The sequence below is a fragment of the Oryza brachyantha genome, chromosome 1 (genome assembly GCF_000231095.2).
Source record: "Oryza brachyantha chromosome 1, ObraRS2, whole genome shotgun sequence".
Classification (NCBI taxonomy): domain Eukaryota; kingdom Viridiplantae; phylum Streptophyta; class Magnoliopsida; order Poales; family Poaceae; genus Oryza; species Oryza brachyantha.
The window spans coordinates 15,532,817-15,652,733 of NC_023163.2; the positions used below are offsets into that span (position 1 = coordinate 15,532,817).

The following is a 119,917-nucleotide window of genomic DNA, read 5'->3' on the forward strand; positions in this document are numbered from 1 at the left end:
ATTGAACCCACTTCTCATCCATTTCAAACTATGACATGTCTCCAAAAATTGCTTCACATCTGGATCTGATAGGACTTTAGAGATGTGTTTCTCATACACTTATTTCCAATAGGCCCTTCCAGCATGATACATATGTTCTACACCACTATATTTTTTTAACATAGTTCTCCATGAGGTGTCTAAAGCATTCTCTTTGTTTAGCCATGGGAAATGCATATTTGTCACACCCGGAGTTTCGTCCTAAGCCTAAATCGTAAAAAGAAATCCGTAAACAACAATTGGCTTAATCAACTCAGGAAAAATCCCTCTACAAGGAATTAATTCAATTAAATCGAGGCTCGCAAATCGACTAACAGGATTTAAATTTAAATTGCAGAAGTATAAAATTTGGCCAAACAAATTAATTTAAAACTCGGCAAAAGTGGGGTTTTCCTTTTTCCCTCCTTTTTCCTTTCTTTTTCCCTTCCTTCTCAAATTGGGCCGAAGTCCAATTTTCCTCCCTCTTTCTTTTTCCTTTTCTTTTTCTTTTTCTTTTTCTTCCCGGGCCGGCCCAGCCGAGCCGGCCCACCGCCTCCCCCTCGGTCAGCCCAGCCGACCGGCTGCCCTCCCCCTCTTCGCGCGCGCCCCCGCCTGGGCCGCGGCTCCGGCCCAGCTCGCCCGCTCGCCCGCGCCGCGAAGTCCATCGCCGCTCCCTCCTCTCTCGCGCCACTGACAGGTGGGCCCACCTGTCAGTGACCGTTTCGCCGCCCCGCGCCAGCCCGCGCCCGCGCCGCGCCGGCCGAGTCCGACTCCGCGCAGCCGCCGCAACCGCCGCCGCCGCAACGGCCGCCGCCGAGACCGCGTCGTCCCCGACTCGGTCTCCAACCTCCGCCCGCCCTAGCCGATGCCGCCACCCTATAAATCCCGAGCCGCCGCGCGCCGTCGCCCACTTTCCGCCGTCGCTCGTGTCGCCGCCGCCGCGCAATCTTGCCACCAGTCGCCGGTCGTCGCCGCCTAGCCACGTCATCGTCTCCGCCTCGGTGTCGCCGACCTTTCCCGGGCTCTCGTCGTCGCCGGTGGACGTCTCGCGCCCGTCGCGGCTCCTCCAACCTCTCCGCCGCCGCGTCTCGCCCGTCGCCGTCACCCGTCGATCTCCGCCGCCGTTGCCGATCTCCCGCTCCCACCCGCGTCGCCACCTCCGCCTCGACCTCGCCGACCCGCCTGCGCTCTCGCTGCCGCCGGTGAGCACCCGCACCCTCCTCCCCTCTCTCTCCCCCTTTCCGGCCGACCGCTGCCGAGTCCCGCGCCGTCGCCGGACGAGTGCGAAGCTCGCCCCTCCCGCCGGCCGCCACGGTTGTCGTCGCCTTCGTGTCACCGACGTCTAGCCGCCGTCGCTTGCGCCCGCGCGTGCTGCGCCGTCGCCGCTCGCCAGTCGCCATCGCCGCTGCTCTGCTGGGTTGCGCCGCGTGCGTCGCCGCTCGCCGGTCGTCGCCGTCGCGTCGTCGCCGTCGCGCCGCCGTCGCCGTGCGTCGCCGCCGCCGCGTCGCCCGCAGCTCCCGCCGGTCGCCGCCGTCCGCCCGAGCCGCGCGCTTTGCTCCCCTCCTCTCTGTTCCCCTCTCGCTGACGAGTGGGCCCCACCCGTCAGTCGTCCCCGCGCCCGCCTCCTCTCTCTCCTCCCCGGGCCCGCGTGTCAGTCTCTTCCTCCCCCTCTCTCTCACCGACAGGTGGTCCCCACCTGTCAGCCGTCAGCTTCTTCTCTCCTCGCTGACGTCAGCAGCCCCATTAATTGCGCAATAATTGATTTAGGACTTTTCTGTTTAGTAAAAAACCCAGAAAACTTCTAAAATTCATAAGTAATTCATCTAGTCTCCGTTTAGGTCCATTCAAATTTCATTAAATTCATAAAATTGTCAAGAATCCATTAAAAATAGTTTCTCTTGCTGTTTCAGTAGAGTTTGTGCCTGTTTTATTTATTTTTGTGCTTTGTCGCTTAGATTCGGACCCCGCCGAAGAGCCGGTTTACTTCGAGATCGTCGCCGAAGTTCCCCAAGGGCCAGAGCAAGGCAAGTGACACTCATCCTTGAACATATTGAACCCGTTATTGCAAATTCCCCGCTTTATTATTTCAAATATGCATTGTTTTAATTAAAGTACTTACTTTATGTTATTCTCGGGTAAACCTTATTATTATGCCGTTGTTTATCCAACTTTATTCATTGCTGGACCAGGGGTAACTTGATTAGAGTTAGGCCTAGGTTAATGCTTAGCCATGCTTAGAGCAAATAGCTCATGGGATCACATTTAATCATGCTTAGTTCTGAATAGCTGAGACAGTGATTCACTACCCGGTTCGGGTTAATGTCAACTAAAATATTGATAATGGTGGGCTGTGGGTGCATGGTTTTGAGAGTCGCACCCATGGCGATTAAGGACCGGTTCACGGGAAACCCTAGAAGTAAATAAGTGCTAACCACATGCCGAAATGGGTAAGGTGGGATTTGAAGCATGACTTCGAACTATTTGATGTACCCAGGCAAGGGTAGGCGTGATGGAGTATGGACGGGCAATCGTGGTGTAACGAAAGCTTCTCCAGCTTCCGGATCTACCAAGGCACAAGAGGGGACTGCCCGACTTGGTGTAAAGGAGGGGGTGAAACCTGAAGTGTGGTACGATTAAATAGGGAGGGTCGTGTAACGGGTCCTATCACGGTCTCCTTTCCGGTATACCATGGTGGTATGTCGGCGCACGTTCAAGTGTAGTGGAGTCGTGTCTTGTGGGTACAGTAGTACACCTCTGATCAGAGTATAAACTATTCGAATAGCTGTGCCCACGGTTACGAGCGAACTCCCAGCCTCACTGTGATTAGTGAACCTTAATAACTTGAGTAAATTGGTTATCACTCGGGACTACTGCAACGTGGTGTAACGTTGAGTAGTGGTTGGGCCTGTTGCAACGTGGTGTAACGTTGAACAGTGTTGTGGTATTTTACAACTGTTATTTATTTATGCTTTACTGTACTTAATTACCTTTATTCTTTTAATCTCTGTTATTTGTTTAAACTGCTGCTTTATCGCAACTAACCCTAGCCTGTCCTTGTTAATCCCTATGCATCATTTATCTTCCCCTTGTCCGTGTTACTTGTTGAGTACGGTGGTTTGTACTCAGCCTTGCTTAACTTTCCCACCCTAGAGCTAGAAGTCGAGTCCGATGGAGGTGCCTCTCAGGAGTGAGCTGTTCCGCCGTCGAAACGTTGCCTGTGGACTGGAGCCGTACCCGCTGGAGCGAGTCTACCTCTTTGTTTTTCTTTCCGCTGCATTTCCGCTAGAATAAGTGTAATTTTCAGTTGTTTCTAAGAACGATGGTTATGTAATCAACATTGTCTTTTTGTGTACCCTGGCTGGTCCTGGACAGGGATTTAATACACAATTAAGTTCAGAAATTCGTGTGAGGAATTTCTGGGCGTGACAATATTTAACAACATATTCTAGACCTTTGCAAGCATCACTACAAATAGCAAGTGGAGGAAGATCTCCTATGCCTTTATGCAGTTGTGTCATGAACCAAATCCAATTATCAGTTGTTTCAGAGTCAATGAAACCATATGCCGCAGGATACATCCAACTATAACCATCAACACTACATGTTGCATCCAAATGACAATTCCATCTATAAGTACAGCAGAGTCTATGCTAAGATATGGTCTACACCCCTTTAGAAAATCCTCAATGCAATGACCAAGTGCACAAAAGAATCTGCGCAAGTAAGGCATACCATATTGAACCACATTGTCAATTTCAATGACATTGTTTGGAATCTTTTTCATTACTTCAGCCCTCCAATTATAAAAAGGCCAAAGCTCTCTTCCCAACTACCATATAACGTTGCCATTGCCTTTTCCTTTTCCCTCCAAACTATGTCCTATCCAATAGTGCACTTAAAATCATCCTGCAACTTGAGTTGTAGTTCCTTCACACCCATATGAGGAGTCGTCTTGAGGGTAGAGAAAGCCTTTGATGTAACCCACTTGGCACTGAGAGTTGTTGTCCTCCTCATACTAGAGGTACAAGTGTGACCGCTAGTATATGTAGAAACCTACAAAATAAGTCGGTCAATAAGACTCACATCGTTAAATCGCAAAGATTTAATAAAGGAAAAGGTTTAGAGAAATTCATTATAATGATAGTATCTCCACCACGTCGTTCTGGCCGTCCTTGGACATGCCAAGTACGGTCTTTAGCCCCACGACAATATCCATCATATATATCTGATTTAGTTCTTGCCACATGTAGCTCAAATTCCTCATTTAGCATATATCCTTACAGCGACTCTAAACTCTGCCATGGAGAAAAACAATGCCCCTAGCTGCATTACTGGTTTATGTGGGTCATAGACAATAATCCTCTCATTTGGAATGTGATCATCCACAGGAATAGCAGCACTATCAAGCCCAACATCAATATTGGGAACCCTATGAGCAGTACGAGTACCACCAACCCCCTATCATTTTTGGCCCTCCACTCAAGCCCAATAGAGCGTACAATTGCTCATCACTAGCAACTTCCAATCTACCCTTATCATCTATTGATTCGATAATTTGTAAAGCATCTCAATCAACAAAGTAAAATGGTGGCTATACACCCACCTCATCGATTATGCCATGTGATTGGCCATCAAAAGGGACAACCATCAAACTAACCTTACAACAAAAAGAATATACATCTAATTTCATCTTTCTCATATTCGTTAGCCCAAATAAAACATAAGAAAATCACAAAATATAGGTCCATACTCTACATCACCAAAACTTGTTATGTTCTCCATACCGTCAACCACATCATTTTCATTCTCAACAAATGCACCTAGGATCAACAAATTTTAAAATTTCAGGCTAAATAACACTAAAATCATCACACGACCTGATGGGAGGAGCACGCGAGACCGCCGAAGAAGGCATCGTCGAGCCAGGCATGGCTAGATCTGTGTCACGCGAGCACGCGAGGTTGGCGTTGGTCCGCGCTAGCGGCGGGGTTAGGTGGCGATGGGATGGGGATGAGTTGACGTGGGCCGAACGCTGAAGGGGGTCACTGACCGAGGAGGGCGATGTCACCGCCGGCCATGAACATCACCGTCGCGGCCTCTAGCGGAGAGAATGAGAGAGAGGCATGTAGAACGAGAGGAATGAGGGAGAGGCCACAGGCTTGTGTAAATTTTTCCAAGGGTATTTTCGTGATAATTTTGGTTAACCAATTGACAATTTTTTTAGTGATTAAAAAATTCAAAATGATCATTTGAACAAAATGACGCAATATACCAGACCAGATTAGGAAAGCCCATAGTTCGGAGGCTATTTAATCAAAACAGTGCGGTTTAAATAGCAAATTCCCCGTCTAAGGTCGTCGTAAAAAGCTCCGGACCAAACGCCCATATAAATCCGTGGGACCCACGTCGGCCCATATATAATCCAATCCAATCCCATTCCCAATCCAATCGCTCCGAATCCCTCCTACCTCCAAGAACCCTAGCTCCCCCAAATCCTCCCCCGCCGCCGTAAAATCCGTTTCTTCTCTCTTTGCAGCAGCCGCCGCCGCTTCCGCCGCCGCCGCCGCCGCCGTCGTCGTCTGCAGGATGGGCGAGGCCGACGTCGAGGTCAAGGACAACGAGGTGTACGAGGAGGATCTCGTCGACTACGAGGAGGAGGTGGAGAATGGGGCCGACGGCGCCGCCGCGGCCAACGCGTCCGCCGACGTGGCCAAGAAGTGCGTGCCTCCCTCGCTCTCGAGAGACGTGGATCCGATAGTTTCTTTCTGTTTTGTCGCTAGGGTTTGCTTTGCTTTGCTTGCTAGGGTTCGTGGCCTGATCTGACCTGTTGTGTTGGCTTGTCGCTGGTGATTTCGGCAGGGGGTACGTGGGGATCCACAGCTCGGGGTTCAGAGACTTCCTGCTCAAACCGGAGCTGCTTCGCGCCATCCAAGACTGCGGGTTTGAGCACCCTTCCGAAGGCAAGCTCAACGCTCTCCTGTTCTCGTTGCTGCTACTGCTACTGCTACTGCTAGCCTTCCTTCATCGTTGTATTCGTTATATATATGTCTTTAATAAATTGAATCTAAATAAATTTATACCCTGGACTGCAGTATAGATATAAATGGGCTAATACGGTTATCTCAGTGGTAACCGAAAGCAGGACTGTAATTTCTTACGGTTATTTATTTCCTGTAATACCTTAGTTAGCCTTTGCACCTTCTACTGCCTTATAAGAGTTAGTTACGTTATCTGACCATAGGTGAAAAGCAAGCTTGACTGGACTGGTGGTTTAACTGCGAAAAAAGGGAACCAGTGCGTAGATCAGGTTGTGCACTAGGACCATCCATGCATTTACACTGCTTTAATCGGAAAATAGCAGAAACGGTGCTCAGATTGATTTCATCCTGATCGTCCGCTTTAACTAGAAAAACAGAGCAGGTGGTAAGCTTGGTCTGGTTGTGCGCTACGACTGTCCATGCATTTACATCACTTCGAACTGGTTGTCAAACCAGGTCCGGTTGAACTGGCTAAGGTACGCTGCACTATTTACATGAGCACAGAAGGAAGGCCCAACATCTCCTAAAGGGCTCCAACTTCATTTTCCTCTAAAAAGTAGTGAAAATAGTTTTTTTAGGGGGGGATGTCGTTGAACCCTGGTCTACTAAGTGGATGCCATCTCCTGTCTCCATCCTACCACATGGTCGCTTGTGTTTCAATTGAAACATATACTCTATTGAACTGTGGTTGAACCAATTGATCGGACGGTTGGACCCACTGTTGGTGTACCAAGACTTCGGCCGGGTCACTCTTTTTCATCTAGCTCTTCTGTTTCTAGACAGTTTCAGCCAGAAATAACTAATTTTGCATGAACAGTTGCTTGTCCCAGTGCTTATTTCTAATACAAATGCATATTAAATACATTCTAGCATACAACATCATTTATTATTTCCAAGTGTGTTATTGAAAATACCTTTTTGCTAATGTGCAGGTACAGTTTTAACTGACAATTTTAGTTGGAGGAGAATGTGGTAAAAAAACTTTATTAACGGCGACAGGAGGTTAAATAGTTTCTCACTGTGGTACTGCTCCAATTTTGTTTGGCTCTACATCAGTGCAACATGAATGCATCCCACAAGCCATTCTTGGAATGGATGTCATCTGTCAAGCAAAATCTGGGATGGGGAAGACCGCAGTTTTTGTTCTCTCAAGTCTTCAGCAAATCGATCCTGTTGCTGGTCAAGTTGGTGCACTTGTGCTATGCCACACAAGGGAGCTAGCTTACCAGGTACATATTTATGTCTTAGTTTAATTATGTTAAATAAGTTTGCATATACTAACTGTCTCTTTACTTAATATAATGCTGTAGATTTGCCATGAATTTGAGAGGTTCAGCAAGTACCTTTCTGAAATTAAAGTTGCTGTCTTCTATGGTGGCGTTCACATAAAAAAGCACAAGGATCTGTTGAAGAATGACTGTCCTCATATTGTGGTTGGGACACCTGGAAGGATACTAGCTCTAGTTAGAGAAAAGGACCTTTCCTTGAAGAATGTGAGGCATTTCATTCTTGATGAATGTGACAAGATGCTTGATTCACTTGGTAGGCTGCTGTTCATCATTCTATGCACAGAATATATTCATTTGAGATAATCTTTTTACACTTGCGTCATATTATATTCTGATTAATCTATTTGTTTCTTCAGACATGCGTAGAGATGTGCAGGAGATCTTCAAAATGACACCCCATGATAAGCAAGTGATGATGTTTTCAGCAACCCTCAGCAAGGAGATTCGCCCAGTTTGCAAGAAATTCATGCAAGATGTAATGTCATGTGGCCTATCTCATTTCAATAGTGCTTCTTCCTACTCTGGCATGCTCATACCTTGATAGGAGAGGTGGCGGTTCTGTTGTCAGTAGGTCAATGAGGTTTCTGATATCTGTACACTACAATATTGGATAGTGAATTCTGTGGTGACTTCTGCGTTGGGCGTAACTCATCAATTACTACCTATGAGTGTTCCTATTGGCTGCAAGTGAAGTCTTCTGTCAATGTGAACCATCTGGGGAGAACGTGTGTGTTGGGGTTGGGAAGGCATCATTTTTGTAGATCGTACAAAGCCAGTGCTGCTCTTCTCCAATTGTCTGCACACTTGTACTGGACTCCACTTTATCCTTCTGTTTCTCCTACCCTTTCATGGTTGGTGTGGACAAAGCAGCTTCCTCTTGATGATACTTTTTTTAGCAATCACTGGCGCAGAACTTGTTTGTCTATGATTTGGTCAAATATCAGTGTCCATTGTCATAGCTGCAGTTCAAACACCAGTGTCCATAGATGAAGTTCCCTTAGGAGGCTCAAAATTCTGACGCAAGAAGAGTTGATATGCTGTTCATATTGGAGTGGCTAGGACATTGGCACAGAAATTCTAATACCTTTATCTACTATTTATCTTACAGCCTATGGAAATTTATGTTGATGATGAGGCTAAACTGACCCTTCATGGCCTAGTTCAGGTACTTCTTAGTTATCAACTTGTCATTTGCACAATTTTTCTGTTTATCTTGTACCAACCCCTCTTTTCCCTGATTCCAGCACTATATAAAACTAAGTGAGGCGGAGAAGAACCGAAAATTGAATGATCTCTTAGATGCACTGGACTTCAATCAAGTTGTGATATTTGTTAAAAGTGTTAGTAGAGCTGCAGAACTGAACAAGCTGCTTTGTGAATGCAACTTTCCTGCAATCTCCATACATTCTGGAATGACACAGGAGGAGAGGTTTGCTCTCTTGAATTCCTTCATAGCCATTTCATTGTGTTATGTTTTGATGAGCCAGTGCTTGTTTTTCATGTTTTTATTATTGGTTTCTCGTAGTATTTCCTTATCAAAAGAACAATAATCTATGCTGATTTTAATGGTGGTTGTTTTATTTTAGTTAATTTTTTCTTTGTTCCTGTAATGCTTTAGATAATGCCAGATATTTTATCACTAATTCAAATGTGTTTTTTTCTCTAATCTTCTGATGCCTATAAATGCATTGGCCAGTTATCAACCATAATCCATTATTGATGTGTTTACTATGTTGTATGCATGGATGGAGCTGAATAATTCATATATTTGTATTTACTTTATATTATTCCAAGAATCATGCCTAACAAATTTATAATATATATATATATATATATAATCTCACCACTTTATTGTTGGCTCGTAAATGGAGACATATCACTATAGCTATTCATTTCAACACATAGGCATACGCTGGTCTTATGCAAGCAACATTCCTGATGACAATTCGATTAAATGATTGTGAGATGTCCTGATACTACACTGCCTGGCCAGCTGTGGAGTTTTTTTAAAACACACTTTTTTAATATGTAATTTTATTACTAAACCTTGAAGGAAAATATTTTCACCGTATGATCCTTTTGACAACGCCATTGTTGGTGGCGTGGCAAGTTAACACAGTCACGCAAGTTGGTTGGCGTGGCAGGCTTGCCACGCCAATGTTGTGGCGTGGCCAAAAGGTTCATAGGGTGAAAATATTTTTCTCGGAGGTTTAGTAATAAAATTATTTATTAAAAATGTTTAAAAAGTAAAAAAATTCCCAGCTGTGGCAGTTTGATCCGTGCCAAGAGGATTCTTGTGGAATTGCCTAATGATGGAGCTTTTTGTAGGCTGACCCGGTATAAGAACTTTAAGGAAGGACACAAGAGGATTCTTGTGGCGACTGATTTAGTTGGCAGGGGAATTGATATTGAACGTGTCAACATTGTCATAAACTATGACATGCCCGATTCTGCTGATTCGTATTTGCACAGGGTAATTGTGGCATCACTTTACTGCCGTTGAGTGTCTTTTTTCTCCCCTCTTATTGACATTTTCTCCTCCAGGTTGGAAGGGCTGGACGTTTCGGAACCAAAGGACTTGCAATAACATTTGTTTCCTCTGCCTCTGACTCTGATGTTCTTAATCAAGTTAGTACAATTGATCCTTTTAATTTGTGTTTTGTTGCTTAACTGGTGTGATGCCAAAGCCTCACTATAATTTCATACGCATGGTATTAAAAGGTGCAAGAAAGGTTTGAGGTTGACATCAAGGAGCTTCCTGAGCAGATTGATACCTCGACATATAGTAAGTGTTTGTTACCTTATTATTCCAGAATAAGTTGTAAATTTCTCACACGTAATTCCACATAATGTTTTGTTCCAAGAGCTTATTTGTTGTACGATTTGTATTTTCCAGTGCCTTCTTAGATATCCGGGTGGACTGCTTCAACCTTACATTCGAACCGGGAAATAGGAGCATCTCATTGAGACACGTCATGTTGGGACTTGTACCGGATAACTATAGACTTCGTGTGAGAAGTGCTGCCCTCATCTATAAACAGCAGTTTAGGTGTGCTGCTGTTAAGAGCTTTGTCCCGCAATAATACTTGAAAGGATGTATGTAGGCAAATTGGGCGTGCCTGTATTTGAATTGCTTTCGTTGAATCTTTTTGGGAGTTTTATTAGGATATGTTTGTGTTAATTTTCTACTCAGATGCTAGTATGGGTTAATTTATACTTTCGTACACGGTGCCTTGGAGGTTTTCACCCAATTTTCTGTTCTCGTCGTAGGTGGGATCTGTTTCGTGAGCTGTTTGTTTATTTTAATTGTTCTGTTTCACGGATTGCGCTGTTTCCGTGGCAAGCAGCAGGTTCCAGTGGTTGTTGGGGCACAGGATTACGGGAAGACCGCCTGCGACCGACTACGCTGCTCTTCGTTGCCCTGAGCAGCTTTTGTTCTATTGAAGCCACACAAATGGTTCCTGTAAGCAGCTCTGAGTGATCAAACCTTGGTTTGCTCGTATCGTTGCCAAAAGATACAAGTCGTGCCTACCATATAACCGAGGAATGAGTTTATCCGTGAAATGGTTGGTACCGTACCATACCAAAAGACGTACCGTATTCGTTTGAGCGAAATAGTGGGTAACGTCGTGCCCTGTCCTCCACGAAGGCACCAAAGAAGTGAAAAACCTTTTCTCATGTAACGTTTGTCGCTAGTTTCCTACATTGGCTCCATGGATCTTTAGATCTAGGTTCGACGAGACATTTACTCTGCAGCAGACGACTAGTAGCTCTTTTATTTTGGGGGCTTTTATAAATTTATCATTGATTTTTTTAAATTACGAGGATATAATTTGAATGATAGTTCTAGTGATATTTTTCCCAATTCTACTTTGTTGTAAAGTGCGATGAAGCTTCGCAATGATGACACACAGTAATCTTTTCTTAGGTTTTCTAGCACTGGTGGTAGTAGGAAGAAAGTCTTAGCACTGGTGGTAGGAAGAAAGTCTTTAAATGATGTGATTGTAAGTCAAAGCTGATGTGTCGTGGTATGACAAGCTTAACAATGTTGACAGTTCTAGCAAAGTCCAAACTGATGTTCCATATTGAGCTTCTTGTTAGCGAACTAATCTTGTAAGTTTGGCTGTCCAGCTAGCATTGTTGCTAGAGTTGTTGTGTTGTTTTCTTCTTATTTTTAGCTCGGTTATTCCATAAGGAATATAATGAACTATAGGCATTGCTTTAGTTTGGCCTCGTTGTATAATTAAAATAAGGCATCTTGTTATATAACAATGGCATTTTTGCTATCTTGGTTTCGAAAGCTTTTATAACTTTAACATTGTTTTTTTATATTGTAATGATAACACTAGAATGACACTTCTAGTATTACTTTTACGATAACACTTTAAAACAGTAGCAAATTTACCGTTGTCGCAAATAACGGATTTACTAGCATAGCTGCAACAAGATACCTAGGGACTGTTTGGATGGTATACTCAATTTGTCTAAGGTTGCCACAATGTTTTAGCTAACTTGACTAAGGTTTGGCTAATAAAAATGGAGTCACACTTTAACTAGCATGTGACAAGTGTGTCACACTTTCCTGTGTCATTGACATGTGGGGCCATGTATTGAAAATAAAATTTTATCGCAAATATTGCATAAACCAAACATACACCTAATTTGATCAAATTTAGCTAACTTAAGGTGTGCCAAACTTAGACAAGTTGTAATAATCAACCAAACAGCCCCTAGTACTATCCAACCCGCTCTGCTCGAGTAGGTGGACGCTCTATTTGTGGACGCATTTTTTAGCTTGCTATCGTGCTTTGGCCAGCAGATTTGTCCAATTCACTCGGACCAACTACTTGGGCATCTTCTCGCTTAATCTAAAATTCATCCCTGACGTTAGGACATTTGCTAAATCTGAATCCCGTCCTAGCTAGATGACGTATCGATAATATAACAAAAAGGAAAAATACTTCGCGCACGGGCACAAGTTACTCCTCCACGAGAACAGACACGTTTAATGAGATAAATAAATTATATTTTTCGCTCAGTTTCTTTGTAGTATATATTTGTTTACTACTGTAAAATATTCTAGTTGAGCATCTGAAAATACACGCCTGACGAACTCCAACCCGAACACCAGCAGCAACGCAAGTCGCATGCTTGCTTCTCAGTTTGAACCAAACTTGAAAATTCAACAACACGTTCGCTCATGCATCACAAAAGCCAAGCAAACTACCGGCAACTTGAGAAATGTAGAACAAATCAGCCCGTCAGCCTCTCCGGCACTCCCAAATTCAGATAACACGCGCTTTGTACAGACAAATGTAAGCCATGTGCCAGTCACCTGTTAAGAGAAGCAATAACTTTTGATTTAGAGATTTTTCATGACATGCTCAAGCCATTTCAGTTATATATATATGTTGCTCACCTCCACCAGATAACTTCAAAATCTCTTCCTCCTTGCGTATGCTTGGGTTGTCGTCATCAAATTCAATCCATTTCCCTAAATATAAGCGCATAAGCATCAGTGCCATAGTAATAAGATAAGCAAGTGATTCCGAGAATTAGTTGCAAGAGTAGCTGGCCCTACCGTCGTCTTGCTTAACCCAGCCAACATAATGGCCTGAGTCTGCACTTCGCCCTTTGTGCGTCAAAACAGCAATTAAATCATAGATGCCAGTCAATTGTTTCTTTGGCACAGAAGAATCAGCTGCAGTAAACACAGAACCAGATAAGCTTACATGTAATCAGGTTGAAAGCAACTCTAGCATTTAGTCTTGTATCTTCAGCTAAGGACTGAGTATTGAAGCATATAGGGCATGCATTTGAATAGATACAACTAGAGAGAGAGAGAGAGAGAGAGAGTAAGGACACTAGAATTATATACTCTTAAAACAATAAGAGGAAAAAAAATAACCACCATTTTACGTAATACATACAGAGAGTATCTGATCTATATCTCTAGATAAGAACATAAACGAACTACTTGCCTTTGTCAATGTCCATGCCGGATGATTCCCCAGCATTACTTGACGAACCCTGAAATGACCACATAAGGATAGTGCAGGGATTCAAGTACAAAAGCAGTGGGTTCAACAAAAGAATGATATGCCCATGTCTCAATAGCTCTAACTGATGAATTGGCTGTATCCTGAAAGACCATTACCTCATTTTCTGTTGAGCTGCTGGCCTTTCCCTGTACTTTTAATCCAAATTTAGCATTTTCTACATCTCTCAGCATCTTCACATGCAAAATTAAGTGTTGTGATCATTAATGGCACCACGGAGCTAACACAATCAAATATAGAAAATGACGAGACAACTAGTGGTACCTGTCGGGGAGCCTGGAGTTTTTGTTTCAGTTCATCTGAACAGAAGTCATAAACATCCAATTCCAGGGGGTAATCCACTTTCTGGAAGTAACAGAAAAAAAAAAGTATTACAACTTATTTGTCAATAAAAGAGGCAAAATGAAACTGAGTGGACACAGTTGAGAATAATTGATGAAGCTTCCTTACAAGACCCATGCTATGAAACTATGGGAGGCATGTGTTGTCATGAAAGAGAAAACACTGATATAGAGTAAATGTTGGAAAACCATACCGTACTTGCAAGCAAAGATTTCAGAGGAAAGCCTTTTCTTTCGCAAAAAGAACTTTTGAAAATATTCCCTTCATATTGAGAAATCATTACCACTCATCCATATCACAAGCCTATCCAATAATGAGACGGAAACAGGGTATGCTTCTGCGACTGATGGGTGGGCCCAGAGGCCCAGCTCATTCGATTGGACATGATGAAAACACAAAAAGGCATAGTTTTCTGAAAAGCTACTGAAAGAAGAATAACTCTATGACATTGCTGCTTAAAAATGCAGTTTCCATAGTTTTACCAAAGGGGGCATGCCTTTTACTCAAGGAACATACCCGTAAAATCTTCGCCTTCTGGTTTGATTCTCTTTTCCAAAAGAAACGAACAAACTGCACAGTCAAGTACCTGAAGGAAGAATTGGCATGCATATAATTACCAAATAAAATAAGTGGTACTATAATCAAGAAATAATATTTATGTTATTGCCTAGGCAACTCATCAATTCTTGATTCTCTTGTATAAAGAGCAGTGCGGCCCAGTGAAGGTGAAGCCTTCTCAAGTTCCGACTTCAAACCCTGCAGAAAAAAATACGTGAATAATTGCATATATATCTTTTTATACAAATTCTGAGGTCATGAGCAAAATATGATGATGGTATGCAAATCCATATAAAATAACTCTGTCAGAAGCAGCAATGAGCTACTTGGTATAATAGTAACATAACTTACATGCTTAAGTCCTTCATGAAGGTGGTTTACATCATGAGATATATGGCATTTCAAAGAATAAACAGATTCTCTCTCTAAACTCTCTTCACCACTCTCTGCACAATGGACCCTGTAAATAGAAGCCAACATTAATAAATATCAGCAAATTAGAGTATTAAAATTATTCTTATGAACATAGCTTTTTATTAAGCCAGCTGCTTTGGGGAATAAAATGGCAAATGAGTATCCTCATCCAACATGACATCAGTAGAGGCACAAAAAAATTGCATATGAAATGCTGGGAAATAGACCTCAGGTCTACTTGTGGTGGATATTCTGGACCAGGGATGCAAGCTCTATGTTACCATTTTGGAAATGAATGTACAAACTGACAATCAGCAAAAATCCATAAACAAAAGAGACCACGACACATTTGTTAGTTTCATAACCGCTATGTGCTATATATAATGCATGTGCAAATACAGTATGCTACCTTTCTACAACAGAAAAAGAACGCATCAAAGTAAGACAAATGTGCATGCACGCGCACACACACAGAGGGGGAGAGAGCGAGCGAGAGAGAGAGAGAACCTGCTCACGAGATCAATCCCAAAAAGTTCCTTCATCGGACCAGCAGGAGGTTCACTATCAAACAAGGGAAAATGGTAAATGGCACAGGCCACCACAATATAGACACTCAGAGAGATAGAGAGAGGAGGGGGGATCCCCAGGAAAATGAATGTAAGAGTTTGAGAATAATAAGTGCTGCTAGCGGAAAACTACATAAATTACCTTGCTTCTGATGTAAGAGTTTGAGTAAGTGTATACACTAACTGGGTCCAGCATTCTTCTGCATCCTGCAATTTTTTCAAGTAAATAATGTTTAATCATACAGATTAAACGATAGATAAACCTAAAATTTAGTAATAGATGAACCGAACAAACCTGTTGCATGTAAACATTATTTTGTTGTTGTGCAAACTGGGGATACTTTTTCCGCAGTGTCTGCTCAAGTGTAGATCAAACAAAAAGTCAGTACAGGTATAATAAACCAAAGCATTATAGTTTTCCCCAAAATATTAAGGCCCCTTTGATTCAAAAGAATTTTATAGGATTTCATTCTTATAGGAATTTTTCCTACAAAGCCCTTTGAATCAAAGGAATGAACCCTATGAAATCCTTTGAAATTCCTATGGAATGCATCTTCCTATACAAGTTTTGGAGGAAAATTAGCAAGAGGTTGAACCTCATGGAAAAAAAATCATTTGAGTCTATCTCTCTCTTCAAATTCATGTGTTTTTCCTGTGGTCCAATCAAACAGTCATTCCTACGTTTTTTCTGTGTTTTGCAATCCTCTGTTTTACACCTACATTCATGTCAGAATCCTATGTTTTTCCTATTCCTCCATTTTTTCATTCCTTTGATTCAAAGGAGAGGTTTGAAGAATCATCAACATATCCTCTATCTATGCTACAATATGTAAAGTATAAAACCCCCAAAGTAAAGAAACTAGCATCCAGAGACAGCAAAAATAGTTCGATGTGTGAGCCTACTAGAAAGCCCCCTAGAGTCCCCTCTTCAAGCAAAGGGATGTCATGGAGTTCAAATAACTCAAGTAATTTCATATACAAGCTATTCCTTGTAAACACTCATATACATGATAGCACAACTCAAGTTCCACTTGAGCAAATTTTCTGAATAAGGAAAGCAGTAGCAAAATTTGTATCACAAATACACATGTTATAATTGGTTTTTTTTATTTCACACAACAACGGTTTCAAATACACATAATCATCGGTTTCAAGTCGTAAAGTCGAATTGAGGTACCCCTGGACCGACTTGGCGACTAATCTACTGACATCATTTCATGTAGTTAGTCTAGCATATCATAGAAGTAAACTTTTTAGTTTTTCTTTTATCTGACCCATGCAACAACAGCCTACATAAAGAAAAGAACATTTCTTATCTAATTTGTAAAGTGTCATAAATAGAACCATAACATAAGGAACTCTTCTAATCACAGAAAGCAAAAGATTCTATATCTTTAATGTAATGACTGAATAAGGTTAGCTGAATGCTGACCTGCAAGAAGAGTAGAGGTGCAACTGGCCGAACACTTTGATCGAGTTCTCCAAAAGTATTACGAGTTGCAACAGTCAAATTATGAGAGGCTTGGTCAACACCATTACCCCTCACACTATCTGAATAACTGCACAGGTAAAAGAGAATGATATAGACAAGAACAAAATCCTTCCTTGCAGTCTAATGCTTCAAAGTAATTTTCAATGGAACCTCAATAAAGCCGACTTCAGCTCTGGAACAGAATGCAGGCATTGCAAAGTGGAATTCATGTAACATGTATTCCCCAAGTTATAAAGACCAGCACTGTGCCCCTGAAAGTCCAAAGAGAAATCTTTGTAGCACAGATTAAAAATTGCCAAATAAGACCACCTTGCCAAATACAATAGCGATCTCAAGCAATTTGAATTTTTTACAATGCCAATTACAATGTAAGGGCATATATTACCTATAACAGCATTATCACTTTAGATTATCTGCAGTCACAGTTTTCATTCTAGATGCCATGATTAGAATGATTTTTGATTAATTAGCATATAAGATAAATCAAACAGTCGGTTTCAGGAACTATGCATGTTTCCCATAATCTAATGGCAACGGAAAGACGAGAATATGTTCCTATCACATGTCTATATTCATGGATAACAACACAGCAAGAGTACTGCGCATTTGTTGTCTCTAATCATTTGTGTAGTTTGCAGACAAAAGAGTGCAACCATAAAGACACTGTAAGGACCACAGTTATAGTTCATGTGGATATATGGTATTACGTAAGTTTAGTGAATTGTTATTCTGGGAGGGCATTCCAAGTTGTCACTCGTAATAGTTTTCATGGTAGATTAACCAAATATCCATGCATCAATGATCTAGAACAAGTATATCACCAAACTTGAAAAAAAACTACATACTTCTCAATTGTACATCAATCCCAAATGGCATAATTATATGGATAAGACTCTTTGACTAATAAAATATGTGTGCATATATCTACGGAACTTGATAGAAACATGTGTACATACATCTATGCACGGAAGATTCCATGGTGGTAGAGGGTTGGCACATTCGCCACCACCATCACTATTAGCTTCATTTATTAATAGTAGAGATATGCATAAATTGAGAGATCATACACACCAGTGCAACCACTTGCTCTTCTTCTGGTAGATCCTCTACAAAGACTGGGCCTTTCTCTGGAGCTTTCACAATCTCATCAGCTGTACCTATCATCATCAATTTTTGACCCTGCCGAGTGCATTTTCAATCCTTGAATATTGTATCTTTTTGCATCATGGAAAATCAATACAAACAGTACATGTAGTTGAATACTTGAACGTGTTAATAAGGGTCTGGTAGAATAAAAAAGTAAAAGGAAGACAGGTTGATAATCTCACATCTTTCACTCCCAACGTAGACCAATCCGCGTCATCCTGCATTACATATACACAAAATTGACAACGTTGTTACAAAGCCAGATTAAATTAATTATAAAGGTACATAAAATCAATCATATCCACTCCATAAGCATGTCAGCATGTATACTACCTTCAATATTCCACCCTTCACCATAATTTTTTGCCTTTCAGGTGGGACACCAGTCAGAGTGTATAGCTGGCTCTTAAAGACAATAGGAGGCTGGCTAGTGTCAATCTCTATGCCTGGGAAGGTCTCCTTTTGCCATTTCACGCTTACTGGGCACACCAAAAGCATCAATCATTGTAAGAAATTGAGTATGAAGGAAGGTGAAGACACAGCACATGAACTGCTTTGACTAGCAGAACGAATTTGGATTTCATAAGAAGATGACATCCACTCATTTCAGATCTCAAGAAATAAATGAGATTATCGTGTAGCCATGGAGCAAACAAACCACCCTAGCACCCTACACCTTGCATGTTCTAAGCAGTTTGGATCAAATCATGCAGCACAAAAAAAAATCCTCATTTGACTTAAAACACTCGACCCAACAATATTATTTGTGTATATGCTAACAAATCATGTTTTAGTCATACATGTATGACTTCCTATGCCTAGACACTAAAAATGTTAGTGCAAGGAAGGTAAGCGATAGTCTCCATTTTATTTATAAAAATCAATACATTATATTTTCATCAACAAGGTGCAATGGTCTCTGAAATCATAACACATTAATTGGATGGAACTAATGTTAACAGTTATCCCTTAACCTTTTCTTTTTTGCATAACCATACTAGCTTCGGACTAAACATTTTGGTATCTACCACTAGATCATAAAGTGATTCTTTGGTTGCATAAAGGGTACTACCAACAAAGCATGATTACGAAACAGATCTCGCCTTCCAGAACAAAAATAACTTCTTTTGAAAAAAAAAGTATGGGAAACTGGAAGAAGATCAAATAAGCCACATTTTTCCTTAAGTGTTAATGTTCAGGTGATGCATATAATATCAATTTGAGATGAAGATTTTGGAACTGAGTTGACATGGTCATGTAAGCTGGTTCAATTACATAATAAACAATGTGACTACTCTTCTTTGGGACAATACTCAGTGTAATATGAGGGTATCCTCACTAGGTCTTCTTTGGGATTATGACTGGAAGCTCACATCCTTGACAAATTCTACATCCATGGGCAGTGCAGCAAGATGATATCCTCATTAAGTGCTAAGATCTCCTTAAGTATCATAAGCAAAATAAAGTCCCCCAATCAACAAGAAAGAAGGAATTGAGTACAGTACAGCACCAATTTATTGTATCAAAGTTTTGGTGTTGACAGGAAATTTATTATCCATATGACCATATCTGGAACTAATAAAACTACTTTCTTTCTATTGTTTGTACTAGCATCCACCCATGCATCGCAACATGCCAACATATCTAAAAGAATACATAACACGTGTTCTGAGTTTGGAAAAAAAAAGATCGTATTATAAATTTCTAATGAAAAAGCACACATGTAATCATACCATCAACTGACAGGTGCATGTGCATGAAACCAAACAATGTACAATAAAATACGATGCACATGTGAATACATAGAATCATCCACAAAACATATAGGCATAGAGCACACCAACATCAATAACTCCTCTTTTAAGGAGTGGAGATTTCATATTAAGAAAAGATCTGAATATATAAACTATAAAGTGATTCAATACCCATCAAGTAGTAACTAGAGACTGCCAAAAGAAATACAGCATGCAGAAGCTACTGAAAATTATAATTCTCAAAGTGTCATAGGTATGCATAATCCACACCAAGGTGCAGAATGAAAGTATCAGTCTGAAAAAACCGACTAAATTCACAGTAGACTTGGTGTACCATACAATTCATAAGCAGTTCAGCACTATAAGAGCTCAAAGCAATAGCCTGGGACCTAAGTGCATGGCTTGGCACTTCTCAAGAACAGAGCACAAGGGGGGCTGGTGGGTTTGTTTAGTTCTTTTGGAGATTAGACCCAAAAAAATTTACGCAATCAAAGATTTAACACAATTGAGTACTTAACAGACTGGAAAAGTGCAACTAACGCACTAACATCCACTGACTACCAAGTCCCTCTACAAATCATTGCCTAAACAACACCATGCCTACGGTTCAGACACATCTCTTGGCCAAAGTTTCAGAATAACACGCAACTGGCGCTCAAATTCGTCAGGCACGCCCAGCTGCTACATACATCTGCAAGCAGCACTGCTCGCGCACACCCGCAGTTGCGAAATGCGGCCACGCCACAGGAGGAGCGGGCACGGAGAACGCGACGAAGCGCGAGTCCAAATCTAGCAATCCAGCCCAGAGGACTAAGCCCTACATTCACAGGCGAGAGCCCCCCGCGCCGGAAACCCGACAAACCCACCAACCCTCCAGCGCCACGTCCATACTACTCCGACCGAGCTCTCCTCCTCCGCCGGGAGCCAGATCGAGCCCGACAAAATCAAACCCCCACCAAAGCCTCAGACCGAGGAGGCGGCGGCGGGCCGCCGCCGCACGGGAACGCGAACGGCTGGAGACGCCGGTTCAGGAGCGAGCCAGCCCGCGGGCGATCAGATCGGCGCCGCCGCGAGAGGGAAGCGGGGGAGGGGAGGGAGCTCACCGGTCGGCATGGGTGCGAAACGGCGGCGCGGCGGAAGGCGAGTTTACTTGGAGGAAGAGAAAGGAAGCGCAAGGCGACGGAAGGGAGGAGAGGAGAGGAGAAGCGAAATAGTACGAGGGCGAGTTTTTTTTTCTCTCCTCATTTTTTTTCCTTTTTTTTCAATTTTATTTATAATAATACTATATAAACGCACTCAGTCGGGCCGGGCTGGGATCGGCTGCTGTCGTGCTATCCGAGCCAAGCTCTTTCCAAAGGTCCATTTTAGGAGGTTTTCATGTGTATCCTATTAAAAAAGATAATATATGTCTCTGTGTTATTAAAAAGTTTGAGTCTCTCTTTATACCATGTCAAACTTTATCGCGTCATTCATACCATTTCGTCCGTTTTTTTCCTAACGATGGGTAAGAGCAGAGCAAAATGACTTAGTTGCCCTTAGAGCTGAGAGGCTTGCTCGCGTGTGTGCGTCTACATCTCTCAGCGCTCCCTCTCCCTCACCCGACCTCCATGGCTGGCGTCGTGTCACCTCCCCGGCCGGCGATCTCGTGAGCCCCGCAGCCCCACGCCCCCACCGCCCCATGCCAGCCCTCTCCTGGTTGCCGTCTGCAGGCTGGCGACCGCCTACCGACGACGGCACCAGATCTGGACTGCGCGCAGCGGAGGAACAACGACATTTGCTGCGGCTACTTCTTCTCGCGTGGCCTTGCCGTCGGCACACACTACTTGCCCATCCACCCTCGACGGCGGTGAACTGTCCGGAGACCGACTTGAGGCACTCGCACGCGCCCGACCAGTCCTCGGTGGTGGCTGCGATGGTGGTCAGGTTGGAAAGGTCGTCGCAGCACTCTCGAGGGGTGGTCCTCGTCGCCCTGCAGGAAGCCCATGCACGGCGACACGTCGGAGATCACGCCAGAGCACGAGAACAAGACCTCGTTGGCCTCTAGCTGCCAGAGCGTCAGCAACAACAGCACAACGAGGACGACGACGAGGCGGCTCACGTTCTTGCCCATGGTTAGTCTCTAGGGATGGCAATTCACCCGTGGGTTTGGATCCTCTATGGGTACGGGTACGGGTATGAATTTTCACCCGCAGGTGACCGGGTCTGGGGCCCCGCATATGGGCGGGTGAGGGGACGGGGATGAAGTCCTACCGCGGGTACCCGAGGGGGTATATCAGACTATAAACCCTTAAATTGTAGCCCATAAAATACTAAGCCCATATATATAAAGAAACCCTAGCTCCCTCTTTGTTTTGTTTTCTCCTCACTTCCTCAATCACGTAGCCACAGGAGGCAGGCGGGCAGTCAGCTAGGCGGGCGACAAGGCGGCGGCCGGCGGGCGACAAGGCGGTGACCGGTGGCCGACGAACTTCATCCAGAGTTCAGATCCCGGTCCCTCTCCCTCCCCCGCTCCAGCCGACGGCGCATGCGGTGGGGGAGGCGGCGGGCCGGCGGGCCGGTGCAGGGCAGCGCCTAGCCACCAAGTGGGCGCAGCCACGTAGGACGGCGAGGCAGCGACCCAGCGCAAGGTGACGGGCCGGCGACGGCGAGGAGCGAGGTACCATCCATTTTGTGTTGTTACCATTGTGTGCTGTTAGAGACTGAATGCGGATGAGCGGGTCACTTGGTTGGGTTGCGGGTAACTGGTCAGGTCGGGTACGGGATGGAATTCTACCTGTTTCTTCAATCGGGTCCGGGTTCGGATATACTATTCGGGTGGTGGGTTCGGGTCCGTTCCTCTCCATCCCGCCCCCGACCCGCCCCGTTGCATCCCTATTGGTCTCTGTGTCGCGAGTGTCAGTGGCTGGAGCTAGCGATTAATTAGTTTTTTCCTTCTTAATCATTGTGGTAATTTCGATGCTAGTGTTGCAATGAACTAGTGATATGCACATGCTACTTTTTACTCGATTCCTTCGTGCTAATTTTTACTCGGTGAAATTCAGTTTCAACACCTGTGAATGAACATTGAACATTTTACTGAGATGGCAGGCCGAAAGGGCAAGATGATATTTTTTCTGCCCAGATTCGGAGCTGTTAAATGGTTAAACCCTGACGAAATGGTTTGGAGGGCGCGATAAAGTTTAACGATGGCATGGAAAGAGGCTCAAACTTTTTGATGGCACAGAGGCTGACACCATCTTTCTTAATGGCACACAGATAAAAACCTCTAATTTTAGGGGGTTCTGCCCTAGTAAGGCCCTGTTTACTTCCCACAAATTTTCTGCCAAAAACATCACATCGATTCTTTAGACAACTAAATAGAGCATTAAACATAGATGAAACGAAAAACTTATTGCACAGTTATGTGGGAAGTCGTGAGACGAATCTTTTGAACCTAATTAGTCGATGATTAGCCATACGTGCTACAGTAACCCACATGCGCTAATGACGAATTAATTAGGCTCAAAAGATTCGTCTCGCGGTTTCTAGGTGAGCCGTGAAATTCGCTTTTTTTCATTTGTGTCCGAAAACCCCTTCCGACATCAGGTCAAACATCTGATGTGACACCCAAAAATTTTCATTTCCCCAGCTAAACACCCCTAAATCCCAGAAAACCTTCAAAGTGACTGAAAACACGCGCATTATGCTCTTTTAAGTGAAAAGGGTTTCATTTTTATGTTTTTACAAGATTGTAAGCAATAAAATATTTAATAATAATTGAAATAGTATATACAATATATTATTTTTTGTTGTTTCGTAGGTAATAAATGCAAGAGACAAGTTATATTGGAAACAATATTAACATAGTTTTATATAGATGAAAGTCATTAGCATATTGTCACATCATCAAAAGTACTAGCGTGACACCATACTTAATGAGAATGAAACTAGCGCTGGGATGACTCTATGCCTCGTTATAAAATCACATGTATTACAATACTAATGGTGTGTTTTTTGTGGAAAATTGTTAAAGGGAATGAGTGTTTTGGGGTATATGGGTTGTCAATTCTATGGTTTGGATGGTGGATATGGGAGTTTTGGGAGGAATAAGGTTGATCAACCCTTGACGTATTACGCCAATCAATAAGGTGCAAGATAACATCTTGTATGATTATATTTGGATCTTCAGTACGTTCTTAATAGATGTCATCATCTCAACTCACTCAAATATTTACATGGTAAGAGTCTAATGTTAAACATTTCACTTCGATGGATTGTAAGCTGTACCACCTTTAATTCCAAGTTTAAGTTGATTGTATCAACCTTTTAAATTAAGTGACATGCATCAGACACATGACACAAGCAAAAAAACGGGTATTCAGATAGTTTAAGTTGATAAAAGGAAAACATTTAATAAAAGTATAAAACAAATTACCAAATCATTAAAACTTTTCTATAAAATGAGAAATAAAGCCACTATTAAAGTACAACATCACAAAAATACTTATTGAAAGTTTGAAGCATATGAAGAGCACCATGTGTGACATTTGGAAAAAAAAGAATTTGTAAAATATCATAAATATACTTGTTGAAAATTGAAACATCACAAAACAACACATACAATGTAAAAAATCCAGAGCACATGCATATTACAGTGGCATGGCTTGCCACAGATTCTTTGGTGCTGCTTGATGTTATGAACTGCCATGTTTGCTAGAGTCAAAACACAGACGCATCTAGTTGGGGGATGCACCATGCTCTCGTTACTTAGGGGGTGTTTAGTTGGTGAAATAAAAATTTTTGTATATCACATCAGACGTTTGACCGGATGTCGGAAGGAGTTTTTGGACAAGAATAAAAAAAGAATTTCATGGCTGGCATGGAAACCGCGAGACGAATCTTTTGAACCTAATTAATCCGTCATTAGCGCATATAGGTTACTGTAGCATTTATGGCTAATCATGTACTAATTATGCTCAAAAGATTCGTCTCACGATTTCTCATATAACTATGCAATTAGTTTTTTGATTTATCCAAGTTTAATACTCTATTTAGATGTCCGAAGATTCGATGTGATGTTTTTAAGTGAAAATTTTTAGGAACTAAACAGGGCCTTAGTTTGTCCCTATCATTCTCCCTCGTCATGCTCGCCTTTTAAGACAATGTCCTACCTAAAGGACCGTCGCTTCCCATGATTGACAATGAAGTTGCTTGTACCATATGTCGAAGAAGCCTCAATAACTCCGCTCCACCACACATGCTTCCTCCGTCCCAAAATAAACCAATTTTTCATTTTTTATCTATAATTTTTGACTTCGTCTTATTTAATTTTTTTTTGCGATTGATCTTTTTGTTTTTATTAGATGATAAATCATAAATAGTACTTTACGTGTGACTATTTTTTTTCTAATTTCCTGAAAAATTTTCAAATAAGACGGATGATCAAACGTTGGACATGGAAACCGGAGAATTGGTTCTTTTTGGGACAGAGGAAGTATGTTGCACAACTCGCCTTTCACATCGATTGCATCACCTGAGTCATCTAGAAGCTCTCCTCTATCTATATCACCATATTCATGAACTAAAAACACAGAAAGGTCATAAATCACGGGAGTGGAGTGAGGCAATAGACACAACATCTCATTTTTATTCCCAATTGGAATGTTCAACTAAAAGCATTCTCGATTTTTTATGAATAAATGTAACTAATACAACTACAAAGCCACCGGCCAAAACCACGACAACATTACAGATAAGAAAGGTTCTATTTTGTTTGGCTACACCCTCTGTTCGAAAAGAAACCAATTTTGAGGGATAAAATAGGAGTTTGTAGATTTAGGGCTAGGATCCATATAGCTACTGCAGAGAGCTACTGTATAATGCATTTAGGGGTATTTTTTTTACCGTTGGATCAAAACGAAGGCCTCATATCGATTGCAACCTTAATCATTCAAGGAGTGAACAATACCTACTATGGTACCCTGGCACCGCTGATATATTTTTTACCGTTTTCTCATCCTAATAATAAACATCATCGATCTGAGCCAGTAGATTTATCAAAAAAAACTATGGTTTTTTTACTAAGGGGTTGTTTAGTTTACAAAATTTTTTTTACAAAAACATCACATCAAAACTTTAAACACACATTTGAAATATTAAACTTAGTCTAATTACAAAGCAAATTTTAGATTCCGCCTGGAAACCGCGAGACGAATCTTTTGAGTCTAATTAATCCATCATTAGCACATGTTGGTTATTGTAGCACTTATGGATAATCACGTCCTAATTAGACTCAAAAGATTCGTCTTACTATTTCCTCCATAACTGTGTAATTAGTTTTAATATTTATATATATTTAATGATTTATTTAGATGTTCAAATATTCGATATGATATTTTTGAGAAAAAAATTTAAGAACTAAACAGCGCCTAAGAGTGCGTCACACTAACACTACCGAGGAAGACGGCATCGGTCACCATCGTCACAGATTCGATCAGCCATTGCACGTGCTAAAACGGGCAAGATAACTCGGTGACCGGAGCCCAACCAACCCTAGACCCAGCCCAACCAACACTAGACCCAGCCCAGCCCGGCCCAGTACCCATGCTAAATGGCAGCGCATCCCTCCTCGCTCGCATCCAGCTCCGGTCGGTCGCCCACCCCACTCCAAGCGGAAGCAAACCGAAACCTCCTCCGATTTCACTCCGTTCCCCACCGCCGCCGCCGCCGCCGCCGCCGCCGTCCCTTCCCCCCAAAACCCTAGCTTCCCCCTCCTCCGCCCGCCGTGGGATGGGATGCCGGCCAAACCCTTCCCACGCCTCCTCCTCCTCCCCCTGAACGCCGCCTGGATGTCCGCATGGACGGCTACCGGGCCCTGATCGCTGCCGGGGCCACCGCCGTCTGCTGCCTCGTCTGCGCCGTCTGGGCCTTCCGCTCCTCCTCCTCCTCCTCATCCTACTCCTCCAGGAAGCGGCTGTTCCAGGAGCAGCAGCGAGACCTCTCCCTGGGCTGCTGCGGCTGCGCCCGCTGCGGGTGCCTCGCGGCCGTCAACGGCGGCGAGATGGCCGTGGGCGGGGAGCAGAAGAAGGCCCCGGCGCCGGCGCCCGCCGCCGCGGGGGCCTCCATGATGGAGCAGCTCGTGCCCGAGATCACCACCCACGCGCTCAGCTACCTCGATTACACCAGCCTCTGCCGCCTCTCCATGACCAACTCCGCGATGCGCCGCGCCGCCAACGACGACGGCGCCTGGAAGGCGCTCTACCACAAGGTGCGCCTCTGCTCCGCTGCCCGTGCTTGCTCGGCATCCCCTAACATTTCGTCAACTGATGAGCCCTAGGATTGAGAATGCCATGTTTGTTTCTGCTAGAAGAGGACCATTAGCATGGTTAGGTCTTTATGTTTAGAATTGTGTGCCCTGGCTGAGCCATCTGTGCTCTTGAAACTGCTTTTGTTTATTATGCCATTGCATTAAGTACACTGTAATGCATTCAAGATAATGTACTTGATAATTTTTTCCTTTTTATGACTGAATTACATGAGCATAGCTATAGGATTCATATCATTCATCAGAGGCCTTTATTAACCTCTGGAAGATTGTTCGGTTAGTTACCGATCTAATTAATTTGTTTGCATAAATGGGCGGCAATGCGACCCTGTTTCACAATAAGATATAACAGAAAGACTCGTAAATTGTTTTATTTTCCAAATTTCACTGCCTGTTTTGCAGTGCAGCCACACCATTGACATACGTAATGCACACAATATTTATTCCATGTAAATACCCACCGTTAAGTTCGAACAGAACATATATCATTTTCTACCATGCTAGCTTATGTGTACCCTCTTGCCTTGTCCTGTTAGTACGTTTTGTGAGAAAATTTATAATGCTATTTTTTTCTGTCATAACAGCACTCCTTGGGATTGCACATTTTATATAGTGTTTTTACCTTTTTAGTAATCTAATTTATAAAATTACAGATTTTATACTCCTCACGTTCTCATTGGAATCGCAACAATTTGTAGATGCATACAACAACTCCTTATGATTTTTTGTTACATTAGAAGGACCTTTTACCTTCTGTGGGTTGGTTTCACAATGTAAATTGGCTCTTTGTTTCCCTGTAGGACTTTACAGTGGAGCAACACAACATAACACCACCGAACGGATGGAAGGCATATTATGCAGCCACAAAAGCCATCATGAACGTGAATACTGAGTTCTATAATATCATCAGGGAAGGGTCCTTGCCAGCAATGAGTCACTTCTGGCTTAATGCAGATTATGTCAAATGCATACATGCAACTGGAGAGCTTTTTACAGGGTATGTGCTGCATCTCTGATTGGATAATTTGTAGCATGTCTCGTCTGTAGAATGTATCATCAGTCATTATTTCTTTTGGGAAAAATCTTGAAATAATCAATATACACTAGTCTTGAATCAGTTATCATTGTAAGTGATAAAAATGACTAGTTTGGAACAAATAAAAAAGAAGTTAATCGCTGCTTCAGATAGAAAATATTTAATATGCTACCCCATCAACATTTTGTTTCTATGCGAATTCAGATCCTAGTAGCACCTTCTAAAAGTAAAATGGAGTGAGAAAGGGTCTATGTTTTGTTGATTTGTATAAAATATAGAACCACATTTTGGCTTTGCATATTTATGAAGATTATTATGTCACTTTACCCATATGCAACATTCATTTCTTTGCATCATCACTACCCTGTATATTGCCTCATTTGTGAAGACTTGCAGTGTGTACTGCTCTCTCCTTAACTTTTACTGAGAACTATACTTGTAACTAGATCTAGTTTGGCTGATAATTTATTCCAATTGCCTTCACCCTGTTTTTATTATCTTCCTGGCGGAAGCTTTTCACTTGTTTCACATCTTTGTTTGTTTTTCTTTAGAATATCTGCTAAGCCTTGAACCTTTTCAGCTTAGTTATTTACATTGACAGACCTGTTTGAGTGCTAACAAGAAATATGTGTGATTTTTTATTATCTGTGAAAGCATTTTTTTAGTCATGAATGCATGTGTGTTCACATGTCTTTCTTTCCCTGTTTATTTTTTGGCATGTGATTTTTAAACTGTGCATACAAGTAATGAAGTAAATGTTTGTTAGGAATAATCATATTCATGGCTTTTATTTTCTTCTACCTCTTGACCTTCTACACGTGTGCTTTTACAGCATGGATATCCTTTATTATTATGTCCTGTTGAGCTTTTCTTGACCATTCATCATAACTACTACCTTCGTCCCAAAAACAGTTCATTTTTCAGTTTTTAAATACAGTGTTTTGACTCTTCGTCTTATTTGAAATTTTTTTACGATTAATATTTTTATTGTTACTCGATAATAAAACATGAATAGTACTTTATGCGAAACTAATTTTTTTAAGTTTTTGTACAAATTTTTCAAATAAGACGAATGGTCAAACTTTGGACATATAAATCGAAAAATGAAGTTATTATTAGACGGAGGTAGTATATAACAGGATCAATTGTCAGAATATTTCTAGTTTTTTTTTTAACAAATCAGAATATTTCTAGTTGATCCATCCTGACTTAAATTTAGTGGTATCACCAGAGGGCTCTTTTGTTGCTTGCCTTTTCTGTTGTTTCTTAAGTTTCTAGAGGCATCCCATGTACTTTTCAACTAAAACCAAGATATATGTCAACTCTGTAAACCTGTGCGTGAAAACAGTTTGAGACTCGTTCTTTGAGAGTTATATTTTCCATTAGTTTTGCTTCTTTTCTCTGTACAGATGGACATATCATTTGCATATGGTTTCTATCCAATCCAACAATCAATTGATGTCCCTGTGAATTGCTGGAGTTGGTCATATCTAACTAATCTTTTTTGACAGGTACAATGCAGTGATGGACAGTTGGGGCTTGCTATTCAACTGGGGCCAGGATGGAGGGCAGGGCATTGGTTTCCAGCTACGCGATGTCCGAGCTCGTGTACTTGGTGAGGTGGCATGGGTTAACATGAAGGCGCATGTTGATGTTGACCCTGGTCCGTTCCATGTGACCAATGTATATGAGTTTCGTAATGGGAGGTGGTATATGGTTCATCACCATAGCTCTCTCATGGCTGACCCTGCTCCACATAATCTGTTTGCTTGAAGTTGAGAACAAAGAATCATTCGCAGCAAAACTTCATGGCACATTTCTATGTTGCTTGCTTCTTTTGCGGTTTAGACTGGTGATAGATTATGAAACATATTTGGGGAGAGCTTTATTTCGCAGTTTTCTCCGTTTATTCCTTCATCCTGAATCTCCTGGTTGTTGATATCCCTTCAGATTTTGTATAAATGTGTCTTAGGAGTAAACTAAATTGGTTAATGAAAGATTGTAGTGCTCGGTGCGGCCCTGACTGACTTCCGGGGAATCTTAGTGCTTGTGTTACTGCTGTTTAACAGCTTTTGCTGTACCTCCTTTTCACTGAGGTCTTGTTTAGTTCCTAAAATTCTTTTCTAAAAACATCCCATCGAATTTTTGAACACCTAAATAAAGCACTAAACATAGATGAACCGAAAAACTAATTGCACAGTTATGAAAGAAATCTTGAGACGAATCTTTTGAGCATAATTAGTCCATGATTAGCCATAAGTGCTACAGTAAATAATATGCGCTAATGACGGATTAATTAGGCTCAAAAGATTCGTTTCGCAGTTTCTAAGCTAGCCGTGAAATTCGTTTTTCATTCGTGTCTGAAAACCCCTTCCGACATCCGGTCAAATATTTAACGTGACACTTGTTCTAAAAATTTTCCTAATCTAAACACCACCTGAGCGTCTGGTCTCAAAGTTAAACTTTCAATTTTTGGGAAGGATCTAAAGCGAAACTTATGAGAAACCGTTAGGGCAGTTTGTTTCCGGTTATCTCATTTCAGAAAAGTTATGGCCAGTCATGTACCTTAAGTCCATTGACTTTTAGTTTGGTTTCATGGAGTATTAGGGTACAAATCATCTATCAAGCATTTGGACAAAGAGGCTTCTCAGAGAATGTACAACAATTTGATGATACATGTACTCTGTTCAAGACAGGCTCAATCATATTATATATATAAGTACTCACCTCTGGAGAGAGTATAGTATGTCTGTTTATTCTGTCAATGATTTTACAACAGGAGAAACAGAAAGAGGTCTCGAGGGATTTTTTATACATGGCTGGCCGTCCAGAAGTATAATGTGTGTACACCAACAAAGGGCTAATCCTCTGCAGACTCCGAAATCATCATCGCACATGATAATGAGAAAAAAAACAACAATGGGACGCATCATCTCTTAGCCCGCGAGATGGGAAACCCCACACAAACTTTTGTACTAATCGGCTCCATGTTCGTTCATCAGCACACACACCGTTAAACACTACTACTACTACTGCCCTTGTATGCATATAATCTATACGTATTATCTCACAGCGTCGAATCTTATTACTTTTGTGTCCTTCACCGGCAGTCCCCTGATCCTCTCTCTGCAGGCAGCAGCAGCAGCAGGGAAGCATAGAGCCTCAGGCGTCGTCCTTGTCTGCAAAGATGTCAAGAAGGGAGAGCGCCTGCAGAAACACAGCAGCAGCAGCAAAAAAAACGTCAGCTTTTTTGGCTCGTTCATGGCGTCTCGTCTCATTGTTTTTGTCAGTGAAATGCTTGCATGTTTGGATGATGAGAAAGCTACCTCGGCGACGCTGAGCTCCAGCCTGAACTTGGGCCCGTCGTAGTGGTGGAGGATCGGCCGGAAGGCGTCCTCCTCCAGCGGGTCGTAGATCCTCCTCGTCGCAACCTTCACCTGATTGCCATCATCACCAAGAGAAGAAAAAAAAGGAGTCAGATCCAGCCATCCAGGACAAATCATTCATTCCAAATCAAGCTTCATGCAGTTGGCAACCTGCTTCAGACAGGTTTAATGATTCAGTGTAAAGTTTTTGAAGATTGGTAGTACGATCTTGTGAGATCACTTTCACTTTCACTTTGGTGTTAGGTTTGGTCTAATGACGTTGATCGCGACAATGGAAGAAATTTGTGCATCAACTGAGATGACACGGAAGCGACCACTCGAGAAGGTTAGGCTTTTAGTGTTTGTAATTGCTCCGCGTGATGTGGTGGTCGTGTTGTCGGTCTCTGACTTGCCCATCTAATCTTTTTCAGGTGCGGTGGTTAGGCAGTCGCCACCGATCCTTGCCGACGAACTAGACTAGTATTTATTTAGCTATTATTGTTGATTAATTAGTATTTATTTAGCTATTATTGTTGATTTTAAGTGTTTGCTTATAGTCGGCAAAGACCAATTCTTCAGTCATCAAAGCTTGCAACTGACGCATATCTTCATATTGACTAATTCTAAATCTAAACTGTAGTAGCACGACTTAAGCTAGGTAAGGATTCTTTAAGCATGGATGAATCTAGCACTAATTCCTGACTACACTTGTTGCATATCAAACATGTTTCAAGTATATATATGCAAAAGCAGAATTTTTTTAGCAGCAGTAATCTGATGAATCAGAAAGTGAAGTACCTGTGCAGGGAAGCGCGACTCGCCGGGGCACTTCTTGTCCTCCCAAGCCGTAGGATCGATGTTTGTTCCGCCAAAGCTCGCAGCCTGAAGCAAAGAATTCAAAAAAAAAAAAGTAATTAGGGCGATGACTGATTGAGCCCAGGTAATAATTCACCAAATAGACTTGCAAATATCGAGTAAAAAATTACTAATTTTGTGCAGACTGACTGAGTAAGCATCGCTAGGATTCAGCCGTGATTACCTCGAAGATGCCGTGGAGCTGGTGGGTGGAGTAGTTGTAGAGGAAGAGGGGCAGCCCTGGCCTGATTGCCCTCACTGAATCTCTGTATCTCGATGGAAGCCCTGAATCAAGCACAACAGCAGTTCATACAATGATATGTTGGTGAAAAAAAGTTGATTTTTTTTCTTTTTGGAAAGATGGTTTCTTGGTTGAAGAATTGAAGAACCAGTTCTTGGCTTTGATTTGTGATCGAATTTGAGCAGCAGTGTGTGCTTACCGAAGAGCTGCCTCTTGAGGTTCTCCTCCATGGTGTCGTTGTTGCAGACGAAGATGTATCCGCCGATGGCCTCGTCCCTGGGCAGCGCCTCCGACGCCGGCAGCGTCTTGAACCTCTTGTCCGACGCCTGCGCGCCGTTGTTGCCGCCGTCGTTGTTCTTGGCGTGCTTCTTCTTGCCGCCGGCGCCGTCGCCGCCCTTCTTGCCGTGCCCGCTGCCGTAGAAGCCGCCGGTGGTGTTGTTGTTGTTGTTGCTCGCCGGCCTCCCGACGGACTTGTTGAAGTAGCTCTTGACCTCGCCGCCGTTGCCGCCGTAGCTGCCGTTGTTGCCGCCGTAACCCCCCATCTTGTTGAACGCGAAGGCGTTGACGTTGGCGTTGTTGTTGTTCTTGCCGTAGGGCTTGCCGTCGCTGGGGAGGTTGACGCTGTTGTAGCGGTCGGCCTTGCTGGCGCCGAAGGCGAGCTTGCCGGAGCCGATGAGCCCCGGCCCGTCCATCCCAGCGCCGCCGCCGCCGTTGGCGACGACGCTGTTCTTAGCGGAGAAGTGGTGGTACTCGCCGTCGGGCGGCGGGGAGGAGGAGGAGAAGACGGCCTCGTTGCGGCGGTCGGCCGGGGACGACCAGATGGAGTCGCCAAGCGAGAGGCCGGAGAAGCTGGCCGTCTGCAGCCTCAGCTGGTCGCTGAACTGCCAGAACTCGCGGTCGTATCCCTCCATGCCCGCCGATTCGATTCCTCTCTGCCGCTGCTCTCCTCTTTTTGCTTCCCTCTCGTTTTCTTCGCGCGCGAGGCGGATGCCGTGTGCGGAGCGAGCGCCGAGACGGAATGGAAAATGGAAGGAGACGTGGGAGGCGAGACGTTTTATCGGGGGTTCGCACGGTGCGGCGCGCGCGCGACGCGGCTCGGTTTGGTTGGTGAATGGTGAGTGGTGTTGGGGTGTTTTGGTCGTAAATTCGACCGGGGCAACGGGCGAAACGGGGTCCGGTCCGTCGGGAGCGAAGCTTCGGCGAAGGTGGCGAAAGCGCGTCCGTGCGATGTACAAGTCTCAAAAGCGGCTGCTACTGCTGATTGTTCACTTCTTCGGCTGCAAAAAAGTCATTTCTTCTCGAAGATGGGATAGGATTTGCTAGTAGTAGTAGTGAAATACTGTAAGGCCTTGGTTCCGATGACGTCTGGATGAAGGGACTTTTTTACGGTCAGTGTTGCGATGTTTAAACGTTAATTAGAAGTTTTAAATATAGACGGATAACAAAACTAATTATATAAATAAATGTTATTTTATTAGATAATTTTTAAGCCTAATTAATCCACAATTAGCGAATGTTTATTTGCAAATGTTTTCTATAACGTTACATTCGCTAGTCATGGATTAATTAAGCTCAATATATTCATCTCGCGAAAAAGTCCAGAGTGTGGGGTGGGTTTTACTAATAGTATATATTTAATACTTCTAATTAATGTCCAAACATTCGATGTGACATGGACTTAAAAAAAGTAGCAGGGAAACAAACACCTCCTTAGTTGCCAAAAAAATTTAGCAAAATGGTCATGTCGAACGTTTGACCAGACGTCGGAAGATTTTTCGAACACGAATGAAAAAAAACTAATTTCAGATTCTGCCTGGAAACCACGAGACAAATCTTTTGAGTGTAATTAATCCGTCATTAGCATATATTGGTTACTGTAGCACTTATGGCTAATCATGTACTAATTAGGCTCAAAAGATTCGTCTCACGATTTTGCGCATAATGTGTAGTTAGTTTTAATGTTCATATATATTTAATGTTCCATTTAAGTGTCTAAAGATTCGATGTGATGTTTTTTAAAATATTTTGGAAAGTGAGGGGTGTTAAGATGGGGTAAACTTTCTAGCCTCATGCACATTGGATGTTTGGACATTTATTATAAATATGAAACGTAGACTAATTATAAAACTAATTAAAAAATGAGAGCTAATTTGTGTGAAAAATTTTTAAGCCTAATTAATTCATAGTTAGAGCATATTTACTGCAGCATCACATAGACTAATCATGAATTAATTAGGCTCAATAGATTCGTCTCGCGAATTAGTCAAGATTATAGATGATTTTTATTAATAATTTATATTTACTATTTATAATAAATATTCAATATTATACGAGACAAGGATTAAAGTTAGTCCTCGTCCCAAACACCCCTAAACATTGCCTAATACTATGAGATTTGTGTTGTGGTGACCGGTGAGGAGTGACGTGTGTACCGTTTTCGGCCACTTTCGAAGACGACCAGTTAACGAGGGACAGCTGTGATGCATCGAGTCGTGGACGTCCCTGCCGTACAGATAACGACAGGCTGCGGGGACGGGCATGTGTTTAGGCGTTGTTTACTTCCCAAATTTTTTTTCAAAAATATCACATTAAATTTTTGACATCTAAATAAAGTATTAAATATAGATGAATTAAAAAACTAATTACACAGTTATGAACGAAATCTTGAGATGAATCTTTTAAGCCTAATTAGTCCATAATTAGCCATAAGTGCTAAGTAACCAACATATGCTGATGACAGATTAATTAGGCTCAAAAGATTTGTCTCGCGGTTTCCAGCCTAGCCATGAAATTTGTTTTTTTATTCGTGTCCAAAAATCCCTTCCGACATCCGATCAAACATTTGACGTGAAACTTCTCCCAAAAATTTTCTCAATCTAAACACCCCTTATTAGAGCAAGTTCAATAGTATTGCCAACTACTAGCTTCAATTCATCTATAGCCAATCTAATAGCCAATTCATACGATAGTTACCTTTAAAATATATACTACTATATCCCACCTGTCATACACACACTGTGATTTGGAGTCCGTGCTACAGTTGGCTATAAATCTGTAGCACATTGCTCTTCTCTTTGCTCTCTTATCTCATTAAAATATGTTTATAGCCACTGCTCTTAGTGGAGTGCGCTTGGTGTTACCGACTGAAAAGAAAGCCAAACTAGCTCAAACTAATCATCTGCTTTTGCGTTCATGCTCTCTTTTTTTACGTGGATGTAACTCTCAAGCTTGTGCTCCCCCGATCAAGCTGATCAGATACAACTGTTCTATCACTACTCAAGCTGATCAGATTCAACTCAAGGCCGTACAAGGGAGATTCCCAATCACCTAGCGTCATTTACTGTTGTTTTTAGCAATGCATGTATATAGAATTTGATTTTTCAAAATTAGTCGATGCGTTAACTCTCGATCCATATAGTTGTTTCTACGGAGATTTTCGCCCTCATCCTGTAGCTTTAGGTTTAAATTATAACCTAAAATCTAAATTTTTAACATTAAATTTAAAATTGATTTTGATGCTTTTTTTAATGAAATTTATTTTTCATTATTAATTTTTAGATCGCTACAAATACATATATAATGTTTTATTCGTAAATATATCATTTAGTTGTTTTTGGCCCGTTCCTACGGATGACCCCTTGGACCGTTCTGACCCGGTGGAATCATCCGGGATGAAAACGCAGCTACGCAGGACGGTCACTGAAAGAAACAAGTGCAGACAGCGCGTCATGCGTGCGTGTTGCCGTAGCGGCGAAGCTAGTGACGCAGTGGGGACTCTACTGGGGGAGGAGGCAAGTGCGATCGCGACGTGCAGCGCGAGTCCTCCCGTGTCTGTCTCCTACCACACACATGGATGTTTTGCACAGCACACGGCTGTCGTCTTGGTGCCTTACCTTGCGACAAGATTCTTCTTCATCCCTTCCGCTCGGCTCGGGGGATTCGAACAGAGACTAGTAGTAAACTGCTGCCGAACTCGCGAATCCGTGATCCAGATTTGTATTTTTGAGCTCGTGCGTTCATCGTTTTGACCCGGGAATCCCCCCCCCCCCCTTTCTAGACAAAACCGAATTCCATCGTCAAAATAAATAAGTAAATAAGTAAACGGTGTTGGTTTCCTTCAAATTTCGGTGTTCCAGATGGGTGCCGTTGCCGTCGTGGTGAAAGTAGAAGCCTAACCGGGGGAGGGCCATCTCTATCCTGGATGAATCGCATTTACTAGCCCAGCACGTACCGGCGCCGTCTGCTCCAGTGGAAGTGCGAAAGCGCCGGAACCCTCGGCGACTTCAACGTGACGATCGCGATCGGCCGCCCCCGGGGCCCGGGCAGGCAGCGCGCCGCGCGCTTCTGCGATCGATCTCTCTCACAAAACACACATTTGTCCCTCGGCTCGGCAGGGGCTTGTCTTGTCTGCGCATGAAGTGAAGGCGCGTCGCGTGGTGGGCATGGCCTTGCCCGGCTAGCGTTTTCTTCGGTTTGGAGGCAGCGCGCGTGAGCATGTTGGGTTTGGGCGTCGTCCCAAAAACTTTTTCTAAAAGTATCACATTAAATCTTTTTTTCGAATAAAAACACAACGCATACGCTTACAACACATACACACTCCTTTCTGAGAACACACACATAAACCCTCTATGAGCATCTTCGATGACTGAGGTGCTACTAAGGCCTTGATAACCAATACGCTACAGGCCCTTTCGCAATATCACATCAAATCTTGGATATCTAAATAAAACATTAAATATACATAAACATTAAAACTAATTACATAGTTAGGAAAAATCGTGAGACGAATCTGTTAAGCGTAATTAGTATATGATCATAAGTGCTACAGTAACCAACATACACTAATGATGGATTAATTAGACTCAAAAGACTTTATTTTTAGCCTATCCCATGTATAAAGCTACAGAACATCTTCATTTTTTTCAAGCACGATGCAATTTTTCTCTACCTTTTCTAATCTAAATAAATTTGCCCACTACTTACTCAAACTAATCGCTCAAAAATAAAGTCTCGTGTGACAAATAGAAAGGTATAACCTTTGTGGGGTGGAGGAAGGGTTAGCTAAAAAATCTTCAAAAATAAATTAAAATGCTTTTGAAAGTAACTTTCATATATATTTTATAAAAAAGAAAATTGTACTTTGAGCCACTTTTATTACCCAAATTCCACTTAGAACCACCCTTCAATCCATCTTTTCCACTTGAACCGGCTAAATTAGACATTGTATTGATCTAGGGCCGTGTTTGGCTTGTGGGGGTAAGTTAACTTATCCCTGACACGAAAAACGTAGTAATAGGACACGGAAAATGTAGTAATAGATTAGCACATGATTAATTAATTAATAATTATCAAAAAAAATAAAATAGATTAATATGATTTTTAAAATAACTTTTCTATAGAAAGTTTTTTTAAAAAATACACCGTTTAGCCGTTCGGAAAGCGTGCGCGCGAAAAACGAGGAGATAAGTTATCTAAACTGGGCAAACGAACGGGGCCTAGATGATCCCCAATAACCTTTTTAAGTAATGTCTAACCTTCCTTTTGGTACTCTTTGTATCTCAAAAATAATTTTATTTGTATCTTACCTCAAATATATTAATACAATTCTGTAAGTATCTTCACATTTTTTAAATCTCAATGCAATTATTCTCTAATTTTCCAAGTCCCAATAAATTTGTCTCGCTACTTTCCCAGGGATGGTTTTTGGCTTTCCTAACGAAGAAGTCAAATAATATATTTGTAAACGAAAATAATTTATGAATATAACATTTTATATATGTGTTCTTCATGATCTAAAAGCCATGCCTAGAAAATAAACTACAATAAAAAATCCAAAAACCAACTTTAAATTTAAAGTTGAATATCAAATTTTATCTTATAAGTATAAGAGAAAAGATGAGATGCCAAACTAAAATATAGTAATTGCTCAAGATAAAGTCTCGTGGGACAGTTATGAAGGGCTAACTTCTGTGGGACAGAGCGAGAGATAAAAAAAAAACTTTGAAAAATAGATTAAACTACTTTTAAGCAACTTTCTTATATTTTTTTTCTAAAAGAGTAAACTGCACTTTGCGCCACCTTATGTTACGAAATTTCACGTAGGAACTATCTTCTCTATTTTAACCGGGTATATTTAACATTGTTTTTATGTAGAGCACCCTGGATAATTTTTCTAGCCATCTCTAACCTCTCTTTCGGCAAATTAATCGACATATATACATAGGAGCTCGTCGGTATACTCGAACCGATGTTTTTCAGGTCACTTAAAAAATTGGTTTAAGGTAGTTCAAAGTGAAATATGGGTCATAAAATATAACCCAAAGTGGAATTTATCTCTTAGAAAACATATGATTCAGTAGTCGAAAAATCGTGCACATGAAAAGGTGAGAAAGTCTGGGAACTTAGCCAAAATAACACAGCCTGATTTGGTTTGTTTTTTTTTTCTTTTGTTTCCTATGTGGACTACCATGAGTCCATAAGTGATTCTAACAAGAATCACGGGGAGGAAACGGAAGGAAAAATTTCGTTCATCAGCGAGGTGCTGAGCCATACCTAGGGGGACCCAGGAAGAAAAGCAATACGCGTGGCTCCTTTCCTTCAAAGGGGTGATATCCTTTGGTTTTTTCAAAATCGCTAACGACATATTTATAAATAAAATAATATATATATATATATATATATATATTTTAGTGATATAAAAATTTAGACAAAATGATAAAATAATCTATAATCAACTTAGTTTAAATTTAAAATTTGTCTATTATATAGGCAGATGCAAAAAGATAGAGCCTAGATTTTACCCAACGCAAAAATTTACAAAGGTGATCCAAACTGTGAACACTGACCTATATGTTTTAGGCCGCGCTCTTTCGGCTGAATAATAATACACATTCCCTCTTTATCCACGCACACGACACCTGAACTACTAAACAAAGTGTTTTTTTTAAAATTTTCTGTTGAAAAGTTGCATTAAAAATCATATTAATCTATTTTCATTCTTTTATAATTAATAATTAAATAATCATGTACTAATCTATTTTTATGTTTTCCGTGTGATAACTTAACTTACAGCCGAACAAGGTATTATTGTTGTGTTCACTGTTCAGTTGAGGGGGTTGAGAACCATTATTTTGAGCACGGGAAACAGGGGCACCTCACTAGGGCAATTAATTAAGAAAACAACATTTGAATAGATATTCTTTCAAAAAACATACTTTTAGTGTTTTGGAAGTATGCACGTGAAAAAGCACGAGTAAAAAGTTGTTAAGGAGGAGAGAAAAAAAACCCATATAAAAATAACCGGGTGGCAGCCGAGCATGTAATAATAATGTAATGTGTATCTCAAACCAAAGTATATTCTTTCAAACCAAACAACATTTGAATAGATATTCTTTCAAAAAACATACTTTTAGTGTTTTGGAAGTATGCACGTGAAAAAGCACGAGTAAAAAGTTGTTAAGGAGGAGAGAAAAAAAATCCATATAAAAATAACCGGGTGGCAGCCGAGCATGTAATAATAATGTAATGTGTATCTCAAACCAAACTCCACCGTGCAATTTAGTCAATCGATTAGCCTATCATCACGATTTGTTCAACAAAGAACAAAAATGAGCTACGGCACTTGCTCTAGGCACAAAAAGTTTGGTGACCTTTTCCTATCCTTCACGTAAAAGATTTTTCTTTTGGCGTTTCTAGAACCAGGCCCCGTCGCTGTTGACCGGGCGACACGTGGCGTCAAAGCACGGGCGGGGTAGACCATGACCCCACACCAACTAACGCAATCGCACCTTCTATCCACCACCATGTTCATCGCACCAATATCACTGTGTGTGTGGGCTAACCGGCCAACAACAAAAAGACCTCGTTCATTGCAATTGATTAATTTTGCATAGATAATCCATCGTAATTCAAAAAGGAGAGTAATAAATGAGTAATAGTTTGGTTCTTTTTTTAACAATATATTTTAAGCGAAAAATAATTTGTAATAATATCTTTAGATATGTAATTTTAGAGGTTTAAATTTAAAGTTAGGAAATAAGGTACGATAAAAAGCTTTAAAATTTTAAAAAACTTATTTTTAGATGTAGGTATAAACAGAAGCGAAAGAAAAAGCTGCGTGTGCGAGCGGAAACCATACCGCTAGTATTGTTTTCGTTACGACACAGGCGATCGGTGGTCGCTACCATAGAGTCTTCACGCTCTTTATTTTGATGCAAAGTTTCTTCGATACCGTATGGTCCTTTGTTTTTCTTTTCTTCTGTTCTCTTTCGAGAAAGAATTTTAGAAAGTCTTCAATAAAGTAAGTTCATTAGTGATATGACTAGAGGATGTTTAATTCAGATGTCCCATCAAACATAAAATTCGGGCATGCCCTGTCTCTGTCTGCATATACTTATAAGTTCAAAGTTAAATTATTAATCTTAAATTTGGATTTAAATTTAAGATTTTTTTATTTTCTTTTTCAACCTTGTCTTTTAGATTAATATAAAAACTTATATAAAATATTTATTTATATTTTTCTGTTTACAAACATGTCATTCGGGCCTTTTTATTAAAGTAGCAAAATGATGACCCCTTGCTCGCCACGCGCTTGCTCTCAACTTCTACCTCATTTTTCTACCCCGTGCTTTATTCTAATTGTGAACCTCACTTGAGTTTGAGTTTGAAGTAGATTTTCACCTCCGTCCTTTTCTTTTCTTATACTTATAAACTAAAATTTTGATTTTAGAGTTGATTTTAAGATTATTTCATTCTACTTTATTTTTTAGTCTAGGTTATATGATCACGTATATAAAAATTTTATTAAAAATAATTTTTCTTTTATAAATATGTCGTTTGACTTTTTTTTAATGCAAAAAAATAAAAATGCAAAAAAGATGACCCTCTTTACAGCGTATTATCCTTCGTCTTTTTTCGTTTTATTCAAAATATATCCGACCACAAATGAGGTGATTAGCAAAATAACTAGAGGATATTCACTTCAGACACCCCATGTAACGAGAAAAATCGGACGCCCTACCCCTATCCTCGACCACACCACTTGCCCTGGAATTCTCTCCCGTTTCTCTAGCCTTGCGCTTCGTCCCGGTGTGTTGACAGTATCCTAATTCATATTTTAGATTTCATTTGAAGGACCTCCTGGTAACCGCAGATTCTTACAGAATTTTAAAAGTAAAAAAAACTTCTCTAAACAAACACTCATTTTTTAAGAATTTACTATCGTATAATCCAGAAAATAAGAAATTAGAAGCTAAAAAAACCAAATTTTAAAAGATTCCGAGAAACCAGCTTATCAAATCTTAAACTCTCTCAAACAAAACTTTAATATGCTATGATACTAGGATCGTGCCAAACCGAAATGATACCAATCCCATATCTAATACCCTAATTTTCGTAGCATGCTAATCTTACTATTCACTTGAACTTGAACTATCCAAATCTTTTATATAGAATAATAATGGTTCCTTGCTTCCTACGATCCTACGAAAATATAATCTAAAATAAGATGGATTCTAACATAAATAAATATGCTCAACTTTAGAAAACTGAATTAAATTTACCAAGAGGAGGCGAATAAATATCCCATTCCCCCTTTCTTCTTTCGTCGGCTTCAAAGAGGAGGTGAAGAAGCAGTCGACAGTGGCGATGGTGAGTCTGGTGTGGGAGTGAGTACAAGAAAGTGTGGATGTAGAGTAGAATTGCAGATTACTTTGATGAAATGAATGAATGAATTGCCGGCCTAATGACGATGAGATGCGCTGTTACTTGAGCCTCCCCCTACAATATTTGAGCCCACCCCCATTTTGGCCCAGCCAATATTCCCCAAAAAGGAGGGAAGGCTGTCGATTTTGAGATAATGGGCCGGGCCCTAACGAGGGATGTGAAATAGACTTTTTCCTTTCCTCCTCACGATTTCTTCATCTCCATCGGCCGGTATCTCCTCCTCTCGGCCATAACTGGGCTGGGCTGGGCTGGGCTGAAGACCTCATATCTGCAGCCTTAAATCATAGGCGGTGCTGAGCTGAGCCGTGTAGGTTGTTGGGCCTCACCGGCACGGAGAAATCAGGTCAATTAATCCACGTTAACGTGACCAGCTACGGAGTAGTAGTAAATTATCGTGTTATTGTGACTAGAATTTAAGAATTTAAGATCAATTCTCCGTACCTCCTTTTGCCTGTTCGTCTCAAATGGGCCGACTCCGATGCATTTTACTTATAGTAAAATTTAGTCTATACTGTTGATTTATTTTTATCAGACGGCTATGATTAAATTATACTACCAACAAATTTAAATGGGTAATATCGTCTGTTTTATTGTGATATTTATCTAAAAAAGTTACAAATTACTGCTAATTAAGTAATTAACAAAGTAAAAAATACCATTTTTCTAAAATGCACCGTAGAGATGCCCTTGTCTCAAACGATGACATCACGCACAATAAGCGTTATGTTTATGCTTATAAGCCGAAATTTAAATTTCTAAACTTAAATTTTAGAGTTGATTATCGGTTTTTCACCAAAGTTTTATTTTTAGTACTAGCTTCTATAGATCACTAGAAATACATATATATAAAATTTTTATTTATAAATCAATCACGGCATGTTTCACACACTTTCACCTCTAACAAATGTGAACGTACGATTATACGGATCTCTCGAAACTCGAATGGTCGATATCGGGAAACGCAATCAGATAGTCAGATTTAAAAGAAAAAAACATGAAGAAGACGTCATGCATTTATACAAATAAAAAGCATAACATACTGCCGTCCAATCGCGTTCAAGCTATGCACATCAAGTTACCAAACAATTCATAAAAAAACAGTTAGTTTGTTCATTTTTCACCGCAAGCAATTATATCTAGAAACACATTAATTGGATACTCCATCCATTTTATATTATAAAATATTTTAGCTATATATAAATAGTCACACACATGTAAATCAATTTTGCTGCAAACTCATATATCATTCTACCTTTGTTGCTAAATGTTTGATACCATTAACTTATTTTATACGTTTTACGATTCGTCTCATTAAAAAAAACATAATTATTAATTATTTTTATATTATTTTATTTATTGTTAAATATACTTTTATGCACATATATAACTTTATATATTTTAATTTTTTTAATAAGATGAATAGTTAAACATGTATAAAAAATCAACGATATTAAATTTTAGGGACAAAGTGAGTGCAGTGACTCTACATCCGCTCATACAGTCATGCTCTCACATCCCTCGTCTTTTTGGCCGGCGAAAGCTGATGATGAGCAAGTAAGAATAGCGCGGATGGTGCTGTTCAAAAGCTAAACACATAGCGATCATTTGGAATAATTATATCATCCCAAGCAACTGGGACCATTATTTTATTTTCCATGTAAACAACAATGAACAATGAGAAATATAATTAATACTAATTTGACAGTTGACACTGTATCTACCCAGCCAGGCCAGGCCAGTTGTCTCGCTAGTCGCAACAGCTAGCTCGCATGCAGATTGCAAAGCAAAGCTGAGTTGCACCGCAATATCTTTCGAAACCTGCAAAAATCCATTATCTAGTCGCCGTTTGGCTTCTCAGAATGTGCCATTATGCTTGCTCTCAAAGCCTTCTATCTGCAACGCATAAATCCTCTCGTAATTAAGTATGATGGTGGCTTAAATTATATCGTATTTGTATCTCTGGTTTGCTGACTTGCTGTGCAATCAAACGATGAAGGCCGGGTCAATGGCAAGCAGGAAGCTGTTCATAGGCTAGGAAGTCCCTCTTTTTTTTTCGTTTAATTAATTTCTATTTATCTATGTTAATTCGTACCTGCTCCTCCCTTAGTTCAATTTTACAAGGCATAAAAAAAATTCGAACCTGAAAGATTTTGAAAAATGGTTAGTTAACATACAAATGCATTTGCTGTGGTAAACCTTATTATATTAATTTCATATTTAAATTAATCTAGTACTAATGCCAAGGTATATATTGACATCTTATATAGGTGTTATGACAGTAGCAAGCGGGTGGAGCCACACGAAGAGCAGTTTGGGCTTGATTCTCGTAAGTGACAAAGAAATTCGATGCAAATTAAAATGATAAGCTTTAATCATAGATTTAAATACAATTTTACAACTATACATGCATGGTTGGTTCAGCCCTACTTTTACTAAAACCTTGCCTCCCGTCACAGTAGCACATAATTGTTGTAATTTGTGGCTCAAGATTTTGGCTATCCTACCCGCAACTTCCTCTGTTCTACCGACGGTTGTAGGTTCAGCTACAGTACTGAAGAAACCTGAAAACCCAACCTGGGAAAGAGTTTTGGGCTGCGTAAAAACTTGCAGCATTTTCTTGGTTCCATTCATTTATTCATACTCCGAACTCCGGGAAATTTCTACAACCAAAAACATCCGCAAAGCCCGCCCAGATACTACTAGACCGTGCCATCCCACGATCGATCTTACACGAGTTTACAGCTACGACTTGACAGAGAAAAAAAAACTGAAACTGAAAACTGTTAGAAACTACTTCTCTGATCCGAACTCCTCGTGTACACAGCACAAGTCAAGCTCATTTATTTGCCTAACTTAAACTAGACTGAACCAGCTACAAGATTATATACATAAACAGTTACAAGATCTACTTCAGGTGACTCGTCTAAAAGACGGAAAGAACTGTACATATAATTTTGAAAGCTAGTGAACAAAGGCTGAATCATTTCAAAACTAAACTACATATTAGCAATGAACAATTGACAAAAAGCAGGCGACGAGTACTAATGATGAGACTAAAAAGCTTGTTCGTCCTGGCAATGCTCCTGTAAAGTCGAGATGATCGATGCAGGAGCTGGGGACGCATGTGCCATCGCACCCTTTTCCAACGAAGTGGACAGCTCCTTCAAGAGCTCGAGAGGAAAAAAATGGCCGTGGCCCATATCAGGGCACCGGTTTGTGCTCCCTCGATCGATATGATCAAACGTACCGCTATTTAATTTAGTTTTATTCAGGAGAGATGTGTACAGATGCGTCCGTCCAATGTGTTGGGATCTCAATTGCGTTGTTCGCACTCGAGCAAGCACGCACTTTATGGCAGGACGGCCATGCTCACTCCGCGGAAGGCCACTATCTCTGACCATTCTATAAGATAACTTCTTTAATGATTTAGCTCTTAGCAAATAACTCATAGTACAAATGACCCCACAATTCATTCTCACTTAACACTAAAATATATACAAGAGACTATCTCTTGATTAAGAGATAGCTTTTATCTCTTCTATTAATAAATTATATAGTATACCTTATAGATAGCTTATAGATACTTATTGGAGGTGGCCTAAGTGTTTCTGGATTTAAATGCGGGTATTATAAAATTTTGGTAGAAATGATAGAAGAGAATGTGGAGATTGGTTGAGAAAAGAATGAAGATGAAAAAAATGGATAGAGAATGATTGTTATTGATCGATCGATAAAAAATGGGACTGGTGAAGAAATAGCTTTATTTTTTTAAATAAGATGAAGTAATATAAATAACTTTATTTTAGGGCAGGGTGAGCATGTATATGCTTGTCCAGCTGATATATGCTTGTCCGGCTGATTAATGAAGTAAGTAAAGCCTTGTTCCGAGGCCTCGGACTGTATAACGACGATCGAGTTTGCATATATTAATGGAGAATCTAAGTTTGATTGGGTCATGTCAAACAGGTAAGTTGTTTATTATAAACTTGCTTTATGTCACACGTACGTGTATTTTGGAGAAGAGTCGAGAAAACAAAGAGGGCGGGCTCTTAAAATGGATTCAATTCTACGCATTCCATAAGATTGAGTTCATGAAGAGAAGAGGCAGAAAATTAAAAAAAATGTAAGGGTTTCTTCGGATCTCAGGAATTTTATAGGAATTTCAGAGGAAACAGTTTAATTCCTTCAAAATTCCTGTAAAATTTCTCCAAACCGAAGAGAGCCTAAGAGTGACCACTTTAAGACGAGTACTTTTACTGTGTTTGTCTACTGGATACCGGAAGTATTATAATAATTGTAACAGTGACCAACAATTGCTATATGGTTGCCCAATCTTAGAGCATTTTCATCACACTCTACAAACCAAAATTTAGCCATTTTAAATAAAAATCATACTCCAACCGTCTTTCCATCCCACTCTCCAAGCCATTCGGATGGACAAATTCCTTTCCTCACTAGTCAAACTTAGCTAGCCTAGTCCACTTGCCATTCACTTGCCAAACATGGGCCCACGCATGGGCCTACCGTCTCATTCTCTCCCCCAAGTCTCCCACCGACGCCGCCAGAATACCAAACCAGCAAGACCACCGCTAGCCGGGGCAAGTTTGTCGTCGACCAGGACAGCCGCCGCCGCCAGCCGATACTGCCGACACTGTCTCCATCTTCCCCTCTCTAGATCTCGTCTGTCGCCGTCGCCGACTAGGGAGGTTGTCGCCGTTGCTGTCCACAGCCATGGAACACAAGAGGGAGAGAGAGAGGGGAAGAGGGGGAGAGAGATCAGGAATAATAGGTACAAAGGCTGACAAGTGGTGTCCCGATGTCATTGACTTGGAATAGAGAGGATGGATGGAGAAGCTGGTGGAGTGAAAAAACGAATTTGACTTGACAAATAAAATGGAGATCGACCAAATAGATATTTGGAGAATCGAATTTATATAGGCTGTTGGAGATGCGCTTTAAGCCATTAACGATGACTCACATCCTTTAGTAGTGATGAAAGTTATTTTGACCTATGTTCTAACCTTTTTTTTTATATTAAAACGATTCAAATTTAAAATCACAGGAGTGATATACATGCATCTACCGTCGATCTAGCAACAAAAGAGCCTCCATCCATACATGCATATACACTTATGGCCGAGTCCAAGATCCAATCATTGGAAGAACACTAGCTTGCTGGCTTCAAAAGGGGGATCAAAACATTATGGTTAATTCATGTGTTAATCTGGAGCAAATGATTAAGAGGAGGGAAGATTTGATAGTGACCGGCCGGACACAATGCAGTAGACACAGCCGTGCCCATGCGTGTCCGGAATTAATTCAATGCGGCGATCGATCGAGCAGCGTATAGTAGGGATGGGCACAGGAATAAAATCCTCGGTATGATTCTGTGTGCACCAAACCCCACATATATATATATGCCTACAAGAAGAGGGTAAGGGAGAGCTGATAGCGGGATGGGGTACGTTTTTCCTTTTATAGTTTAAGAATGACAATGACTGAAATCAACTTGTAAGTCGCTAAGAGAAACAATGGTTATGCATACTCTGGCTAACCATAAATGAAAACATCTATCTTTCTAGTGTCATTCTACTAGCTTTATTGATTTAATCAAACTCTAGTTTTGCAATTTACAGTAATTTGTCTCGTAACAGCTGTAATAATTGGTTGTATTTTAGGGGGTGTTTAGTTGGTGAAATAAAAATTTTTGGATGTCACATCAGATGTTTGACCGGATGTCGGAAGGGGTTTTCGGGCACGAATGAAAAAACGAATTTCATGACTGGCCTGTAAGCAGTGAGACGAATCTTTTGAGCCTAATTAATCTGTCATTAGCATATGTGGGTTACTATAGCACTTATGACTAATCATGTACTAATTAGCTCAAAACATTTATCTCACGATTTCTCACGTAACTGTGCAATTAGTTTTTCGTTTTATCTATATTTAATACTCTATTTAGGTGTCCAAAGATTTTATGTGATGTTTTTGGGTGAAAATTTTAGGAACTAAACAGCCCCTTATTTGAACCAAATGCCAAAATAAATTTCATTATTAATAACACATAGTTTTCTTTTTAATAAATTAATTGGTTAAACACAATAAAAAGATTAACAATGTTATATTTACAATCAAATGCAGTACCATATGGAAAATCACCAATAGCATCTCCAAAAGAATGATTAAATGATTCTTTATACCAAATTCTAGTAATTATATTGTAAAACTAATCTCCAAGAGGCTACTCATATGACTTGCCATGTCATTTGAGTGGTGAAATTCCCCCAATGGCCAAATCGAGTAAGTCTCCCTCCTATTAATTTAGATGGCTATCTATGGGTCTCATAGAGATGACTCACAGTCTAGAGAAACATACTTAGAGAGTGAATATGAATAGTGCATATAAAGAGTCTGTTGAAGTTGTGAAAGTTTCTAAAATTTGAACAGTGGTAACTAGTCATTTGAATTTGAAGAGTGGGAATGAAGAGCCTACGAAGTGAATATCAATTTGGAGATAAAACCTTTTTATATAAATAACTAAAGTAAGATTTAGAGAGCCAAATTTTAGCCCTTGTTCTTGAGATTCTATGATTTTGGGTCGGGAGCAATACGATCAAGTCACAGTGTTGGTTGCTGCTCCTGGTGCTGGTACCAGTCTATGACCGTTGCGAATGGATCCTGCTTTTACCGGAGAAAGGATCAAAAAGGCCAAAAAGGACTCTCCCCAAAGCGTTGTGCCCTTTTGGGAGACCCACAAAACCACATGCAGTACTCGTAAAGGCCTCTGACAGCCAAGAAAGGTGGTAGGAGTAGCAGTGTGCCACAGGAGGCAGAAAGGATGTCCTTCTGCTTCATTCCATAACCCCCCAGGATCGACTGGCAGTGGTGGTAAGATACATAGAGCCGGTTTTGACCAGCCATATGGGAGGAAAAGGTTGATCTTTTGGATTTTTCAAGGAAAAAACAAACACCATATTTACCAACGAAAAATATTTTATGAATCAAACTTCTATATACGTGTTCGAAGCGATTTGCAAGACAAGGTTAAAAAATAAACTACGACAAAAACTTTCTAACCGATTTCAAATTTAATATTAAAAATTCAAATTTTCGCTTATAAGTATAAACAGAGGTGAAAATATTAGGATAAAATGGTGTGACAACTAGTACAGGAGCAGTAGTACAAGGGAGAAAGAGACATGAAAAGAAAGATTAGGAAACCGTGTGCAATGTTTTAATGTTTGACGTTCTTAATTTATATATGTAATCATTTATCATATTTTATTTAAAATATAAATATGCAAATATAAGTTATGAGTACTCGAAGTACTTAAAACGACAAAACAAACCATAATAAGATAAATGATTATTTTATAATTTTTTAATAAAACGTATAGTACAAAAATGTATTTAAACATAAAATATTTTATATTTTGAGTTGTTAAATTCTAGTAAATAAATTAATTATTACTGGGTGTTAGCATGTTATTGTTGAGTAAATTAAGAGCCATAACTTGGTATATGTTGGACCTTACGTTGCATTTTGTAATCATGTTAGTGGCATACATTCCCATACGAGAGTATTTAATTATATTTCTAGCATGTTATTCAATTTAGAAATTAATGTTATGTTCAAAATAAGCCTTGTAGCATTATGCTTTCAACGCTACCATGCAACGGGACACACCCAGCAAAGAAGGCAAGAACCAAGACGACTGATCTATCGGCCAACTGTGATGGATTTGGGTTTGGAGTCGGAGCCACTATAATCGTGACGGCCGCCAGCACCAGAGCGCAAAGATGCGGAGTCACCGCTCAATCCAATGACTCCATTGCAGACTCGTCCAAGGTTGACAAGATTTAGTAGCATGCAACCTTGTTGTGCCGAGTCACCAAGCCACCTTGTAGATCCATGAAGAAGCATGCGACGCATAAAAATGGTAGAGACGACGCAGCTGGAGATGAGGTATGGAGGTGGTGGCGATGCTGAAGATGGTGGGGCAAGAGGAAGGAGATGTCAGTAAACTAATGATGAACTGGAGTGGCTGATGGTGGGATAGTGATGGAATTAAATCGATTTTGGAGACAAGAGGAGCAGGTGGGAAGATTGAACATAGATGAATCTGAGGAGGTATATAATTTTTATTTTTAAATTTTCTATTAAGTTGCATAGCTTTGGATGAATGTGTAAATGGAACCAACTTAAGAACTAAACTGCATATAAGAAAGGGTTAAAAATGAAAAGATTGATACAAGTTCATCCGGACTACAACTATATTGCTAGCATATGGTGTTAAACAGTAGCTTCCCTTTTGTGTGCTACATCTTCTCTACCGAGGTCACAATGATAGGCCACCTCGGATTACGAAATGACCTTGTTTATTTTTTGCATGCTCATGAACCATCTCCTCTTTCACCCCCTACCTCCCTACATGACATCTCTATCACCCCTTTGTACACTATCGTATCCGTCTTAGTTGCCGTTGGTGCCCATATGCCTTCGTGGTCTTTGGCAATGATAGTTTCCCAATTAACCTATGTTGCCTTTATCTCTCTAATGACATGATCATGTTTTTCTCCACCCCTCTACTCCGTCTACTCTCCTATCTCCAACAGAGTGGCATTGACATGCTACAATTGATCCCTTTTCATTCTCGACCTAACAATATAGATGTTTATAGTCCATGTATTAACTATTGGATGTCAGTGTCTAAACTTAGGGAACTCCATCCTCTCCTCCATCTTCTCCCACTACACCTTCAATCCTTATAATTTAATCCAAAGGTTGCTATTGTTCACCGAGCTCATAGGAGAAAGTTACTAACATGGATTGTCAAAGAAAATCAAGAGATGTTAGGAATTTAAAAGATTTATACCCAAATATTTATATAAATATGGTTCAGTGAATGCGAAACATATAATTTTTTGCACGCTAGTAAAAAACATGAGAATATATCAATGAGCATGGACTTGAACTCATGGGCTCAATTATAAAATCATGTGTTCCAGCATTACATTTGTTTATATTGCACCTAGGGCTCAAAGTAACATGGTCAGTGATAAAAGCCGTAGGGTGCCAAGTTTCTGCATCAATATTATTCTATTCAGATTATTCTTCTTTTTTTTCTCGTATTTTGTGCATATATTTCTCAAACTGTTAAACTGTTTATTTTGGAGGAAGTTTATATACAGAAATTCTTTCTAAAGTAGATATTTAACTCTATAGCTATTAAAAAACAAATAAGTCCATTGGCTTAAAAATTAGATAATTTTTCATCTTTCATCAACAAAATAACACATTCATAAAAATATTGCCTTCAGTCTGTTCTATTTATAATCATGTTTTGTTTTCGTTAAAAATGGTTATAGTAAAATGCCAATTAATTACGCCCGGAGGGATTTAACAGATATTTTGTCGCAACCTGTACTGAAGCCGAACAACTCAAACGGCCAAACGAGCCACATGACTATGAACACCAGATTCCATATGACAGCACAGAGCCAAATACTCCAGCACAGAGGTTAAACCCGTTCCGTTGTGATTGTCCTGCTTCTTCTGTTCTCAAATAAGATCATATTTGCTCTCTCTATTTTTTTTCTAAAATAAGTTTATTTGTAAATAATTATTATATTAGAGTTTATGTAAATATAATAAATACACTGTAACTAGATAAAGAATAAATGTATTGATATTTGATAAAGTAAAAGGTATTATACACCCTCTATTTTCGCTTTTGCTTATTTTTATAAGCCAAAAATTAAAATTTTCACTTAAATTTGGAGTTGGTTTAGGAGTTCTCCACCTAATTTATTTTCTAGCCTTGGCTTTAAGATCACTAAAAATACATAAATAAAACTTTTATTCACAAATTATTATTCATTGGGAAACAGTTTTTAGCACACGGGTGTAGGTACACCCGTGTGCTTGCATGCCATCTAAATAGTCATTAAAAATATGAAAAAATTTGATAAGATAGATTAATATGATTTATATCACTCCACAAGCATGCAAGTTTAAGTTCAACTTCTACAAGTTGTAGAGAAAAACAAATAAAACTGAAACTACGTATGCGTATATTCATAATTGTTTTTGTTTTTTTTGTTACAATTTGTAGAAGTTGAATTTAAATTTATATGTTGGTGAAGTGATATAACTCATATTAAACTATCTTGTTAAATTTTTTCATAATTTTTGATGACATACAAGTAACAGATGTACATGCACCCATATGTTAAAAAATTACTTCCATTATTCATTTATAAATATGTACAAATATATCGATTGACTTTTTTTACTTAAAAAGCCAAATAATTCTTTTTATTTTTTATTGTTACGGCTTACGGGTGTAGTACTGATTAGGCCCACCCCCATGCTGTTATCCATTCTGCAGGCAAGCTTGATCACATTCCCCTCTGCCTCCTTCCATTTGTAACCAACTCTGCTTCCCCGTTGACCGGTTGACCCAGCTCCTGACTGCCCGTACCAGCGACAGCCTTTGGCCTCCTCATGTGCTGTACTACACTGACCACTCTCCTGCCAGCGCCTGCGCCACCACCGCTGCTCCCCTCTCTCTTCTTCTTCTCCACCTCGCGGCCATGCAATCCCGTCCCGCCCAATGATCCCACCTGACACCACCCACCATTGCCGCCGCTACGACCTCTAAACCTCCTCTCTACTACTCGACCTGTGATCCTACTACCGGACATGGTGGAGGAAGAGGTGGTGGTCGTGGGTGGCGGGATGCTGTCTTCTTCTTGGCCGGCAATGGAGCAGCACCACCGCGCCGTTGCGTACTTCGGGCTTTCTTGCGCTCTCGCCGTGCTGCGGCGCTCGGGTGGTGGGTGCGATCTTTGCGCGGGGGGGCCTCTGCCGCCATGCCGGTGGTCGCGGCGGAGGGAGCTGGCGCTGAGGGGGAGGGTCGGGGAGCTGGAGCTGGAGGTGGAGGAGCTCCGGCGGAGGAGGGCGGAGGACGCCAGGGCGAACGAGAAGGTGGCGGGCATATTCGCAGCGCATGAGCAGCGGTGGTTCGCGGAGAGGAAGGGGCTGCGGCGGCAGGTGCACGCCGTCGTCGCCGCGGCCCGGGCGCGGGAGGCGGCGCACGAGGAGGCCGTGGCGGAGCTGACGGGGCAGCTGGAGGAGGAGCGGCGCGCGGCGGGGCTCAAGGAGGCGGCTGTGGAGCAGGAGGCGAGGCGGCGGGAGGAGGCCGAGGAGAAGCTACGGGTGGCGGAGCAGGCGGCGGCGGAGGCGCGCGACGGCGCCGGGAAGGAGGCGCAGGAGCACGCCGCCGAGCTGCGGAAGCACAAGGCGGCGCTCGTGGAGCTCGCGTCCGCGCAGCGGCAGCTCGAGGCGGAGCTCGCCCGCGCGGCGCGGCGCGGGGACGCCGCGGAGGCAGAGCTCAGGGAGGCCCAGGAGCGCCGCGACGCGGCCGCGGCGACGGCGGCGGAGCTCTCCGCGGAGGCCGCGCGGCTGCGGCGGGACGCGGAGCACAAGGACAAGATCCTCTCAGCGATGCTGCGCAAGTCCAAGATCGACATGGAGGACAGGGAGATGCTGGTGCGGGAGGTGAAGATGTGCAAGGCCAGGCGTAAGCAGGCGGAGCTGGAGGCCGACCGGTGGCGCAAGGTGTGGGAGTCCCGCCACCGCCGCGGCTCCAGGTCGTCGGCGAGGTGCGCCGCCGCCGCTGCGGACAACCCCGGCTGCTCCGACAAGCTGACATCCCCCGATGCCGCCTTCGCGCACGACACCAAGATACTCTTCGTGGACCATGTGGAGGATGCCGACGCCAAGAAATGCCGTCCTACGGCGGCGGCGCCGCCGGCGAAGGATCCCACCGTCGTCGAATGCGTCGACGACAAGCCCGGTACGTGTGCCCTTTCGAGCATTAATACGTCGTCGAAGTACACAAAGATGTCAGCATTCAATTCCAAAAGTTCGTTTTTGTTGTGTTGTAATAAATGAAACACCATGAACAGGTTGCAAATTTGATTTCTTTGACGAGCAAATTCGTCACAAATTCAGCAAAAATTACAAATTTGTAGCAGTAACAAATGTTCCTGCGATTTGCAGTGGTGGAGGAGTACCAGGATTTGCAGGAGTGGTTCAAGATGGAGACGGAGAAGTACACGAGCATGATCCGGCATCGCCACAGCGCGGAGGTGGAGGCGTTCACGGAGCAGCTCCGGCTCAAGGACGAGAAGCTGGAGGCGTTCCGGTGGCGCGCGGTTAGCATGGACATGGAGGCGTCGCGGCTGCGCTGCCGCCTCCAGGAGCTGGAGGCCCGCCTGTCGGAGCAGGAGCAGCGCCGCGCCGCGCTGGAGGCGCTGCTCGTCGATAGGGACGACGAGAACCGGTCGCTCAGGGAGCGGCTCGCCGTGCCGGACCAGGCAGGAGCCCTCGACGGCGACGACGACGACGCGGAGATCTGCCCCGCCGATGGCAACGCCGGCGGTTGCGAGCATGGCGTTCCGTGGTCCCCGGACCGCGTCGAGGCTACGGAGATCAAATTGCTCGAGCCGGTCTCGCCGGACGAACACAAGAACAAGGCGTTCGACATGGATGCCACAGAGGCGTACGCCGTCGTCTCGGTTCCGGACGACCTGGTCGAACACGAGCAGCGGCCGATCGCGCCGGCGCGAAGCTCGTACACGTGCGAGATCGAGGAGGAGGAAGACGAGGAGAAGGAAGTCTCCACCGATCCAGGGATCACGCAACCGCGGGACAGCACGGACCGTCAGGAGGTCTCCGAGCTCGCGCTCGTGGTCGCGGCGCCGCCGGACCAAAGAACCACCGCTTCGAAGATGGACATCCAAGCGCTCGCCGTGTCGTACAAGATCAAGAGGCTGAAGCAGCAGCTGCTCGTCCTCGAGAAGCTGGCCGCCGCGGCAGCAGGTAGCAAGGACACGGTGACCGCCACAACGAAGCCGTCGAGCAACGCCGCCGCCACCGCCACCATCGCCGGCGGCGGGAGGCAGCAGTATCCGAAGAGCTACCAGATGATGGTGTCCTTCCTGAGCAAGCACGTCAAGAGGTACCAGTCCCTCGAGGACAAGATCGACGACCTCTGCACAAGAATGGTACGTACCGTGTCGTGTTCCCGGACACTGTCTCTTCCACCGCAACGGGCGGCGGCGAGCGCCATTGACGTGGCGATCGTGTTTCAGGAGGAGAGCAAGCGGGGCGGCGGGCGGCGGGAGAGCGGCGGCGAGGGGAGCTGCCGGGAGCTGGCGCAGTTCCTGGAGGAGACGTTCCAGCTGCAGCGGTACATGGTGGCGACGGGGCAGAAGCTGCTGGAGATGCAGTCCAGGATCGCGCCGAGCCTGGCCCGCGCCGCCGCGGCCACCGGCGGCGGCGACGGCGACGTGGACATGGACATGGGGAGGTTCATGGACGTGGTCGGGGCGCTGCTGCGCGACGTGCAGAGGGGCCTGGAGGTGCGGATCTCGCGGATCATCGGCGACCTCGAGGGCACGCTCACCTTCCATGGCATCCTCCACGCCACCCTTCTGAAATCCTGAATTCTGACGTGCCATTGCCGCACCAAACCACAGAACAGCTTCTTCTTAATTTCCTTTAACCTGTTCCATCTGAAACTGAAGAGGAGCAATGTAACTGCACGATTAAACTGCATCTGCATATGTAGAGAGAGGAAGAACTACTACAATCCAAGATTAGCTCATACTACTTCTTCTATGATTCTATCAAGCTTGTATTAAGCCGATCTGACAGCTCCAGCAGCATGCATGCCCTAACCACGGCCATGGTTCGATGAGAGTTTCACTATGGTAGACCTGACAAATGTACCTTGACAACTTCTATAGTGCTATCTCTTGCTCTAGTACAATTAATCTGTATTTTCTCGTTTCTATTTTTACTAGCAAAGGAGTGTAATTATTGAATAATATAAGACACTCGTAAATGAGCGACTCTGATTATTTCCACGTTAGGCCTTGTTCGGTTATTTTCCAAGAGAGAGGAATTAGAGAGGATTGAGCCACAATAGGTATGGAATAAATCCCTTTCTAATCCCCTTAATCCTCCTGTGATTGGGATTAACCGAAGACCTTAAATTTGAGGGAAAAAACCCCGTGTTTATGGTAGATGTTACAGAAAAGCATATATATTATGATTTGCAACACATAAAGTTGGGAATTACTGCCTCCGTTTCATAATGCAAGATGTTTAATTTTTTTGGTTGTAACGTTTTACTATAATGTTTTCATATTAAGTAATCGTTCATTTAATGCTAAGTAATCGTTCATTTAATGTTTTCATATTATAATATGTCTATGAAAAAAATTAATTATTGATTTTTTAATGTAGATAATTGGTTTAACTTTTTTATATATTAAATTACATTGTTTCATATATGCTAAAATTACATGAGATTTGACTAAAGTGATGTTCTATGAAACCTTTTGACTATAAATTCTACGCTGTGTCACGAGTCAAGATACTTGTGGTGGTGGAAGCGAAGCAGCTCATCGTTCAGATATGGTGCTAAGCAAGGCCTTAATAAAAGAGCTGAAATTGAAGGGGGTGATCACCTTTTAAGGAAAAAAAGCCAAAAAGTATATTTATAAACGAAAAATAATTTATACATATAGTTTTTATACACATTTAGCTATCTAAAAGCGAAAACAGAAAAATAAAATACACTAAAAAACCTAAAAAATTAATTCTAAATTTAGAGTTGATTTTTTTATAAACATGAGTAAAAGCAAAAAGACGAGACGAAAGCACGGCAAACGTGACAAAACAATTTAAAATGGGTTGGTTCAGGTGTGTGTTGTGGGTGGGGGGGTTCGAGGGTTACTACCACATTGAAAGGTGGAAGCCACCAATTTTCAGCTGAATTTATCGGGGCCCATAAGTTCGATCTTAAACCCAAACGTAGCATTAATGACTAGTTTGGGCCGCTGTTTGCAAGATGGGATACAATTCGGCCCAGTCATAGCGTACTATACTCTCTCAGAAAATCTAAACGCTGGCGACGACGGCTTTGCTGATCGTGTATATTTTTTTATTATTTTTGTTTGTTAGTCCCTCCATATTTAAATTTGAAACCAACGTCTAACAAAAAAAATACGAGGGAGTATTTATTATCTATTGCTATGCTTATAGCGTGTGTGTTAATCAGTTATAACAGTTGGTACTAGATCAAAGTTACACCACTTCCATTATCCAAAGATTCATGCTCTTCTGGGTTTAAGGTTCTGTGTGAAAGTTACGTAGATTTTAGATGATTTAATATTTTTTATAGTTATATAGGGTTATAAATAAAGGAATTAACTTGTATGAAGTTTAATTTTTGTCTAGATTGATTGGATAAGTTAATTTTATATTTTAAAAACATAAAACATATCGTTTAAACGAATAGAACATTGCCCCAAAAATTCAAATTATAGAAAAGACATGGCCTAAAGTCAGACACAGATATACTGGCACTTACACTACACTGGCTCACGGCTAGCCCACACATACTCAATAGCATCCGACTGTAATGGTAGATCATAAGTTGGCTATAAGCTGATGAAGAGGAAATAGATACTGAAAAGAATAAGGTTGGTCTAGCTATACTTCAACGAAAATACATTAAATGTAAAGTTTATAGAGAAAAGATTCCGTTAAAAATATAAGCACACAATAACTTAATATATCACATAAATAAATCATGACATTGTATAGTGAAAGGATGGCAACACATGGATCAACCAACATGAACAAATTTAATCTAAATATGTATGCGAAAGAGCTACACATGAATAGATTAAACATATGCAAAATTAGATTAAACATAGTTAACGTGTATCGAAGGTTGTTCTGAGTAGGATTGGGCGAAGCACCTATCCGCATCTACTTAAACACGAGGGTCCAAGTTTAACGGACCATTCACACGCACGACACGAACCAGGCGAGGCGAGCAAGCGCGCGTATGTTGCTCTACTTCTTTCTTGCTCAAGTGTCTAGAGAGCACTCTCCTATTTAATGAGGTCTCATTTTCATAGAACTAGCAATGCACATTGCACAAAAGGTTCACATGCATGCTTCCATGAGTGAGCTTTTATGATTTTTCTAGAAATTAATCTTCATATGGGCCTTAGCCCATTAATCAATTTCTAACAGATTTAACCTTATAACCAACCTATTAACTTAGTTGATTTTAATATAACATTACAGTCTAGCAAGTTAGATTTGCTATTAAAATTCCTCTAACACATGTTCCATCATCCAAAATTGTAGTATTAGGTGCATGCAAACGGTAATTAATCTGGTCGTTAGTCACTTAATTGTACCTAAGGCTATCCTCAGTGTAAGTTTCATGAACATGATTACCTAGAGTAACATGTCATGTAAAAAGTTTAAAACTAGGGGGTGTTTGGATCCCTTCTACTTTAGTCTCTGTCACATCGAATGTTTATGCACTAATTAGAAGTATTAAATATAGACTATTAATAAAACCCACCACATACTTTGGACTATTTTGTGAGACGAATCTATTGAGTCTAATTAGTCCATGATTAGTGAATGTGATGCTACAGTAAATATTTGTTAATCGTAGATTAATTAGGCTTAAAAAATTTATCAAATGAAATAACCTTTATTTATGCAATTAGTTTTGTTATCAGTTTATATTTAACACTCCTAATTAATATCCAAACATCAGATGTGACAAGAGACTAAAAAAGTTCTTGGATCCAAACAACCCCTAGGATAAAACATCCCTCTCTTAATGCATAGTTTCATCTATTGTTATTTTCTAGGTTACATGTAAAATACAAGTTGTCTAGGTAATAGTGTATAGAAGGTTTTATCACCATAAAACTCATTTCATCCCTCTTTTCATTACCATATCATCAAAAATACCTACATGACATCTCTTTATTGTCTATAAAATTTTTATTGAGATTGGCCTAACCAACGAGACAGTTTTTGTTGAAAATAAATCGACGAGCCGGCCGGCCGCATGTATCGATCATGCAAGTCCAACACACGCAAGTTTAAGTTACCCCTGGCACTGAACTACGGGCAGTGGCAACTGACGTTCAGACGACGGCAACGAATGCATCTGTGAGAGAGAGAGAGAGAGAGAGTCAGCCTTGGCCAACCAAGACGGTGGAAAACGAAGGAAGGCGACATGTCGCGTCGACAGGATGCGAAAAAAAGAGGGCACTGTACGTCATCCTTGGACAAAAGTTCTACTAACAAGGAAATATGGGGGCTTAATATATACTAATCCTGTGGCACCTGATGATATTTAGGGGTTACTTTAGATAGAGCTAAACTTTTTAGTCTCATATCATATCGGATGTTTAGATATTAATTTAAAGTATTAAACATAGACTAATAGAAAAACTAATTTCATAAATGAGAGGCTAATTCGCGAGACGAATTTTTTAAGTCTAATTAATCCATAATTAGAGTATGTTTACTGTAGCATCACATAAGCTAATTATGGATTAATTAGGCTCAATAGATTCGTCCCGCAAATTAGTAAGACTATAGATGGTTTTTATTAATAGCCTATGTTTACTATTTATAACAAGTGTCCAAACATTCGTTTAGCCCCTTATCCCAAACATCCCCTTAGTCCTAAACAACTGATACTAGGTTATACCTGCCGATAGATCTAATAGTTAAATGGTGCCAACTGATATTAATGTAGTAGCGGATACTACACTATTGATAATACTTATAAAGAATAAATAAAAACCCTAAAAGGGTTCTGAGTGCCATCGTACCCCACACCACGCACAACAATACCTAGTATATTTTAATGAGAACTAATTATGTCTCATTCTAAAATAGCAAGGACAAGACACCGTCTATGATACTTTCTCTAGATAAAATTTATGAGTATTTTTTAAAAAAAGAAGAGAAAAGTACGAAACAAGCCTACACGTGACGACGAGGTGGAGGTAGGGATGGAAATGGGCCAAGGTCCACGAGTTCTTTCACAACCATATTTAATTCTTAAAACTTTTTAGTTCAAAACTCTATAATTTTTTTCAAAAACCCGGTCCTTAAGTTTTATAGGCAAAATGATTAGCCCGTTACCGGAGCTGCGACCACGACCGGCAAGGCCGCACCGATAGCAAGCGGAGTAGCACAGTACAGTCGAGTAGAGATCAGCAGTTAGGCCGAGCGTGCACCACCACCGATGATACAAACTAGGTACACCACCGAGCACCGACAACGCGGTATTTCTCCGTGCATCCATGCCACGCACGCACGCGCGTCCCTCCCTCCCTTTCCCTCGTCGGTCCGCCACTCCGCCGGCCGGCCGCTGTCGCTGCTGAAAACTTCAAAGCGGACCCGGCCCCTCCACGTACGCTGCCGTGCGACTCGTCCCACTCCACTCCACACCACACCCCCACCCATCTTCGGTTTCTCCACCCAACCACTCGCCCGTTCGCCCGCTCGTGGATGGAAATTTTGGACCTTCGGTTTACTTATTTCCGGTCGTTCCGCGCTGTCGCGGTCACGACGACTTCCATTTATCACGCCCACGCACCGCGCGCTGCACGCTCCTCCCCCGCACCCCGCTCCGCTCCATGCAAACCCACTTGAAATATACGGAGCACCCGCTGTTCGTGCCGTGTCGTCTCGTCTCGTCTCGCGCTTCACTCCGCTCCACTCCACTCCACTCCGCTCCGCTCCGTCGCGAGCCACACAGAGCGCCAGACCGTGAGAGAGCAACCGCTGTGCGATGACGGGGACGGAGGCTACCACGGCGACGGCGAGCGGCGGCGCGGGGCTGTGCCTGGCGCGTGCGCCGTCGCGGACTGGCAGGGTGGTCGACGTCGACCTCGACGCGCCGTCGCCCAGGCCGGCGCTCGGGCCTGCCGCCGGCGTGCCGTTCCTCTGGGAGGACGCACCCGGGAGGCCCAAGGCCGTGCCTGCCCAAGCCGGCGAGCCAGCGTCCGCTCCACGTGCCGCCTTGCCGCGTCTTGTTCCTCACGGCGGCGGCGGCGAGGCTGGCGCAGGGTATGGCGGGGAGGGGGACTTGCCGCGCCCCGTGGCGCCGCTCAGGCTGCCGCCTCGTCTGCAGGCGGCGGTAGCGGCCGCCGTGGCAGCCACAGCGGAGTGCTCGCTCTCCCCGAATACCGTGCTTCAGGGCCCCTACGGCAGCGGCGGCGGCGGAGGAGGAAACAAGCCGCCGAGGCCGCTGGGGAGGAGCGGGGGCACCACGAGCGGCAACAGGAGGAAGCCAAGCGCCGGCGTGAGCCTCTGGAAGAAGGCCACGGCCGCGGCGAGAGGCAAGAAACACGGCGACGACGACGCTGCTGCTCTGGACACCTCGTGCCGCTCTCCAGCGTCGTCGTCATCCTCCTCCTCATCGTCGTCGTCCTCCTCGTCGATGTCCTACTTCGGCGACGACCACCGACGCCAAGCAGACGGTGATGGGCACGACGACCCGGAGGACGGCGGCGCCAAGAGCACGGTGAGGATCACGAGGTTCCGAAGGAACAGTAGCATTCCAAGTGTGACCACTTCACACCTGTGGGTACGTACCGTCTTCCTCTGCTTTTCTCTGCATCGTTTCTCTGTTTTCCTTGACTGAACTGAATTTCAGATTTTTAATCTTGTGTGAATTTATACATGAAATGAAGTTTCCGAACGATATTTCTTCTTCTCTTCTTCTTCTTTTTTTTTTTGCATTTTTTAGTGTGTGTTGTAGCACTAGTTGTTGTACCCTAGAACATGTGTTTTTTGATCTGGGATTGTCAACAAGACATCACTTGGGCCAATTACCTGATCATGGATTAAAAAAAATTGGGGGTGATTCTATAACATATTTGCATACGAAAAATAATATGTGAATAAAACTTTTATATATGTATTTTAACGATCTAAAACCAAAGGCCGAAAATAAACTTCGGTGAAAACACCCCAAAATTAACTTTAATTTACAATTAAAAATTCAAAATTTAGCCTATAAAGATAAGCAGAAGCGAAAAAATGAGCGTGGAAAAAAGGGATTATCTTTAGTAGGGATGTTTTCTGATCGATAAATCTTGTGGGTTAATTTTTCGATGTGATTCAATGGGTTTATGCATGCCTAGCGAAGATCTAGCGAAGATGTGATACAATAGAATGGAGAACAAACATATCATGTTTAGAAGTACTAGCGAAGATCTGAGATTTAGGACAGTATCAGTCTTATGCATGCCTAGCTCAAATATTCTGAATACATATTGCATTTTTGGCAGTCTTGTACACATCCATTTATTTTTTTTCTAGTGAGACAAGCTGGTGCAGAATATGCTAATAATCATGACGACTAATCCAAAGCTGAACCTGTGGGCAGGCAAGCATCTGCAGAAGCGTAAAGCAGATCACTCCATGGAGCTAGAGACCCTGCCAGTGCCAGCTTCCAAAGTACAGACAGTGTCACAAACTGTACCCAGCCATGCAGATCTGCAAAATGTTGAGCTCTGGGAATTACAAGGACATACAAAAGCGTTTTCTGCTCAATGTAAACTGGTTTTAAGGCTGTAAATCTATGGTGCCAGGATTTAGAGTTAGATAAACTTCGTTGCTTCGGGCATTTCTTCATATATCCTCTGTAAATACCATGGGATGCCCAGGAGCAGGGTTCGCGTTACCGCGGTTACCGCCGCGGTAACCGCGCCCTCCGCCGGCCGAGGCACGGCTTCGGCAAGCCGCGGTAACCGAGTTTAAATTTGAGGAGAATTTAAAAAAATTGAGGAAATTTAATGAAAAAAATATATGTCGTATATGTTGATATATAGTATAGTTTTGTCAAAGAAATTAATGAAAAAAATGTATTCTCGGCGTAATTAAAAATCGTAAACGAGTATTTCGGAAAACAAAATTAAAAAATAGCCTATTGCAAGTAATATTTTATAGGAAGATGGTCAAAAATATACTGTGTTGAGTCATTATTAATTTACACTAGACACTTGGGTACATAATGTTGAAACACAAATATACAACGATGGATATATGAAAAATATATATGGAGAAAAATTATACGTGCATCTTAGTACATACATAATAGTTTTATTTGTAATAATGTTTTATTTGTAATAATGAGTAATAGGTATAGTTGTGACGCAGTAATCAAAATGAAGTTGTCGTTATTCGTTATTAGAGTGAATTATTTGGTGAAGGGTGATATGTCGGTGTATGTTTGTATGTTGTAATATCAAGAATTTAGAAAATGTCATGTGAAATTTTCTTGTTTTCCTATAACATATCCTATTGTCATAAATATAGTCACAAAATATTTTCCTATTTTTCATGTTTTTTTAGATTTTTTAAGTTTTTTTTGCATTTGACATCACATCCGCGGTCTCCTCGCGGTAACCGCGGTTTCCTCGCGGTAACCGCGGTTTTGGCTACAAAAACCGTGCGGTAGCCACGGTAACCACTGTTCTCATGCGTTGTTCCAGCAAGTAGTTACCGCGGTTTTCGCGGCTTACCGCGCGGTAACTGCGGCAATCCGCGCGGTAAGCCGCGAAAACAGCACGAGTTTAAATTCAAATTTTTTGATTTAAATTTATCACGGTTTTTGCGGTTACCGTGCGGGAGCACGGTACCGCGGTTTTGACGGCTTGCGCGGTAAGGGGAACCTTGCCCAGGAGAACAAGATGTACTAATAAACCAAACAGTGGGCTGGCAAATTCAGGTGATCCCCCTGGAAGTAATGTGAAGGGGATTACAACTGGAAACCTCATGAACTCTGAATTTTTTCGAATAGAAACTTCATGGCATGAGCTGTGACGGCAATAAATGGGAAAGTTACTAACTCATTGATTAGAGTAATGTTGATATTTACAATTTTATCAGTTCTTCCTAAGATGTTTTTATCCATTTATCGGATCCTATCCTTTCTTTCCTAGCACATACTTGACTCAAGTGCTAAACATGTTTCATGCAATTGGTTTTTTTTAATGAGAACATAGTACAACGCAGACGCTCACTCTCCCTTGAAAACGCACGCACGCAAACTCCCCTATGAGCACCTCCGAAGACTGGCCGGCATAGTCTTTCATGCAAAAGTTTTTACTCAAAGCACAATCACAAGATCAATATACTTAGATACTATTATCAATATTTTATTTTTCATGATTAAAATAAGTCAATTAATGATCAAATTTACAACATGTTTTACATATAATGGATGGAATCCATTTACCCTAGAATGGATTAAATCCATTAAACTGGAATGGATTGGGGTGGGTTGGGTTGAGATGTGAAGAAGGCCTGTTTGGTTTGGACATTGACAGGACGGAAATGGAGTTATCTGGTTTGGTTTAGTATTTGTTAGAGAGGTGGGTTGGATTGGTATTGGACTGGATTTCAGCCCATTACTTGGCCTATCAGTGCATACATGGCAAATTTCTAAATTACTTTAGCCATGGCAAAAGTTAAATGAGTTGAACGGTTTCCAGGCGGGACCTGTCCTGATATTTTAGGGGCCCAGGGCAAGATAAAAATTAGGGTCCTATAAAATTTTATGAAGTATCTGTTCAAATTAATTGTACTTACATGTTTGTTGTAAGTAAAATAAATCATATATATTGTTTTGTTAAACTTATTCTAATGTAAATTTAATGATAATTTTTTTTATGTTTGACTGGATCTTGACCCAAAGGTTACATATTTATAACCGGAGTGAGTATTTGTTAGATTGTGAAAACATAAAATAGCAAGTAATTTGAACTGACGATTTGATTCTATTAATTTTACCACAGGTCTAAAAAATTTAAGATGTTGCTGCTTAAAGAAAAATGCTAGTAGAAGAGTTGTCCACCGTATCCAGAGACATCAGCTTCTAGTGCTATGAATTAATGAATAGAAAATCATTAACATTGGTGTCAAAAAATATTTAAGTATTTGTGAGAATAATCAATGACATATATTTATCCAGTAATTGTAGCACTAAAATTAGTGATAATTGTCTTAGGAATAGAGCCATGCATGCTGGTTGAACTAATCCATGCAGTGAATTTGCTTTCCACAGCCAACCAATGGTGTTTGTTGCATGACATGCAAGATGCAGTACATAGCTAACACCAATGGTGTTTGCTCCCATGCTTGACAGATGGTTGTCCGCTTCGTGATAGCGTGTGGTCGGTCGTGTCAATAAAAGATGACGGGGCCTGGACTGTGGATTATATTTGTGATTGTTTGTTTCTTTGGATGGATAATAATGCTCATCCTTGTATCGCAGTTAGAGAGAGTGAGAACGCCTCTGCTCACGCTTCGCGTTTCGCACTCTTGAGACACCGCTGAAAAGTTCATTTCCTTGATTTATTTTTATGTGACGAACAACTGACAGATTTTTATTAGAATTGGATTTGCGATTTTAGTGCCGTGAGCAATGCCAGACAGACCGGGGATGTCTATGAATGGTTTCGATTTCGAGTTGTTTTCATGTTTTTCGTTGTATTCTTGATGGATAGGGCTTCTACATATTTCATATGTATATGATATACTTTTTTTGTGTTAATATGAGTAAGATTGGTAAAGAACTTATGCTCAGATATGATTTCTACTAGGCTTTGAAAGCATAACCGGTGATGGACCGGGACTAGGAATGGAAGAAATTAAGTCCTAGACGATCAAGGAGATAATGTGGGATACTAAAGATCGGTCACACTACATGTGAAGGTGAGGTGAAGTTTTCATATGGCACATGAGAGAAGTTACTTGCGTATGGAAAGAGGAGTTAAATTTGAATAGAGTTCAAGATTGAAAATTTTAAATTCAAATTTGTTAAAGATAAGTTTCACACATATATGAGAAGTTTCCCTAAAGGATTAGGAATGTTTTTCCCTTTGAGATTCGTGGCTTTTGTGAAGCCATATACTAGTCTAAATAGAGAGGTGGCATATGCCACAAATTTTTTTAGAAATAACATTACTTTAATGGAAAATCGTAAGATTAGAGATAATCCATAAAAAATCGCAATTTTAGGGGCATGTCGAACTACCGTAGTTCGATAGGCTCTCTATCGAACGCGAGTGTGTTCGACAGGGCCTATCGAACAGAGACAGTTCGACAGGCCCTAGACAGAACTGGTAGTGTTTGACGGACCCTCCACAGGCGCTTGTCGAACACCGCCATCGTTCGACTAGGACGGTGGGGGGCCTATCAACCTTCAGCAGTTCGACAGGTCCCTTAGCGCTGTAAGATCATAAGCATGATTAATATTTTCTGATGAACAATTGGCTTGCGGTTTGGTTTATAAATTGAATTTGGTTTAGAAACAATTAAGGTGTTGGTGCGAGTGTGTATAACTAATGTGAGTCAGGTTGCGATATCTGTGCTCGGAAACGGTTGGTTTGTCTCTAGTTGTGCAGGTGACTTGAGGTCAATATCGATCAATGGCGGTTGGATCGTGACTAGGCTCAGGGAGGAGCTGAGGTCCGGACGATCGAGGATGCCAGGTGACGATATTGAATACGAGTTAGCACATGGTGGAGCAACACCGTGTGGGATGGAATCGTAACGGGCTTCACATGTTGTGTGTGTAAGCGCCGGAAAAATCGGGAAGTAAATCGGATCAAAACTGGATGAGAATTTGCTACATGTTCGGACACTGTAGCAGCGTCGGATACTGTAGCGTCACGGTACTGTAGCACCCGGATACTGTAGCAAACCCGGATTACTGTAGCACGGCGGGTACTGTAGCAGTCGGACTACTGTAGCACGTTTAGACTTCTGCGGCTGTGTTTGATTTTGGCATGTTGGATTTGATTAGGAAAACTAAGAGATGAGTCATTTGATTAGGAAAACTAAGAGATGAGTCATATTAGTATAAGGAGTCCTACTCCTATTTGATGATAGACTTTTCGATATAAATAGAGACCGAGGGGTATGCCCCCGGTGTGCTTGTGTGAGACTTAGTTGTTGATTCTAGATCGACGATTTTGATAGGAGTGCTGTTGGTGCACTTTGTAAATACCAGTTGATGGAATAAAGTCAAGATCATTCAATCTACGTTTTCGGCTTTCATCTACCGGTGATTTTTTGGATTCCGACGATCCGATCGACGTCATAGGAGTGGCGCGATTCGATGATCTGTTTGGCGGCACATGAGCGGCGCGATCTAGATAGCGGCGACACAGGAGCGACACGATCAAGGTAGCAAGCCTGCGTCAATTTCTTCGACAGAGGTAATCCTTTATTCCATAAAAGATTTTTAGGTTTTGTTTTTCCCTACCATTCACCCCACTCTGGTAGGTTTGTTTGATCATATTCGATCCTACAAGCGTTAGGTGGTGGGCCCTGTCGAACGGTGGGTGTTCGATAGGGTCCTTGTCGAACAACAGTAGTTCGACAGGCTTCAATTGAACACCTATTGTTTGACGGGGTGTTAAAATTACGATTTTTCACAGATGGCCTCTAATCTTGCGATTTTCCATTAAAATAATGTTATTTCTCAAAAAAATTCTATGCCACAAGGTACCATTTTGATTTAGAAAAGTTATGTTTCGGTTTATGAAGCTTGTTTAGACAAAAGTTGAGATAGGAGTATTTTGTATGCACTTTATAGACATATCTTGATGACATAAAATTGATACTTTTTCAAAAGTTTCATCGGTATTTAAGGTTTTCGTCCAGGCTATTTTCTCCATTTGCAGTCGATCAGACCGACAAGACCAATGCGATCAAGTCGGCCATGGTAAGACGGTCAAACTGATGGGTGTCCAAATGATCGGACCAGAAGGCAAAGAGGTGGTCTGAAAGGCAAGATCCAGTAAGTGTGGTATGACTTATCTAAATATATGTATCTTTTATTCAAAAAAGATTTAATTTTTGATATTCCTACCATTCATTGTCTATCTGGTTGGTTTTATTCTTGTGTTACGGTCTTACCATCACGTAGACTTTAGGAAAAAGGCACCATGGTAGAATCCAAGCAACCGATTTAAAAATTAGCCGTCGACTAGTGTTATATATACAGTTGATTATAACAACCTCGTTTGGTGTATTTCGATTAACTGATTTTAGTACGTGGAACTGCTAAAAATCTTTCAAAACATTCTAAATTTGGGACGCCGTGCATATGATAGGGGTCAACCCCGCGGCATGTCCGTTGCAAGTTAGAAGCACCACAAACCCTTTATATTAAGTTATATTCAAGTTACATAAAGTTACATGGTGACTTGTATCATACTTACAATATAAATATAGGGCCAATTTCCTACATGCTCTCGTAATTTCACCCAATCCTTTCCACGCCCCTAAAATTTGTTTGATTTCTTATACACCCCTGAGTTTTTATTTAAATCCCTTATATACCCATTCTATTAGTTGACCATTAGTTTGATCGTTAGTTTTGGTATGAATTACTTTATTGTCCTTGTATATTTCTAAAAGCTTGAAATGTTTATATGTAAATTATTTGAGTTGTGAAAACCAATAAGGAATAAATTACTAATTATTTGTTATGAATTTTTAAAAATAAATTTTATTTTAAAAAAGATTTATTATAAAAAAATCTGCATCAAATTTGAAAATTATTTTTCAACAAATATGTAGTGAAAAAAGATTCATTGTGAAAAAACAAAGGGGATGTAATTAGTTTATCACAAATTAGAAAACATATTTAAATTTTTAAAATAAATTTTAGATCTAATTTGATGAATTTTCTATATCTTCCCAAAAATTTAAACCTAGATTTAGTTTTACTTCTTAATTTTCTGGTGAAACTAATGTATGGATTTAATCATAATTTTTTAAAATAAAAATAAAAATGTATTATTTAAGTTGGGCATTAAATGATTATATCGCTTGTATTTTAGTACAAGTTATTTTTTCATATGAAAATTTATTGGGTAGATAACACATATGTATAGTAGGGGGTAATATAGTCATTTTAAAATATTTAACAGTCAACTAATGGTCAACTAACGGAGATGGGTATAGAGGATTAAAATGAAAACTCATGAGTATATAAGGGATAAGGTAAAATTGAGGGGTATTGAAGGGATTATGCAAATTTTCAGGGTACCTAGGGAATTTTCTCTAAATATATCCCAGACTTCTAGTTATATATACTACAGTTATGAATGTTTTCAAAAAAAAAAAAACATCGAATGTTATACAGCAATCCCCTTATTTTAATATCTATAGCAAACAACACTATTACAATGTTTTGGTGGGAACAACTGAAACAGACGTGATGGTTGAATAAAACATTATATCTAACCGCAATTCAATCTATAAAGACAAACTCTTAGAACTGCAATGCCTTTTACTAATTTACTCCCACAGCAACTTAAAACACAACCACAAGGCAGCACCCAGCAGAAACCACCTCCTGAGCCTAACCTTTCCAGCTTCATCCTCCCCTGCTCCATCGCCAAAGCCACACCCAGCCGTGGCCACTCCGCGCTCCTCTCCACCCACCAGCCGAAGGGTGGCCACTGCGTCTCGCGCCGCGTTGCGCCTAGCGACTCTCATCTGCTTCGCCGAGCCGATTCCAACCAGCTCCCCATGCACGATCACGTTTGCGACCTTCAGCACGCCAATCGATTCGGTGTACTCTGAGTCCGATTCAGTGTATCCTAAGGCCTTGTTGTGTTTCTCGCAGTGTTCCTTCAACATGGACACTGGGTCCTTGCAGAGTGTTTCTTCGAAGATGATTGGAGAGCACAGCTTCTCTACGACCTACATCACATCATATTATGTACAGAATTAGCTGTTGCACGCACGATGATGGAATCACCAGTTTAGTCAAGGAAGATTACAGAATGGTGTAAAGAAAGGCTAGAATTTGACCTTCTGGAACTGTTTGAGGTCGAATTTGCAATCCACATAAACGGCACCGGCAATGGCCTCAACAATATCAGCAAGCACCTTGGGGGCCTCAACGACTTGACCATTGTATGGCACATTGCCATTGACAAACACGGTAAAGTGGCTGACCTGCATCGTCAGAGACACAAATGCCGTACGGGGTGATTAGAAAGGTCAAACGCTATATCGGTAAATAAAAAATAATTTATAAATGAAACTTATATATATATATATAGATATATATATTAAAAAATAAACTTCAATAAAAATACTATAAAATTAACTTAAAATTTAAGATTAAAAATTTAAATTTTAGTTTATAAGTATAAACATGAGTGAAAAGATAAGGGCGAGAAAGTCCTAGGTGAACACACATGTGTTTTGTTAAAGAAAAAAACAAAGAGTAACACTTTGACCCGTAGCGTGTGAAACTGTGCATACGGCTTTTATGCAAGAAATCAAGAACATATAATCCAGATGCGGTCTTGTAGATGCTATTTTCCATATTTATAAAATTAAGTTATTCTAAATAAAAAAAAGCTAGTTGCATACTTTGATAGCATTCTAATGATAAATCATTCTTATATTATTGATTTTTTGAACTTTTTAATTATTAACCATTAGAGTTTAAAATGTTCAATTTAGCATTATTCTAAAAACACTTACTTATATTTTAATTTTCAGATAACAACCTAGGCTGAGTTTGATATAGCAAAAAAGTAAAGGTGAGTGGCAACTTCGCGGTATACAGAACGAGAAGTAATTAGTATATGATTAATTAAATATTAATTACTTAAATTTTAAAAATAAGTTTATTTGCTTATTTAATATAACTTTTATGTAGAAAACTTTAAAAAAGATAAATTGTTTAGTATTTTAGCAAACGTGATGACCAAACGCAGCCTAAGCAGGAGTACGTACGCGGAGGTCGAGGCGATCGCAGTTGTGGCGACGGAGCAGCCGGTAGAGGCCGTGGCGGACGGCGGCGCGGGCGAGCTTCTCGTTGGAGGTGTTTGCTGAGCGGAGCTCCGTGAGGACGCCGGGGCCGAGGTCGGGGTACTCCCGGTAGAAGAGGCCGGAGAAGGCGAGGCCGAGGGCGGCGTCGCCGACGAACTCGAGGCGCTGGTACGTTCGGCGGCGCCCCACGCCGCCTTCGCCGCCGCCGCCCTTGGTGGTGGGAGCGCGCGCGGGAGGCCAGCTGCTGTGCGTGAGGGCCTCGTCCAGCAGCGCGCGGTCGCGGAACCTGTACCCGAGCGCCCGCTCCACCGTGCGCGCCGCCGCCTTCCGGTCCGCCTCGAACTCGAACCCCACCGCCGCCGCCGGCTGCCGCTGCATGCCTCAGACGAACCCTCGGCCGGTCGAACGATGAAAAGGTAGGTAGCTAGGCAAGGCAGCTGCGGCTCGATCGACCGAGGAGGTGGATGCTTTCGACTTGTCAAAAGATTGAGGAGATCTATGTAGGGAGAGCTTTTTAAACCGAACATCCACTGTTATTTTTTTATGATTTGTACGAGTTATATTTGAGCTTGTATTTTTATGTAGTAATATATCTTATATTAATCTATCTTTATAAATTTTTAATGATTATTTAGATAGCATACAATAGACAAGAGGACATCCACTCGAGGATTTAGAATACTTTCCCATTAACGGAGAGATGAATCGCGCTCGCGTGCAGCCTCGTAGTGTAAATCATGGGCTGTTTGGGGGAGCTTCTTCCGGCTGCAATTTTTAGGAAAAGTTGCTTTTGCTAGAAGTTGTCCCAAACCGTTCACATATTTTAGAAAATGAACTAAGAATCCAGAAGCTGGAGAAGCTGGGTTTAGGAGTTTTTCTAGATTATCAGAAACTGGCTACCAAACTGCTGCTTCTCAAAATCTAAAGCTCTCTCAAACATGCCCTATAATCAAACTAGTCCTCTTTAGCTCCTAAAAATTTTCGTGTTCAAACCAGTCGTATGGAGTCTTTGACACATATATAAAACATTTGTTACATTAATTATGTTAAAAGAATAACTAATTATATAGTTTGAAATGAATTTGCGAGATAAACATTTCGAGCATAATTAGTTCATAATTAGCAATGACTGTTACAGTAAATCACATGTGCTAATGACAAATTAATTAGACTTAAAAAATTTATCTCGTAGTTTCATAACATCCTATATAATTATTTTTAATTAATCACCGAAATAGTCTTTCAACATCAAGTCAAAACTTTGATATGACACCCAAACCAAAAGTTTTCGCTCAGAAGGGCTTGAGTTGTCTTTTCGTTTTCACTAGTATAAATTAAATTTAAATTTTTTTAACTTTAAATTTAGAGTGGATTTTAGACTTTTTTTCACCATAATTTATTTTCTAAACTTAACTTTTAAATCACTAGGAGTACATGTATGAAAGTTTTATTTATAAATTATTTTTTATTTAAAAATATGTGTTTTTTATTTTTTTAAAAGGGCGAACAGTCGCCCGGGGATCGGCTGTCCATGCTGTATATGTGGGCAATGAGAGTGAGTGATGCGACCAGTAAGGCTTCGGGACGAAGGCACCGTCGTCCTTCCGACCTTTGTGCTCCACGAAGTCCATGCCAGATAAGAGTATATGATTCTTTATTTCTTTACTGAAAGGGATATCTTACTGTCCTTAAAAAAACATTTCAAGATACTTGATATAAGATAAATATATTAAAATTTTACTCTAAAATTACGACACATCATATTTTTAGAAATAGTAAAATTATTTTTTAAAAAATATTCTTTATCACCGTGACGTGACGGCCTCCACCTCTCTCTCCTCTTCCACTCTTTTTTTTCCCCTCCCCCTCCCGCAAGCAAGTGAAGATGACGACGGGCGACGGCTCGGCAAAATGGTTCTAAGGACCATCGGGTTATGGGCCCATCTAGTCCAACATGGCAATAAATACCACCCTGGATGAGACCATCCGTTATTTTCCTTGGATGAAACGATTTTTACAAGGTTTAACGAATGATATAGGTGCTGTTTGTTTTCATAAGTCTTACGACTAAAAATTAGTCCTAGGACTAAAACATAAGTCTCTTTTAGTCCTACCATGTTTGTTTGGAGGGACTAAAACCCCATTAAATAACCTACTCAATAGTACACATCACACATACATAGCTATAAGTCTAGAGTAGTAGAGTAGGTGTACTAGAGTCCTTTAGTCCCTTTTAGCATCTCCCCTAGGGGCTTATGGACCTAGATAGTTTTAGTCTTTTTAGTTCCTCCTATTTAGTATTTTAGGAGCTAAAAGAGACTAAAGTGGAGAGACTTATGGATTAATCCTTCCAAACAAACAACCCCATAGGCCCACAACACAGACCAAGCATCCTGCTGAGAAATGAATGATTCTAAAGACTAACTGGTTCGTCGATCCAAGCATGTTGTAATGTGGAGTTCCAAACATCCATCCTTTTTATAATTCATATATGTCTATATTTTTTGTGTTTTGCTACTACATTCCTTTGTTTTATATTCCTATAACTTATTTCATGCATTTTTTTTCTCGAGTTGTAGACATGACCTAAAGGAAAAAAAAGAATAATGGACAATGATGCTATATTTCCATATCCGACCCAAATACATATGGATACAATCAGTCTCGAGATTATTACATGTGTGATTCAGTCTTCAAAATCACACGATTTTTTTGTCTATCATATCTTAACCGTAGCATTGAGATTTCTCCTCGTGTTCTGCTTATCCCTTCGTCTCTCTCACGCACGCACGTAGGAACTCACCCACCCACTCAACTCATCCTCCTTTGCCGCTACCACCCAATCATGCCATTGCTTCCTCCCCATTCTCTTCTAAATTCCATTAGCATGTCCAGTCACCTCTCCTCACCTCCTAATCACTCTCATTTTGCTCATTCCCACCTCTGACGCCATCCTTGCAGCTCCATCGCTTGGTCGGCCAACCGACCGTATCCATGATCCACCTTCTATCCGACGACCATCCATGACTATCCTTCTAAAGCCGAGAAACACATCCTAATTCCTCGGTCCTCACAATCCCCCACCACCATCCTCCCTCACCCTAACCCTAAAACCTAATATGCACATCATCCGTAAAAGCTCGAGCTCATTGGTAGGGCTAGCAATTTCCCATGCGGGGCGGGGACGTTTTCGCCCCGTGGGGAGTCGGGGCCGGGTCCGAGGACACTTTGTACCTATGGTTTCCCCACGGGGACTCGAGGATGCAAATTAGACTTTTGAATGTAAGGCCCAAAACACTAAAGCCCACTAAAGTATAACCAAACCCTAGCTCCTCCTCCTCCTCTCTCCCTCCCTCATAGCCTCACTCTATCACGCGACATGCGGCGGCGGCTCGGCAACCAGGCGACGCAGCACGAAGACGGCGAGAGCGGCCGCGCGACGGTTAGGGTGGCTCGGCTGCCGGTGGGGGGGGGGGGGGGTAGTGACACGGCCGGGGCTCGACGACGCGCATCAGTTGGCTAGGGCAACTTGGCCAGGGTTCGACGACTCGCGATGGCAGGGGCGACTCAGCGGTAGGTTGGGACGGTGCGGCGACGCTATGACGCGGCAACGTCAGTGAGTTATCTTTCTCTCTCTGTGCGTGGTTTGTTGGGGATGTCGGGGACCCTAAGGGACGGGGACAGAGGTCGTTTCTCTCCTCCCGAATTCCGTTTCAGAGCCAGGGCGTTCTAGATGTCCCCATTGTCCTAACCCTACGCATTAGAGGTTGTTGGCGCTCACCGGAGACCAAGCCTAAGCATGGATCTTTGCACCGGTGTATAAGAGCAAGTTTAATAGTATAGCCAACTAGTAGCTCCAATTCATCTATAGTCAATCTAATAATCAACTTATACAATAGCTACCTACAAAGTATATACTATCATGTCTCACATGTTATACATACATTGTGTATTGGAGTCCATGCTTCAGCTGACTATAAATTAGTAGCCCGTTCTTTCTCTCCCTACTATCTTATCTCCTTAAAATATGTCTGTAGCTAGCTTATAGCATGCTATTGTACATGTTCTAAGCAAAACCGCCTTCAGAAATTTTGACGTCTTTCGCGTGGCCGTCCGATTCATCCCGTGAGGCGAAGATCCAACCGTCCATCCCACTCGTTGCCCTACCTTTTTGCTCTGCTCGCGTGGGTCCCACCCGCAGTCTCAGGAGACGCCTCCTCCCTCTCCCTTCGCTCCTCCGCCGCCACCCTCCTCTCCCTCCCGCTCGCGCACTCCGCCGCCGCCGCCGCCGCCGCCGCCGCTCGTCTCCAATGGCATCCTTAGCCCGCGCCGCCGCCGCCGCCGCAAGGACCGTGCTCCGCCCGGCGCCCCTCGCCGGTCGCGTCCTCGGCTCGCCGCTCCCCGCGCCCCTCGCGTCGTCTCCTGCCCCCGCCCGAGCCGCCCGTATCCTTCGCAGGTAGGTGTCTAGGCGACTCGAGAGGTTGACGAATGGATGGGGGGGGGGGTACACTGGTTTCGTGGGCGTGCGCTTACTTTTGAGATTGCTGCAGGACGGCAGCGGCGTCCGCGGGGCTGGAGACGCTGACGCCCCTGCACAGCGCGGTGGCGGGGGCGCGGCTGAGGTCCTGCATCGCCGCCGACTCCTCCTGCTGGAGCTCGCTCTCCCAAGGCAAGCGCATCCAAGGCTTTCCCCTTCAGTTTATTCTTCTGTTTGGTCGCATTTGCAAACATAACCGATCTATTGTTGATTGTTGCTTGGTGTGTGAGAATTCGTTTTGTGGACGTGTGCTTCGGTTCCTCAGTGAAACCATACATCTTCATATGCATTTAAGGTCTGAGCTGGTAACCTATAATTTTATATACTCCGTATCAGTAACAACTAACAACTTAACATGAGGTATGGGTTTTCAGTACAATAGTTTATACACAAGGATGTCATCCAGCTTTATAAAGTGTAGAAGTTCAGGTTACTCATCATTGAAAATACTGATATAGTAGAAACTTTTCGATTTTGTCAATTTCACATTATGGTAATATTCACGGAAACTTTTGGATTCTTTTCTTGGTTAACTTCGTTTGATTTACCCTGTAATACCTCTATCTTTGGTTTTAATATGGTCTCCGTTACACAACTTTGACCATTTACTTTTCTTATATATGTTAGTTATTTTTTAAAATAATATAAAATATGGTAATATAATTTACTTATAACTAATCCAAATACCTGTTTTTCATAAAAGTTTTAAAACTACTACTTCTAAAAACAAACTAAAAAAATGGAGATATGTGTTGTTAGTGCCACGTGTTAGTATATTTGACTGTGTTCTTTCGTTAGATGAAGATGAAAGATAAAAGATTATTTGTTTTTTGTGATAGCTGTTTCATGGTATAAACATGAAATTAACTATTACAAAGTTAAAAATCTGCTTTAGAAATGTGAGATGATCAACTTTTATATTAAAACTTTTTACAAAAATAAAGTGTTTATCTGTTTGGGAAGCATGCATGCAAAAGGTGAGGAATAATCTGTGAAAAAGAACGCAAATGACTGAATGCCAATGTGGCTCCTGCAAATTTAGAAAACAGATAAATTGCTATTTCTGTTCAATGTTCAATTCTTTCAAAACCTTGTGTTTTTTTAGTGAATCATTCAGCCTGACTTTCAGAATTTCACTGGTATTGATGTCCAAAATGACATGTAGATGCAACCTGAAGGGGTATTAATTCAATTTTTTGATGACCTTGTTTTTTTTTGTATTTTCTGATGCCTAGGTCTATGACAAACTTAGTGCTTCTGTTTGCTGTTTCCTTTGCACTTTTGGTGTGACCAGACGCAAGGAATTTTCAGTTGAGATCTAGGAACATTTCGTGTTGATGTCTTGCTGCCACTAGTACTGTAAGAGCTCACCAAGGTGTTCTTAAGTAAGCTGGTCAAAAATTTCTCTACAATGCTTGGATTTTTTTTTCTTGAGCTTCTGTTGGAAAGCGCAAACGTCTTTGGTTGGGCTTTTTGGGCAAAATTTTGTTGAAAGGCACTGTTTGAAAGTTTGCTTTCGTGAGTGAAGACTCACACTTCCTTTGGGCATTCTAGTAAATGAGGAATTCATGAAAATTTTGATGCTCCTTGAGGTTTTCATACTCTTTCTATCTTGAATTCATGGATCTCTTTTTTGGTATCTTACGGCAAATTTTTATCTTGATTTAGCCATATGGAATGATTTGAATGGTCTTAGCATGTTGAACTATTGTTGTTATACTCTGTCATGAATTTGTTTGTGAACTGCTGTTACGGGGTAGGGGACAGCAGAGAAATCGACAGAGGTAGATTGGAAGAGGTAGATTGAACGAATTTCTGCTTGCATTAACCATGAACTAACCGGCTATATATAGCCTTACAAAGAGATAGGGTCCTAATTAATCTAACAAACCTTATCCTAACAAACTTTAGAGTCCTAATTAATCTAACACACTTTACTAATATGGACTTTAACTAATTTTGCTAATGGAGGAGACAAGCGGCAGTTAGCTGCTGCCTGTCTCGCGTGCAGGCTGAGGCCGGCCAGGAGATGTAGGCCGGCCGGTCTCCTGCTTGCGCCGCCCGAAGGGGATTCCCACATAACAACTGCATTTCCATTGTTTGTTTCTTTTTTTTTTCTTTTTAAAATTTGATGGGTTGCTGTGTCCTACAGTCTGGTTAACCAGAAATTACTGAACCCATCTTTTGTGCCTAATGGTGATGTTTTGCTTTAAGAGAATTGAGATGCTTGTAGATTAGAATAGATTGTCTAAAAATTACATTATGATTTACCTTTATTAAGAAGTATGGGGTTTCTATCTTTTGACTCTGGGTTATTATAGGTTTAAAAAAGCGCATCTGATCATGGCTAGGAGCTGTGCTGCAGTGAAGTGAAGACACTGAGTTTAGACAAAGTGCATTTATTCGCAGATAGTTCTAGAACTGAGTTTTTGCTGTTGCTCCATTGCGTGTACTCTTGTTAGCACAGCAATGGAGCGAGCAAAAAAATATCTCCTTTGTAACAACATGCTTGATTCTGATTTTCAGTCCATCTTGATAATGGCCAATAATAGATTCCTGTTTTTATTTTGAGCTGGAGAAAAGCAACTCATTGAAATGAGGCATTGCTTGTGTATTCATGACCTGACTTGCTCTTATATTTGGTGATATAGGATACGCTTTGCCTTTGTGACAGAGAGCTAGCTGCGCCTGAAGAAATCAATGAACATTAGGAATTACAGACATTGCGGGCTGTAACACCAATAACTGTGTGGTGTTGCCTTCCAACTTGTTTTGGTTTTGTAATTTGCCTCATCTGAGTTTTTGAATAATATCCGCTGATTCTGGGCTCTATGCCCTATTCACAACAGTTGATTGGTGATATATCATGAGCTGCGTCACCCTTGTTGGAAAGTTTCGGCGGTGATTTGATATTTGCAAATTAAAAATAATTTGTGAATAAACATATTGTATATGTTTTTTTAGCGTATAAAAGTCAATGCTAGAAAATAAACGTCCACGAGAGAAAATTCTAAAATCTTAAAAATTTAAATTTTGGCTTATAAGCATAAAATATCGAGTTTTTTTTGGGTTCACTTGCGTGTAGACAGAACTTTGGAAAATGACATTCTTTGAACGAGCGAATCATTCGCGCTTGTAGGCCTCTAGTCTAGGATCACACAATCTCGTTCTGATTTTGGACAACAGAGTTCGAAGCTGCTCGGTTCTTGTCCGACTTTTGTTTGGTACACTAGGGCCGCGTTTTTGAGAGGGTATAAGTTAACTTATCTTTGATATGAAAAATAATATAGTAATAGATTAGTACATAATTAACTAATTATTAATTATTTAAAAAAAATATAAAATAGATTAATATGATTTTTTAAAATAATTTTTCTATAGAAATTTTTTGTAAAATATATATCATTTAACAGTTCGGAAACCACGCACGCGGAAAACCATTTAACCGTTCGGAAACCACGCACGCGGAAATAACTTGTGGTAGCCGAACGCAGCCAAGATTCATTCCGTAAATCGATAGTAGGGTGGTGGTAGCAACTGTACAAAGGCTGCCAGATCTAAATCTAAGGGCTCAGATTCACCTGGGCGTGATGTTTCAACTTTGCAAGGGATTGTCAGATTCGAATCTAAAGACTCACATTTACCCAGGTGTGATGTGATTTATTACACTGTAGTTTGATCCGTTTACTCGAGAGACGCAGCGAGATGGATATGGATGGGATAATCGTTAGCTCCCTCTTTTATCTTATACTTATATTTATGTTAATAGTTTGAAATTTAAATTTAATACATAAGCTTAAGATTTTTTAATTATAGTTCATTCTTTAGTCTTTGCTTTTAGATTGTTGAGAACACATATAATTTTTTTACCTACATTTTTTAAAAGAATATTAATATGTTGTTTTGCATATACTTGATTTTAGCACAAACGGCTTTAACTAGTGTGCAAGAGCTTGCAGCCGGTACTTATCGTAGATTTTGAGATGACCTAGAAGGCGCTGGAAAAGAGCAACCTGTTTGCCGGTACTCCATCACTAAAATTAACTTCTTCAGTTATTTAAATTCATTTGTAGATGTATGTCTTTTGGGACGGAGAGTATATTTCTCTTGCAGCACGATTATCTCGATTGGTCACCTGTGGATCAGTAGGCTAAGCTTCAAGCCGGCAATTCTAATATTAAAATTTAAAATTCAATTTATTTTGAGGATTCAAATTCAACTCCTTTTTGCATGTATTAGAATACAAAATCTTTGACCTATAGAATTTAACAAGAGATTCGTCATTAAACATCAGACCACAGTCACCGCATAGATCATATCTTTATCTAACAGTAAACGACAAAAGATGAGGAATTTTTTAACAAGGTATATACATGCCATCGTCTTTTTATTTCCCAACAAACAAGGGTTCACCGATATTATAGCGAAGAGTTTTTTTTTTTTCTTAAAAGAGTATCTCGAGTTTGTATATTTTTAATAGTAATGTATACCAATTAAGATACCAGAATTTTATATTAAAACTTTTGGTACCTATTTCTCTGGGACGGTAGAAAGGCCCTATAGTTTAAGGTTATAAGCACAGTTAACCCTACATAGCAGAAGCGAGTGCTCTATTAAGATAGATAATCACACATACAATATGAACATAAGTGTTCAACTTAATTAACCCAGCAGATGGAAATCCAAACATAGATTTCTTTCATTAGATGGAAATACTAACACGTATATATGCATCCCTGATCATGCATGAATGCATTCATGCAGCTGCTGTTTAATCAATGATCGCCGATTGATCAGTAGCCGAAGAAATCATCTTCTCCGTTACGGTGGCCGGCGGCGAAGCTGAAGCAGTGGTGGAGCACGTCGACGGCGGCCTCCCTCCTCCTCTTGTAGTTCTCCTTGAAGCACGCCTGCCTTAGCTTCTTGGTCCGCTCCGTCAGCTCCACCGCCGGGTTCTCCTCCATCATCGCGCAGCAGGTCTCCAGCGCCGCCAGCTCCCGCCGCATGGCGTCGATGGACATGCCCTTGCTCCCCATCTCCTGCACGTTGAGGATGAGGGACCTGAGGCTCTTCATCTTCCGGTGCGGCCACCGCGCGACGCCGAGCTCGCGGCAGCGCTTCTTGAGCACGGTCAGCCCCACGTTCATCTCCCTCGCCGCCCTGGTGATGGGCATGTAGAAGAACCTCCTGAGGTCCTCGAACCCGATGTGGTCCAGCCGAGTCTTCCCGACCGCCGGCGCCGCTCCGTTGCGTCGGCTTACGACGCGCGGCGGCGGCGATAGAGGAAGAGGGGTCTCCTTCTTGGGTGGTGTCGTTTCCAGCTTGTGCTCGGCGGCGTATCTCACGCCCATCTCGTAGCCCTCGACCACGACCACGGACAGCGACTGGTCACCGCCGACGAGAGCGGGGCCAGCTCGTTGCTTCGTCGCGTCGAGCTCCATGTCAAGGGACGCGTCGCTCCGAGTCCCGAAGTGGTCGCCATGATCACCGCCAGCCGCCGGCGCGACCGCCGCGTGGAGGCTCTGCGGCTGGGCCGGGGGACTGCCATGGAGCTCGTCCGCGTCGCGCAGGACGTCGTCGAACGCGTCGAGGTCGATGTCGCTGAAGGGCACCATCGGCAGCAGCTCTTCGTCGTGGCGGCCACCGGCCGTCGCAGGCGCAGGCAACGCCAGCGACGACGACGAACCACCAAACTCAACCTGAAGCTGCTGGTGGTAGAGGTAGTGGTCGACGTCGACGGCAGCCATCGCCGGGATCGGCAGGTAAGCGGGCACCTGATCCTCTTCCCTGGTGACATTGACGACGACACGATCATCATCTCGCGCGATCCCAATTAAAACCAAACGAGTGACTATAGAGATCTATCGAAAGGTCGCGAAATAAGCACTGACCTGATCGGCGGGCGGAACCAGTCGTGGACGGCGGCGTAGTAGCAGCACCCGGCGATGTCCATCGTGACGTAGAAGAGCAACGATCAAATTGCGTGGGGGGTGCGCCCTATTTATATCCGGTTCCAACAACGACGGAGCTAGCGAGCAGCAGGAGGACGTGTGCACCGTGCACGGTGAGTGGGAGCAGCGGCAGCGGCAGCGGCAATGGTGGAAAAGAGATCTGGTGGGCCGCGAAACCGATACACACAATCCCAACCGGCCCTTCCCGAGCGTGGAGGATCGATTCATTCATTTCACCCATCATTCCAATTGATTGATTTTCGCAAGAGGGAGGGAGGGAGGGAAGGCGGCGCGTGCGGTGCGTGCATGGAGGGGAGGCATGCATGGTGAAACGCTTTCAGATAGATGCAGACTAGGCAGTAACTAACACGAGCGTTAATTAACGCACGCACGCGTGGCGTCCATCACGTACCGCCTCGGTAACGAACGCCTGCATGCATGCAGCGATGCGTGCGTGCGTGCATCCACGGACGGGGACGTGTTTACACTCGGACACGTACGTGACCTGACCTGATCGATGACGACGTACGATACGATACGAGAGACGCGCGTACGTGTGATCGTGTCAGGATTGATTTTTGTTCGGCTTTCGTTTTCCGCTAGTCACCAGTCAGGCTCAGAGAGTGGCCCGAACAAGGGAAATAGTTTTTAGCTTCACCCATATGCTTATATGCTATGTATATAGTCATTAAAAATATAAAAAGAAATTAATAAAATAAATAAATATAAGTTATATCACACCATAAACATGCAAGTTTAAATTTAACTTCTACCTGTATGCTAAAAAACTGCTTCCGCCCAAACAATTACACTTAAGTGCCGTCCAATCCTTGTTTGCTTACCACAATGACCATCTGTAATTTAAATTTTTCAAACTTAACTTAAATTTAGAAATTAATTTTTCTAGTTATTTTTTCATCGTACTGTACTACTAAAGAAAATCTTCCTACGCCGTGAAAACTCATTTTCGTATGCGGACCACTTGACAATGGAAAAGGAATTGTTCACACAACGAGAGATGCTAGGTTCATTCCCTAGCGAGGTCTGTTTAGTTTCTTTTTCGAATTTTATATGCAACACAAATCTACAATACTGTTTAGTTTTTTTTGTCTTTTATATCCAATACAAATCTACCATCATGTTTAATTCCTTTTTTATTTTTTACAAACCGGTGTTGTTTTGATTTATTTCTTTTTGGCCTTTTATATCCAACATAAATGTACAATTAGTAAATTGAGAATGCAATTTAGCTTAATATTTTTAAAAGCCAAATAAAATTAAAATTAACAAAAAAATATAATCACAATTGCGTTAATATCCCATTTCTACCTTTTAAAAGAAAACAACTAGATATTTCAACTGAATCAGATGTCAGTCCCAACCCGACACCACCATAGCTACTCACCACGGTCACTATAATAAAATTTGAAAAAGTTAGAAATTAAAAATTCTTACTAGCCGTCACTTTGCACCGTTTAAAATTGAATATTGCATAAAATAAAAAAAATTCAAAGAGAGTAGAACTCATAGAACTTTGTGGATATCTTACTTCGCTGTCGAAAGATTACAAATCTTATTTAATTTGTCTATAATGTTGAGCACAATTTAATTTACTCAATTATAAACTTTCTGATATAACATATGTTTCCCAAATCAATTGTATGTTGACCAGACTTTACTATTACCGACTCAACGCATATTTTTTTATTTTAACTTTTTTAAAAATATTTTAGTTTATATAATTAAAATTAACTTAATCCAGTGTAGAAGTCACATGCAATTTTCTAGTAAATAATAAAAGATATATTATAGCACGTAACATCGAGCCGCGCGCGTAGCGTACGTACGTGAGCTACATGCGTCGTTATCATCGGACACGTACGTGACCAGACCCGACCGATGACGATGCACGACATGAGATTTGCGCGCGTACGTATGTGAACGTGTCCGGCTTGGTTTGTGGGCTTTAGCTTTCCGCTAGCATGGCCTCACTTACACAAGGCCCAAACAATTAACACCACTATGGCCGCGTTTGTTCGGTGAGATTCCCTCTTTTTTTTCTCGCTTCGCACGTCTTTCGAATTGCTAAATCATGTGTTTTTTGTGAAAATTTCATGTTAAAAGTTATATTAAAAATCATATTAATCCATGTTTTAATTTTTATAATTAATAATTAATTAACCGTATACTAATTTATTACCATGTTTTCTGTGCGGGTACTTACTGCCGAACACGGCCTAGGTGCGAACCAATCCAGTGCTTGTTGGCGCACCACGATAACGACTGTAATTTGAATTTTTAAATTTAAGTTAATTTTGTTGGTGTTTCTCATTGTAGTTATATTTATAGATATTAAAATCCTACTCATGAATTGTTTATTGCTTCCGGTATATTTCTACGATTTTGCAGTTTTATACTATCTTCTGTCTATATTACACGTCATTTGGATTTATCATATTCAAAACTTTTTAAATTTGATTAAGTTTATAGAAAAAATAATAATATCTATGTCAATAAATTAGTCTTATTAAACCTATAAACATATTTTAGTACTATGTTTATTTTGTAGTGAAAATATTGCTATATTTCTCTATAAACTGTATCAAATTTTAGCAGATTTATTTACGACAAACCGAGATTGGCTTGCAATTCAACATATACTATTTAGAGTTAAATTTGTTTTGTTATGAATTGTAGAAGTCATATTTAAACTTGCATGTTTGTGTAGTGATATATCTTATATTAATCTATCTTTACATTTTTTTCAAATTTTTTAATAACCATTTGGGTAGTATGCAATAGACGAGTGGACATCACCTTGAGGGATTAGAATATTTTGCCGAACAACTGTGATACGTGTACATGCGTGATAGTGCATCGATAAATTTACGTGTGTGAGTGTAACTTGGCTGGTCAGGTTACTTGTGGTGAATTGTATAAGCCGTAGATTTTACACATTTGATCGTATCTATGAGACTATGACTAATTATTTCTGTGCAAGTGACAAAGCTATTGTGGTGTTATGTTGATCTAGTATTTGAATGTGCTATAGACGTGGTCACGTGGGGTACGTGTGTGCACATTTCTAGAGATGAGTATTACGTGTATATATCCTATGTGTTTGTAGTTTGTTTGGCAAAAAAAAAATGTTAGTCGATAAGTATGTTCACGCTCATTTCCAAAATATAAAATTTGTAGAATGTAAATCTTATACCACAATATAACAATTTATAGCACTACTTAATACTCCCTTCGTTTCGTAATGTAAGATGCTGGACTTTTTTGCTGGTAACGTTTGATCATTTGTCTTATTCAAAAAATTATAAAAATATCATTTATTTTGCTTGGGACTTATTTTATTATCAAAAGAACTTTAAGTATGACTTATCATTTTTTATATTTATACTAAATTTTTAAATAAGACGAATGATCAAACGTTGCAACCAAAAAAATCAAATATCTTACATTATGAAATAAATGTAAACTATTTATCCTATCAATAATTTCATATTCAAATTCTTGTCATTTTATTCCTACCTCTCATTCCTATTGATTCATCACTTACTAAGAGAGAACGTAGTGTTTTATTCTCAGTCCTAATCTTCGTTAAATAATATACCTGCTTATATTTGGAAAGTAGGTAGTATGCACGCATGTATTTTTATGTACATTATGGAGTGGTTTCGCTAATCGAAAGATCCTCTTCGAATGGATTGTGCGAGGCAGGTTAGTTATTCTAACAACCACGTTGCAGGTGTTTTGTTGACGAATTAGACAGCTTCAATAAAATACACTACCCCCGTAATTTTATTTGGCACGATTAACTTTTATGTTCATTTCTGATTACTCGTTTTATTTAAAAAAATTATATAATTATTATTTGGTGCGATTAACTTTTACGTTCACTTTTTACCACTTGTCTTATTTAAAAAAATTATATAATTATGAATTATTTTATTATGATTTGTTTTTTCAAGAAAAATTCTTTTAAGCATGATAATTTGAATAAGACGTATAATCAAATATAAATCTAAAAATAATATTAAATAAAGAACCATAAATAATAATTAATTAATTAAATTTTAATACACCGTTACGTTTTTTGCGTGGGTTACTGCATGGCAGTACTCCTTCCGTGGTGCATGGTAGTAATTTTGTGCCAATTTCCCAAAGGTTGAAATGACAGCTCAAACAAAAATGGGGACAACTTGGTCATTTGCATTTAGAGTTAATTTTCTTATCATCCTCAAAACAACTTGGGGAATATAAACCTGCAAAACAGCCGTCCGCTTAACTGCAGAGCAGGTACAGTAGCAGACTATAAGTCAGCTGTAAGTATATTTTAAAGAGATAAAAGGAGAGAGAAGAGAAGTGTGCTACTAATTTGTAACTAGCTGCATATAGGTTCCAAGACAAAACGTATGCATGACATGTGGGACCATGATGTTTTGTAAATAACTATTGTATGAATTGATTATTAGATTGATTATAGGTAAATTGGAGCTAGTAGTTGGCTATATGTACCCTGTGACCCAAAACTTAACTTTGCCTGACAGAGAGACCGAGGTAGATCCTCTGCAGTACTTGAAGGGCACTGAAGTCCGAAAATTACTCTCATGTGGGCCCACATGTAAGTGGCTTTCCTGACCACTGAAGTATTCCCTATGATCCAGTTGCAAAGCCAAAACAAGACATCATTGTAGCGCACAAATCATGGAATAAATGAAATGTCAATAATTTATAATATTTTACCAAATTCTCTGTCAATTAAATGTGTCATATAGTAAATCCCGAAGAAGAAGAAGAAGAAGAAGAAGCAGAAGCAGCAGCAGAAGCAACATTGTACAGCCAAAGCAAGCATAATTTGCTGTCTCGACAGGGGATCGATCACGAGGAGAAACACGCCGCATGGAATAGTTTATCGTCAAATCTTGGCACGCGGTAGTTGCCTTACCTAGACGTCGTGTGATGTGAGCGACTACAAACGCAGACGCAGCCATCAGCTTAATTAGGTCCTTAATTACTAGGCGTTTGACGAAATCCCAGCGAACAAAGTCGCAGAACGAGACACCACCACTGGTATATTATCCATTCCAGCACACAACGACACCTCGTGATCCGCCGCGATGAGCGCCAATAATTTCTCTCGTTCAGAATCAACCCATTTCACAGCCACATGCATCAAGCTCCCAGCTAGCCTCCCAGAACACGATCAAGCTATGTATCTAGCCAGCATGTCAAAGATAGACACACCCTTTTTTTTTTTTTGCTTCTGTTGATGTTTATTGACTAAAATTTAATTTTTTTACCTTTAAATTTAAAATAGATTTTACAGGGTCTTTCACCGTAGTTTATTTTTCAGCTTTAACTTTTAGATCAATAAGAACACTATATAATAATATAAACATTTTATTTATAAATTATTTTGTATTTATAAATATATCATTTAATTTTTTTCTGTAAAAACCGAACATTCGTCCTAGATAAAAGAGAAGGACGAGAAAGAATGGGTAAAAGCAAGCCATAGTAGGGAAGAAGACGATAAGATGCAATGGCATGGCACAAGAGTATAGTGTCATGAGAGAGAGAAAAAAAGGTCACTTCTGTTCATGGGAGAGACGGTACAAGGAGTAGAGGAGACAAGCACTTTTGGCTTTGCTTAATCAAGAGTTAAAGCCAAGGATGTCCCAGACATGCTTGAGGCATTTCTTAATTCCATGCGTAATTGCTCCCAGGGGGTTCTCATACAGTTGTACGGGTGAGCACTTTTGCTGGATCTTATGGGTACATAAGTGAATCTGAGGAAGTATTAATACAAGCCAATTTTGACTTTTGACTGATCATACTTTAACTAACAATAATTCTTAAGATTATACATTCGTAACTAGAAGTACTTGGCCAATATTCTCCATTATTAAGAGCTATTTTGTTTTTTGTGTTGCTTACAAATTACAGGTCAAAATTATATCTATTAAAGTCAACACATGCAAGTATTTGTGAATAGATGGTAAGTTTGCCAGGGTAGGCCTACTTAACTGATAAAATAATTTCTGAAATTGTTGAGGAGACATCTTTGAGCTCTTGTGATTAAGATTAACCCTGCAGTCAGTGTGATGACTCATGAGGAGGGCCCCATATGCATGGGGACAGACATCATGACCATGCACAAGATTAGAAAGAAAAAGAAGCAAATAAAGCAAAGAGGTGTCCTGCATCCCAATCAAATCTCACTCAGCTGCTCCTTTTTGGAACTTTTGATTAGCTCCATGCAGTAGTATAAGCCAAACCATCTGCAGTACTACCCATCAATCATCTTGACTGCTTAACCAACTGAGCACTGTTGTAATTAAATCAGTTTATGCCTTAGCCCTACCAACTTCACTTCAGTTCTGGGCCTGTCCCTCCGAATATTTGTTTTGGCTATTCCTTGCTGTAGAGGTAGGGATCAGGCTCTGAATGAGCTGATGATACTATAATCGTACAAAGGGAATTGATTAGCAGCATGGCAAATGGGGGAACATGCAGACATAACAATAGTGAAACTAGCTAAGTACAGAGGTCCACCTAGCTAACTGCTACTCCAGCAGTTGTGTCATGAATCCACCAGTGAGCATCCAGTAGTAGTAAGTAGAGAGAGCAGTAGTTGTCACTGGTCTCCTTTGCTTGGTTTGCATGGCATTATTATATATAGCTGTTGGCTGCTGATGCTGCCATTGCCAGGCCAGCACCATAACTACTCCTATTACTAGTTAAATACTACCTTGTCATGCTCATGACATGCCTGCCTCCTCCTCCCCTATGGTCTTCTTCCTCCTCGGAGCTCGTTGAACTCCTCCCCATAATTGCATCCCCTCTTCTTCACCACCACCATCACAGGGATATTCTTTCTGCTGTTGTGTAGTACTTGCATTCATCTCTCTGATCAAAGAGGAACTGGGAGAGACAAAAGCAGGAGAGAGGTTTAGTTGGATATACTAGGATGGTGGAGGCAGTGGGTTCTTTCCGGAGAGGAGGTGTTGGCATTTCCGGGATGAGCAGCAGCACTCTGGAGGAGGTGCAGATGCAGGAGACACTCATCTTCTCTGATACCATCAAGGTCAGTCCCAGAACTTCAGACGACAGATATTCTGTTCTTTCCTTTTGTTTCCCCCCTGCATGTTCTTTGTCTGCAATTCTGCATATGGTCATGCTTAATCGAAGCAAGACTCAATGCCACGATGACAGATGTAGTATCAAATCGAATTTGATGTTGAGCCCATCAAGGGAAAAAGCATCAGATATTACTTGGCTGTTTCTTTTGTAGGCGGTATATTATTTTCTCCCTTTTTCTCGTTGACATAGGCAACTAAAAGAAAATACTGCATAGTTTGATGAGATTCAAGTGTTTCTCCGGTAATCAGCACATGTTGCGATCTTCTTATCAGGATCTCAAGATGCTGAAGTCGCAGCTGTACTCTGCAGCAGAGTATTTCGAACTAGCCTATACCCAGGAAGAAGACAAACAGGAGTATGTGGCATACCGATTCTTTCTTTCTTTCTTTCATTTTTCTGCACTAGATCATGAAGCACAGTTGCAGCTGTTGCTAGATTGATTAGTTTTAAAGTACACGTTGTCACATATATCTCCAGGGTGATGAGCAACCTGAAGGAGTATTCCGTGAAGGCTCTTGTCAACACCGTTGATCACCTGGGATCCATATCCTTCAAGGTTTCGACCCTTCTTGATCAAAGGTTCGATGAGGTTGAGGACACAAATCTACGGGCCTCCTGCATCCAGCAGGTACCATAGTTCAGAATTCATCACGCCTACCTGAATTCAGTTACTACGTTCTATAGTTCTGAAGTAACAAAGTCGGTAATAATAACCTGAAGAGAGCCCAAGCGAGCCAAGCATGCATGGACAAGGAAGGCCTTTCACAGCAATCATTGGTGATCACTGCTCCCAAGTATCACAAGAGGTACATCTTACCAGGTAACTAATATATGGATAATCTTGAACTTGTCTTCTGTCCTTTCTCTGTGTCAGCAAATTGTGATGACAGGGAGTGAGCAAGCATTAACTTGTGTGAGTAATTTTAAATCTCGTTGTCCATTGCAGCAGGAGATGGTTCAATGCCTCATGCTGTGCCCAACTTCAGCGAGATGAGAAAGGCCAAGAGCAGAGCTGCACAGATGCAACAAGTCTTCAGCGGTAAGGGTGCTCAGCAACTCTTCAATCCATGATGAACATGTACTGGTTATCTTGACCTCCTTTCGACCTGCAATGTTTTGCCGCCGCCGCAGCAGCAGCAGCAGCATCCCAAGCAAAAGCCAAAGAGAAGCAACCATCATTCAGGTGAGTTTGCAATGTGCAGCAGCTTGACTTTTTTCTATTTCTTTTGTCCGTTTGAAGCTTAGTTGTCAGTCTGAAAATCATCGATCTGCAGCAAGCTTCGGTCGATTGCCCGTGCACCTTCGCAACGTGCGCGCTCGTCGTCACCAGCACAGCGCCCACGTTCGACGCCACCTCCTGATAATACAATGCCCACCAAACGAGGTAAAGCCGTAAAGCTATCAACAACAGCGCACCATCAGAAAGAGAGCTCTGCCTTTCCAAAAAAACAATCGTGGGATTTTCACAGGAATCAGCCCAATTCTCGCAAAATTCGAAGAAAAATCTTGAGATGATCGCAAAATGGCGGCTTCATATGATCAGATTTGCTAATGTTCCACTTCACATGTTCGTTTCTGCAGCGGACAAGAGGTCAGAATCGCCGCTTCCTGCGACATCTCCACTTAAAAGGTCTGGATCTCTTCCCAAAAGGCCATCCTTGCTGAAGACATCAAGTGTCAGGGTTCAGGTAAATCACTCGGCCTTGTGAATAGTCTTCCAGGAACTGGAATATCGTGTCCGTAAACCTGAAATACGTTCATCTGTCGTTGATGAAGATGCAGACCACCTCAGAGCACAAGAAACTGGCGTCAGTGAGGTCACACGCTGACAGGTGCGATGACTCCAAGGAAGGCGAGCACACTCCAAAGAAGGGCAAGAAGTTTCTCAAGTCGCTGCTCAGCAGGCGCAAGTCCAGAAAAGAGGAGCCCTTGCCCTGTTACTTCGATGATTACTGAGTCCCTTTGAGAGAGACCATGGCACAGCAAGAATCTCTGGATACCTTTGCAGCGTTCCTCCAATGAAAAAGTTTGTCCTTGATATATAAAACTTGTCATTGTATAGAAATAGCATATATAAGTTGTTGAAGACGATCACTGGAGTCCAAGAATTCTGGAAGTTTCAGAGAGATGTCCCGTTACATGTGTGTTTGCAAGAGCTGCATCATTTGTTGGCGGTTTGGTTTGCTCACCTGGCATCCAGCATTTAGCACACTGGCATACTGCCTCACCAGTTTGCAATGCTGAGCTCCAGATACAAGCAAGCTGCAGATCAAATGGTTTCACCAGGATCAAATAAGCAGCGATGTCTATCAACTGTCTTCCTCGGTACCATCACTAACCTTTTCACCACCAAAGCTACCATAACACGACACGGAATAATAAACAAAAATCAAATACATAAAAGAGTGTAGAAGCGCAACGACAAAAGAAACCAAAAGAAGCGCTAATACATGTGATCGAGAAATAACATCAGGTACAAAAAATAATAGCTGAGCCAGTTACATGTTACATTAATCTTCAGAAAAAAAAATGTTGCATCATATGATACTATACAGAATGTTCATTCTCTTAAAACATGATCCACAAAAATATGGTCAGCCTGACATCTAGTTGCCATGTCTATAGCATGAATCAGCGAAAGAGTTTCATCACTTTCGTACAACAAGTAAACAGGTAACAAGAAAAAGGGATTATCTAGTATGTCATCCTACTAATTTACAGCTTTACATGCTTATCATTGCCATCCTGGTAAACAAATAAACAACATTGACCAGATTTCCAGAGAATTTTGCATCACCATGTGTGCAAATGGGCATGCATGGATAAACAAAAACCTGCTCCTACATGACCCACTGCATACAAGATTGTTCTATGCCCCACATCCACACACTACTAACAGGGCACCTTCAAATGCAAATCCTATTAAATTGTTCAGATTATGCCCAGCTCTATGGCTACATGCTTGCTACGCCACCCCTTGCAAGAGCAAAATTATATCATGGGGGAAACAGAATTGCAGAATGAGATCAATTGATCAAACGAACAATCTGAACCCACTACAACAAAACCGTCTCTAGCATATCTCCTCCCTTCTGCTTGTTCTAATGTTGACGTACATCAGCAAAATCATTTTTTTACCTGCACAAGCTTCACAGAACCATCCCCACCACATGAGACAAAACCATTAGATAAGACCTGGATGTCTGTTACAGCAGCCTGTAATCAACATATAGATGTATTAGTGAAATAAAATTGCCATATACTTATCATCTTACCAAAACATGACAAAAAATCACCAATGAGGTAAGTCAAGATTATATATTATCTATTTAGTAAGGCATACCCTAACAACGCCACCAAAGCCCCTAGAAGTCGGTTGAAAAAAGGTGTGCCTCTCGTGCAACTTTTGCCAATGGAAGACTAGCTGAGAATTTTTGGCATCCCAAAGTTTCACATCTCCATCTTTGCTTCCAGTTAAGAACAAGCTGGTATTTGGGATGGTTGATACACTGCTGACACTCCCTGCAGATAGAAGGGAAAAGATCAGGTAGAAAGACCAAATATATTGAAAAGTATCATGTTAATATCACAAACTTACCTGAGTGCGCCTTTGGTATATGCCACATCATCCCACTGTCGCTACCACTGTTGGAAGTTTCAGATTTAGTGTCATGCATCAAAGTTGAAGATGCCTTAACATCATGTTTGTTGGAACTCCTGTGATGCTTAGTCTTCCCAGTAGAGATGAACCGAAGATCATGCAAAGCTACATCTCCACTTTTCCCACCAGTTACAATCAGCGGTGAGATAGATCCACAGCCAATATTGCTATCAAATACAGAAAGAGAACGAACTCCTCCTGAAAGATGAAGTCCATGGTCAGGCATTTCTCCTAAATTCTATGCAGGAGATAAAGGTACGTTAGCAGACTTCGGACATGCAAACATACAATGTAAGCCTTCAGACCTTGTTAGCTCACAACTTACAGGTCAATGCATTTTCTGGGTATGTTATTTTATGTGTAGTTGAAAAAACATGAGCAACAATGCCATCTTGGCAGGGTGGTACAGAGGTTTAGTCACACTATAGAAGAGCAACCTGGGTTCCTAAGTATCAAAGGGAACATTGATGCTGTGGTACCTTTTTTATAAAAAAAAAGAAAAGAAAAGAGAAGGATACATCGATACAGAAAGTATATGCATATATATGGTAAAATACAACAGCAGGCTAGCACCCAAGATATGTTGTTATACAACATAAGATAAGATAAGATAGAGAAGATCTATCATGCAATCTTAAGAAAAAAGGAAAGAAATATAGAGGAAAGAGATTGACCAGTTTGCCCCTTGCACTGCTGCATGAATCATTGTGCCAATCCAGCCCAAGCAACCTGCATGGTACTACCCTATTTGACCTAGCTTCGTCACCCTTGTATATGCAACAACACCACCACCTCTATTCTCCCTCTTTAGTTCTCTCCCTCACTCTCCAGCCTACTCACAGCTAGGAATGGCAACAGCAGCGGCAGCAGCATATGTCTCTCACTGTTCTGTTATTCATTATAACAATTCTGAACAGCTGCCGGCAGGAGGCCAGTAGAGGATTGGGTAGTGGTGATGAGGTTGATGGAGGAAGATGAGAAAGAATAGGACAGACACATACTGAAGGCATATCACAAATATCGGAGAAGTATTGCTCTTATTTTGATTAGCACCATATCAGCTTATCGTGTATGTATTGCATATGGGAATTGCAGTTGGCTGTCACATCAAATTGGTTCAGTTCTGATGGTAAGAGCAGACATCATGTTCCATTGAACCCAGGTTGTCATGGTCTGGAAACTACATATCTGCAACATGCATCTAATGTTTGCAATTAACAACACAAAGTGGTTCAACTGAAAATATGACTTCATTTCATTAGCATTGCTGCTGCTTAGAGTTTAAGAGGGAACTGGATTAGCAAATATTGTGTTTTAACCATGTTGAAATTCTATATGTAACAAACATGTGTGGTAGAATTGGACTAGACAAGAAATTAACCTTGCTTCTCTTTCGAAACCTATGAAGTAACAATCCTCTATCCTACTGACTATTGTTGCGATTAGATACTAAAGTCCTGCTTCTCTTTCCAATTTCTGTACTACACTATTAGTAGTCATCAACACTGAATATTTTCGTGATTGTAGTTCCAAATGGAAAGCCACAAAGCATCAATCCGGGAAATACCTTCATGACACATAATAGAAGTTTGACAGGTGGATGGTGGCGCCAATGTATCCCAAATAACAACATTTGCACCATTTGAACTGCATCCAGCTGCAGCAAGAACTGATCCACTTGCAGCCACATATGCGACATCCCTGTGATCAACATAAACAGAATGATAAGATTGAGAGCTCTATCAAGCAGTGACTATTCCATTCAACAAGTTTGTTTCACGTACGAGGCATGGTTGTTAAAGCATAGGGATGACTCAGTAGGATGGACATTGCTTCTTCCACCAACCTCAACTTGCCATGTACAAACTGTACCATCTAATGCAGCAGTGGCAAACCGCTGCCCATAATAATCAAATTGAACAGCTGATATGGAAGCAAGTGCATAAGGCGGTGGAATATTAGCAGCAGGGAGAACACCATATGTAGCCATGGCACTGTCTTTGCCAAACTGTAAGAAGGAACAGATGATATTATCAACAGATAATTAAAAAAGGGGGCAAATCTAGTGCAAACCCTCTAGCTTATATCACACATTCACACAACCCTTTTGATTGAACCAAAAAATGGTGAAATATCTACCAAATCAATAAAGTTTATGTCTTTTTTCCTCCAGAACTGATTGAGCTTGGGGTAGAAAAAACTGTGTACATTACCAGAGGTGCTATTTTCAGGGAATGACTTAGCCTATTCCAGCTTCAGCGAAATATAAAAAATTCAACCGTAAATTTGAAAATGTTTGCATTGTTTTAAGTATTTCTTTGTGTTAGTTTATTCCAGCTTATGAAGGAATTAATGTGCAAGCAAGGTGCATGTAACTAACTATAGTTAGATGACACCCAAGACCAGAAGGTATCACTCTCTATGAGGCCCTTCACTTGTCATGAACCATGTGTTCTGTTGACCAAGATAATATAGATTCCAGTCCTTTGAATTAATGTTTATAGTTGTTTCAACTGTTTACTCACATGATCATTAGCCCACAATATTTTAGTTAATACAAGGGAAGGTATATAATCACTGATTATCTGTAAAAAAAATGGAAAAACGGGGAGGAGCAAAATTCACTGCCCTCCCTTACGAAAATCAAGCATAAATAATAAATGGGATACTAGCAAGTAATAAGCGGTCAGGTCCAAATGTGAAGTAATAAACAATTTTACATATTATTTTTCTAACAAAATTTTACCTCCCATAAATAAACATGTGTATTGCTTGATCCAACTAGCAACAATGGCAAAGAGGGGTGGCAAGACAATGCTCTTGAATGGATGTTCTCAAGTGTTGCTGGAGGATCAACGAAATCCTCGAATTCATCAGGTTCTCCCCACCCAAACCCAGAGGCACCAATACCAGCATAGCCTGGAATTCCAAATGCTCCACCACCAGTTAAGTCCCTTGCAGGTTTCGCCAATGAACCCAAACCAATAGTTGGTCCACCTGAACTAAGATGGGATCCTTTTCTTCTGCCAAGACCAACACTAGGGGAAACAGAAGTTGAAGTAGGTGTAGATTCGCAACCAGCACACCCATCCAAGGGCCAATCCGATCCTGCCCACATATACTCAGTTAACTTTTTGTTATGTTGCTTGTCATTCCAGTTGAAGAAAACAAGGCCCTGAAAAATGGATAGCCACTGTAAAATTGATGCAGCACAGCAACATAACTATATGACTTAGGGAGACAAACAGTCCACATGTTACAACAATGGAGAGCCCCTTATGGAGTAGCAAGTAGCAAGATAGCTCTTATAATTAGTTTGAAGTTTCACAATAAACAAAGTTGTTCCAATAGAAAAGAAAATCATAAACTTCACTTAATGTGGGTAACCCAAAGTTTTTATAAACATTTGATTATAAGATCTTTGATCTTTCTGGTGATGTCTAGGGAATCAACATTCGATACATTGGCTTAATGCTACGCAGCTAACCTCATATTACTGTGAAGTGCTGACACAAAATACAATTCTCTGCATCGTCTGTGTGAAGTCCTATTTATTATACATCAAAAACAAATCACCTACTACTTCAGATTATTTTATTTCAACACAGTGGCATGGCCCGATTTAATTATATCTTAATATTGACATTTTTAACAATATAATGCGAAAAAATAATGGCACGTATGTTCACTCTTGGAATGGATAAAAACATCTATCCTTAACAAGTGGATGAATTTTTAACCATTTTAAAAAAAAATATTACACCTAAGTTCAAAAAATACATAAAAAGTCAAAACATACAAGTCTACAGTGTCGATAACTACACTTTGTTATAAACTTTACTGAACATACAATGGTTGTTCTAAATGATAATTTTGACAAAGGTAACACGAGAAAGAAATGTTGCAAAAAAGAGCATCAAAGAGGAAATGCTAGGAAAAGAGCTGAGGGAAGGTATTCACTCAATTAATTTCCTCGCTTTCACTAGATAAACAATTGCAAATAAATAGTCAATATAAGTACCATTGAAATCAACAACGTATAAATAATTATAAATAGTGAATGATTGACAAAGTACCTTCCGATTGGTAGCGATAGCACCTTGTTGTTTATTGATAGAGTTGAGACATATTGCCTGCACCATAAAGGATTAAAATGCGTACCAGAAAGGGAAGCAAAATGATTAGCACCTAAACTATCAATATGCTGATGGCAAATACCTCAACAAGTTCACCATTTCTCCTTACAAGTTCTCTGGGTCTTTCAAAATCTGCAGTCAAGGGTTTAGATTCAAGAGTGACTTCCACACCACAGGAGGTATTGCTGATCGATCTCTGTGCTTTCTCATTGTTGTTGTATCTAACACTGTCACGGTTTTCTTGTCCACTTCTTTGAGCAAGTTTGTTTTCACACTCATCTAATGTAGCTCCTGTCATAGCCTTCCAAGACCGTGTTAGACTTGTGCTGTTTAAAGAAAAGCAATTCACTCCTTCATCCATAAAAGTGGTGCAAATATCCACAGGATTAGCAGATATTTCCCACAAAGTATCAAAAAGGACTTCAATGTTCTCGTTGCTAGCAAGCTGAACAATACTTGAGAACTGATCATGGCTATTGTTGTTGGACCTTGGCTGAGACAACTTATCTTCTAACCAGAAAAGCACACTCGAATTTAGCTTCTTGAATAATTTCTCTCTGAAAAATGATGCATGCAATTTCACTAACGATGATGACACAAAATGCAGGGAGCCCATAACAAACTTTGCAGCAACTGATGATATGAGACCCTTAAATTCCACATCACTTGCACTAGTTTCAAGTTCAACTCTCTCAATGAACTCTGTCAAAAACTGTTTCATGAAAGATGACAATCGAGTCCACAAAGAAATACCTATCAAATGCCACTTTTCATCAGTGGGAAGTGTTGAGTTCTCACTTTTTTCTTGTTTTATATTACAGAACAAACTATTGGTTGTGCTCAAATCTGTGTTAGTTGATACACCATGAATTCTGTCACGTACAGCTTGCATCAACTGATCTAATAATACTTGAAAGGACTCTCTGCTGACAGAAGCACCTATGACTGGTTTGATCATGGTAAGCGATGCTTTTAAGTCAAGACATAACCAAGAAAAGGAAAACTCTATGTTGTATTCAAGGAGGTCCATAACTGTAAGCATAGCTGATGTGCAATCTAGCACAAAAGTTTTACTATTGTCATGTTTCAGAAGTAACCTGCTCGTACTCAGAAAATGTGATAAACTTGCCATAATGTACTTTCCCTCTTTAGTTGTGCATGGAGTACTATTAGTGTAGTCCATGTTCAGAGTGGAACACATGAAGCAGCAGGAGACAACATATCGTGCAAGAAACTTGCAGCTCTCCTTGCTTGACACCATAAACATATAATTAATTGGATGGAAGGCACAGTCTCCAAGACCACGGCTATCAGTTCCAGAATCTGGTGATATACTACTTGACAGCAACATATACGCGAGAAAAAATATACCGTTGTTGCAACTAAAGGCAAGTATCTGGATACATGACAGAGAATATGGTTTATCATGATAAGTCCAATAAAAAATAATAGAATAAAAGAATATGCAATTTCTTGTGTTACCTTCTCAGCTATGTCAGCAACATTGAGTGAGAATTTTTTATCAAATACATGTAGTGCTGCCTTCACATCACGAGAAAGATCATTAACATGATTACTGTCGAACTCTTTCAGCGCCTTATCTTTAGTTAGTGGTAGGCTGCAATATGAACACAGTGAATGGTTTCTCACCATCCGTGATAGATATTTTGAAGCCATAGTTATTTTCAGGTTTGATTCAACATCACTGACTACAGTTGCTGATATCCAGTTGGAAGAAGCATGGAAAGGGTTCAATATTCCATACAAAATCTCCTTGTCCCCACTATCCACTGAGGTGTTGTCCTTGCCCTCTAGGCCCAAGTTACAAGATAGGTATTCAAGTGCTTCAAGCTAATTAGTGAGAAAGAAACAAGATTTAGAACAATAGAACATAAAAGATATAATATTGAGATGTCAACAGGGCACCTTTTTCCCAATCAAGAAGAGTTTATATGATAAAAAATTATACTTACAGGCAGTCCACATCTGTACAAGGCACATGAAGCCACTGCTAATGAAAGCTTAGATAAATTTGCAGATTGAGCTTCACCAACGCAGTTTCTGAAACTATTTTTTGTTGCAAGGATTGCACAATACTGACCCACTCCTGGGTCTGCAAAGACATTTTGATAACCAGGAATGCTGGATTCTTCGAGCAATGACTTGGGGTGGCAATCAAGTAATTCATTGACAGACTGAGAGTAATTCCCTAACATCCACTGAAGATTCACATAAAATTTAGTTGAAAAACTGAATGATATGTCACTCAAGAGCCATTATAGTATTTTGATTCCAAAATGAAAAACCTTAAAAATGGCAAGCATATGACATACTTCAAGTAGGCTTGAAAGCCAGTGGTCTCCTTTCTCAACAGCTTCAGGGAGCAGCACATTAGAAATGAGGTTACGCTCCAAGGGCCCTCCAGATCCCTCAATAAGCCGGCAAATTACAAGAGCAAGCTGTTCATCTTGAAGGTTCTTTGCACAAACACTGATGGCTGACGATGTATCACCTCCAAGGAGGAAAAATGCTATAGCAAGATCCCATTGATGCCTTCCCATTAGCACATATGCATTTTTTAGAGCAGCGGCTTTGTGTTTTTCTTCCTAGATAGATTTATCCCAATAAATATGATGTACAATATAATTCTCAACAGAAAGTATTTAGATAAAGTATCATGCATCTAAATGCTCATTTGGGATGCAAAAACTAGAAAGTATAAGTTAGTTCACATTTACAATCATAATATTATGACCATGTACATAAGAATGTTAAGCACAATCACACAGTTAAAGATATCAAATATCCAATTACTAGTCTCTACCACACCATAGGTACCTGAAAGTTCCTGGAGAGAAACTCATAAAGACGTTTATCCTTTTCATCCCTGCTAATCTTGAATAGGCCAACTAACACTTTTGTTCTATTTAATGCTATATAGAGAAGAGAACAGTCCTTTGGGTCCTTGCTTTTAAGATATTGCAACCTTGCCAGCTTCTCCATCTACAATGTCAGACATACCTAATCAGCACAGGTGATTATCACGTCAATGGCAAGTATAAACTAAACAATACTCCCCCGTCCTCAAATAACTTTATTTTTCACCCACCCTACACATACCAAAAAGAAGGCAAAAGGACTAGTACCCTACACTTTATCAAATCTCAATGCAATTGTCCTCCACTTTATCTAGTTTCAAATTGTGCTACCTTTATACATTGAAAATGCATCTATCTATACATAAAAGGAAACGGACTCGGTCCAATAAGTATCCCGTATGTATTAGAGATTTTCACCATTTCCAAATAAATACAATGAATCAGAATACTTTTCCAATACGTCCTCAACCATCCACGCCATGCGGCCACTGTTGTTCTTGCTCAAGGCCACTGTCGATGGAGGCCCAATGCAGTGCCTCCGCTGTCAACGGACTCTAAACGCCGTGTTGCTGTAACCGTGTGCCGGGTGCAGTGCCGGACGCCAAATACAGCTGCATGTAGTCACTGCAGGGCACAAGGCTGCCTTCGGCAGCCAGGCAGTCACTAACTTTGTCCATCCCCAGTGAGACAAGTTCCATTGATCGATTGAGTCTTTAGCCCTTCCAACAGTCCAACTTCTTGTTCTCCTTTTCTATTTTCTTAGTACAAGTGCTGTGTATTTTAGATGCGATGGATTTTGGAATTGGGAGTTCATATGTGCTTGTGTGGTGGCTGCTACGTAGTTGCAGATTCATCAAATGGAACTATTGGACCAGCAAGGGCAAACAGCATGCTGCCCAGTGTCCATGTTATTCCTCCAAATGGCCGTGAAAAGAAGCCTTGGCTATGGAGGTAAATTGAGAGTCGGGCTATTGGAGAAGATAGAGAAAAGTCAGATAGGAAGACATGATAAATCTATTTATTACTGGCCATCTGGTGCTACAATTAATAGTTTAATACTATGGTATCCTAATTTCCTTGCAAAGATCATATCTTTAATACTAACTCTATCTCAAAATACTTCTATTGCTGCAGTTCAAATTTGAACTGCAACTAAAACGATAGAAGTATTTTGAGACGGAGGTAGTATATATTTTTGGAGATATATATAGAGGCATATCCCTGTATCCATGTTTTCTAGAAAATGATCCCCGTATCTACATATTGCATATCCGTATCTGTATCCATGTATAGGCGTAACATTAGGTGTCAAACGAAGGTTTCAATGCATTTGTTCCCTACTTTCACAAACTCCAATGCAATGATTGGTTAAAAATGAACTTATTTTGTTGGACAAACAAGAGGGGGCAAAGATGATTTTAATTTGGGACACAGGGACTAGTCATTATAGTGTCAAGATACAGGGTGGAAAGAGAATATTAGAAGCTCCATGTGAATTTAATTCCTAGAATCTGGACAGTACACTACACCAATGACAATTAGTTCAACAGTTGCGAAAAAATAAGTCCAGTGTAATGGCTTCTCAAGAATGACTGTAACATGATACTTTAATCAACTCAAAGGAATCAGTCACTGTGAGATAAGTGATCAAAATAAGGATCTACATTAATTTGAACATTGCTATCCAAATCAGCATACTATAGTGTTACACTATGAGATTGTAAACAGAAATTTCACTAACTGAGAGTATGGCATATTTCATGAACTTGCTATGAACCTATGACCTATGGGGGTTTTATTAGACAAGGTCTTGATCTCACACATACAAATAATTGCGGTTATTTGACCATTTATTTTGCTTTTAGCAAAACCTATGAGAAAATAATTTGTTGTTGAGACATACCTTGGTCCTTAACTGTGACACATTGGTGTACCATAACCCTACACCAAGGTTTCGCATCTCAGCCCAAGTTGGCTCTGCAGGAAGAACAGAATTGAGTAGATCGTCCTGACACTCAGATTGTAAGGCCCATGCAATAGAAGTAGAATCAACATGGAAGGCTTCGGCACTGGATGGATCCCCAGATCCCCTAAGTGCATACATGCGTTGGAACTGCACATCAACCCAGAACCTTAAGAGAAACAAAATTAACAATTAATGCAGAATTCACAAAATTGGGTAACATAAACTTGTACGCCACTTGCAAGTTCCCAGATTATAGTAAAATAATAAAAATATAACAGTATGTTCCTGAAAAAAAACAGCAGTTCCATATGTTAATCTAAGAGTTATTTTTACCTCCGCCCTGCTTCATCAAGGCTTTTATAGGGAGATGCATGACTCTGATCAGTAATTTTACCCAAAAGATCATAAATTGCAAGTATCTGTATTCTCTCCATGTCACTTATTGCAGATAGGCTGACATTCGTAGCAAGGAGCTTATTTAGTTCTGAACTTTGAGATGTGCCAGTGGTGTTGTTGATACTTAAGCCAACCTCCATCTGAGGATATGAATTCGATGGTGATAGCAAACTAAAAGCTGTGCTATGCTTATTGTCACCCCAAAGTAACTGTCTATTAGACATGTCATTAGATGCGATATCAGTAAAGTTTTCAGACAAAGGGTATTCAGGAATATTACGGCATGGTTTGCTACACAAACTGCACTCCAACATGATATTTGTTATCTCTTTTGCTTTCATGGATTGAACAAGATGCTGCAGAACAGCGTTTGCACGTTTCCATTGACCTGTGCACAGCAATAAAAAAGAGTCAATGCCATTACCTGATTTACACAAAGTTACACGTGGTGCGGTGGTTTTATCAATCATGAACTTGGACTTCTACAGGGGGAGATCATAAAGACAAATTCCAATAGGTTGCCAGGTGCAGAATTAAATCATCGTGGTTGTAATTGTACCATTGATGAACTCAGTTACAAAGACAATTTGAAGAAGACAAATCAAGCCAAAGAGCAAGATAACATTTTGCCTACATTCTATCCTTTCAACTTGACCCACACAGCTAAATTAAAATGCCAGAATTAAGCTTCGCATAGAACTAATCTGCATTTACACCAAACGATTTCACAATATATTAAAAGGCCCAATATTTCAAAACAGAAATTAACTTAAAAATCATGTTACACAAACTTCAGTATGGTTGTTAATGGCACCATTATCATGTTGCACAAACTTTGGTAGTTCTATTACATATTTCTAGTTGGACGGAATTAAAAGAACTTAAAAGAAACAGCACATCACGTCATTTATCTAAACATTTTCCCAACAATTTCAGGGGACCAGAAATTCAACAATATGATCATTTTGTATCAAACATAACTGCAGAAACAAGGAAGCATATATGGTGCGCTAATACTTAACTTCAGTAAGGGAAGTTGTAGGGCCAAGGAACAGCTCACTCCATATATGAATCCTTGCCTATCCTTCTATGCCTAAATCCAAACACCCTAATGCAATTGATGCAGTCAGGATTTCCTTATTACTGCAGTGGCTTTTATATCTGTAGTTTCACTTATCATTCCTGGGTAATCTATAAGCATGTAAGCTTTCTTTTAAGATTCATGACAGGATATTTGATTAGAAATGGTAACAATTATGTTAGCTAACTAGATTCCACATAATAGTACAGAACATTAAAATGGTCCAAATCTCAAACAATGGACTGTTGTCAGCTTTAGCAATGAAAGGTGAGCACAAAAACATGTAGACTGAAATGCATGTGTGTTGCTTCACTTTCTCAATCTCACAGGGTACTTTAAAATAGAAGCAAGCACAAAACTAAACAGACTAGCAAGGCCTTGCAAAACATGTAGAATCTAGAGAAAAAAATATTTTGAGAATATTTGACACCTGAATAAAGAGACTGAACAAGTGCTCTTGGGTGATATGATGCCAGAGGTCCACTCATTTTGGCGGCTATATCCAACAAGTTCCACAGACCACTAGAACAATGAGAAGTGTGTTTGTGTAGTAACAAGATGTTATTGTTTTCAACAATCTTTGTGTTGCTGTAATTTTCTGATGAACTGAATCTACCATAGACATTTTCATTAAAATGCTTAGTACGTGGCAATTCATGTATGTCTGCAGTAGGACAATCACATATCTGGGTATTGGATTCATTGCCTCCGCTTACCAACCATGAACTGAAGAGAGCAAGATGATTCTTATGAACAAGCACACCAGTCGCCTTTGGGCCCCAAAGGAAGCTAGCAATGTCATGCTGAGAATGGGATAGTGCAATACAACTCCAAAGATGTTTCTCTTTTGAATTCACAGTGTGTAGCATATTCTGAAAGGAAGGGTGCTTATGAGAGTATATGTGCAACTCGTTGAGAAGGTAAACTGCAAGTAAAAATCTCCCATCGCCTAAAGATAGCCAGTCTAAACCAACAACAGGGCCTTGAAGCATTCGCACATCCTCCAGGAGAAAACTCCCGTCTCCTATGAGCTTTACTGCTTTCCAGATATGAATGTAGGTGGCATTCTTCTGAACATATCTACCAACAGTAGCAACTCTACCACAACTGGACAGTGAAACTGCACTAATTGGTCCTCGATAAGCACTAAATGTGCCTACTAGTTGCCAGCTTTGGCTCTGTTTCTCACTCTGCAACGGGTTACCTGCACAAGACATCTTCCATAGTTTCACCCTGCCATCAGAATAGCCAGTAGCAATGTGATAACATGGAGCAGTTATGGAAGGGCCATGCTGCTGTAGAGGTAATACAGTATTGTTCAGTGGCGTTACAGAAATACAGGTAGGATATTCCCCATCCAGGCATGTAGGGAAGACTGAAGAACCTTCATAAATAACTGCTGAAAACATACCACCATTAAGGTAATTCCCATGTATCTCTTGATCTATAGTAGAAAGAGAGCTAGCAGAAAAACCACAAAAACACATCCCATGTTTGCTTTGATTTTCTAGATGAAGAACTACTTTCCAGGATAATGCTTGAAAGTTTGTCCTCCATAGACATACTACTACAAAGCTGTTGCTAATGAAAGGCCCGTCGCAATTAGAAGCTAAAGGTATGGTATGAATGCTGTCAGGTGGGCCTTCCGCATTACTACCTTCAAAGAAAGGAATTGTGAACATTTTCTGACATGAAAAAACATCTCCTTTCTGAATACTGACTACAAAACAATCGGCTCCTTTTTCACTTCCAAGGATAAGAAACCTATTTTCATGAATAACGGAGGGAGCCCAACACAGACATGAGTATTCCACATCTGCATAAATGTCACCCAGATCAAATTTGCATAAAAGATTCCATAATGGATAAGTAGGTGCATGCAAAGTTGATACGAGAGTTGATAAAGTTGAAAAAGACCAGAAATGTAGAGTTCTGTTAGAATCCATGGAAACAGCTAGCTCTATTTCACAGCTGTATGGATGGATAGACACTTGTTTGATGCTACCATTATGTCCATATTGATTGATAGTTTGGGAGGCATAGCATGACATACTCTTAGTAGAATCACTTGAAACATCGCTCTCAGAATTCAATGATAAATTGGAGGACAAGCAAGACCAACTGAATGAGTTATCATGCAGCAAATGAAGCAAAGAGCATGTTGTAGGTGGGCCAGAAGAAAACCTTCTTGATATAACAGCCTCAACAAAAAATGAGTCATCTATGGATTTTTGTTGCCCTGAAGCTGACTGCATCCAACTCTGCAGTTTGACTTGTTTCCATAGAGTAATCCGTGGATACCTTGGTGGAGATACATCATCAATACAATGTACAGCCCAAAAGTTTACAAAAGCCCCAGGACCAGCACTTACCAACCACTCACATTTGCCTACCTGGTTCTCCCCAGGATCACCAGAAAACAATGTGAAATTGCCTTGTTCATCTCTTGATACAACACCACCAGTTTCAACTGCCCATCTCACATTTATATCAACTCCCAACACTCCATTCAGAGTGTTGCTCATCTCAATTACCGCAATGACACTGAAAGATCGTTGCAAAATACGCTGCTGCTTCTTTGACTTGGGTAACTCGTCCTCACTCCACAATCGCAGAGTACCATCCGAGCAGCATGTCATGAGTATCTCTCTCCTGACTTCAGATTGATCGCTGACACACATCGACCTAGGTCTCCACTGGATCATGGATACTGGCTTAGGATGCACAAGCTCGGCTTTCTCCAAACCCACTTTGGCATCATTCATGAACACCAGAACAGGAGGCAGACTGCCGTCAACATCGGCAGAAGGAGCAGCTGCCGCTGTGGCAACAGGACCCTGGAGGAAGTGTGTAGCAGAGGCAAGGGACTGAGCCGCCTGGGGCGACCATCTCCAAGTGAGCTGCCAGGACGACTCTGTCCTAGCCCACATCGCAACACCCTCGCCGACCAATAGAATGCCGTCGCCGGAGCCCGTCCAGGCCACGGTGGTGATGGCGAAAGTCTCGGTGATAGCCCACCTCAGAAGCCAACCAAATGATCCTGCCATCCCCCATCTCCAAAAGCTGAGCAACGCAACAATTTCACCATGCAAGCAAGCAATGCGAGCGTGCGCGCCACGCGAGCTAGACGAACGGACCTGGGGAGGAGTACGGCACCGGCTGGAACACGGACACGGAGCTCCCGGCGGCGGCGGCGAGCTCGCCCCCGCCACGGGGGCACCAGGCGACAGCCGACACGGGGGCACGGAGGTCGATGGCCTGGCGGAAGAACGGGGCATCGACGCCGGCGTCGCTGGTGGTGGTGGTGGCGGCGGTTCTACCTTCATGGGGCGGGGAAGGGAGGTGGGAGACGACTAGGAAGGAGCCGGCGGCGTAGGCGACCCAGGGGAACCCCCCGAGGTCGGGGAGGAAGGAGAGGGCGTTGGGGTCGGCGGTGGGCGCCGGCGGGATCAGATGCGGCGGGTGGAGGGCGAGCGGCAGCTGCGGCAGCTCGTCCCGCTCCCCCATCGCGGCCGCGGCGATGGCGGCGGCGGCGGGTGGAGATGGCGGCGGGGCTTGGATCTCTGTCTCACCGGCGGCCGCGACCGGTCGTTTTGCCAGCCGGCGACGGCACAGGTAGGGGAGCCGACTTGTGGGCTTGGGTATGTGGGCTTTTTGTCGGCCCGTTTGTCCGTCTAAACGGCCCAGTTATTCGAATTATAAACTGTGCATCTTAGGCCCCGTTTAGTTTCCAAAAATTTTCGCCTAAAAACATCACATTAAATCTTTGAACACCTAAATAGAGTATTAAATATTGATAAAATGAAAAACCAATTGCACAGTTATGTGAGAAATCGTTTGACGAATCTTTTGAGCCTAATTAGTACATGATTAGTTATAAGTGCTACAGTAACCTACATGCGCTAATGATAGATTAATTAGGCTCAAAAGATTCGTCTCGTAGTTTCCATATCAGCCGTGAAATTCGTTTTCTCATTCTTGTCCGAAAGCATCTTTCGACATCCGATCAAATGTCTGATGTGACATGCAAAAATTTTCATTTCTCCAACTAAACACCCCCTTAGTACATGTTTTTCGAATTATAAACCGTGCATCTTTTATAAAATGTTTCTATATAAAAATAATTATATCATATTTCTAAAATAGATTTTTAATTTTATAATAGCTAATTCTATTATTTACATAATTAAATAAATATCAAAAAATTAGATATTCTTTTATCTTTCGTCATCAGCCAAAAAGGAACAAAAACGTACATAGCATTCGTATCAGACCGTGGTTTGCAACAAACGTTTCGTGGCAGAGATGAGAAGATGATTAAATGCAAAGGAAAAAAAGAAGTCGATTCTTTTTTTTTCGCTATTTGGAGGGAAATCAAAAAAGCTTACGAGATTAATAGGTTAGTTAAAAATGAGAATAAAATATAAATACAATGTTATTGACCAAACTATCAATCTGTGGCAACATTAATTAGCATCCCATTTTAGATGGCTGCTGCTGTAGTGTTGCAATTTAAAATGTGTTAGGATGCAACTTTGTTCGAACCACCTTGTTACTAACTAACTCACAAGGCTCACATGTCATTCATCATTCATGCGTATGCAAGGTGGAAGGGAGAAGAACATCAGCATGCCACCACATGTCATCCTTTGCAATATAGCATTGGCAATGCTACGTTGGATGACACGGCAACGGCCAACGGGTGCATGGTAGGAAATGACATGGTTCTAAACAAATTTCTAAACAATAGCATGCATTAATCTCGATTCAGAAATCAGTCCGAGTACACACTATAATAAATTAATACACAATTCTATGACTTAAAAATAAATAAAAACAATTATATATTGAAATGCAGCGGAAAAAAGAAAACAAACTGAAACCATCTAATCTTCAGCTTCAGCTGACGATGACGGCTCCACACCACAGGCATTCTCGACGACGGACTGAACCTCACTTTAACCTTGGGAACAACCTTCCGACTGAAACTCCAGCACTTTCTCTGGTGGGAGAAAAAATAAAACAAGTCTGAGTACAAACCACCGTCCTCAACAAGTAACACCCAAGAGAGAATAATGAATGCAATAGAGTATCAAAGACAGGCTAAGATTAAATTGCACAAAAGTAGCAATAATTTAGTAAAACAGTAGATAAAATAGACTGGAATAAAAGTAAAGTAAAGTACTTAAAAATAATCATTCACTGTTCAACGTTACACCACGTTGCAACAGGCCCAAACCACTGTCTAGCGTTACACCACACTGCAACCGGATCAACCCTCTGTCCAACGTTAAACCACGTTGCGACAAACCCAAACCACTACCAACGTTACTCCACATAAACCAGTTCCAAGATTAATCAAATTATTAAAGGTTCAACTAATCCCAGTGAATCTGTCAGTTCGCCCCATAACCGCGGGCACGACTATTCGAATAGTTTTGCTCTGCAGAGGTGTACAACTTTACCCACAAGACACAGCTCCACTACACTTGAACGTGTGCCGGTGTATCACCATGATACCACGGAAAGGAAACTGTGATAGGACCTGTCACATAATCCTCCCTATTCAATTGCACCATACTTCAGGTTTCACCCCCTCCTTTATACCAATTCGGGCAGCCCCCTCTTGTGCCTAGGCGAATCCAGAAGCAGCATAGGACCATCGTTACACCACGACTCTCATCCATACTCCATCACGCTCACCCTTGGTTGGGTACGTCGAATAGTTCGCAGTCATGCTTCAAATCCCACCTTACACATTTCGGCTTGTGGTTAGTACAGGATTTTTCGAGAATCAGTCCTTAATTGTCATGGGCGCAACTCTCAAAACCACGCACCTACAGCCCACCATAAACAATATTTTAGTTGTATTTAATTCACAACGGGAGATTAATCATGATTAACAACTGCTATAAAGTCTTTCAACTCTAACAGTAATTAAATGATAATTGGTTAGCTAGTTGAACTAAGTATGGCTAAGCATTTTCTAAGCCTATTTCGCGTCAAATTAACCCTGGGATGACAATAATAAATGGGAATCAATGGATATAAAGGTAATATCCCAATAAATAAATAAATAAATAAAGTAAATACATTTAAATACAATGCATGTTTGAATGTAAAAGCGGAGGATCTTATAAACATGAGATCAATATGGTCAAAGAAGCGTGCCACTTGACTTGCTCTGACCCATGAGGAATTTCGGCGACGACTTCAAAGACGATCGGCGCTTCGACGGGTAAAAACCTACGACAAACAGAGCAAAACAAGCAAAACAGGCTATAAAACTACCGAAACAGGGAAAGAAACTATTTTTAATGGATTCTTGACAATTTTATAAATTTAATGAAATTTGAATGGGCTTAAACGTAGACTAGATGAATTAGTTATGAATTTTAGAAGTTTAACTGTGTTTTTTTAACTAAACAGAAAAGTCCTAAATCAACTATTGCACAATTAATAGGGCGCTGACGTCAGTGAGGAGAGAGGAGGCGGTGCCGACAGGTGGGGGCCACATGTTGGTGGGAGAGAGGGGAGGGGGAGAGGCCGACACGCGGGCCCGAGGGGAGGAGAGAGAGGAAGGGGAAGGCGGCGGCTGACAGGTGGGGCCCACGGGGAAGAGTGAGGAGAGAGGGAGGCTGGCTAGCTGACATGCTGGGCCCACTCGGCAGTGAGAGGAGAGAGGGAAGGGAGGCCGACGGGTGAGTCCCGTTGGTCAGAGAGAGGGAACAGGTTAGCAGGGAGGGAGGCGCTCGGCCAGCGGTGGGCGACGATGGCCGGCGATAGCGACGGCGCAAGGCACAGTCGCGACGGTGTGACGGCGCGGCGGCGGCAACCGGCAACTGGTGACGGCGTATGGCGCACGATCGGGACGGCGGCGAACGCGGCGCATAGCGGCGGCACGACGGGGATGCCAGCGACGGCGCACGGGAACGGGAGGCGATCATGCGGGGAGGCGGGCGCGTCCATGTCGGTGTGGCGGCGGCAACGTCGGGCGGCGATCCGACGGTGACGACCGGCGGCCCATGGCGCCCGGCGACGGCGGGGTAGGAGGAGACCCGGCGGCGGCGGTGGAAAAAGAGAGGAGAGGAGAGGGGAGAGCTAATTGATGGCGACGAAGGGCGGCAGCAGGTCGGCGAGGAGGCGGGACAGGGGTGACGGGGACGAGCGACGACTTGCGGCGTCCGGCGGTGAGATCGGTCGACGGTGGCGGCTCGGGGCGTGTAGAAAGGGGCGGCGGCGGCGCGAGGGTGGAGGTAGGGATGCCGGCTAGGGCGGAGCCGCGGAGGTAGTTGGGGAGGAAGTCCATACCAGCCACGTGACGGGAAAGGCGGCGGCGGGCTCGGCCACGACGCGGCGGCGCGGTGAAGTCGGGGCAGAGGCGGACTCGGCCGGCGCCCGGGCTCGGTCGCTGATAGGCGGGGCCCGTCAGTGGTGCGAGGGAGGAGGGAAGGAGGGAGGATGAACTCCGTGGGCGGGCGCGACGCGGGCGAGCGCACGCGGGCCGGTAGCTGGGCCGAAGTGCGGCCTAGGCGGGGACAGGAGGGCGCGCGGCGCGGGGAGAGGAGGGGCTAGGCCGAGCGGCGGCTGGGGACGGCCTAGGAGGGAGGAAGGAAGGAGAAAAAGAAAGAAAGAGAAGGGAGAAAAATTGGACTTAGGCCCAAATTGAGAAGGAGGGAAAAAAAGAAAGAAAAAGGAGGGAAAAAGGAAAACCCCATTTTTGCCGAATTTTAAATTAAGTTTATTTGAGCAAATTTTATTGATTGTAATTCAAATTTAAATCTTGTTAATAATTTAAAATGCTTTTCGGGACATTTTAGAATATTCCGAAAAGCTTCCAATTAATTAAATTAATTTATACAGTATTTTTCTCCCGAACTTTAATTAAACAAATTATTTTTAATGTATTATTTAATTAAGTTTTAGCTAGGGTAAAACTCAGGGCGTGACATTCACCAACCAAGCACGATGAAGCAAACTTGTAAATTCTAGTTTGGTTGCACGTTGAAATGGGGTTGCAAATGTTTCATTAAACTAGCAAAATGCCCGTGCGTTGCAACGGACTTAAGCAAAAGTTGAAAAAAATGTAAAAATGCTTGATTGACCAATGTTTGTTTAAAGATTACAACTAACATGTAATGTCTCTTTTGATTTTGTATTCGAGCTTGAATTTTTCAACATGAAAAATGGTCAGTTTCAAATATAGAGATGAAAAATATAAGAAGGTTGGACTCAAATAGTGGCCATGTCCTCTCTCTCGCTCTCCTTGATGAGGAAAAACGGGAAACCTCATCCAAGAAAAATAAAAAAGGAAAGAACATTCTTATATTGTAATTCAAGCAAAAAGTATTCATCCCATATTTCCTATCTTAAGTGAATTTAAGCTAGAACTTACTCTCTCAATTTCTTTCAAAGAATTTAGTTCGAAGACATGGGAGCAACCGGAGTTTATAAAAAAATAGTTAATCTTTACTATTATAGAATAAGGATTCTACCGATCCATCGTCCGTCCGTAGGTAGATAGGTCAGCCCACAATACAACGGCGACAACAAAAGGAATTGACGTGTTTTTGCCTAAGTGGTAATTCGCAATGACTCCGAAGACAGCCCACGCAAGTTCTATCTTTTCCGAGCACACATTTTTTTTCTTTTTTTATGGTGCTTTAATTTTTCTTGCTTTTTTACATATATGTTTTTTTACAGTCCTGTGCTTTTTCATGTTGTTTTTTAAAGATACTTGTTTTTGTTTTACAGTAGCATGCTATAGTTTTTCATAGTATTTTTCAGTGATAGTTTTTTTTACAGTATCATACTATAGCTTTTCACTCATTTTTTGCTTTTTGCATATGTTTATAAGAGAAAATTCAAATCTACAACCTTACATTTGGAGTTGATTTTGAGATTTTTTATGGTAGTTTATTTATTTTCTAGCCTTGTTTCTTAGATCGCTATGAACACATATATAAAAGTTTTACTCGTAAATTATTTTCTTTTCTTTATTTTAATTTTTAAATTACCGTAATATAGTTTTTAAGTTTTCCAGTACAATACTATCGCCAATATATTCAAACAATTCTGGAAAAATGCTAAAAAATGTTATATTTTTTTAAAGGTGTGTCTCAACACATCTATGGTATAAAATGCATTGAGGCTTTTACATGGACAATAAAAAAATAATCTACTAAAGTGAACTTAGCTCATTCGGTTAGGTTTTTCGATCGATCTAGCCTATCTGGCCCATCTGAGTTGACTATATTAATTCACAGAGCCATCCTTTTTGTCGTATGAAGGAGTGCGTGGAATTCTGCACTTGATGATAATCGCTTTCATTATTATTTAAGCTGATGTTAAAATTATGAATTAATTTATATTTCTCCCGTTGCAACGCACATGCATTTTCAACACGCCAAGAAGAAGAGAGTATTGTACTATATTGCTGCTGCTGCTGCTGCTGTAGTCCATAAAGAAGAAATAGCACTCGCCGTTGTCATCGACAGTACAACGTTGATGAGGTGAAAGGAAAGGAAGCAAAGAAAGAAAGAAAAAAGTTGTGTTGCATCCGCCACTCGCCCCGCTGTGTGGATGAGACGCAGATGTCCATATGTGGCATGGTCAGACCACCCCCGCGCGCCTTCCGCTTCGTCCCATGCAGTAGCCAACGAGCGAGCGAGAGCGCGCGCCATTGGTCAGCCCAGCACGACGGCCCACGCACGGCCACAGCCAGCCAGCGAGCGAGAGCGCCATTGGTCAGCCCAGCACGACGGCCCACGCGCGGCCGCAGCCAGCCAGCGAGCGAGAGCGCCATTGGTCTGCCCATGACGACGTCCCACGCGCGGCCTGGTCAGCCCAAGGGACGGACGGACGAAAAACGCCGGCAGAATCATTACCGCTTTTTATAATAGTATAGATTGAGAGTTTTTATCAACTAAGTGTAGTTCTCTAGAATCTATTATTAAAGAATATGCGGAAAACTAAATATCTTTAGATATCAGTGGGGTGCATATTCTAATTCCAGGTTACATTGTTATCTAAATAACTTTGTGTGAAGTATGACGCTGGCTACTATCTGTGAGTGAGGAACGTTGCACTAGGTTTCTACCATTTTATATTAATGATAAAAACCATAACAAATGATCCATCGAGATATCTAAAATTCATAAGTCCATATGGTCGTAGGCATATTCGGTTGCACTTGTTGTGCTTGCAACATAACAACATGTATAATACAGACATCAATAAATAAAGGGAAATTTTTAAACATGCCATTATAATTTTGCAAAGTTGGAGATATATCATTGGTATCTCAATGATATGTATGACCCGCATGAGTTAATGACATATAAGCCAGGATGATATATCTCTAATTTTGTAAAATTATAATGACATCATTGCAATTTTCCCATAAATTAAATTTTAAATATTAAAAACCAGCTAATGTGTTCTTGTAGCAAGGACAAACGAACATGGCTTTGATAAATCCGCAACAATTTCCATCTTCTATATAATCACGTTAAAATTCTATAGCTATTTGATTATTGAGGCTTCTATTAACAAATCTACCAGTTTCTAATTTTTTTTAATTTTGAATTTGAAGTTGACTTTAAGTTTTTTCATTGTGGATTATTTTTTAGACTTGGGTTTTAGATCATAAAAACATCTATATAAAAACTTATATTTACAAATCATTTTTTCATTTACAAACACGCCATTTCGCTTATTCCTCGTATAACTCTAGAGATCGGAGCTGTTCTGAAATTCTGTACTACCATTAAGGTCATGTTTTTTTTTAACTTAGAATTATTATAATTCAGACTATTGGGAGTAAGTTAAAAGAAACATACAACTTATTGAAGTAGCTTATTATAATCTAGAGCCTAACTTATTATAATCTCATAAGCACATTCAGGTGAGCTTTTTCTAGCTTATTGGGTAAAAAATTACCCATCATGCCACCCACACTCTCTTTAAACTTGCAAACCCAATAATTTAGGCTTTAATAATTTAGGAAAGAAATAATTCATAGCTTATTCTACTACAGATTATAACAATCTAGGTTATAATAATTTGACTTAATAATTTAGATTATAATAATCTTAAACCGAAAGAAACATGTATACTAAACTAAGAAATCTAATCACTTTTAGGGGGCACTTTCTGTACTACAGCTGCCTTGTATTTGTACTGCAAGCAGTACATGCAACTACAGAGAGGGTCAGAGACGAGTGGAGAGGAGGAAGAGAGCGAGTGACTAGCAGCGAACGATGCGACGGAATTTGGTGTCGCGGCGCCGCTCGCCTCTTATCCCTCTCTCCGAACTGAAATAAAAAAATATATCGAAAAAATAAAAAAAGAGGAAAAAAAGAAAATATCATGGCGCTGCTGAGCCCGCGTGTGCCGCGGCTGCCGCTCGCCGGCGCCGCCGCGGGAGCGGGGCTCCGGTGCGGCGGCGGCGGTGGCAGGGCCGGGTCGGCGGCGTGGTGGTGCCACGCGACGGCGGCGGGCGGCGTCGCGGCGGCGGGCCCGCCGCCGCCGTCGTCGTCGTCGTCGGAGGTGGACGCCATCCGGTGGGGGAGCGCCAAGCTGCAGGGCGCACGGGAGGAGATGGAGGACGAGGTCGTTCTCCGCCCCGGCCCACTTCTCGACGGCTTCTCCTTCGCCGCCGTCCTCGACGGCCACGCCGGCTTCTCCGCCGTCCAGTTCCTCAGGCACCCACTCACCCACCCGCACCGATCACCCCCCCCCCCCCCCACTCCCCCTTCTACTTCTCATGCTCATCCTTTTCACCATACCTTGCCACGCGCCGTGTTCTCCTAACTAACTTGCTTGGTGGTGGTGTTGCAGGGACGAGCTGTACAAGGAATGCGCGGCGGCGCTGGACGGCGGCGCCGTGCTGAGCACCAAGAACCTCGAGGCCATCACCGCCTCGATCCAGCGCGCCTTCGCCACTGTCGACGCCAACCTCTCCAACTGGTTAGGTCCAGTAGGATTTTCGCGTACCAGTTGTACCTAGATCAAACTAATTTAACGAAGCGCCGTTTGCTCCGTGTCCACAGGCTTGAGCAGATGGACAAGGAAGACGAGTCCGGCGCGACGGCCACCGCCATGTTCCTCAGGAACGATGTACTTGTTGTCTCTCACATTGGCGACTCCTGCTTGGTAGTAACAATTCCCTTATTACATTGGGTTAATTAGATCCATGTCATTATAAATTTGCAAGTTTTGAAATATACCATTATAATTCGACTAATTATAAGGATGCAATTATAATTTCAGAACTATTAGAAATATGTCACTCCATACTCTTTTGGTGTAATTTTTGGACCATATTGCCCATCTATTGTTTACTGTGACTTTGGCATGTGCAAAGGGCAATTTGGTCCAAAAATGACATATCTGAAATAGTTCTAAAATTATAATGGCATATTCACAATTAGTCGAATTGTAATGGCATATTTCAAAACTGGCAAAATTATAATGACATGTATCTAATTAACCCTATTACATTACATTACATAGTATACATGTGTACCAATTATCATCCGGTTATAATTGGTGTTAGGGATAATAGATCAAAAGAGACACATGAAATTTATACGTGGAAAAACTCTTTGAAAGTGGAGAGAAAAAAATCACAGGAAATAAATCCACTAATAACGGTATAGGGTTACATGTACAAAGATGGTCTAATATTATATAGGACTAGGACTAGTATTGGATTAGGACTAGTATATTGGATTAGATATTTGAGACATATCCAAGTATCTAACAATTGGCACTAGCATCATATCGTATCAGTGATGCTCAGCTGGTGAAGTAAACCGTGAAACTTTATTTTCCTGATGATGAAGTATTCTTGGGATGTCAATTAGCAGGTCATATCACGTGGTGGAAGGCCTCAAGTGGTGACCAACTTCCATCGACCGTACGGGAACAAGAAAACGTCTCTTGAAGAGGTCAAGCGGATCAGAGCAGCAGGTGGATGGGTGTGTTTTCTGTCTCTTCCAGAGTTCTTCCGTATCTTATAAACTACTGTTTCTCTAGCTTTGTAAAGATCGTCATGCCCACATAGTTAAATATAGAACACTTACAAAATCCTGTCCTCGGGCCTCAGCTGAGCAGGTCTTTTTTAGACAATTGATGGAAATCCGGTCCACAAGGGGTTATATACAACCAAAGCTGAGCAGGTCCTTGCCAGTTATCACCCATAAGAAAAAAGAAAATAGCAATATGTTTCCTTCCCTGTAGTACTCGCAATACTTTTTTTTTTCGAAACATAGCCATATGGAACAATAACCAACAAAATTGACCCAATAAAATTCTAGCACATTGTTTGCTCTTTTAGTGCATAGCTAAAGATATAACCTACTTTACGTCTGCTTTAATTCACATTCTAAGTTAGTCGTTACTTGTAGGTCGTACTACTGCAGCGGGCCTGTGGTTGTATATTGTCCATAGCCCATCATTATGATTTTATAGAGAATAAATGGAAGAAATTAAACAATCACAATGGGTTCTGTGCTGTACGGAGTAATATGCTGATTTATATTTGTTCTGCTTGAAAAATTCTAGTCTCACTCATGTGACACTTTATTTTACAAATTACAATATCAATGTATTTTCTGCAGATTGTTGATGGACGCATATGTGGAGAAATTTCTGTATCTCGTGCTTTTGGAGACATTAGATTTAAGACACGGAAGAATGAGTTCGTATCTTGTACTCTCTGCTCTCTGTTCACACACCAACTCTACCTTTTGTTTCATTTCCAAAAAAAAACAATCCTGCTAAGTTTTTAACTTCTCATGGTTTTGTACAGGATGTTGGTCAAAGGAGTTAAAGAAGGAAGATGGACTGAAAAGTTTATCTCACGGTTAAGCTCTAATGCTTTTCTTCTTGTGATTTTTATGATTTGGTCAATTATTTGATTATTGTTGTATTGATATGCTCTGTTACATCTGAATTCAGAAACATAGGTTGTTACTTCTTCTCTTGATCAAACAGGGAGGCCATTTATGTAGTTACTTCTTCTCTTTCGTTCACATATTGATCTGAATCCCTAGCCATAAGTTACCTCTACTATCTAATAACCGGTTTTGTTTCTTATATGTTTACAATTATCAATTGATCTTCGTTATCAACTGTTTTGAAGATCATTTGAGAATTAATTATATATTCTCAGTTATATACTTGCTTACTTTCAATTGATCTTCATTATTTACCCAACTTTTAAACCTTTTATTGTTTGCTGCTGCATGTCGTGGGATGTCTGAACTATAAGACATGTCTCTGCTGCTATGATTCTGTATGTAACAATTCTTAGTTGCTCAACATCTTGTGCAGAATAAAATTTAAAGGGGATTTAATAGTCTCTTCACCTGAAGTATCTCTGGTGGAACTTGGACCAGATGTGGAATTTATTTTGCTGGCAACCGATGGTCTTTGGGATTACATTAAAACGTATATACAAGAATCTTTTCTGTCCTGCCTCGTGTTCCCTCTTTTCTGCTTCGTGAAGACATCTTAGTATGCTATTCAACGTTTTGACATGTATAATTGGTTGCCTTGTGTAGCTCCGAAGCAGTAACATTAGTTAGAGATCAACTACGTCAACATGGAGATGTCCAGGTATGAAGTTTGTTTCCTGTCAAATTAAGAACGACTCATTCTCTCTCTTTTTGCAGCTCATTTTTAATATCTCTTTTTTTCATTTGTCTGTGTAGTTGGCTTGTGAGGCACTTGGTCAGATAGCTCTGGTAGCGACTCTTGCCATCTCTTACTTTTCCATTGAACACAGCACGATTGAAAATTCTGCCTTCAAATTTCTTGCTTTTTTGTCAATTGCAGGATCGTCGGTCACAAGACAACGTTAGTATAGTCATAGCTGACTTGGGGTACTGATTCTTAACCTTTACATTGGATGTTTGCTTAGATTCAAGCATTTTGTGCATGAGTGATGTCCTCGTTCATATCATAGCCGAAGTAGTTAATCAACCTGCCTATTGTCCCCTTTCTAGAGTTCTGCTCTTTCCAATTTCGAACACATTACGAGATGGTGCATATTTTCTCAAGCTATAGTGCATCTCTTAACTACCTTACTATATCTTTGTTTCCATTTGCAGGAGGACAAATTGGAAGGAGTTGCCTGTTCAAGGGCCAAATTTATTCTTGGAGTTAACTCAAGCAGTTGCAACTGTTGGGGCTGTCTCATTAGGGATTTATATTTCATCGCTGCTTGCGTTACAGTAGGCCTAGCTAGTTCTTTCAAGTGTGTATAGTACTTACAGTTTTTATGACTTGCAACTCCTAGCTGCAAACAATGTACATTCCTATAGGGTAAATGCATAGAATATCCGTTGGATATGTACTTGAGCTCCTGCTGGCCAAGATACGAGTGAAACGGTAACTGGGCTCCTTTTCTCTTCTGGAAGTTCCTTTTTCATATTCTACAATTCATTTTTTAATTGCAAAAAAACAAACTTTGTATATTTTGATCAACAATTAGTCAAACCCTATGGTTTTTTGAAGTTATATAATCTTCTCCCTCTTGTTGCATAACACATCAATCATGTATGTGAAATTTGTAGATAGTTTTACTTTTTATTTAGCATTATTTTGTTTCATATTGATATCTCATGCATTTTTACATGTAATTATGTAACAGTCTCATTGTTCTACATGTCCTTTTTTTTTTTTGGCAGAGGACATTGTTCTGCATGGTTAGGCCGGTTAAACCTACCCTGGCCTGGTAAACCTAACCTGGCCCAGCCCGACCACCGTACTAGGTCTGGGCATCCATTTTGCGGCCCAAAAACCCGAAAAGCCTAAAAAAATCTGACAAGGTACGGAAATTAATAAAGGCAGGGGTTGAGCCAGGTACAACCTATGATTTGCAGTTTTGCACTAGAATAGGGGTGGTTTAGCTCTAGTACTATCTACAAGCTCCAGTTTTTCAGAGGAACTTATTTATTTATACTACCTAAATATTTGACGCCATTGACTTTTTTATACGTTTTTGGCTATTCATCTTATTCAAAAAAATTTATCAAATATGTAAAGCTATACATATGCATATAAATATATTTAACAATACATGAAATGATATAAAAATAATTAATAATTAAGTAAATTTTTTGAATAAGACGAATAGTCAAATATGTATAAAAAAGTCAATGACGTCAAACATTTAAGGATGAAAGGAGTATATTTTTAGGTTGAATGGCAATTAACATTGGTGGAGCTATCAAAATACTAATTAATAAAGACTCCAAATTAGCTTATATTTTGAAGCGCATGGTAGCTATATATTTTTTAATCGACTTATGATATAATTCTTAAAAATAAATGTTATAGTCGATAATAGAAATACACCATCAAATGGTCCAGCTGATGATACTTAATGCACCACCGTACATGTGAAATGTAGGTATATTGGTACTAGCCGCAGTGTTCACATCGTGGTCAAGAGTTATTCTCAGAAGTGTGAAATAAAATGAGAAGTATAGTATCGGACGTTGCTCATTAGGTTCATGGTTATTATTGAAAACTAGAGATGTTCTCCCGGTTCCCATTTGCTTCATGGTTATTGCTCAAAACTAGCGCCCTATCTTTCCACTTCTACTTATACGTATAAATCAAAATTTAATTTTTTATCCTTAAATTTGAAGTTTTTTCACCGAAGTTTATTTTTCAGGCTTGACTTTTAGATCACTAAGAATACATATATAAAAGTTTTATTCACAAATTATTTTTCGTTTGCAAGTATGTCATTTGACTTTTTCCATAAAAAAAGCTAAACAATCATCTCCTAGAGGTTTTTGGCATGTTGCATAATAAAATCATTATGGTTTTATGCAACTTAAACAATATATCCATTTTCTAAAATTTACTCAATTCTTAATAAGTTTGCACATTCCACCGCACTCGTTTAGATATATAGGATTTATTCTATTGGGATCATTGTAGCCAAGTGTGAGGAATTGAACTTGTTGGGGAGCAAATTAACCACACCCTATAAAACGTGCTAGCAAATTTGTTCCCAAAGTATGCTTACAGAAACTACTAAGTGATAGCATCAAACCTTTTTGTGAGCTAACGCAAGCTAGAATCTTTTATCTCCATCGAGTGATCCAATCAGAGCCTGGTGATTGACGGATAAAAGGCCTAAAGGCTAGAACATGCATCTATCCTTCAGTGACACATATCTTGCAAGAGATATTTAGAAGAC

At 41.1% G+C, this 119,917-nt stretch overlaps 12 protein-coding genes and 1 pseudogene across 17 annotated transcripts; 7 read left to right on the forward strand and 6 right to left on the reverse strand.

The window, feature by feature from the left end:
• Positions 1-5,476: 5,476 nt before the first annotated feature.
• LOC102708189 (DEAD-box ATP-dependent RNA helicase 15-like) lies at positions 5,477-10,565 on the forward strand. Its single transcript, XM_006644218.3, has 11 exons — positions 5,477-5,735; positions 5,878-5,978; positions 7,113-7,285; positions 7,367-7,598; positions 7,702-7,820; positions 8,454-8,510; positions 8,590-8,774; positions 9,674-9,818; positions 9,890-9,973; positions 10,067-10,130; positions 10,242-10,565. The coding sequence occupies exons 1-11, from the start codon at positions 5,605-5,607 to the stop codon at positions 10,250-10,252; spliced, it is 1,302 nt and encodes a 433-aa protein (XP_006644281.2). The 5' UTR covers positions 5,477-5,604; the 3' UTR covers positions 10,253-10,565.
• Positions 10,566-12,319: 1,754 nt separating this feature from the next.
• Positions 12,320-20,901, reverse strand: LOC102707906 (ubiquitin carboxyl-terminal hydrolase 6). Its single transcript, XM_006644217.2, has 18 exons — positions 20,780-20,901; positions 18,256-18,401; positions 18,105-18,140; positions 17,848-17,955; positions 16,927-17,027; positions 16,717-16,843; positions 15,580-15,639; positions 15,427-15,491; positions 15,226-15,279; positions 14,656-14,764; positions 14,414-14,502; positions 14,263-14,332; positions 13,669-13,749; positions 13,503-13,577; positions 13,327-13,375; positions 12,927-13,046; positions 12,765-12,839; positions 12,320-12,680 (listed from the first exon to the last, which is right to left on the reverse strand). The coding sequence occupies exons 1-18, from the start codon at positions 20,787-20,789 to the stop codon at positions 12,631-12,633; spliced, it is 1,425 nt and encodes a 474-aa protein (XP_006644280.1). The 5' UTR covers positions 20,790-20,901; the 3' UTR covers positions 12,320-12,630.
• A 71-nt stretch (positions 20,902-20,972) lies between these two features.
• LOC107303581 lies at positions 20,973-21,786 on the reverse strand (annotated as a pseudogene).
• A 4,529-nt stretch (positions 21,787-26,315) lies between these two features.
• On the forward strand, positions 26,316-30,043 carry LOC102722450 (F-box protein SKIP8). Its single transcript, XM_006645928.2, has 3 exons — positions 26,316-26,922; positions 27,780-27,976; positions 29,527-30,043. Exons 1-3 carry the CDS (start codon positions 26,512-26,514, stop codon positions 29,786-29,788), a joined length of 870 nt encoding a protein of 289 aa, XP_006645991.2. The 5' UTR covers positions 26,316-26,511; the 3' UTR covers positions 29,789-30,043.
• Positions 30,044-30,725: 682 nt separating this feature from the next.
• LOC102707623 (B2 protein) lies at positions 30,726-33,511 on the reverse strand. Its single transcript, XM_006644216.3, has 5 exons — positions 32,676-33,511; positions 32,420-32,520; positions 32,179-32,262; positions 31,342-31,452; positions 30,726-31,222 (listed from the first exon to the last, which is right to left on the reverse strand). Exons 1-5 carry the CDS (start codon positions 33,385-33,387, stop codon positions 31,178-31,180), a joined length of 1,053 nt encoding a protein of 350 aa, XP_006644279.2. The 5' UTR covers positions 33,388-33,511; the 3' UTR covers positions 30,726-31,177.
• A 19,393-nt stretch (positions 33,512-52,904) lies between these two features.
• Positions 52,905-56,113, forward strand: LOC121054511 (uncharacterized abhydrolase domain-containing protein DDB_G0269086). The gene is made up of 3 exons (XM_040524487.1): positions 52,905-54,060; positions 54,267-55,273; positions 55,361-56,113. Exons 1-3 carry the CDS (start codon positions 52,905-52,907, stop codon positions 55,712-55,714), a joined length of 2,517 nt encoding a protein of 838 aa, XP_040380421.1. The 3' UTR covers positions 55,715-56,113.
• A 4,630-nt stretch (positions 56,114-60,743) lies between these two features.
• Positions 60,744-62,906, forward strand: LOC121056000 (translation initiation factor IF-2-like). The gene is made up of 2 exons (XM_040529585.1): positions 60,744-61,704; positions 62,509-62,906. Exons 1-2 carry the CDS (start codon positions 60,907-60,909, stop codon positions 62,551-62,553), a joined length of 843 nt encoding a protein of 280 aa, XP_040385519.1. The 5' UTR covers positions 60,744-60,906; the 3' UTR covers positions 62,554-62,906.
• Positions 62,907-69,176: 6,270 nt separating this feature from the next.
• LOC102723007 (ribonuclease 3-like protein 2) lies at positions 69,177-71,420 on the reverse strand. Its single transcript, XM_006645930.3, has 3 exons — positions 70,899-71,420; positions 69,960-70,106; positions 69,177-69,848 (listed from the first exon to the last, which is right to left on the reverse strand). The coding sequence occupies exons 1-3, from the start codon at positions 71,310-71,312 to the stop codon at positions 69,441-69,443; spliced, it is 969 nt and encodes a 322-aa protein (XP_006645993.1). The 5' UTR covers positions 71,313-71,420; the 3' UTR covers positions 69,177-69,440.
• Positions 71,421-75,216: 3,796 nt separating this feature from the next.
• LOC107304678 (protein NONRESPONDING TO OXYLIPINS 2, mitochondrial-like) lies at positions 75,217-78,363 on the forward strand. Of its 2 annotated transcripts, none has more exons than XM_040529938.1 (3): positions 75,217-75,390; positions 75,485-75,603; positions 77,793-78,363. In XM_040529938.1, the coding sequence occupies exons 1-3, from the start codon at positions 75,245-75,247 to the stop codon at positions 77,810-77,812; spliced, it is 285 nt and encodes a 94-aa protein (XP_040385872.1). In that variant the 5' UTR covers positions 75,217-75,244; the 3' UTR covers positions 77,813-78,363. The 2 variants fall into 2 exon arrangements, with proteins under 2 accessions (XP_040385872.1, XP_040385871.1); XM_040529937.1 differs by having other exon boundaries at positions 78,123-78,363.
• A 1,901-nt stretch (positions 78,364-80,264) lies between these two features.
• Positions 80,265-81,424, reverse strand: LOC102699461. The gene is made up of 2 exons (XM_040524520.1): positions 81,363-81,424; positions 80,265-81,258 (listed from the first exon to the last, which is right to left on the reverse strand). The coding sequence occupies exons 1-2, from the start codon at positions 81,422-81,424 to the stop codon at positions 80,265-80,267; spliced, it is 1,056 nt and encodes a 351-aa protein (XP_040380454.1).
• A 6,688-nt stretch (positions 81,425-88,112) lies between these two features.
• Positions 88,113-90,856, forward strand: LOC102699740 (putative protein ABIL2). Of its 4 annotated transcripts, none has more exons than XM_015837556.2 (9): positions 88,113-88,518; positions 88,847-88,929; positions 89,052-89,202; positions 89,295-89,394; positions 89,521-89,613; positions 89,706-89,757; positions 89,849-89,958; positions 90,156-90,262; positions 90,357-90,856. In XM_015837556.2, exons 1-9 carry the CDS (start codon positions 88,402-88,404, stop codon positions 90,528-90,530), a joined length of 987 nt encoding a protein of 328 aa, XP_015693042.1. In that variant the 5' UTR covers positions 88,113-88,401; the 3' UTR covers positions 90,531-90,856. The 4 variants fall into 4 exon arrangements, with proteins under 4 accessions (XP_015693042.1, XP_015693026.1, XP_015693033.1 ...); XM_015837540.2 differs by having other exon boundaries at positions 88,115-88,518; positions 89,709-89,757; positions 90,351-90,856; XM_015837547.2 differs by having other exon boundaries at positions 88,115-88,518; positions 89,524-89,613; positions 90,351-90,856.
• A 467-nt stretch (positions 90,857-91,323) lies between these two features.
• Positions 91,324-106,281, reverse strand: LOC102707069. Its single transcript, XM_015843616.2, has 16 exons — positions 105,831-106,281; positions 103,124-105,733; positions 101,550-102,000; positions 101,154-101,382; positions 99,210-99,374; positions 98,705-98,977; positions 98,345-98,590; positions 97,854-98,222; positions 96,454-97,767; positions 96,312-96,368; positions 94,982-95,410; positions 94,020-94,243; positions 93,803-93,936; positions 92,173-92,433; positions 91,918-92,096; positions 91,324-91,790 (listed from the first exon to the last, which is right to left on the reverse strand). The coding sequence occupies exons 1-16, from the start codon at positions 106,198-106,200 to the stop codon at positions 91,701-91,703; spliced, it is 7,401 nt and encodes a 2,466-aa protein (XP_015699102.1). The 5' UTR covers positions 106,201-106,281; the 3' UTR covers positions 91,324-91,700.
• Positions 106,282-113,904: 7,623 nt separating this feature from the next.
• LOC102700294 (probable protein phosphatase 2C 5) lies at positions 113,905-118,133 on the forward strand. Of its 2 annotated transcripts, none has more exons than XM_040520114.1 (11): positions 113,905-114,398; positions 114,535-114,663; positions 114,747-114,849; positions 115,563-115,676; positions 116,319-116,398; positions 116,510-116,563; positions 117,034-117,150; positions 117,264-117,318; positions 117,414-117,446; positions 117,538-117,584; positions 117,813-118,133. In XM_040520114.1, the coding sequence occupies exons 1-11, from the start codon at positions 114,064-114,066 to the stop codon at positions 117,937-117,939; spliced, it is 1,194 nt and encodes a 397-aa protein (XP_040376048.1). In that variant the 5' UTR covers positions 113,905-114,063; the 3' UTR covers positions 117,940-118,133. The 2 variants fall into 2 exon arrangements, with proteins under 2 accessions (XP_040376048.1, XP_040376049.1); XM_040520115.1 differs by having other exon boundaries at positions 115,566-115,676.
• Positions 118,134-119,917: the final 1,784 nt, after the last annotated feature.

Excerpts from the sequence above, each read along its gene's own strand:
- LOC102708189 (XM_006644218.3), top strand. The coding sequence starts at position 5,605 with ATGGGCGAGGCCGACGTCGAGGTCAAGGACAACGAGGTGTACGAGGAG. Across the intron at positions 8,775-9,673 it reads GGAATGACACAGGAGGAGAG|GCTGACCCGGTATAAGAACT; the intron begins GTTTGCTCTCTT and ends AGCTTTTTGTAG. Across the intron at positions 9,819-9,889 it reads CTGATTCGTATTTGCACAGG|GTTGGAAGGGCTGGACGTTT; the intron begins GTAATTGTGGCA and ends TTTCTCCTCCAG.
- LOC102707906 (XM_006644217.2), bottom strand. Across the intron at positions 18,141-18,255 it reads TGAAGGGTGGAATATTGAAG|GATGACGCGGATTGGTCTAC; the intron begins GTAGTATACATG and ends TATGTAATGCAG. Across the intron at positions 12,681-12,764 it reads TTTGAAGTTATCTGGTGGAG|GTGACTGGCACATGGCTTAC; the intron begins GTGAGCAACATA and ends TTCTCTTAACAG.
- LOC102722450 (XM_006645928.2), top strand. The coding sequence starts at position 26,512 with ATGGACGGCTACCGGGCCCTGATCGCTGCCGGGGCCACCGCCGTCTGC. Across the intron at positions 26,923-27,779 it reads GGAAGGCGCTCTACCACAAG|GACTTTACAGTGGAGCAACA; the intron begins GTGCGCCTCTGC and ends GTTTCCCTGTAG. Across the intron at positions 27,977-29,526 it reads ACTGGAGAGCTTTTTACAGG|GTACAATGCAGTGATGGACA; the intron begins GTATGTGCTGCA and ends CTTTTTTGACAG.
- LOC102707623 (XM_006644216.3), bottom strand. The coding sequence starts at position 33,387 with ATGGAGGGATACGACCGCGAGTTCTGGCAGTTCAGCGACCAGCTGAGG. Across the intron at positions 32,521-32,675 it reads CCTCAAGAGGCAGCTCTTCG|GGCTTCCATCGAGATACAGA; the intron begins GTAAGCACACAC and ends TGCTTGATTCAG. Across the intron at positions 32,263-32,419 it reads AGCTCCACGGCATCTTCGAG|GCTGCGAGCTTTGGCGGAAC; the intron begins GTAATCACGGCT and ends TCTTTGCTTCAG.
- LOC121054511 (XM_040524487.1), top strand. The coding sequence starts at position 52,905 with ATGGTGGAGGAAGAGGTGGTGGTCGTGGGTGGCGGGATGCTGTCTTCT. Across the intron at positions 54,061-54,266 it reads ATGCGTCGACGACAAGCCCG|TGGTGGAGGAGTACCAGGAT; the intron begins GTACGTGTGCCC and ends TGCGATTTGCAG. Across the intron at positions 55,274-55,360 it reads ACGACCTCTGCACAAGAATG|GAGGAGAGCAAGCGGGGCGG; the intron begins GTACGTACCGTG and ends ATCGTGTTTCAG.
- LOC121056000 (XM_040529585.1), top strand. The coding sequence starts at position 60,907 with ATGACGGGGACGGAGGCTACCACGGCGACGGCGAGCGGCGGCGCGGGG. Across the intron at positions 61,705-62,508 it reads TGACCACTTCACACCTGTGG|GCAAGCATCTGCAGAAGCGT; the intron begins GTACGTACCGTC and ends ACCTGTGGGCAG.
- LOC102723007 (XM_006645930.3), bottom strand. The coding sequence starts at position 71,312 with ATGCAGCGGCAGCCGGCGGCGGCGGTGGGGTTCGAGTTCGAGGCGGAC. Across the intron at positions 70,107-70,898 it reads GCGATCGCCTCGACCTCCGC|GTCAGCCACTTTACCGTGTT; the intron begins GTACGTACTCCT and ends CTGACGATGCAG. Across the intron at positions 69,849-69,959 it reads ACCTCAAACAGTTCCAGAAG|GTCGTAGAGAAGCTGTGCTC; the intron begins GTCAAATTCTAG and ends GATGTGATGTAG.
- LOC107304678 (XM_040529938.1), top strand. The coding sequence starts at position 75,245 with ATGGCATCCTTAGCCCGCGCCGCCGCCGCCGCCGCAAGGACCGTGCTC. Across the intron at positions 75,391-75,484 it reads GCCGCCCGTATCCTTCGCAG|GACGGCAGCGGCGTCCGCGG; the intron begins GTAGGTGTCTAG and ends AGATTGCTGCAG. Across the intron at positions 75,604-77,792 it reads CTGGAGCTCGCTCTCCCAAG|GTTTAAAAAAGCGCATCTGA; the intron begins GCAAGCGCATCC and ends GGGTTATTATAG.
- LOC102699461 (XM_040524520.1), bottom strand. The coding sequence starts at position 81,424 with ATGGACATCGCCGGGTGCTGCTACTACGCCGCCGTCCACGACTGGTTC. Across the intron at positions 81,259-81,362 it reads TGGTTCCGCCCGCCGATCAG|GGAAGAGGATCAGGTGCCCG; the intron begins GTCAGTGCTTAT and ends CAATGTCACCAG.
- LOC102699740 (XM_006645932.3), top strand. The coding sequence starts at position 88,402 with ATGGTGGAGGCAGTGGGTTCTTTCCGGAGAGGAGGTGTTGGCATTTCC. Across the intron at positions 88,519-88,846 it reads TCTTCTCTGATACCATCAAG|GATCTCAAGATGCTGAAGTC; the intron begins GTCAGTCCCAGA and ends TCTTCTTATCAG. Across the intron at positions 89,959-90,155 it reads TACAATGCCCACCAAACGAG|CGGACAAGAGGTCAGAATCG; the intron begins GTAAAGCCGTAA and ends TCGTTTCTGCAG.
- LOC102707069 (XM_015843616.2), bottom strand. The coding sequence starts at position 106,200 with ATGGGGGAGCGGGACGAGCTGCCGCAGCTGCCGCTCGCCCTCCACCCG. Across the intron at positions 94,244-94,981 it reads CACATGTTTATTTATGGGAG|TTTGGCAAAGACAGTGCCAT; the intron begins GTAAAATTTTGT and ends TCCTTCTTACAG. Across the intron at positions 93,937-94,019 it reads TGCTTTAACAACCATGCCTC|GGATGTCGCATATGTGGCTG; the intron begins GTACGTGAAACA and ends TGTTGATCACAG.
- LOC102700294 (XM_040520114.1), top strand. The coding sequence starts at position 114,064 with ATGGCGCTGCTGAGCCCGCGTGTGCCGCGGCTGCCGCTCGCCGGCGCC. Across the intron at positions 114,664-114,746 it reads GACGCCAACCTCTCCAACTG|GCTTGAGCAGATGGACAAGG; the intron begins GTTAGGTCCAGT and ends CCGTGTCCACAG. Across the intron at positions 117,585-117,812 it reads ATAGTCATAGCTGACTTGGG|GAGGACAAATTGGAAGGAGT; the intron begins GTACTGATTCTT and ends TTCCATTTGCAG.